A 120,461-nucleotide genomic window follows, 5' to 3' on the forward strand; every position below is an offset into this window, starting at 1 on the left:
CTTTTCTTCCTTCTTCCCTCCCAGCCCCCGAGCACACTCCCTTATATCCTCCCTCAACTCTGCCTCCTCAGTCGAGTCCAGACTGTGTAATCTCAGTTCATAGGTCCACGTCGCATGGCCTGATCTTGCATCATGGTGTGCCTGCACATGGACATGGCTAGTTTCAGGTGTGTGAGGAAGTCAGGTCCTAGTCATGAGACTTAGCTGCAGTCCCGGGCACCATCTTGGAACTGTCGCCACACTCGCTCCCCACAGGAACAGACTGTGGCCAGTACCCTCAAGTCTGGTCTACACCCAGGACTGAACTGAACCAGCCAAACAGCTCCCTGTACCCAAATGCCATGCGGGAGAGAGCTAGACCCACAGAAGTGTGGATATTCTTGAGAAGTCAGAGGAGAATATCCTCTGCCCGAGGTCCAGACTTAAGAGAGAATCTCATAGTGCCCACTGTGCCTGCTGTTTGCAAGGACCCTAGCAAAGGACACTAGCAAACAGTGGCAGGACACTTTGATTCCTGCCCATGCCTAGAGATGGAATACAGTCTCTAAAAGCACCACCACAGCTGAGAGCAGAGATAAGACCCACTTTTCTGCTACCAAGTTACCTGCCTGGTGACTTCAGGATACACAGAGGCAGAAGTCCTCTGGGTCAGGGAGCTTCTTGTTTCTGGCTCTGCCCGGAAGTGAAATGATACCATCCCACAGTTCCCTGCACCCAAATCCCATGGGGAAGAGAACTGACCACCCAGGAGTGCAGACATCCTGAGACCACAGGACAGACTGCCACCTCTGCACATCTCAGCCCTCGTCCCTGGTCCAAGGGGAAACTACACAGTGCCTCTGAACACAGGGATATAGGAACAGACAGCTGCCAGTACCCATGGTTCTGGTCTGTGCCAGGATCAAACTGAACCAGCCAAACAGCTCCCTGCACCCAAATCCAGAGGGAGAGAGAGCTGGACCCTCAGAAGTGTGGAAACCTGAGAGGTTAGAGGAGAATAACCTCTGCACACAGTCCAGAGCCAACAGCGAATCGCATAGTGCCAACTGTGCCTGCTGGGTGCAAGGACCTACATGAGGAATCAGAGACAGGGCCCTTTGATTCCTGCCCATGCCTAGAGCTGGAAGACATTCTCCAGGAGCACCTACACACCTGAAATCAGAACACTTGTTCTCAGGAAAAGCTGAAAGAAAACAGGAAAACAATTCTACAGGAGTGCTGACCCAGAGGCCTACAGAAGGATCAAGTCACTCTCAGAAACAGCAAGACAATCAAACACCAAAGACAACCCAATGGCTAGAGGCAAGTGCAGTAATTTAAGCAACAGAAACCAAGACTACTTGGTATCATCAGAGCCCAGTTCTCCCATGAAAGAAAATACTGAATACCCAAACACACCAGAAAAGCAAGATGTAGATTTAAAATCCCATCATTTGAAAATGATGGAGGGCTTTAAGAAAAGACATAAAGAACTCCCTTAAAGAAATTCAGGAAAACACAAGTAAACAAGTTGAAGCCCTTAGAGAGAAAACACAAAAATCCCTGAAAGAATTACAGAAAACACAACCAAACAGGTGAACAAATTGAAAAACTAAAGAAAACACAAAGGGAGAAAAACCTGGATATAGAAAGCCTAAGGAAGAGGCAAGGAGCCATAGATACAAGCATCACCAACAGAATACAAGAGATAGAAAAGAGAATATCAGGCACAGAAGATACCATAGAAAACATCAACACAACTGTCAAAGATAATGTAAAACGCAAAAAGCTCCGATCCCATAACATACAGGAAATCCAGGACACAACGAGAAGATCAAACCTAAGGATAATAGGTATATAAGAAAGTGAAGACTCCCAACTTAAAAGGGGCAGTAAATATATTCAACAAAAGTATAGAAGAAAACTTCCCTAACCTAAAGAAAGAGATGCCCATAAACATACAAGAAGCCTACAGAACTCCAAATAGATTGTACAGAAGAGAAATTTCTCCTGTCAAATAATAGTTAAAACACCAAATGCACAAAACAAAGAAAGAATATTAAAAGCAGTAAGAGAAAACTGTCAAGTGACATATAAAGGCAGACCTATAAGAATTACACCAGACTTCTCACTAGAGACTCTGAAAGCCAAAAAATCCTGGGCAGATGTCATACAGACCGTAAGAGAACACAAATGCCAGTCCAAGTTACTGTATCCAGCAAAACTCTCAATTAACGTAGACGGAGAAGCCAAGATATTCCATGACAAAACCAAATTTATACAATATCTTTCTACAAATCCAGCCCTACAAAGGATAATAAATTTTAAAAAAAACTCCAACACAAGGAGAGAAACTACACCATATAGAAAGCAAGAATGTAATTTCCTTGCAATGAAACCAAAAGAGAGACAAACATAATTCCACCTCTAACAACAAAAATAACAGGAAGTGACAATCATTATTCCTTAACATCTCTACATCAATGGACTCAATTCCACAATAAAAAGGCATAGACTAACAGACTGGATAGCTAAAGAGGACCTAGCATTTTGCTGCATGCAGAAAACACACCTCAGAGAAAAAAGACAAACACTACCTCAGAGTAAATGGCTGGAAAACAACTTTCCAAGCAAATGGCCCAAAGAAACAAGCTGGAGTTGCCATTCTAATATCATATAAAATTGACGTTCAACCAAGAGTCATTTAAAAAAATAAGGAAGAACACTTCATATTCATCAAAGGAAAAATCCACCAAGATGAACTCTCAATCCTAAATATCTATGCTCCAAATGCAAGGGCACCTACATTCATAAAAGAAACCTTACTAAAGCTCAAAGCACACATTGCACCTCACATGATAATACTAGGATATTTCAACACCCCACTCTCATCAATGGACAGATCATGGAAACAGAAATTAAACAGACACATAGAAAAACTAACAAAAGTTATGAATGAAATGGACTTCACAATATGTATAGAACTTTCCATCCTAAATCAAAATGATATACCTTCTTCTCAGCACCTCATGGAACCTTCTCCAAAATTGATGATATAATCAGTCACAAAACAGGCCTCAACAGATACAGGAAGATAGAAATAATCCCATGCATCCTATCAGATCACCACACACTAAGACTGGTCTTCAATAACAACAATAATGACAGAAAGCCCACATATATATGGAAGTTGAACAATGCTCTACTCAATGACAACTTGGTCAAGGAAGAAAGAAAGAAAGAAATTAAAGACTTCATAGAATTTAATGAAAATGAAGATACAACATTCCCAAAGCTTATGGGACACAATGAAAGTGGTACTAAGAGGAAAACTCATAGCTCTGAGTGCCTGCAGAAAGAAACAGGAGAGAGCATATATCAGCAGCTTGACAGTATACCTAAAGGCTCTAGAACAAAAAGAAATAAACAAACCCAAGAGGAGTAGAAGGCAGGAAATAATCAAACTTGGGGCTGAAATCAACTAAGTAGAAACAAAAAGGGATTATTTTAGTTATCTTTTATCTTTTGAGGCATTCTTAGTAACAGAGTCAATTCTGTAGAAGGTTCTGTGCAATACTAAAGAGAAGTTATATTCTTTTGTTTTGAAAAAAACTTCTGTGAACATCTTTTGAGTCCTTTTGCTTCCTACCACTAGTTCATTTTCTCATCTCTGCAATTAGCTTCTGACTTTATGACTTGTCTATTAGAAAGACTGGGGTGTTGTAGTCTCCCAAGTTTAATATATGGGTTTTTATGTTTGATTTAGTATTATTAATATTTCTTTTATTCACATATTTCAAATGTGGGTGTCCTTGCATTTGAGACAGAAACACTCAGAATTGAGATCACAGCTTGATGGATCTTTTGACAACTGTGAAATGTCCTTCCCAAAATCTTTGAATTAAATGTTTGCTCATCTATTTTACAAGATATTAGAATGGCATTCTAGCTTACTACTCAAGACTGCTTACAAGGAAAAACATTCCTCATCTCTTTGTTGTGTTTCTGAGGTGTATTTCTTTGTAGCAGAATGATAAATTTTGTTTTCACATATATTCTTTTAGTGTCTTTTCACATTGTTGGAGAATCATGTCCATTAATATATAGAAATAGTAATATTAATCAATTTTAATTTCAGTTTTCATGAAATTGCTTGTGGTAGCATATAGGTTCCTCTCTCACTGTCTCTCTGACTTCCTCTCTCTCTCTCTCTCTCTCTGTCTCTCTCTCTCTCTCTCTGTCTCTGTGTGTGTACATGTGTGTGTGTGTGTTTCTGAATGTTGCTCCCTTTTCTTTCATTATATAAATAAAAACAGAGCTATGAAAAACAATATATAAAATTCAAATATAAAATGATCTTTATAGAATCAGAAGTAGTGTGAAGGAAGGGCAAAACTGTGGATATCATAATATTTATGTTCCTTTATACCTGTTAATGTATGCCTCTAGGACACTACAGTACACAAACACTGCAATAAAGTAGAAATGTATAATTAGATTTTGCAGTCATAACCAACTTAGCTTCAATGTTGTTCTCATTAAAAGCCAAGGAAAATTAGACAGCTACTTACCAAATGTTCTTTGGTTACTGGACATAAAGGATTTGTATCTAAAATATATAAACAATAAAAAACTGAACAACACAAAATAAATTAGCTTGATTACTAAAATTTCTTAGAAGCTGGAATTCAAATGACTAGACAACAAAACATGAGAAGGTAAAAAATCATTAGCCACAAAGGAAATGAAAATAAAAAATACTTTGAGGATCAAGTGGCAAGTAGGAAGGCAAAAAAGGGATAAAGGAGAATGTGTTTGGGGAAATGCCTAAAATTAAAGTTAACTTATAGAATATTATTACACTACAATCTTACAAATTATCTATGAAAAATGGAGTCACTAAATAATAGGGGAGACATGGCCTTAAATGGCCAGTACTTGCAACCAAATAGCATTTTGAGTTCTGGTATTGTTTGATATTTAATAAAATTTTTAGCCAAAGGTAATCCATGGGATTATACAAACTTCATAGGCAATGACAAAATCATAGGTTGCCTTCCATGAAGTGATTGCTAAAGACATCAATATTACTCTTTGAACCAAAAGTAGTTGAGCTGACACATTCATAGAGTCTTCATCCTGTACTCTAAACAATGGACACAGTAAGTGTTTTGCACATCAGTGGAAATGTAAACAGCAACAAAAACCTTTGATCCATGATTTTGTCCTGTCTATAATACAGTTAGGGCAATTGTGGCACAATATTTGTGTGAATAATAAGTAATCAATATCAGAATTATATGAATAACCAGCCAACAAAATTGAACCAAAGAGACACTGCTTGAATGATCAAGTATGAGCTACTAGATAGACAAGGTAATGTACAAAACTGAATCCTACTATTCACAAAAAAAGCAATAAAAGGACATGTACTGCCATTTTGTTAAACTCATAGTTCTATGCCCTGCAAGGCCTTCATCAGAATCTTCTATCTTCTGTAGTTAGAAAAACCATTCAGAGGTCAAGAGCCAAATATTATGCATAGAATAACAAACAAAATATAAAAATGTATGGATTTCAGAAGATACTTTCTAGGCTTAGGCTATCTCGTGTTATAAAATAGTCTTGGGACTCAGTTCATCATATTTAGTGTTAAGGAGTTTAACTTCTTAGCTATAATACTTGCCACAAAAGCCCTTTGAAGAATTTCATTTTTTTATAAATGACTACAGGTTAAATCTACCAGCCTTCCATTTGTATGTAACCACACCAAACAAATAATTTTTGCATAATATTGGTTCTGTAGTTGACAACATAATTTGAATAATTGTGGCTAACTGCTTTCAATAAGATAACATTTTATCCCATTACATTGCAGCATAATAAACAGGGTGTGTATAAAATTATTCTATGCATCATGTATCAAATATTATTCAAAAATTCTTAGATATAAAATCATGTGAATTTTCACTTGGCGGTGTCTAGATCATGAATGAAGTCTTCAAGTAATTCTTTGTCCTCTTCATTAATCTAAAACTTAATCCTTGATTTCCAGCATTCACCTAGCATAGTCCAGTTGACTTTTTGCTATTTTCTCTTCTCCACTTGCTCCTGAACTTGAGACACAGCCAGAATACAGCAAATACAGAGGCGATTGCCAGCAGCAAACCACTGAACTGAGAACGGGACCCCCGTTGAAGGAATCAGAGAAAGAACTGGAAGAGCTTGAAGGAGCTCGAGACCCCTTATGAACAACAATGCCAAGCAACCAGAGCTTCCAGGGACTAAGCCACTACCTAAAGACTATACATGGACTGACTCTGGAATCTGGACTCTGACCTCATAGGTAGCAATGAATATTCTAGTAAGATCACCAGTGGAAGGGGAAGCCCTTGGTCCTGCTAAGACTGAACCCCCAGTGAACATGATTGTTGGGGGGAGGGCGGCAATGGGGGGAGGATGGGGAGGGGAACACCCATAAAGAAGGGGAGAGGGAGGGATTAGGGGGATGATTGCCCGGAAACCAGGAAAGGGAATAACACTCGAAATGTAAATAAGAAATACTCAAGTTAATTTAAAAAAAAACAGTAGAATTCATCCTCCCAATCCACCCTTAAGTTCCAGAGTCCAAAGGTAGTAATTTCCAACACTTTCAGATATTTAGTATTAACTTTCATATTTCAAATGATAGTCACCTGCTTTTAGCCCTCTTAATACCTGTGGGTTTCTCCTGTGGGAGATGAGGGTCCAGATTCCTATGCGTCTACACACACTGTCCAGCCAAAATCTTCTCAAGTCAATATATCACACTTTTTGTTTATGACAAGATTAAATATTTACATTACAACAGTATAATTGTTGTTCATAACTGAACCTATGTCTTGTATGTCTTTTTGTATTTATTTCTCATGCTAATAACTGTTCCACATTTTTATTTGGTTGGTAATTTTTTTATGTATCTTCATTTTCCTCCATACCTTAATAGACCTAGAAGACCATTCTCATGCCAGATAAACCTTAAGTGGTATTTCCAATGCATCCTTTTTTGTTTTCTTTTCTTCTGATTTTCTTGGGCTAGGCTAACATAGGTGGTGCCTGACTGTCAACCTGAAATTTGCCTCTATGTCCCGTGACAGTAGACTTTACCTGTCTAGTTGACTGAATTAAAACAATGCTGAGATGCTAAAAAAAAATTCATTTTCTTTTTTTGGATATTTTATATATTTACATTTCAAATATTATTCTTTTTCCTAGTTTCTCCTCTGGAACCCCCTAACCCATTCCCTGTCCCCCTGCTTCTATGAGGGTGTTGTTCCCACCAACCCACTCCCACCTCACCACCCTGGCATTCTCCCACATTAGCCTTCATAGGACCAAGAGCCTCTCCTCCTATTGATGTCAAACAATGCCATCCTCTGCTATGTATGTGAATGGAGTCATGGGTCCCTCTATGTGTACTCTTTCGTTAATAGTTTAGTCCCTGGGAGCTCTCTCCAGAGTTGCAGTGTGGGAAGGATTTGGGAGGAGGAAAGGAGGGCAGGATCAGGTGTCGGAGGAGACAGGAATGACACATACAGAGGGTGTGAAATTTGAACATTGGTGTGTAGCAATGGGGGATGGGAAACTAGGAGTAGCCATGATCAAATCAAAGATGCCAGGAAAGCAAGAACACTCAACAGAGAGAAGATTAGCTGAAATGTCTAGCAATGGGGAGGGAGAACCTGCAGAGACAAGACCCAGAGGTTATGCAAGGCCCACAGTTGAGTAATGGAGCAACCCGCTCATCTCCAAACTTATACTCCAGAATGACTCCTGTCTAAAAGAAATCCAGGAACAAAATGTAGAGCAGAGAGTGAAGGAAAGACCATCCAGATACTGCCCCAACTTGGGATCTATCCTATACAGAGACACCAAACCCAGTCACTATTGTGAATGCCAAGAACTGCTTTCTGACAAGAGCCTGTTATAGCTGTCTCTGGAGAGGCTGTATCACAGCCTGACAAATACAGAGTCTGACGCTCATAGCCAACCATTGGACTGAACCTGAGGACCCCAATGGAGGTGTTTCAGAAAGACCCGAAGGAGCTGAAGAGGTTTGCAACACCATAGGAAGAACAATATCAACTAACCAGAAATTTTCATTTTCTAGGAAAGAGCTTAATGAAATCAACTGGCTCCCATTCCATCCCACCAGAATTTTCTGATTCCAGGACCACAATATGCATTGCACCTAGAGGGCAGTCTCTGAGAAAAAAAAATGATACACATCCATATCAGAACTTTTACTTATCCCTTCCATAGCAGCAATATAATAGCATGTTAAAGTAACTACAAGCTTATTTTATATACACCAACTGACTAATCATATTTCACCTAGTATATTACATAATGCCAAACATATGAATATATGGGAACATATTGACAAAAAGTTAAACTGCAGAGCAAAATTTAGGAATATAGACAAAGAACAGTTGTTACACTGTATGTATACAGTACAGATCTTGCAATTGGGTTTCTCTAGTTGAATTTTTTTATTTTATTGGATATTTTTTATTTACATTTCAAATGTTAATCCTGATCCCTGTTTCCCAGACATAACCTCCATATCCCATCCACCTCCCTTTCTTTTATAAGGATGTTCCCCTCCTCCCTCCAATCTAACCCCACTCCCGTCCCCCTGATATTCCCCTACACTAGAGTCCAACCTCGGCAGAAACAAGGGCTTCTCCTTCCATTGGTGCCCAATAAGGCCATCTTCTGCTATATATGCAGCTGGAACCATGGGTCATGGATAGGCTTTGGGTAGTGGTTTAATCCCTAGGAGATCTGGTTGGTGGCAATGCTGTTAAGGGATGGCAACCCCCTTCAGCTATTTCAATCCTTTCTCTAATTCCTCCAATGGGGTCCCGTTCTCAATTCAATGGTTTGCTACTAACATTCACCTCTATATTTGAAATGCACTGGCTGTGTCTCTTAGGAGATATACATACATACATACATACATACATACATACATACATACATACATACATACATACTCCTGCCAGCATGCACTTCTTAGCTTCATCAATCGTATTGTATCTAGTTTTGGTAGCTGTACATATGTGGGCCACATGTGCAGCAGGCTCTGAATGGCCAGTCCTTCATTCTCTGCTCCAAACTTTGCCTCGATATCCCCGCAAAGGAATATTGTTGTTCCACCTTTTAAAGGAGTGAAGCATCCACACTTTGATTGCCTTCTTCTTGAGTTTCAAGTGGCTTATATCTTGGGTAATTCGAGCTTTTGGGCTAACATACATTTATAAGTGAGTACATAGCATGTGTGTATTTCCGTGATTGGGATAACTAACTGAGGATGATATTTTCTAGTTCAATCCATTTGCCTATGAATTTCATGAAGTCATTGTTTTTGATAACTGAGTAGTATTCCTTCATGTAGATGTACCATATTTTCTGTATCCATTCCTCTGTTGAAGGGCATCTGGGTTCTTTAAGAAGGCTGCTAAGAACATAGTGGAGCACATGTCTTTGTTGAATGTTGGAGAATCTTTTAAGGAGAAGTATAGCTGGGTGCTCAGGTAGTGCAATGTCCAATTTTCTGAGGAACCTCCAGACTGATATCCAGAGTGGTTGTGCCAGTTTGGAATGCCAACAATATTGGAGGACTGTTCCTCTTTCTCCATATCCTTACCAGCATCTGTTGTCACCTGACTTTTTGGTCTTAGCTATTCTCACTGGTGTGAGGTGAAATCTCAAGGTTGTTTCGATTTGCATTTCCCTGATGACTAAGGATATTGAACATTTCTTTAGGTTCTTCTTAGCCATTTGATATTCCTCAGCTGAGAATGTTTTGTTTAGCTCCATACCCCATTTTAAGAGGGTTATTTGTCTCTCTGATGTCTAACTTCTTGAGTTTTTGTATATTTTGGATATTAGCCCTCTATCAGATGTAGGATTGGTAAAGATCGTTTCCCAATCTCTTAGTTGCCATTTTGTCCTAATGACAGTGTCCTTGTGCTTACAGAAGCTTTGCTCTTTCATGATGTACCATTTGTCGATTTTTGATCTTATAGCATAAGCCATTGGTTCAGGAAATTTTCCCCAGTACCCATGTAATCAAGACTCTTTCCCATTTTTTCTTCTATTAATTTGAGTGTATCTGGTTTGAGGTGGAGGTCCTTGATCCACTTGGACTTCAGCTTTGTACAGGGCAATGAGAATGGATCAATTTACATTCTTGTACATGCTGACCTGCAGTTGAACCAGCACCATTTGTTGAAAATGCTATCTTTTTTCCATTGGATGCTTTCAGCTCGTCTGTCAAAGATCAAGTGACCATAGTATGGGGGTTCATTTCTGGGTTTTGATTCTATTCCACTAATCTACCTGCCTCTCTCTGTACCAATACTATACAGTTTTTATCACTATTGCTCAGTAATATGGCTTGAGGTCATGGATGGTGATTCCCCCAGAGGTTATTTTATTGTTGGGGACAGTATTTTATCCTGAGTTTTTTTATTATTCCAAATGAATTTGCAAATTGCTCTTTCTAACTCTATGAAGAATTGAGTTGGAATCTGGAAAGGGATTGCATTGAATACATATATTGCTTTTGGGAAAATGGCCATTTTTACTATATCCATGAGCATGGGAGGTCATAGGACTTCATCTTCCAATATCTTCTTCAATTTCTTTCTTCAGAGACTTGAAGTTTTTGCCATACAGTTCTTTCACTTGCTTGGTTAAAGTCACACCGATGTATTTTATATTATTTGGGACTATTGAGATGGGTGTCATTTCCTTAATTTCTTTCAGTCTGTTTATCCTTTGTGTAGAAGAAGGCAACTGATTTGTTTAAATTAATTTTCTGTCCAACCACTTTTCTGAAGTTGTTGATGAGGCTTAGTACTTCTTTCATGGAACTTTTGGGGTCACTTAAGTATACTATCATATCATCTACAAATAGTGACATTTTGACTTCTTTTTTCCAATTTGTATCCTTTTGACCTCTTTTCATTGTCTAATTGCTCTACCTAGGACTTCAAGAACTATATTGAATAGGTAGGAAGAAAGTGGGCAGCCTTGGCTAGTCCCTGATTTTAGTGGGATTGCTTCAAGTTTCTCTCCATTTAGTTTAATGTTAGCGACTGGTTTGCTGTATATGGCTTTTACTATGCTTAGATATGGGCCTTGAATTCCTGATCTTTCCAGGACTTTCATGAAGGGGTGTTGAATTTTGTCAAACAGTTTCTCAGCATCTAATTAAATGATCATGTGGATTTTCTCTTTGAGTTTGTTTATATAGTGGATTACCTTGATGGATTTCCATATATTGAACCATCCCTGCATCCCTAAGATGAAGCCTACTTGATCATGATGGATGATCGTTATGATGTGTTCTCTGATTCGATAAGCAAGAATTTTATTGAGTATTTTTGCATTGATATTCATAAGGGAAATTGTCCAAAGTTCTCTTTTGTTGTTAGGTCTTCGTGTGGTTGAGGTATTAGAGTAATTGTGGCTTCATATAAGGAATTTGGTAGTGCTCTGTCTATTTCTATTTTGTGGAATAGTTTGGACAGTATTGGTATGAGGTCTTCTATGAAGATCTGATAGAATTCTGCACTAAACCCATCTGGTCCTGGGCTCTTTTCGGTTAGGAGACTTTTAATAACTGCTTCTATTTCTTTAGGAGTTATGGGGTTCATTAGATGGTTTATCTGTTCCGGATTTAACTTTGGTACTTGGTATCTGTCTAGAAAATTGTCCATTTCCTCCAGATTTTCCAGAGCTTTTTTTTTTTTTATTAACTTGAGTATTTCTTATATACATTTCGAGTGTTATTCCCTTTCCCGGTTTCCGGGCAAACATCCCCCTCCCCCCTCCCCTTCCTTATGGGTGTTCCCCTCCCAACCCTCCCGCCATTGCCGCCCTCCCCCCATAGACTGGTTCACTGGGGGTTCAGTCTTAGCAGGACCCAGGGCTTCCCCTTCCACTGGTGCTCTTACTAGGATATTCATTGCTACCTATGGGGTCAGAGTCCAGGGTCAGTCCATGTACAGTCTTTAGGTAGTGGCTTAGTCCCTGGAAGCTCTGGTTGCTTGGCATTGTTGTACTTTTGGGGTCTCGAGCCCCTTCAAGCTCTTCCAGTTCTTTCTCTGATTCCTTCAATAGGGGACCTATTCTCAGTTCAGTGGTTTGCTGCTGGCATTCGCCTCTGTATTTGCTGTATTCTGGCTGTGTCTCTCAGGAGCGATCTACATCCGGCTCCTGTCGGTCTGCACTTCTTTGCTTCATCCATCTTGTCTAATTGGGTGGCTGTATATGTATGGGCCAAATGTGGGACAGGCTCTGAATGGGTGTTCCTTCAGTCTCTGTTTTAATCTTTGCCTCTCCCTTCCCTGCCAAGGGTATTCTTTTTCCTCATTTAAAGAAGGAGTGAAGCATTCACATTTTGATCATCTGTCTTGAGTTTCGTTTGTTCTAGGGATCTAGGGTAATTCAAGCATTTGGGCTAATAGCCACTTATCAATGAGTGCATACCATGTATGTCTTTCTGTGATTGGGTTAGCTCACTCAGGATGATATTTTCCAGTTCCAACCATTTGCCTACGAATTTCATAAACTCGTTGTTTTTGATAGCTGAGTAATATTCCATTGTGTAGATGTACCACATTTTCTGTATCCATTCCTCTGTTGAAGGGCATCTGGGTTCTTTCCATTTTCTGGCTATTATAAATAAGGCTGCGATGAACATAGTGGAGCACGTGTCTCTTTTATATGTTGAGGCATCTTTTGGGTATATGCCCAAGAGAGGTATAGCTGGATCCTCAGGCAGTTCAATGTCCAATTTTCTGAGGAACCTCCAGACTGATTTCCAGAATGGTTTTACCAGTCTGCAATCCCACCAACAATGGAGGAGTGTTCCTCTTTCTCCACATCCTCGCCAGCATCTGCTGTCACCTGAGTTTTTGATCTTAGCCAATCGCACTGGTGTGAGGTGAAATCTCAGGGTTGTTTTGATTTGCATTTCCCTTATGACTAAAGATGTTGAACATTTCTTTAGGTGTTTCTCAGCCATTCGGCATTCCTCAGCTGTGAATTCTTTGTTTAGCTCTGAACCCCATTTTTTAATAGGGTTATTTGTTTCCCTGCGGTCTAACTTCTTGAGTTCTTTGTATATTTTGGATATAAGGCCTCTATCTGTTGTAGGATTGGTAAAGATCTTTTCCCAATCTGTTGGTTGCCGTTTTGTCCTAACCACAGTGTCCTTTGCCTTACAGAAGCTTTGCAGTTTTATGAGATCCCATTTGTCGATTCTTGATCTTAGAGCATAAGCCATTGGTGTTTTGTTCAGGAAATTTTTTCCAGTGCCCATGTGTTCCAGATGCTTCCCTAGTTTTTCTTCTATTAGTTTGAGTGTGTCTGGTTTGATGTGGAGGTCCTTGATCCACTTGGACTTAAGCTTTGTACAGGGTGATAAGCATGGATCGATCTGCATTCTTCTACATGTTGCCCTCCAGTTGAACCAGCACCATTTGCTGAAAATGCTATCTTTTTTCCATTGGATGGTTTTGGCTCCTTTGTCAAAAATCAAGTGACCATAGGTGTGTGGGTTCATTTCTGGGTCTTCAATTCTATTCCATTGGTCTATCTGTCTGTCTCTGTACCAATACCATGCAGTTTTTATCACTATTGCTCTGTAATACTGCTTGAGTTCAGGGATAGTGATTCCCCCTGAAGTCCTTTTATTGTTGAGGATAGCTTTAGCTATCCTGGGTGTTTTGTTATTCCAGATGAATTTGCAAATTGTTCTGTCTAACTCTTTGAAGAATTGGATTGGTATTTTGATGGGGATTGCATTGAATCTGTAGATTGCTTTTGGTAAAATGGCCATTTTTACTATATTAATCCTGCCAATCCATGAGCATGGGAGATCTTTCCATCTTCTGAGGTCTTCTTCAATTTCTTTCCTCAGTGTCTTGAAGTTCTTATTGTACAGATCTTTTACTTGCTTGGTTAAAGTCACACCGAGGTACTTTATATTATTTGGGTCTATTATGAAGGGTGTCGTTTCCCTAATTTCTTTCTCGGCTTGTTTCTCTTTTGTATAGAGGAAGGCAACTGATTTATTTGAGTTAATTTTATACCCAGCCACTTTGCTGAAGTTGTTTATCAGCTTTAGTAGTTCTCTGGTGGAACTTTTGGGATCACTTAAATATACTATCATGTCATCTGCAAATAGTGATATTTTGACCTCTTCTTTTCCGATCTGTATCCTTTGATCTCCTTTTGTTGTCTGATTGCTCTGGCTAGAACTTCAAGAACTATATTGAATAAGTAGGGAGAGAGTGGGCAGCCTTGTCTAGTCCCTGATTTTAGTGGGATTGCTTCAAGTTTCTCTCCATTTAGTTTAATGTTAGCAACTGGTTTGCTGTATATGGCTTTTACTATGTTTAGGTATGGGCCTTGAATTCCTATTCTTTCCAGGACTTTTATCATGAAGGGGGGTTGAATTTTGTCAAATGCTTTCTCAGCATCTAATGAAATGATCATGTGGTTCTGTTCTTTCAGTTTGTTTATATAATGGATCACGTTGATGGTTTTCCGTATATTAAACCATCCCTGCATGCCTGGGATGAAGCCTACTTGATCATGGTGGATGATTGTTTTGATGTGCTCTTGAATTCGGTTTGCCAGAATTTTATTGAGTATTTTTGCATTGATATTCATAAGGGAAATTGGTCTGAAGTTCTCTTTCTTTCTTGTGTCTTTGTGTGGTTTAGGTATAAGAGTAATTGTAGCTTCGTAGAAGGAATTCGGTAGGGCTCCATCTGTTTCAATTTTGTGGAAGAGTTTGGATAATATTGGTATGAGGTCTTCTATGAAGGTTTGATAGAATTCTGCACTAAACCCATCTGGACCTGGGCTCTTTTTGGTTGGGAGACCTTTAATGACTGCTTCTATTTCCTTAGGAGTTATGGGGTTGTTTAACTGGTTTATCTGTTCCTGATTTAACTTTGATACCTGGTATCTGTCTAGGAAATTGTCCATTTCCTGAAGATTTTCAAATTTTGTTGAATATAGGTTTTTATAGTAAGATCTGATGATTTTTTGAATTTCCTCTGAATCTGTAGTTATGTCTCCCTTTTCATTTCTGATTTTGTTAATTTGGACGCACTCTCTGTGTCCTCTCGTTAGTCTGGCTAAGGGTTTATCTATCTTGTTGATTTTCTCAAAGAACCAACTTTTGGTCCTGTTGATTCTTTCTATGGTCCTTTTTGTTTCTACTTGGTTGATTTCCGCTCTGAGTTTGATTATTTCCTGTCTTCTACTCCTCCTGGGTGTATTTGCTTCTTTTTGTTCTAGAGCTTTTAGGTGTGCTGTCAAGCTGCTGACATATGCTCTTTCCTGTTTCTTTCTGCAGGCACTCAGCGCTATGAGTTTTCCTCTTAGCACAGCTTTCATTGTGTCCCATAAGTTTGAGTATGTTGTATCTTCATTTTCATTAAATTCTAAAAAGTTTTTAATTTCTTTCTTTATTTCTTCCTTGACCAGGTTATCATTGAGTAGAGCATTGTTCAATTTCCACGTATATGTGGGCATTCTTCCCTTATTGTTATTGAAGACCAGTTTTAGGCCGTGGTGGTCCGATAGCACGCATGGGATTATTTCTATCTTTTTGTACCTGTTGAGGCCCGTTTTTTGACCAATTATATGGTCAATTTTGGAGAAAGTACCATTAGGAGCTGAGAAGAAGGTATATCCTTTTGCTTTAGGATAGAATGTTCTATAAATATCCGTTAAGTCCATTTGGCTCATGACTTCTCTTAGTCTGTCGACATCACTGTTTAATTTCTGTTTCCATGATCTGTCCATTGATGAGAGTGGGGTGTTCAAATCTCCCACTATTATTGTGTGAGGTGCAATGTGTGTTTTGAGCTTTAGTAAGGTTTCTTTTACGTATGTAGGTGCCCTTGTATTTGGGGGATAGATATTTAGGATTGAGAGTTCATCTTGGTGGATTTTTCCTTTGATGAATATGAAGTGTCCTTCCTTATCTTTTTTGATGACTTTTAGTTGGAAATTGATTTTATTTGATATTAGAATGGCTACTCCAGCTTGCTTCTTCTGACCATTTGCTTGGAAAGTTGTTTTCCAGCCTTTCACTCTGAGGTAGTGTCTGTCTTTGTCTCTGAGGTGTGTTTCCTGTAGGCAGCAGAATGCAGGGTCCTCGTTGCGTATCCAGTTTGTTAATCTATGTCTTTTTATTGGGGAGTTGAGGCCATTGATATTGAGAGATATTAAGGAATAGTGATTATTGTTTCCCTTTATATTCATATTTGGATGTGAGGTTATGTTTGTGTGCTTTCATTCTCTTTGTTTTGTTGCCAAGACGATTAGTTTCTTGCTTCTTCTAGGGTATAGCTTGCCTCCTTATGTTGGGCTTTACCATTTATTATCCTTTGTAGTGCTGGATTTGTAGAAAGATATTGTGTAAATTTGGTTTTGTCATGGAATATCTTGGTTTCTCCATCAATGTTAATTGAGAGTTTTGCTGGATACAGTAACCTGGGCTGGCATTTGTGTTCTCTTAGGGTCTGTATGACATCAGTCCAGGATCTTCTGGCCTTCATAGTTTCTGGCGAGAAGTCTGGTGTGATTCTGATAGGTCTGCCTTTATATGTTACTTGACCTTTTTCCCTTACTGCTTTTAATATTCTTTCTTTATTTTGTGCGTTTGGTGTTTTGACAATTATGTGACGGGAGGTGTTTCTTTTCTGGTCCAATCTATTTGGAGTTCTGTAGGCTTCTTGTATGCCTATGGGTATCTCTTTTTTTAGGTTAGGGAAGTTTTCTTCTATGATTTTGTTGAAGATATTTACTGGTCCTTTGAGCTGGGAGTCTTCACTCTCTTCTATACCTATTATCCTTAGGTTTGATCTTCTCATTGAGTCCTGGATTTCCTGTATGTTTTGGACCAGTAGCTTTTTCCGCTTTACATTATCTTTGACAGTTGAGTCAATGATTTCTATGGAATCTTCTGCTCCTGAGATTCTCTCTTCCATCTCTTGTATTCTGTTGGTGAAGCTTGTATCTACGGCTCCTTGTCTCTTCTTTTGGTTTTCTATATCCAGGGTTGTTTCCATGTGTTCTTTCTTGATTGCTTCTATTTCCATTTTTAATTCCTTCAACTGTTTGATTGTGTTTTCCTGGAATTCTTTCAGGGATTTTTGCCATTCCTCTCTGTAGGCTTCTACTTGTTTATTAATGATTTCCTGTGTTTCCCTAAGTGTGTTCATGTCTTTCTTGAAGTCCTCCAGCATCATGATCAAATATGATTTTGAAACTAGATCTTGCTTTTCTGGTGTGTTTGGATATTCCATGTTTGTTTTGGTGGGAGAATTGGGCTCCGATGATGGCATGCAGTCTTGGTTTCTGTTGCTTGGGTTCCTGCGCTTGCCTCTCGCCATCAGATTATCTCTAGTGTTACTTTGTTCTGCTTTTCTGACAGTGGCTAGACTGACCTATAAGCCTGTGTGTCAGGAGTGCTGTAGACCTGTTTTCCTCTCTTTCAGTCAGTTATGGGGACAGTGTGTTCTGCTTTCGGGCGTGTAGTTTTTCCTCTCTACCGGTCTTCAGCTGTTCCTGTGGGCCTGTGTCTTGAGTTCACCAGGCAGCTTTCTTGCAGCAGAAAATTTGGTCTTACCTGTGGTCCCGAGGCTCAGGTTCGATCGTGGCGTGCTGCCCAGGGGCTCTCTGTAGCGGCAGCAACCAGGAAGACCTGTGCCGCCCCTTCCGGGAGCTTCAGTGCACCAGGGTTCCAGATGGTCTTTGGCTTTTTCCTCTGGCGTCCGAGATGTGTGTGCAGGGAGCAGTCTCTTCTGGTTTCCCAGGCTTGTCTGCCTCTCTGAAGGTTTAGCTCTCCCTCCCACGGGATTTGGGTGCAGAGAACTGTTTATCCGGTCTGTTTCTTTCAGGTTCCGGCGGTGTCTCAGGCGCAGAGGTCCTGCCGCTCCTGGGCCCTCCCCCACGGGAGCCCAGAGGCCTTATACAGTTTCCTCTTGGGCCAGGGATGTGGGCAGGGGTGAGCAGTGTTGGTGGTCTCTTCCGCTCTGCAGCCTCAGGAGTGCCCACCTGACCAGGCGGTTGGGTCTCTCTCTCGCCGGGTCTGGGAGCAGAGAGCTGCTGCGAGCTTTTTGAATATATACTTTTGTAGTAGAATCTGATGATTTTTTTTTAATTCCCTCGGATTCTGTTGTTATGGCTCTCTTTTTATTTTTGATTTAGCTAATTTGGATACACTCTCTGTGCTCTCTGATTAGTCTGGCTAAGGGTTTATTTATCTTGTTTATTTTCTCAAAGAACCAGCTCCTGGTTTTGTTGATTTTTTTTGTATAGTCCTTTTTGTTTCTACTTGGTTGATTTCAGCCCTGAGTTTGATTATTTCCTGCCTTCTACTCCTCTTGGGTATATTTGCTTTGTTCTGTTCAAGAGATTTTAGGTGTACTGTCAAGCTGCTGATGTATGCTCTCTCCTGTTTCTTTTTACAGGCACTTAGAGCTATGAGCTTTCCTCTTAGTTTTGCTTTCATTGTGTTTCATAAGTTTGGGTATGTTATGCCTTCATTTTCAGTAAATTCTAAGTAGTCGTCAATTACTTTCTTTATTTCTTCCTTCACCAAGTTATCATGTTGCTCAACTTCCCTGTATATGTGTGCTTTCTGTCAATTTGTTGTTATTAAAGACCAAACTTATTCCATGTTGATCTAATAAGATGCATGGGATTATTTCTATTTTCCTGTATCTGTAGAGACCTGTTTTGTGACTGATTATATGGTCAGTTTTGGAGAAGGTACCATGAGGTGCTCAGAAGACGGTATATCCTTTTGCTTTAAGATAAAATGTTCTATAAATATCTTTTAAGTCCATTTGGTTCATAACTTCTTACTTTCTCTATGTCTCTGCTTAATTTCTGTTTCCATGATCTCTCCATTGATGAGAGTGTGGTGTTGAAATCTCCTACTATTATTGTGTCAGGTCCAATGTGTGATTTGAGCTTTAGAAAGGTTTCTTTTATGTATGTAGGTGCCCTCACATTTGGAGTATATATATTTAGGATTGAGAATTCATCGTGGTGAATTTTTCCTTTGATGAATATGAAGTGTAGTTCCTTATATTTTTTATGACTTTTAGATGAAAGTCTATTTTATTCGATATTAAAATGGCTATTCCAGCTTGTTTCTTTGGGCCATGTGCTTGGAAAATTGTTTTCCAGCCTTATACTCTGAGGTAGTGTCTGTCTTTGTCCTGAGGTATGGTTCCTATGGGCAGCAAAATGCTGGGTCCTCATTACATATCCAGTCAGTTAGTCTATGTCTTTTTATTGGGGAATTGAGTCCATTAATGTTAAGAGATATTAAGGAATAGTGATTGCTGCTTCCTGTTATTTTCTTTGTTCAAGGTGGAATTATGTTTGTGTGTCTCTCTTTTTGGGTTTTGTTGCAAGGAGATTAATTTCTTGTTTGTCTAGGCTTTAGTTTCCCTCCTTGTGTTGGAGTTTTCCATCTGTTACCCTTTATAGGGATGGATTTGTAGAATGATATTGTGTAAATTACCTTTTGTCATGGAATATCTTGGTTTCTCCATCTATGTTGAGTTTTGCTGGATATAGTAGCCTGGGCTGGCATTGGTGTTCTCTTAGGGTCTGTATGACATCTGCACAGGGTCTTCTGGCTTTCATAGTCTCTATAATTCTTATAGGTCTGCCTTTGTATGTTACTTGGCCTTTTTCCCTTACTGCTTTTAAAATTCTTTCTTTGTTTTGTGCTTTGTTTTGACTATTATATGACAGAAGGAATCTCTTTTCTGGTCTACTCTATTTGGAGTTCTGTATGGTTCATGTACATTTGTGGGCATCTCTTACTTCAGGTTGGGGAAGTTTTCATCTATAATTTTGTTGAAGATATTACTGGCCCTTTAAGTTGGAGTCTTCATTCTTTCTATACCTATTATCTTTAGGTTTGATCTTCTCATTGTGCACTGAATTTCCTGAATATTTTGGGCTAGGATCCTTTTGTGTTTTCCATTATCTTTCATAGTTGTCTTGATGTTTTCTGTGGTATCTTCTGCCCCTGAGATTCCCTCTTCTATTTCTTGTATTCTGTTGGTGATGCTTGCATCTATGACTCCTGATCTATTCCCTAGGTTTTCTATCTTCAGGGTATGTCTCCTTTTGTGCTTTTTTATTATTCCTATTTCCATTTTTAAATCCTAGACAGTTTTGTTCAATTCCTTCACCTGTTTGTGCTTTCCTATATTTCTTTAAGGGATTTTTGTGTTTCCTCTTTAAGGACTTTTACTTGTCTACTTGTGTTGTCCTGTATTTCTTTAAGGGAGTTATTTTTGTCCGTATAAAGTCCTCCATCATCATTATAAAATGTGATTTTAAACCTAAATCTTGCTTTTCCAGTGTGTTTGGATATCCATTATTTGCTTTGGTGGGAGAACTGGACTCTGATGATTCCAAATAGTCTTTTTCTGTTGCTTAGTTTCCTGTGCTTGCCTCATGCCGTCAGGTTGTCTCTGCTGTTAGCTTCTCTTGCTGTCTGTGACAGTGGCTTGACCCTCCTGTAGGCCTGTGTGTCAGCACTCCTGTAGACCTGTTTTCTTTCAGCCTGTTCTGAGGACAGAGAGCTATGCTCTCAGGCTTTTAGGCACTCCTGGCAACTGGCTTTCAGCTCTTGGCACAGGCAGAAACCTGAAGTGTCCTTCCCCAACAGCTCCTAGGTCCCTGCGCCCAGGGGGCACAGATGGCACTAGGTGATTTTCTCTTGGGTCAGGAATGTTGGCAAAAAGTAGTTGTCTCCTCTGAGTTCTCAGGAGTCTCCACACTTCTGAGGGTCCAGCTCTCTCCCCCATGGGATTTGGGTACAGGGGGCTGTTTGACTGATTTAGTTCAGGCAGAAACCAGCAGGTTCCTACCACTGACTGTTCCTATATTCCTGTGTCCAGAGGCACTATGCAGTTTCTTCTTGGGTCAGGGAAGTGAGCAGAAGTAGGCAGAAGTTGTGATTTGTCTTGTGGTCTCAGGATTGTCCTCACTTCTGGAAGTTCAGCTCTCTCCCCCCTGTGATTTGGGTACAGGGAGCTATGGGATGGGTTCAGTTCAGTTCCAAGCAAAGCCAGAAACTGGAAGTGTCCTGTCCCAGAGGATTTCTGCCTTTGTATGTACTGAGTCCACCAGCCAGGTCACTTGAAGCATAAAAGTTGGTCTTATCTCTGCTCTAAGGTGTGTAGGCATTCCTGGCAACAAGCTTTCAGCTCTTGGCACAGGTAGAAACCCAAAAGATCCTGCCCCTGTTTACTCCAAGGTCCCTGTGCCTAGGGGGCACAGATGACACAAGGTGATTTCCTCTTGGGTCAGGAATATGGGCAGAAAGTAGTTGTCTCCTCTGAGTTTTCAAGAGTGTCCACACTTCTGAGGTTCCAGTTCTCTCCCCCACAGTATTTGGGTGTATGGAACTGTGTGACCAGTTCAGTTCAGATCCAGGCGCATGCAGAAAACAGCAGGTTACTGCCGCTTACTGCCTCTATATTCCTGTCTCCAAAGGTACTATGCAGTTTCCTCTTGGGTCAGGAATGTGGGCAAAAGTGGGCAGAAGTGTTTTTGTCCTGTGGTCTCAGGATTGTCCACACATATCCCCACAATATTTTCAACCCACAATTTGTCTTGTCTCTAAAAAAAATGCAGTGACATAGATGACCAAAGACTGAAGGAATTACCAATCAATAACTGGCCCAACTTGAGATCCATCCCATGGGTAAGCACCAATTCCTGACACTACTAGTGATTATCTGCTTGATTGAAAACAGGAACCTAACGTAACTATCCTCTGAGAGGCTTCACACAGCAGCTGACTGACCCAGATGCAGAAACCCACATCCAAACATTTCTGGAGCTTGGGGACTCTTATGGAAGATTTGGGGGAAAGACTGGCAGGACTGAGGGCCCCAGAGTGAATAGAAACTCCACAGGAAGATCAACAGAGTGAATTAACCTGAACCCTTGAGATCTCTTAGAGACTGAGCCACAAACAAAAAACAGCCACCATTAGAACAAAGCCCCTAGCACATATGTAGCAGATGTGAAGCTTAGTATTCATGTGGGTCCCCCAACAACTGGAATGGGGCTGACCCTAATGCTGTTGCCTCTCTGTGGAATCCATTCCCCTAATGGGACTGTATTTTCAGGACTCAGTGAAAGTGGATAAACTTAGTTCTGCAGAGAATTGATATGCCATGGTGGTGGTAGTGGTAGGGGTTGGTCAGGATGGGGGGAATACTCATGATGAGCCCTGCCTTCTCACAGGAAAAAAAGGAGAGGGGGGCAGCAGCCATGATGTAAAATGAATGTTAATTAATGGAAAATAAAAGGATAAATAAAATATTTTAAAGGATTCCCAACCTTGCTGATCCCCACCTGCAGCTCATTACTCCCAAACCCCGTGGGAGAGAGAGCTCACAGCCCGGACAGGTAGGCACTCCTGAGACTGCAGAGCAGAAGAGATCACCAACACTACCCACCCCTGCCCACATCCCTGGCCCAAGAGGAAACTGTATACGGACTTTGGGATCTGGTAGATAAGGGCACTGGAGCTGCAGGTCCAATGTGCCCAAGACACCACCGGAACCTGAAGGGACCTACCAGATCAACAGTTTCCTGTGCCCAAATCCCCTGGGAAGGAGAGCTAAACCTTCAGAGAGGCAGAAAAGCCTGGAAAGCTAGAAGAGACTACACTCTGCCCACATTTCTGACTCCAGAGGAAAACACCAAACGCCATCTGGGACCCTGGTGCACAGGGGATACCGGTAAGGGCGGTGCAGGTCCTCCTGGTGGCTGCACTCATGGAGAGCTCATAAGCAACACCCCACGAGCAAACTTGAGCCTCAGGACCACAGGTAAGACCAATTTCCTGCTCCAAATGACCTGCCTGGTGAACTCAGGACACAGGCCCACAGGAACAGATGAAGACCTGTATATAGGAAAAACTACACACCCGAAAGCAGAACACTCTGTTACCATAACTGGCTGAAAGAAAACAGGAAAACAGGTCTACAGCACTCCTGACACAGAGGCTTATAGGACACTCTACCTACTGTCAGAAATACCAGAACAAAGTAACACCAGAGATAATCTGATGGCAAGAGGCAAGCCCAGGAACTCAAGCAACAGAAACCAAGACTACATGGCATCATTGGAGCCCAATTCTCCCACCAAAGCAAACACTGAATATCCAAACACACCAGAAAAGCAAGATCTAGATTTAAAATCATATTTGATCATGATACTGGAGGACTTCAAGAAACACATGAAGAACTCCCCCAGAGAAACACAGGAAAACATAAATAAACAGGGAGAAGCCTACAGAGAGGATTCACAAAAATCACTGAATAAATTCCAGGAAAACACAATCAAACAGTTAAAGGAATTAAAAATGGAAATAGAGGCAATCAGGAAAGACACAGGGAAACAACCCTGGATATAAAAAAAAACAAAGGAAGAGACTAGGAGCCGTAGTTACAAGCATAACCAACAGAATACAAGAGATAGAAGAGAGAATCTCAGAAACAGAAGATTCCATAGAAATCATCGACACAACTGTCAAAGATAATGTAAAAGGGAAAAGGCTAATAGTCCAAAACATACAGGAAATTCAGGACTCAATGAGAAGAACAAAGCTAAGGATAATAGGTATAGAAGAAAGTGAAGACTCCCAGCTCAAAGGACCAGTAAATATCTCCAACAAAATCATAGCAGAAAATTTCCCTAACCTAAAGAAAGAGATGCCCATAAGCACACAAAAAGCCTGCAGAACTCCAAACAGATTGGACCAGAAAAGAAACTTCTCCTGTCACATAATAGTCAAAACACGAAACGAAAAAAATAAAGAAAGAATATTAAAAGCAGTAAGGGAAAAAAGTCAAGTAACATATAAAGGCAGAACTATCAGAATCACACCAGACTTCTCCCCAGAGACTATGAAAGCCAGAAGATGCTGGACAGATGTCATACAGACCCTAAGAGAACACAAATGCCAGCCCAGGTTACTGTATCTGCAAAACTCTCAATTAGATGGAGAAACCAAGATATTCCATGACAAAACCAAATTTACACAATATCTTTCTACAAATCCAGCACTACAAAGGATAATGAATGGTAAAGCCCAACATAAGGAGGCAAGCTATACCCTAGAAGAAGCAAGACACTAATCGTCTTGGCAACAAAACAAAGAGAAGAAAAGCACACAAACATAACCTCACATCCAAATATGAATATAACAGGAAGCATTAATCACTATTGCTTAATATCTCTCAACATCAATGGCCTCAACTCCCCAATAAAAAGGCATAGATTAACAAACTGGATACGCAACGAGGACCCTGCATTCTGCTGCCTACAAGAAACACACCTCAGAGACAAAGACAGACACTACCTCAGAGTGAAAGGCTGGAAAACAACTTTCCAAGCAAATGGGCAGAAGAAGCAAGCTGGAGTAGCCATTCTAATATCAAATAAAATCAATTTTCAACTAAAAGTCATCAAAAAAGATAAGGAAGGACACTTCATATTCATCAAAGGAAAAATCCACCAAGATGAACTCTCAATCCTAAATATCTATGCCCCAAATACAAGGGCACCTACATACGTAAAAGAAACCTTACTGAAGCTCAAAACACACATTGCACCTCACACAATAATAGTAGGAGACTTCAACATCCCACTCTCATCAATGGACAGATCATGGAAACAGAAATTAAACAGAGACGTAGACAGACTAAGAGAACTCATGAGCCAAATGGACTTAACAGATATTTATATAACATGCTATCCTAAAGCAAAAGGTTATACCTTCTTCTCAGCTCCTAATGGTACTTTCTCCAAAATTGACCATATAATTGGTCAAAAAACGGGCCTCAACAGGTACAGAAAGATAGAAATAATCCCATGAGTGCTATCGGACCACCACGGCCTAAAACTGGTCTTCAATATCAATAAGGGAAGAATGCCCACATATACGTGGAAATTGAACAATGCTCTACTCAATGATAACCTGGTCAAGGAAGAAATAAAGAAAGAAATTAAAAACTTTTTAGAATTTAATGAAAATGAAGGTACAACATATCCAAACTTATGGGACACAATGAAAGCTGTGCTAAGAGGAAAACTCATAGCGCTGAGTGCCTGCAGAAAGAAACAGAAAAGAGCATATGTCAGCAGCTTGACAGCACACCTAAAAGCTCTAGAACAAAAAGAAGCAAATACACCCACGAGGAGTAAAAGGCAGGAAATAATCAAACTCAGAGCTGAAATCAACCAAGTAGAAACAAAAAGGACCATAGAAAGAATCAACAGAACCAAAAGTTGGTTCTTTGAGAAAATCAACAAGATAGATTAAACCCTTAGCCAGACTAACGAGAGGACACAGAGAGTGTATCCAAATTAACAAAATCAGAAATGAAAAGGGAGACATTACTACAGAATCAGAGCAAATTCAAGAAATCATCAGATCTTACTACAAAAGCCTATATTCAAAAAAACTTGAAAATCTACAGGAAATGGACATTATCCCAGACACATAACAGGTACCGAAGTTAAATCAGAAACAGATAAACCAGTTAAACAACCCCATAACTCCTAAGGAAATAGAAGCAGTCATTAAAGATCTCCCAACCAAAAAGAGCCCAGGTCCAGACGGGTTTAGTGCAGAATTCTATCAAACCTTCATAGAAGACCTCATACCAATATTACCCAAACTATTCCACAAAATTGAAACACTTGGATCACTACCGAATTCCTTCTATGAAGCCACAATTCCTCTTATACCTAAACCACACAAAGACCCAACAAAGAAAGAGAACTTCAGACCAATTTCCCTTATGAATATCGACGCAAAAATACTCAATAAAATTCTGGCAAACCGAATCCAAGAGCACATCAAAACAATCATCCACCATGACCAAGTAGGCTTCATCCCAGGCATGCAGGGATGGTTTAATATACGGAAAACCATCAACGTGATCCATCATATAAACAAACTGAAAGAACAGAACCACATGATCATTTCATTAGATGCTGAGAAAGCATTTGACAAAATTCAACACCCCTTCATGATAAAAGTCCTGGAAAGAATAGGAATTCAAGGCCCATACCTAAACATAGTAAAAGCCATATAAAGCAAACCAGTTGCTAACATTAAACTAAATGGAGAGAAACTTGAAGCAATCCCACTAAAATCAGGGACTAGACAAGGCTGCCCACTCTCTCCCTACTTATTCAATATAGTTCTTGAAGTTCTAGCCAGAGCAATCAGACAACAAAAGGAGATCAAGGGGATACAGATCGGAAAAGAAGAGGTCAAAATATCACTATTTGCAGATGACATGATAGTATATTTAAGTGATCCCAAAAGTTCCACCAGAGAACTACTAAAGCTGATAAACAACTTCAGCAAAGTGGCTGGGTATAAAATTAACTCAAATAAATCAGTTGCCTTCCTCTATACAAAAGAGAAACAAGCCGAGAAAGAAATTAGGGAAACGACACCCTTCATAATAGACCCAAATAATATAAAGTACCTCGGTGTGACTTTAACCAAGCAAGTAAAAGATCTGTACAATAAGAACTTCAAGACACTGAAGAAAGAAATTGAAGAAGACCTCAGAAGATGGAAAGATCTCCCATGTTCATGGATTGGCAGGATTAATATAGTAAAAATGGCCATTTTACCAAAAGCAATCTACAGATTCAATGCAATCCCCATCAAAATACCAATCCAATTCTTCAAAGAGTTAGACAGAACAATTTGCAAATTCATCTGGAATAACAAAAAACCCAGGATAGCTAAAACTATCCTCAACAATAAAAGGACTTCAGGGGGAATCACTATCCCTGAACTCAAGCAGTATTACAGAGCAATAGTGATAAAAACTGCATGGTATTGTACAGAAACAGACAGATAGACCAATGGAATAGAATTGAAGACCCAGAAATGAACCCACACACCTATGGTCACTTGATTTTTGACAAAGGAGCCAAAACCATCCAATGGAAAAAAGATAGCATTTTCAGCAAATGGTGCTGGTTCAACTGGAGGGCAACATGTAGAAGAATGCAGATCGATCCATGCTTATCACCCTGTACAAAGCTTAAGTCCAAGTGGATCAAGGACCTCCACATCAAACCAGACACACTCAAACTAATAGGAGAAAAACTAGGGAAGCATCTGGAACACATGGGCACTGGAAAAAATTTCCTGAACAAAACACCAATGGCTTATGCTCTAAGATCAAGAATCGACAAATGAGATCTCATAAAACTGCAAAGCTTCTGTAAGGCAAAAGACACGGTGGTTAGGACAAAACGGCAACCAACAGATTGGGAAAAGATCTTTACCAATCCTACAAGAGAGAGGCCTTATATCCAAAATATACAAAGAACTCAAGAAGTTAGACCGCAGGGAGACAAATAACCCTATTAAAAAAATGGGGTTCAGAGCTAAACAAAGAATTCACAGCTGAGGAATGCCGAATGGCTGAGAAACACCTAAAGAAAGGTTCAACATCTTTAGTCATAAGGGAAATGCAAATCAAAACAACCCTGAGATTTCACCTCACACCAGTGAGAATGGCTAAGATCAAAAACTCAGTGACAGCAAATCCTGGCGAGGATGCTGAGATCGAGGAACACTCCTCCATTGTTGGTGGGATTGCAGACTTCTGGAAATCAGTCTGGAGATTCCGCAGAAAATTGGATATTGAACTACCTCAGGACCCAGCTATACCTCTCTTGGGCATATACGCAAAAGATGCCCCAACATGTAACAAAGACACATGCTCCACTATGTTCATAGCAGCCTTATTTATAATAGCCAGAAGCTGGAAAGAACCCAGATGCCCTTCAACAGAGAAATGGATATAGAAAATGTGGTACATCTACACAATGGAATATTACTCAGCTATCAAAAGCAAAGACTTTATGAAATTCATAGGCAAATGGATGGAACTGGAAAATATCATCCTGAGTGAGGTAACCCAATCACAGAAAAATACACATGGTATGCACTCATTGATAAGTGGCTATTAGCCCAAGTGATTGAATTACCCTAGATGCATAGAACACATGAATCTCAAGACGGATGATCAAAATGCGAATGCTTCACTCCTTCTTTAAAAGGGGAACAAGAATACCCTTGGCAAAGAATAGGGAGGCAAAGATTAAAACAGAGGTAGAAGGAACACCCATTCAGACCCTGCCCCACATGTGACCCATACATATACAGCCACCCAATTAGACAAGATGGATGAAGCAAAGAAGTGCAGGCCAACAGGAACCTGACGTAGATCTCTCCTGAGAGCCACAGCCAGAATACAGCAAATACATAGGCGAATGCCAGCAGCAAACCACTGAACTGAGAATAGGACCCCCGTTGAAAGAATCAGAAAGGACTGGAAGAGCTTGAAGGGGCTCGAGACACCATATTAACAACAGTGCCAACCAACCAGAGGTTCTAGGGACTAAGCCACTACCCAAAGTCTATACATGGACTGACCCTGGACTCTGACCTCATAGGTAGCAATGAATATCCTAGTAAGAGCACCAGTGGAAGGGGAAGCCCTTGGTCCTGCTAAGACTGAACCCCCAGTGAACGTGGTTTTTGGGAGGAGGGCGGTAATGGGGGGAGGATGGGGATGGGAACACCCGTAAAGAAGCGAAGGGAGAGAGGTTAGGGGGATGTTGGCCCAGAAACCGGGAAAGGGAATAACATTCGAAATGTAAATAAGAAATACTCAAGTTAATAAAAAAAAATATTTTTAAAGGAATGACTCTTAACAGCTTTTCTTGTTTATTCCTGAAAAGAAGGACTTGGTGAATTTAATCAATTCCAGAGGCTTCCTGGAGATTGAGTTGTTTATCTTCTGGGTTAAGAAGAGTCCATGCAGGCTGGAATATTTCAATCGCAGAGGAAATGGATAGCAAAGATTGAGCTAGAAACTATAGGAGCTTTAAACTATCAACGCTTGCCCCAGTAACACAATTTCTTCAACAAGGCCAAACCTCCTAAGTACCCCCAAATATCACAACCAAATGAGAACCAAGTATTGAAATGTCTGGGGCTATCAGAGTCATCTCATTCAAGCCACAATACTATCCCAATTGGGCAGCAGCTCTCTGCTCCCAAACCCAGTGGGAGAGAGACCTCACCACCTGGTCAGGTGGGCACTCCTGAGGCTGCAGAGTGGAGGAGACCACCAACACTGCCCACCCCTGCCCACATCCCTGGCCCAAAAGGAAACTGTATAAGGCTTCTGGGTTCCCGTAGGGGAGGGCCCAGGAGCGGCAGGACCTCTGCGCCCTGAGACACCGCCGGAACCTGAAGGAAACAGACCGGATAAACAGTTCTCTGCACCCAAATCCCGTGGGAGGGAGAGCTGAACCTTCAGAGAGGCGGGCGCGCCTGGGAGGCCAGAAGAGACTGCACTCTGCGCACGTCCAGACGCCAGAGGAAAACACCAAACGCCATCTGGAACCCTGGTGCACGGAGGCTCCCGGAAAGAGCGGCGCAGATCTTCCCGGTTGCTGCCGCCACGGAGAGGACTTAGGCAGTACCCCACGAGCAAACTTGAGCCTTGGAACCACAGGTAGGACCAACTTTTCCCCTGCAAGAAACCTGCCTGGTGAACTCAGGACACACAGAGGCAAAATTCCTCTAGGACCGGGCACTTCCTGTGTTTACCGGAAGTCCCACACCCTCGGATCCCGGCCTGCAGCAGCTCTCTGCTCCCAAACACCGTGGGAGAGAGACCTCACCACCTGGTCAGGTGGGCACTCCTGAGGCTGCAGAGTGGAGGAGACCACCAACACTGCCCACCCGTACCCACATCCCTGGCCCAAGAGGCAACTGTATAAGGCCTCTGGGTTCCCATAGGGGAGGGCCCAGGAGCGGCAGGACCCCTGCGCCTGAGACACCGCCGGAACCTGAAGGAAACAGACCGGATAAACAGTTCTCTGCACCCAAATCTCGTGGGAGGGAGAGCTAAACCTTCAGAGGCAGACACGCCTGGGAAACCAGAAGAGACTGCACTCTGCGCATGTCCAGACGCCAGAGGAAAACACCAAACGCCATCTGGAAGCCTAGTGCACGGAGGCTCCCGGAAAGAGCGGCGCAGATCTTCCTGGTTGCTGCCGCCACGGAGAGGACATAGGCAGTACCCCACGAGCAAACTTGAGCCTTGGAACCACAGGTAGGACCAACTTTTCCCCTGCAAGAAACCTGCCTGGTGAACTCAAGACACAGGCCCACAGGAACAGCTGAAGACCTGTAGAGAGGAAAAACTACAGGCCCGATAGCAGAACACTGTCCCCATAACTGGCTGAAAGAAAACAGGAAAACAGGTCTACAGCACTCCTGACACACAGGCTTATAGGACAGTCTAGCCACTGTCAGAAATAGCAGAACAAAGTAACACTAGAGATAATCTGATGGCGAGAGGCAAGCGCAGGAACCCAAGCAACAGAAACCAAGACTACATGGCATCATCGGAGCCCAATTCTCCCACCAAAATAAACATGGAATATCCAAACACACCAGAAAAGCAAGATCTAGTTTCAAAATCGTATTTGATCATGATGCTGGAGGACTTCAAGAAAGACATGGAGAACTCCCTTAGAGAACAAGTAGAAGCCTACAGAGAGGAATCGCAAAAATGCCTGAAAGAATTCCAGGAAAACATAAATAAACAAGTAGAAACCCATAGAGAGGAGACACAAAAATCCCTGAAAGAATTCCAGGAAAACACAATCAAACAGTTGAAGGAATTAAAAATGGAAATAGAAGCAATCAAGAAAGAACACATGGAAACAACCCTGGACATAGAAAATCAAAAGAAAAGACAAGGAGCTGTAGATACAAGCTTCACCAACAGAATACAAGAGATGGAAGAGAGAATCTCGGGAGCAGAAGATTCCATAGAAATCATCGACTCAACTGTCAAAGATAATGTAAATCAGAAAAAGCTACTGGTCCAAAACATACAGGAAATCCAGGACTCAATGAGAAGATCAAACCTAAGGATAATAGGTATAGAAGAGAGTGAAGACTCCCAGCTCAAAGGACCAGTAAATATCTTCAACAAAATCATAGAAGAAAACTTCCCTAACCTAAAAAAAGAGATACCCATAGGCATACAAGAAGCCTACAGAACTCCAAATAGATTGGACCAGAAAAGAAACACCTCCCGTCACATAATAGTCAAAACACCAAACGCACAAAATAAAGAAAGAATATTAAAAGCAGTAAGGGAAAAAGGTCAAGTAACATATAAAGGCAGACCTATCAGCATCACACCAGACTTTTCGCCAGAAACTATGAAGGCCAGAAGATCCTGGACAGATGTCACACAGACCCTAAGAGAATACAAATGCCAGCCCAGATTACTGTATCCTGCAAAACTCTCAATTAACATAGATGGAGAAACCAAGATATTCCATGACAAAGCCAAATTTACACAATATCTTTCTACAAATCCAGCACTACAAAGGATAATAAAGGGTAAAGCCCAACATAAGGAGGCAAGCTATACCCTAGAAGAAGCAAGAAACTAATCGTCTTGGCAACAAAACAAAGAGAAGAAAAGCACACAAACATAACCTCACATCCAAATATGAATATAACAGGAAGCAATAATCACTATTCCTTAATATCTCTCAACATCAATGGCCTCAACTCCCCAATAAAAAGACATAGATTAACAAACTGCATACGCAATGAGGACCCTGCATTCTGCTGCCTACAGGAAACACACCTCAGAGACAAAGACAGACACTACCTCAGAGTGAAAGGCTGGAAAACAACTTTCCAAGCAAGTGGTCAGAAGAAGCAAGCTGGAGTAGCCATTCTAATATCAAATAAAATCAATTTTCAATTAAAAGTCATCAAAAAAGATAAGGAAGGACACTTCATATTCATCAAAGGAAAAATCCACCAAGATGAACTCTCAATCCTCATCTTCGGTTGGTTTATATACAAGTGTGCAATTTCTAGGCTTGAAAGTAAAATGATGCTATCTGGTGCTGGATAGAGGAGCCTTATTTTTTATTATGGCAGCTTGCTATTTTTGTAACATGGTGATTTGGTTGAACACAATAAAGTACAGTAGTAACTGAAAAAAAAATAAAGAACATCCTATTTCAGAGATGGAGTCTAGAGAGGTAGCGCCTAGGTTTAGGGGACTGGCTGCTCTTCCAATTCCCAGCACCCACAAGGCCGCTCGTGCCGTCTGTAACTCCATTTCTAGGTGATGCAACAGATGATGCAGTTCAAGAAAAAATGCATGTAAAATCTGAAAAAGAAATCATTTTTATAAAGGTCATATCGATTATTTTGTGATAAACGTAAGAAAACATTTTTTAAAAATAAAAAAAAAAAAGACAAAAGCTAACAGACTGAACATGCCAACAAGATCCAGCATTTTGCTCTGTACCAGAAACTCACTTCAATAACAAAGACAGACACTATCTCAGCGGAAGGGATGGAAAAAGAAATACCAAGCAAACGGTCCTAAGAAACAAGCTGGAGTTGCCATCCTAATATCCAGTAAAATAGACTTTCAATCAAAACTTATCAAGTTTGATGAGGAAGGACACTTCATATTCATCAAAGGGAAAATCCACCAAGAAAAGTCTCAATTCTGAACATTTATCCGCCAAATGCAAGGACACCTACACTCATAAGAGAAACTTTACTAAAGCTCAAAACACACATTGAACCATGCACAATAGTAGTGGGAGACTTCAGCACCCCACTCTCACCAATGGACAAGTCATTGAAACAGAAACTAAACAAAGACACAGTGAAACTAATAGAAGTTAAGAATAAAATGGATATCTACAGAACATTTCACCCTAAAACAAAAGAATACACCTTCTTCTCAGCACTTCATGGTACCTTCTCCAAAACTCACCATATAGTTGGTCCCAAAACAACTCTCAACTAATACAAGAAGATTGAAATAATGCCATGCACCCTGTCAGACCACCATGGCCTAAGACTTGTCTTCAATAACAGCAAAAACAACATGAAGCCCACATGCATGTGGAAATGGAACAAGTCTCTACTCAATGATAATTTGGTCAGAGAAGAAGCAAAGAAAGAAATTAAAGACTTCCTGGAATTTAATGAAACTGTTGACATATCATACCCAAATTTATGGGACACAATGAAACCAGTGCTAAGAGGAAAATTCATAGCACTAAGTGCCCTTGTAAAGAAACTGGAGAGATCTTATCTTAGCAACTCAACAACACTGAGAGCTCTAAAACAAAAAGAAGCAAACTCACCCAAGAGTAGTAGAAGGCAGGAAACAGTTAAACTCAGGATTGAAATCAACCAAATAAAGAGAATGATACAAAGAAAAAAAAAGAGTTATATTTTTTAGTTTGTCACTTTTTTTTTCCTTTTTAGCAGCTCAACAATGAGCAGAATCATTAAAAATTTAACAAGAGGCAGACAAGCCTGGGAAACCAGAAGAGACTGCTCCCTGCACACACATCTCGGACGCCAGAGGAAAAAGCCAAAGACCATCTGGATCCCTGGTGCACTGAAGCTCCCGGAAGGGGCGGCACAGGTCTTCCTGGTTGCTGCAGAGAGCCCCTGGGCAGCACCCCACGAGCGAACTTGAGCCCCGGGACCAGAGGTAAGACCAAATTTTCCGCTGCAAGAAAGCTGCCTGGTGAGCTTGGGACAAACGGAAGCAGAATTTCTCTAGGACCGGGCACGTGCTGTGTTTACCGGAAGTCCCACACCCGCGGATCCCAGCCCGCAGCAGCTCTCTGCTCCCAGACCCGGTGAGAGAGAGACCCAACCGCCTGGTCAGGTGGGCACTCCTGAGGCTGCAGAGCGGAAGAGACCACCAACACTGCTCACCCCTGCCCACATCCCTGGCCCAAGAGGAAACTGTATAAGGCCTCTGGGCTCCCGTGGGGGAGGGCCCAGGAGCGGCAGGACCCCTGCCAGAGACACCGCTGGACCCGGAAGGAAACAGACCGGATAAACAGTTCTCTGCACCCAAATCCCGTGGGAGGGAGAGCTAAACCTTCAGAGAGGCAGACAAGCCTGGGAAACCAGAAGAGACTGCTCCCTGCACACACATCTCGGACGCCAGAGGAAAAAGCCAAAGACCATCTGGAACCCTGGTGCACTGAAGCTCCCGGAAGGGGCGGCACAGGTCTTCCTGGTTGCTGCCTCTGCAGAGAGCCCCTGGGCAGCACCCAACGAGCGAACCTGAGCCTCGGGACCACAGGTAAGACCAAATTTTCTGCTGCAAGAAAGCTGCCTGGTGAACTCAAGACACAGGCCCACAGGAACAGCTGAAGACCTGTAGAGAGGAAAAACTACACGCCTGAAAGCAGAACACTCTGTCCCCATAACTGACTGAAAGAGAGGAAAACAGGTCTACCGCACTCCTGACACACAGGCTTATAGGACAGTCTAGCCACTGTCAGAAATAGCAGAACAAAGTAACACTAGAGATAATCTGATGGCGAGAGGCAAGCGCAGGAACCCAAGCAACAGAAACCAAGACGACATGGCATCATCGGAGCCCAATTCTCCCACCAAAACAAACATGGAATATCCAAACACACCAGAAAAGCAAGATCTAGTTTCAAAATCATATTTGATCATGATGCTGGAGGACTTCAAGAAAGACATGAACACACTTAGGGAAACACAGGAAAACATTAATAAACAAGTAGAAGCCTACAGAGAGGAATCGCAAAAATCCCTGAAAGAATTCCAGGAAAACACAATCAAACAGTTGAAGGAATTAAAAATGGAAATAGAAGCAATCAAGAAAGAACACATGGGAACAACCCTGGATATAGAAAACCAAAAGAAGAGACAAGGAGCTGTAGATACGAGCTTCACCAACAGAATACAAGAGATGGAAGAGAGAATCTCAGGAGCAGAAGATTCCATAGAAATCATTGACTCAACTGTCAAAGATAATGTAAAGCGGAAAAAGCTACTGGTCCAAAACATACAGGAAATCCAGGACTCAATGAGAAGATCAAACCTAAGGAAAATAGGTATAGAAGAGAGTGGAGACTCCCAGCTCAAAGGACCAGTAAATATCTTCAACAAAATCATAGAAGAAAACTTCCCTAACCTAAAAAAAGAGATACCCATAGGCATACAAGAAGCCTACAGAACTCCAAATAGATTGGACCAGAAAAGAAACACCTCCCGTCACATAATAGTCAAAACACCAAACGCACAAAATAAAGAAAGAATATTAAAAGCAGTAAGGGAAAAAGGTCAAGTAACATATAAAGGGAGACCTATCAGAATCACACCAGACTTCTCGCCAGAAACTATGAAGGCCAGAAGATCCTGGACTGATGTTATACAGACCCTAAGAGAACACAAATGCCAGCCCAGGTTACTGTATCCAGCAAAACTCTCAATTAAATTGATGGAGAAACCAAGATATTCCATGACAAAACCAAATTTACACAATATCTTTCTACAAATCCAGCACTACAAAGGATAATAAATGGTAAAGCCCAACATAAGGAGGCAAGCTATACCCTAGAAGAAGCAAGAAACTAATCGTCTTGGCAACAAAACAAAGAGAATGAAAGCACACAAACATAACCTCACATCCAAATATGAATATAACAGGAAGCAATAATCACTATTCCTTAATATCTCTCAATATCAATGGCCTCAACTCCCCAATAAAAAGACATAGATTAACAAACTGGATACGCAACGAGGACCCTGCATTCTGCTGCCTACAGGAAACACACCTCAGAGACAAAGACAGACACTACCTCAGAGTGAAAGGCTGGAAAACAACTTTCCAAGCAAATGGGCAGAAGAAGCAAGCTGGAGTAGCCATTCTAATATCAAATAAAATCAATTTTCACTTAAAAGTCATCAAAAAAGATAAGGAAGGACACTTCATATTCATCAAAGGAAAAATCAACCAAGATGAACTCTCAATCCTAAATATCTATGCCCCAAATACAAGGGCACCGACATACGTAAAAGAAACCTTACTAAAGCTCAAAACACACATTGCACCTCACACAATAATAGTGGGAGATTTGAACACCCCACTCTCATCAATGGACAGATCATGGAAACAGAAATTAAACAGTGATGTCGACAGACTAAGAGAAGTCATGAGCCAAATGGACTTAACGGATATTTATAGAACATTCTATCCTAAAGCAAAAGGATATACCTTCTTCTCAGCTCCTCATGGTACTTTCTCCAAAATTGACCATATAATTGGTCAAAAAACGGGCCTCAACAGGTACAAAAAGATAGAAATAATCCCATGCGTGCTATCGGACCACCACGGCCTAAAACTGGTCTTCAATAACAATAAGGGAAGAATGCCCACATATACGTGGAAATTGAACAATGCTCTACTCAATGATAACCTGGTCAAGGAAGAAATAAAGAAAGAAATTAAAAACTTTTTAGAATTTAATGAAAATGAAGATACAACATACTCAAACTTATGGGACACAATGAAAGCTGTGCTAAGAGGAAAACTCATAGCGCTGAGTGCCTGCAGAAAGAAACAGGAAAGAGCATATGTCAGCAGCTTGACAGCACACCTAAAAGCTCTAGAACAAAAAGAAGCAAATACACCCAGGAGGAGTAGAAGGCAGGAAATAATCAAACTCAGAGCTGAAATCAACCAAGTAGAAACAAAAAGGACCATAGAAAGAATCAACAGAACCAAAAGTTGGTTCTTTGAGAAAATCAACAAGATAGATAAACCCTTAGCCAGACTAACAAGAGGACACAGAGAGTGCGTCCAAATTAACAAAATCAGAAATGAAAAGGGAGACATAACTACAGATTCGGAGGAAATTCAAAAAGTCATCAGATCTTACTATAAAAACCTATATTCAACAAAATTTGAAAATCTTCAGGAAATGGACAATTTCCTAGACAGATACCAGGTATCGAAGTTAAATCAGGAACAGATAAACCAGTTAAACAACCCCATAACTCCTAAGGAAATAGAAGCAGTCATTAAAGGTCTCCCAACCAAAAAGAGCCCAGGTCCAGACGGGTTTAGTGCAGAATTCTATCAAACCTTCATAGAAGACCTCATACCAATATTATCCAAACTATTCCACAAAATTGAAACAGATGGAGCCCTACCGAATTCCTTCTACGAAGCCACAATTACTCTTATACCTAAACCACACAAAGGCACAACAAAGAAAGAGAACTTCAGACCAATTTCCCTTATGAATATCGACGCAAAAATACTCAATAAAATTCTGGCAAACCGAATTCAAGAGCACATCAAAACAATCATCCACCATGATCAAGTAAGCTTCATCCCAGGCATGCAGGGATGGTTTAATATACGGAAAACCATCAACGTGATCCATTATATAAACAAACTGAAAGAACAGAACCACATGATCATTTCATTAGATGCTGAGAAAGCATTTGACAAAATTCAACACCCCTTCATGATAAAAGTCCTGGAAAGAATAGGAATTCAAGGCCCATACCTAAACATAGTAAAAGCCATATAAAGCAAACCAGTTGCTAACATTAAACTAAATGGAGAGAAACTTGAAGCAATCCCACTAAAATCAGGGACTAGACAAGGCTGCCCACTCTCTCCCTACTTATTCAATATAGTTCTTGAAGTTCTAGCCAGAGCAATCAGACAACAAAAGGAGATCAAGGGGATACAGATCGGAAAAGAAGAGGTCAAAATATCACTATTTGCAGATGACATGATAGTATATTTAAGTGATCCCAAAAGTTCCACCAGAGAACTACTAAAGCTGATAAACAACTTCAGCAAAGTGGCTGGGTATAAAATTAACTCAAATAAATCAGTTGCCTTCCTCTATACAAAAGAGAAACAAGCCGAGAAAGAAATTAGGGAAACGACACACTTCATAATAGACCCAAATAATATAAAGTACCTCGGTGTGACTTTAACCAAGCAAGTAAAAGATCTGTACAATAAGAACTTCAAGACACTGAGGAAAGAAATTGAAGAAGACCTCAGAAGATGGAAAGATCTCCCATGCTCATGGATTGGCAGGATTAATATAGTAAAAATGGCCATTTTACCAAAAGCAATCTACAGATTCAATGCAATCCCCATCAAAATACCAATCCAATTCTTCAAAGAGTTAGACAGAACAATTTGCAAATTCATCTGGAATACCAAAAAACCCACGATAGCTAAAACTATTCTCAACAATAAAAGGACTTCAGGGGGAATCACTATCCCTGAACTCAAGCAGTATTACAGAGCAATAGTGATAAAAACTGCATGGTATTGGTACAGAGACAGACAGATAGACCAATGGAATAGAATTGAAGACCCAGAAATGAACCCACACACCTATGGTCACTTGATTTTTGACAAAGGAGCCAAAACCATCCAATGGAAAAAAGATAGCATTTTCAGCAAATGGTGCTGGTTCAACTGGAGGGCAACATGTAGAAGAATGCAGATCGATCCATGCTTATCACCCTGTACAAAGCTTAAGTCCAAGTGGATCAAGGACCTCCACATCAAACCAGACACACTCAAACTAATAGAAGAAAAACTAGGGAAGCATCTGGAACACATGGGCACTGGAAAAAATTTCCTGAACAAAACACCAATGGCTTATGCTCTAAGATCAAGAATCGACAAATGGGATCTCATAAAACTGCAAAGCTTCTGTAAGGCAAAGGACACTGTGGTTAGGACAAAACGGCAACCAACAGATTGGGAAAAGATCTTTACCAATCCTACAACAGATAGAGGCCTTATATCCAAAATATACAAAGAACTCAAGAAGTTAGACCGCAGGGAAACAAATAACCCTATTAAAAAATGGGGTTCAGAGCTAAACAAAGAATTCACAGCTGAGGAATGCCGAATGGCTGAGAAACACCTAAAGAAATGTTCAACATCTTTAGTCATAAGGGAAATGCAAATCAAAACAACCCTGAGATTTCACCTCACACCAGTGCGATTGGCTAAGATCAAAAACTCAGGTGACAGCAGATGCTGGCGAGGATGTGGAGAAAGAGGAACACTCCTCCATTGTTGGTGGGATTGCAGACTGGTAAAACCATTCTGGAAATCAGTCTGGAGGTTCCTCAGAAAATTGGACATTGAACTGCCTGAGGATCCAGCTATACCTCTCTTGGGCATATACCCAAAAGATGCCTCAACATACAAAAGAGACACGTGCTCCACTATGTTCATCGCAGCCTTATTTATAATAGCCAGAAGCTGGAAAGAACCCAGATGCCCTTCAACAGAGGAATGGATACAGAAAATGTGGTACATCTACACAATGGAATATTACTCAGCTATCAAAAACAACGAGTTTATGAAATTCGTAGGCAAATGGTTGGAACTGGAAAATATCATCCTGAGTGAGCTAACCCAATCACAGAAAGACATACATGGTATGCACTCATTGATAAGTGGCTATTAGCCCAAATGCTTGAATTACCCTAGATCCGTAGAACAAACGAAACTCAAGACGGATGATCAAAATGTGAATGCTTCACTCCTTCTTTAAATGAGGAAAAAGAATACCCTTGGCAGGGAAGGGAGAGGCAAAGATTAAAACAGAGACTGAAGGAACACCCATTCAGAGCCTGTCCCACATTTGGCCCATACATATACAGCCACCCAATTAGACAAGATGGATGAAGCAAAGAAGTGCAGACCGACAGGAGCCGGATGTAGATCGCTCCTGAGAGACACAGCCAGAATACAGCAAACACAGAGGCGAATGCCAGCAGCAAACCACTGAACTGAGAATAGGACCCCCGTTGAAGGAATCAGAGAAAGAACTGGAAGAGCTTGAAGGGGCTCGAGACCCCATATGTACAACAATGTCAAGCAACCAGAGCTTCCAGGGACTAAGCCACTACCTAAAGACTATACATGGACTGACCCTGGACTCTGACCTCATAGGTAGCAATGAATATCCTAGTAAGAGCACCAGTGGAAGGGGAAGCCCTGGGTCCTGCTAAGACTGAACCCCCAGTGAACTAGTCTATGGGGGGAGGGCGGCAATGGTGGGAGGGTTGGGAGGGGAACACCCATAAGGAAGGGGAGGGGGGAGGGGGATGTTTGCCCGGAAACCAGGAAAGGGAATAACACTCGAAATGTATATAAGAAATACTCAAGTTAATAAAAAAAAAAAAAAATAAAAAAAAAAAAATAAAAGAGACACGTGCTCCACTATGTTCATCGCAGCCTTATTTATAATAGCCAGAAAATGGAAAGAACCCAGATGCCCTTCAACAGAGGAATGGATACAGAAAATGTGGTACATCTACACAATGGAATATTACTCAGCTATCAAAAACAACGAGTTTATGAAATTCGTAGGCAAATGGTTGGAACTGGAAAATATCATCCTGAGTGAGCTAACCCAATCACAGAAAGACATACATGGTATGCACTCATTGATAAGTGGCTATTAGCCCAAATGCTTGAATTACCCTAGATCCCTAGAACAAACGAAACTCAAGACGGATGATCAAAATGTGAATGCTTCACTCCTTCTTTAAATGACGGAAAAGAATACCCTTGGCAGGGAAGGGAGAGGCAAAGATTAAAACAGAGACTGAAGGAACACCCATTCAGAGCCTGCCCCACATGTGGCCCATACATATACAGCCACCCAATTAGACAAGATGGATGAAGCAAAGAAGTGCAGACCGTCAGGAGCCGGATGTAGATCGCTCCTGAGAGACACAGCCAGAATACAGCAAATACAGAGGCGAATGCCAGCAGCAAACCACTGAACTGAGAATAGGTCCCCTATTGAAGGAATCAGAGAAAGAACTGGAAGAGCTTGAAGGGGCTCGAGACCCCAAAAGTACAACAATGCCAAGCAACCAGAGCTTCCAGGGACTAAGCCACTACCTAAAGACTATACATGGACTGACCCTGGACTCTGACCCCATAGGTAGCAATGAATATCCTAGTAAGAGCACCAGTGGAAGGGGAAGCCCTGGGTCCTGCTAAGACTGAACCCCCAGTGAACTAGTCTATGGGGGGAGGGCGGCAATGGGGGAGGGTTGGGAGGGGAACACCCATAAGGAAGGGGAGGGGGGAGGGGGATGTTTGCCCGGAAACCGGGAAAGGGAATAACACTCGAAATGTATATAAGAAATACTCAAGTTAATAAAAAAAAAATTTAACAAGAGTCAGGTGTGGTGGTGCACCCCTTTAATACCAAAGATGGCAGAGGTAGGCAGATCTCTGAGTTCAGGCCAGCCTGGTCTGCAAAATGAGTTCCATGGTCACCCCCAATAAACAAACATGCAAACAAATAAACTCAACTGTTTTTATGAACACCATCACATCTTCAGCCATGATGGGTTTTGTTCTGAAACAGTAATGTACCATGCTTTTGCACAGAGTTGCTATTTCATAGTTATTTCTAGGCAGTGGAAGTTTGAGGACCATGCTAGTTTGTGATAAAAGTTTTCACTATTCTTTAGCAAAACAGAAATAGTTATGGATAAGTTAGATATGCCAAACAAATTTAATACTTAATATTTAATAATTTATTTACTTACTTGATCTGAGTCAGTTTTCTAATGTTGTCTAAGCTGTCCTCAACCTTCCATGGAAGGCTTCAGTATTGGGATTATGGGCATGGTCACCAGTCATACTTCTTTATCTTTCTAAGCCAGTCAAGTTTAGTATTCGGAGCTGTGTATCAGTTGTAAGCTAATACACTTTTATTAACACTTTCTATTCTGAGGTTGTTTCTCCTACTTTTATAATGTAAAATGTTATCTTTTTGAAAAACAAAACATTTCATTAAAAAGAATAAACAATGAAAAAAAATACTATCCCAATTGCATAAGTGTGGAGTTCTCTTCACAGATATCGCAGACATTTATCCTGTACCATTTGGGTAAAGGCATTGTCTTCAGGGTTCTCAATAATGTTCATACACTTGTGCCATAAATTTTCTTCCATGATTTTCTCTACTCATTTGATTCATCTCCAAGACCTCTACCACAATAAATGATACATTCCTCTTTGGTTCACCTCCTCACTGCACCTTGCGGTCTTCTCTGGCTATTTTGAGCCTCAAAGAGCAGAATCCCAAGAACCACCAGAACCAAGACAGCCACAGCCATCCTGATGAGATTCTCCACTGTGTGATCTTGTGGGTATGAATCTGGAAATTTGCACAAGCAGGAAAATGAAATTAGTACAGTCCAAAATTGAAAAAAAAAAGTAGAGGAGATAGAGGCCTATATCAATGAGACAATAATATTATTTAGTAAATATACGTTCATGAAAATCCTTATGTTCCAATTATTAAATTAGTGGAATAATCATTAACATTTCCCTATGCATATTCAACTTTTATCAATAATTTCAAAGTATTATATTCATTACTTACATACATTATATTTACTAATAATATATAGGCTGATAAGACAGTTCAGTTACTAAAGTTATTCCTGCATGAGCATGAGAAAGAGAATACTTAGAGTTAAAGATATAAGTAGACATTGAAGCTGGGAAAGGAAAGAGGTAGCTTAACCAAAACCTAAGATATATGAAGGCCTTCTAAGGAAATCTATTAGTTTGTATGTAATATACTTAAAAGGGAGTTTAAACAAAAGCACCTTTCATGGGTGAACAATGCTGCCTCAAGAAAGCATGGGTAATTAACTGAAAATACCATCACAAGACACACAATATCTCCCTATGTGCTTTTGGTCAGGGACACCCAATAAGGATGTAAACCATATAAGAGCTAATGTCTTGGTTTTTCCATTATGCCTAGATTGTAAGTATCTCCTTCTAAAGATGCCACTCATTTGGGTAGCAGGACATAGAGAAAGCAACCTCAAACTGACTCGGAGGCTCTCTCCCTGCTAGCAAGCTTAGAAAGAGCCATAAAGTGTTATGCATGCTCCAAGATGAGAAATCACATCAATAATGTGTTCTCGCTCTGAACCCGGCATGCTGTAATAGTGACCTCTTTAGTAAGATTGCCTACCGGTGCAGTGTCAACATGGCATTTATGGGTGTAATCAGCTTTTTAATCAGACATAAAGCCTAATGTACAGAAAGGATTTCATGGATGGTACTGTAAATATGGGCACAAGCCCATGACTGTGGAGATCATAGGCCCTGGGTGTGGGAAAGGCACTGTCACTTTTTTTCTAAATGGTCAAACTGTCAAACTTGATTCTATGTGTATATATTTATACCCACAGATTTGTTTTTCTCTCATCATAGATCAGAGACATATCTTTCCTCAGTGAGTGGTGATTAATGGAGAGAATCCTAACTGCTCAATGTGCCAAATCCTCATCTATGAGTGGAGCATCAATATCAACCTCCTTACAGTCAAGTCTTGGGAAACATCATAAAAGAAGGAGTGAAAAGAGTATAATAGCCAGAAGACAGGGAGAAGAGCTGTGCAATACGGACTCTCATGTCACATCAACTGCTCCACACATAAACTCATAGAAACTGTAGTTACCTGGATAAGACCTGCAAAAGATTAATCCAGCCAAAAAGTTTTAAAAGCATATATTAGGAAGAAACTCTCAAAGATTCATCCCAGCTAAGGAGCTATTGCCATTGATGGCTGCTGGCGGTGGGTGAGTCAATTTCCTTTGCAAATGTGACTACTGATAGGTTGACGAAGCCCTAGTAGGTGGTCCCATATACATACACATAGGAATATTGATAATAATTTTTAAAAGAAGATATGAAATTGGGAGGAAAGGAGAGTGGGGAAAAGAAAAAGAGTTGGAAGGAGGTAGTAGTGAAAGAAGAATATGATCAACATACATTGCATTTTATTAATGCATGAAAGTTTCAAGGAATAAGCAAGACCAACACAAGATCAGGACAGCCAAAATTCTAACACAAATAGGTAGTTCATTTCTATATCCCTTTCCTTACTAGATGATAAGGGAGGGAGAATCACCATCTTTTGAAGATGTGGACAGTAATAGTTTTTCCATGCTCAAGTTGACCCATACATATGCACATATAAAGAGGAGGAACTGATTATTGAATTTTTAAAAAGATTAGGTTGGGAGTGGCCTGTTTGAGGAGAGTTGGAAGGGCAAAGAATGGAAGGAGATATGATCATATTCCATACTATAAACATATGAAAATACTAATAAAGAAAAACATTTAGATACTATTTTAAACAGCTCCCCCAAACAAAGATCATATCTAAAGACAAAAGTAAAGTGTGTGTGTGTGTGTGTGTGTGTGTGTGTGTGTGTGTGTGTGTGTGTGTGTGTGTGTGTTAATCCCTGGTACTCACTGGCTAACCTGCCTTGTCTACTTGGCAAGGTTAGACAGGTGAGATCCTGTCTCTAAAACCAAGTGTATGGTTCCTGTGTGTGTGTGTGTGTGTGTGTGTGTGTGTGTGTGTGTGTGTGTGTGTCTGTCTGTCTGTCTGTCTGTCTGTCTGTCTGTCTGTCTGTTTTATATAACTCTACACCAGGCATGCCTCCCATGCTTATCATTCTCACTCATTTTCTCTTCTAAAACTCCTATCTTTCTGTCTCATATCTTTCCAGAGACCTCACCTTTCAATCTACTCATAGACTCTCCAGCTTGGTCTTTTAAGGATTTGGGTCCTACAGGGCCAGGGATCCTCTGTGTTTAGGATAACCACAGGTCATAGGTAAATAGCCATATGGAGGCTATGGTATATCCACAGCTTATGTACTGACCAATGTGGGAGTTTTATGCAGGTACTAATATGACATCAGCCTGAAAGGGCTTAGCCTATAGCTGCTGACTATGGCACGATCAGATGTAATGTTTTCCTTCATTGTATAGAAGAAATCTATCATAGGAAATATAACCCTGACATTGAAGGGTCAAAAACTGTACACTGCTGGGACAAAATGGAGAGCTTCCTAGATGGTCTCAGATGGAAAAATGGGCCAGATATTGAGAATACGGTCATGCCAAACACCTTCTTCTTCATCCTTCCTTGCAGATCTTGCCTTAAGTATCCCTCAACCTTATTGTATTCTCTTGGCAACAGGGTTCATGACAACAAGATTTTAGGGATCAAATAAATGTCAAAAATATGATTGTCTCACCTGAAAAAAGGAGCTGTAGGGTATCACTGGGAACTGACCATACCTGAGAGGTTCTTTTATAGTAGCCATAGCACCTGAAGGACCATCTGTGTTTGTAAGTCACTGGGCCCACAGGAAACAGAGCCATAAAATGTCCATTGGGTTGTTTCTGTGGGTCCTGAGTCCAGGACACATTTTCTTCTCCTTCCTTAGTCAAGGTATACCTTCCATATCCCTGGTGTGAACTACACTTGAGAGTCACATTTCCTCCTGAGGTGACCAGGGAGCTTGGTATGGCTGAGATGCTGGGTTTGCTGTAGAATCCTAAAGGAGGAGGCAAACATGTCAAGTGGAAAACATTCTACATTGTCTAAAGACCAGTCTGTGAGAGAAAAATCCCTTGAGATCAGAATACCTTACTCAGGGCACAGCCTTAGAGTCTGCTTACCTGTCACTACCATCTCTAAGATGTTACTGTATTCTGACAAGCCAGCAGGACTGTAATAGTAGCAGTAATATAATCCTGCATGGTACTCTGTCATGAATGAAATGGAGAAGTTCGCCTTGTTCCCAGGTTCAAGTAAGGTTTGTGACTTCCAGGCTTTTGAATTTTCCTTTTTATACAGACTGTACTCTTGGGCATCCTGGGTACCAGTGCACCAGAGAGTAACAGACTGTCCCTTGGTGACCACAGAGCCTGGCTCAGCCCAAAGGGTGGGTATGGGAAGTGTTCCTACAAAGAAATAAAAAAAACTCTGCTTCAGAGTATCCCTCTCTTATACCCCACTCCAAAGCCCCAGGACCCTTAAAGTATTCCCAGCATCAACCCCCATATGTTGTTTTCCAACTCCAGTGCTCAGGAATGGTCTTCTGATCTCAGTGTGAAAACAGGATCTGGTAAGACAAGGGAACTGACTCACCTGCCACAACTGTGGTCCTGGGATCTAGAATCAGTCCTGAAAGAGATCTCTCATGAGATTTTTCTTCATGAAACTTCAGTAGGTCATCTCTTCTACAAGGCCACCCAATAGCATAAGATCCATTGGTGATCTAGAGTTTAATTAAGGCCAAGGGTCTCTCCTAGATTTCAGTGTTCCCTCCACCCTCCAAATCTCACCAAGGTAGAACAGCACTGTGAATGCAGTGATCATTATGTCTTCTCCAGGGGTCCCAGCTGCGCAGATAAATGACACTACAGTGACCATCAGGATAAATCAACACAGAGACTGACTACTTCAGACACTATGCTTTATGTTATAGGCTGTCGCATCAAAAAGAGGAAGTTTTATACAACTGACTCACTGGTGGAATCCCTGACTAACCCCAAGAACAGTCCTAGGTTGCGTACACAGTATTGTAAATAAAAATAAAAGGAAGTGTTCTCCTCAAGAGTGCTATTTGCACAAAACAGGGCATATTGTCTACTGCTAACACTAATGAGATTAACAGGGCCTTACTCAGCTCTCATTCTTTTCATTTGTCAAAGATCAGTAAATAGCTTCAAATAAACCTCATCTTTTCCTGAGAGACTACTCCTTCCAGGTGAGTGTGATTAAGGACTAAGAGCTCCTATATGAGTTTTCCCCTTCATCCTGTTCATATCTACAATATCATGTGGGCCTTTAGCACTTCATTATATCTCCAATTATGAAAGTGCATTGCAGAATATGCAAACTGATGTTGCAGGGTAGATTCAAAGCATCAGAGAGAGAGAGAGAGAGAGAGAGAGAGAGAGAGAGAGAGAGAGAGAGAGAGAGAGATTATTATAAAATACATGCCTGACAAAGTGCCATCTCTCCCAAAATCTTTTAAGTTCAAGACTTGTTCTTTTCTTTAACTATCCTTGCAAACAACCACTGTCCCTTAGTCCTCATTATGTGAGTGTCAGTTCCAGTCCTGTACCACGTGTCCTTGCTAACACTTATAAGTACCTTCTTTGGGCTCAGAGATTTCACAGGAAGAAGATGGGCATTTAGATGTGGGGGAAACCCTCTATATCATTGTATACTACAAATAAGTAGAAAGAAAAAAGTTAACAGCCAGTAAAAATTTAAATGAACTGACTCCTTAGGCTGAAAAGGAAAAGACTCAGACATTAACAGATGTCAAGGATAATTTCAACACGGTTACTCGGTAAAGAGAAGTGGAACTTACACAAGGTTCTGAGGCCCCATCTCCCTCTTGCAAAATGTGTGTGCTCTGAACTATCACAGTTAAGGCAATAGAAAAATCTTAAAGTTGTTATGAGTTCTCTGTGAATTTCATACAATATGTTTTGATCCTGGACTGTTCCCAGCTCTGCCTACAGGCATGCCTTTTCCTACCGATCAACTTTGCGTCCTTTGTGTTTTGTTTTTCTTAATCCATCATGTCAGTATCCAAATCCCATGGGGGAGAGACATAAACCCTCTGAGACAATCCTGAGAGCTCAGGGATGACCACCACTTCTGCTCACATTCCTAGCCCAAGAGGAAACTGCCTAGAGCCTTCTGGACACAGGACCCTAATAGCAGTCAGGGACAGGATCCTTCTTGTCTCTGCCTGCACCCAGAGCTGAAAGCCAGATGCCAGGACTACTGACACACCTGAAAGCATAGGTAAGACCAGCACTTCTGCTCCAAAGTACCTGCATGGAGCCCTCAGGGCACACAAACCCAAAAGCAGTCTTGGAAAAGACCCATCCAGTTTCTGCCTGCACCCAGAGCAGACATGATCCCACAACAGTCCATACCCAAATCCCATAGAGGAGAGAGCTGGACTCTAAGAAGTGCAGAAAATACTGAGAGCTCAGGAAAGACCACCACTTCTGCTCACTTTCCTGTCTCAAGATGAACCTGACTAGATCCCTTTGGACACAGGAATCTAGGAGCACTCAGGGAGAAGATCGTATTGGTCTCTGCCTGTGCCCAGAAGTGAAAGACAGAAGGCAGAAGTGCTGACAGACCTGAGAGCAGAGTTAAGACCACCACTTCTGCTCTGAGGGCTCCACCTGGACAGACATACACAAGAAGCCTACAGAACTCCAGACAACTTTGACCAGAAAAGAAACTTCTCCTATAACATAATAGTCAAAACACCAAATGCACAAAACAAAGAATATTAAAAGCATTAAGGAAAAATGTCAAGTAACATATAAAGGCAGATGTCTCAGAATTACACCAGACCTCTCAAAAGAAACTATGAAGGCCAGGAGATCCTGGTCAGATGGCATGCAGACACTAAAAGAAAAAAATGACAGTTCAGGCTACTATATCAAGCAAAACTCTCAATTAACATAGATGGAGAAACCAAGATACTCCATGACAAAACCAAATTTACACATTATCTTTCCACAAATCTAGTGCTACAAAGGCTAATAGATGGAAAACTCCAACACAAGGAGGGAAACTACATCCTAGAAAAAGCAAAAAAGTAATTCTCTTACAACAAACACAAAAGAAGAGAGAGACACAAACATAAATCCACCTCTAACAATGAAAATAAGGGGAAACAACAGTCACTATTCCTTAATATCTCTTAATATCAATGGACTGAATTCCCCAATAATAAGACATAGACTAACAGACTGGATACATAAAGAATACCAAGCATTTTGTTGCATACAGGACACAAACCTGAGTAACAAAGACAGACACTTTACCTCAGAGTATAAGGCTGGAAAACAATTTTCCAAGCAAGTGGTCCTAAGAAACAAACTGGAGTAACCATTCTAATACGGAATAAAATCAACTTTCAACCAAAACTTATCAAAAAAGATAAGGAAGGACACTTCATATACATCAAAAGAAAAATCCACAAAAATGAAACCTCAATCTTGAATATCTATGCTCCAGATGCAAGTGCATCTACATACATAAAAGAAACCTTACTAAAGCTGAAAGCACACATTGCACCTCACACAATAATAGTAGGAGATTTCAACACCACACTCTCATCAATGGACAGATCATGGAAACATAAACTAAACAGAGACCTAGAGAAACTGAAAGAAGTTATAAACCAAATGGATTTAACAGATATTTATAGAATATTTCATCCAAAAGCAAAAGAATATACCTTTTTCTCAGAAACTCATGGTACCATCTCCAAAATTGACCATATAATCAGGCACAACACAGGCCTCAACAAATACAAGAAGACTGAAATAATCCCATGCATACTATCAGATCACCATGGACTAAGGCTGGTCTTCAATAAAAACAACAACAAACAAACAAACAAAAAAACAGAAAGTCCACATATACATGGAAGTTGAACAATGCTCTATTCATGAAAACTTGTTCAAAGAAGAAATAAAGAAAAAAATTAAATATTTTTAGAATTTAATGAAAATGAAGGCACAACATACCCAAACTTATGGGACACAAAGAAAGCAGTGCTATGAGGAAATTCATACCTCTGAGTGTCTCCAAAAAGAAACTGGAGAGAGCATACACTAGCAGCTTGACAAAACATGTAAAAGCTCTAGAACCATAAGAAGCAAAGACACCCAAGAGCAATAGAAAACAGGAAATAATGAAACTAAGGGCTGAAATCAACCAAGTAGGAACAAAAAGAATGACACAAAGAATCAAAAAAATAAAGAGCTGGTTTGTTGAGAAAATAAAAAAGATAGATAAATCTTTAGCCAGACTAACCAGAGAGAGTATCAGAATTAACAAAATCAGAAATAAAAAGGGAGACATACCAAAAGAACCTGAGGAAATTAAAAAATCATCAAATCCGACTACAAAAGTCTACATTCCACAAAACTGGAAAATATGAATGAAATGGACAATTTTCTGGATAGATAACAGGTACCAAAGTTAAATCAGGATCATATAAAGCATCTAAAGAGTCACATAACACCTAAAAAATAGAAGCAGTTATCAAAAGTCTCCCAACAAAAAAAAAAAGACCAGGACCAGATGGGTTTAGTGGAGAACTTTATAAGACCTTCATAGGCAACCGGATAGCAATACCATCCAAACTGTTCCACAAAATAGAAGCCGAAGGAACACTACCCAATTCCTTTTGTAAAGCCACAATTATGCTTATAGATATACCACACAAAGCCCCGAAAAAGAAAGAGAATTTCTGACTGATTTCCCTCATGAATATTGATGCAAATACACTCAATAAAATTCTTACAAACTGAGAAACTGCCCAGATCTGAAGGGACCCGGTCCAAAGCTCCATGCACCCAAATCCCGTGGGAGGGAGAGCTAAACATTCAGAGGGGCAGACACACCTGAGAAGCCAGAAGAGACTACACTCTGCCCACATTTCTGACTCTAGAGGAAAACACCTAACACCATCTGGGACCCCTGTGCACAGGGACTCCAGAAAAGGTGGGGCAGGCCCTTCTCATTGCCAACCTCACAGAGAGCTGAAACGCTGCCCCCAGGAGCAACTTCAGGCCCGAGACCAGGGGTAAGACCAACTTTTCTGCTCCAAGTGACCTGCCTGGTGGACTCAGGACACACAGAGGCAAAATTTCTCTGGGACTGGACACTTCCAGTTTTTAGCTGCAGCCCGAAATTCGCTGATCCCAGGCCACAGCTCCCTGTTCCCAAACACCGTGGGAGAGGGAGCTCAACACCCAGACAGGTGGCACTCCTGAGACACAGGGTGGGAGACACCACTAATACTGCCCACCTTTGCCCACATACCTGGCCCAAGAGGAAACTGTATAGGGCCTCTGGGAACAGGAAGATAGGGGCACTCAAGTGGCAGGTCCCCTCCGGTGCAGACACCTCCTGAATATGAAGGGACCCAGTCAACACCTCCCTGCACCCAAATCCCATGGGAAGGAGATCTAAACCTTCAGGGGGGCAGACACACCTGGAAGGCGAGAAGAGACTACACTCTCCCCACATTTCTGACTCCAGAGGAAAACACATAGGGCCATCTGGATCCCCTGTGCACAGAGACCAGAGAAAACACGGGGCAGGCCCTTCTGGTTGCTGCCCTCACAGAGAGCTGAAACATAGCCAAGGAGGACCAAATTCAAGCCTGAGACCAGAGATAAGACCAATTTTTGTGCTCCAAGTGACCTGTCTGGTGGACTCAGGACACAAACCCACAGAAACAGCTGAAGACAAGTAGACAGGAAAGACTACACTTGAAAGCAGAACACTCTGTTCCCATAACTGGTTGGAAAAAAAAAACAGGAAAACAGGTCTACAGCACTCCAGACACAAAGGCCATTAGGATGGTCTAGCCACTGTCAGAAATAGCAGAACAAGGTAACACCAGAGAAAACCTGATGGCAAGAGGCAAACGCAGGAAAGCAAGCAACAGAAATCAAGACTACATGGCATCATCGGAGCCCAATTCTCCCACCAAAGCAAACACTGAATATCCAAACACACCAGAAAAGCAAGATCTAGATTTTTAAATCACATTTGATCATGATGATAGAGGACTTCAAGAAACACATAAAGAACTCCCTTAGAGAAATGCAGGAAAACCTAAATAAACAAATAGAAGCCTATAGAGAAGAATCACAAAAATCCCTGAAAGAATTCCAGGAATACACAATCCAAAGGTGAAGGAATTAAAAATGGAAATAGAAACAGTAAAGAAAGCACAAAGAGAGACTACCCTGGATATAGAAAACCAAAGAAAGAGATGAGGAGCCGTAGATACAAGCATCACCAACAGAATACAAGAGATAGAAGAGAGAATCACAGGAGCAGAAGACTCCATAAAAATTATTGAGACACCTCACTGATCCCCGACCACAGCTCACTGCTCCCAAACCCTGTGGGAGAGAGAGCTCACCGCGCGGACAGGTGGGCACTCCTGAGACTGCAGAGTGGAAGAGACCACCAATACTGCCCACCCCTGACAACATTCCTGGCCCAAGAGAAAACTGTATACGGCCTCTGGGAACTGGAAGATAGGGACACTGGAGCTGCAGGTCCCCTGCACCCCAGACACCGCGGGAAACAGAAGGGACCGGATCAACAGTTCTCTGCACCCAAATTCCATGGGAGGGAGAGCTAAAACTTCAGAGAGGAAGACACGCCTGGAAAGCCAGAAGAGAATACACTCTGCCCACATTTCAGACTCCAGAGGAAAACACCAAAGACCATCTGGGACCCTGGTGAACAGGGTCTCCCTGAAAAGGCGGCGCAGGTCCTCCTGGATGCTGCTCTCACGGACAGTTCATAAGCAACACCCCACAAGCAAACTTGAGCCTCGGGACCATAGGTAAGACCAAGACCAACTTTTCTGCTCCAAGTGACCTGTCTGGTGAACTCAGGACACAGGCCCACAGGAACAGCTGAAGACCTATAGACAGGAAAGCCTACACACCTGAAAGCAGAATACTCTGTCCCCATAACTGGCTGAAAGAAAACAAGAAAACAGGTCTACAGCACTCCTGTCACACAGGCCTATAGGACAATCTAGCCACTGTCAGAAATAGCAGAATAAAATAACACCAGAGATAATCTGATGGCGAGAGGCAAGTGCAGGAACCCAAGCAACAGAAACCAAGACTACATGGCATCATCGGAGCCCAATTCTCCCACCAAAGCAAACACTGAATATCCAAACACACCAGAAAAGCAAGATCTAGATTTAAAATCATATTTTGTCATGGTGATGGAGGACTTCAAGAAAGACATGAAGAATTCCCTAAGAGAAACTCAGGAAAACATGAATAAACAAGTAGAAGCCTACAGAGAGGAATCAAAAATCCCTGAAAGAATTCCAGGAAAACACAATCAAACAGTTGAAGGAATTAAAAATGGAAATAAAAGCAATGAAGAAAGAACACAGGGAAACAACCCTGGATATAGAAAACCAACGGAAGAGACAAGGAGCTGTAGACACAAGCATCACCAACAGAATACAAGAGATAGAAGAGAGGATCTCAGGAGCAAAAGATTCCATAGAAATCATCGACACAACTGTCAAAGATAATGTAAAGCGGAAAAGGCTACTGGTCCAAAACGTACAGGAAATCCAGGACTCAATGAGAAGATCAAACCTAAGGATAATATGTATAGAAGAAAGTGAAGACTCCCAGCTCAAAGGACCAGTAAATATCTTCAACAAAATCATAGAAGAAAACTTCCCTAACCTAAAGAAAGAGATGCCCATAGGCATACAAGAAGCCTACAGAACTCCAAAGAGATTGAACCAGAAAAGAAACTCCTCCCTTCACATAATAGTCTAAACACCAAATGCACAAAATAAAGAAAGAATATTAAAAGCAGTAAGGGAAAAAGGTCAAGTAACATATAAAGGCAGACCTATCAGAATCACACCAGACTTTTCGCCAAAGACTATGAAAGCAAGAAGATCCTGGACAGATGTCATACAGACCCTAAGAGAACACAAATGCCAGCCCAGGTTATAATATCCTGCAAATCTCAAATAACATAGATGGATAAAACAAGATATTCCATGACAAAACCAAATTTACACAATATCTTTCTACAAATCCAGCACTACAGAGGATAATAAATGGTAAAGCCCAACATAAGGAGGCAAACTACACCCTAGAAAAAGCAAGAAACTAATCATCTTGGCAACAAAACAAAGAGAAGAAAAGCACACAAACATAACCTCACATCCAAATATGAATATTACAAGAAGCAATAATCACTATTCGTTAATATCTCTCATCATCAATGGTCTCAATTCCCCTATAAAAAGACATAGATTAACAAACTGGATATGCAATGAGGACCCTGCATTCTGCTGCCTACAGGAAACAAACCTCAGAGACAAAGACAGACACTACCTCAGAGACAAAGGCTGGAAAACAATTTTCCAAGCAAATGGGCAGAAGAAGCAAGCTGGAGTAGTCATGCTAATATCGAATAAAATCAATTTTCAACTAAAAGTCTTCAAAAAAGATAAGGAAGGACACTTAATATTCATCTAAGGAAAAATCCGCCAAGATGAACTATCAATCCTAAATATCTATGCTCCAAATACAAGGGCATCTACATACATAAAAGAAACCTTACTAAAGCTCAAAACTCACATTGCACCTCACACAATAATAGTAGGAGATTTCAACACCCCACTCTCATCAATGGACAGTTCATAGAAACAGAAATTAAACAGAGACACAGACAGAAAAACAGAAGTCATGAACCAAATGGAATTAACAGACATTTATAGAACATTCTGCCCTAAAGCAAAAGGATATACATTCTTCTCAGCACCTCATGGTACTTTCTCCAAAATTGACCATATAATTGGTCAGAAAACAGGCCTCAACAGATACAGAAAGATAGAAATAATCCCATGCGTCCTATCAGACCACGACGGGATAAAGCTGGTCTTCAATATCAATAATGGATGAACGCACACATATACATAGAAGTTGGACAATGCTCTACTCAGTGATACTCTGGTCAAGAAAGAAATAAACAATTTCTTATAATTTAATGAAAATGAAGGTACAACATACCCAAACATAAGGGACACAATGAAAGTTGTGCTAAGAGGAAAACTCATAGTTCTGAGTGCCTGAAGAAAGAAACAGGAGAGAGTATATGTCACCAGCTTGACAGCACACCTAAAAGCTCTAGAACAAAAAGAAGCAAATACACCCAGGAGGAATAGAAGGCAGGAAATATTCAAACTCAGAGCTGAAATCAGCCAAGTAGAAACAAAAAGGTCCATAGAAAAAATCAACAGAATGAAAAGTTGGTTATTAGAGAAAATCAACAAGATAGATAAAACCTTAGCCAGGCTAACGAGAGGACACAGAGAGTGTGTCCAAATTAACAAAAACAGAAGTGAAAAAGGAGACATAACTACAGAATCAGAGGAAATTCAAAAAATCATCAGATTCTACTACAAAAGCCTATATTCAACAAAACTTGAAAATCTGCAGGAAATGGACAATATCCTAGACAGACACCAGGTAACGAAGTTAAATCAGGAACAGATAAACAGTTTAAATAATCCCATAACTCCTAACAAAATAGAAATAGTCATTAAAGGTCTCCAAACCAAAAAGAGCCCAGGTCCAGATGGGTTTAGCGCAGAATTCTATCAGACCTTCATAGAAGACCTCATACCAATACTATCCAAACTACTCCACAAAATTGAAACATAGAAGGAATTGCAACCGAATTCCTTCTATGAAGCCACAATTACGCTTATACCTAAACCACACAAAGACCCAACAAAGGAAGAGAACTTCAAACCAATTTCCCTTAAGAATGTCGACGCAAATATACTCAATGAAATTCTTGCAAACCAGATCCATGAGCATATCAAAACGATCATCCATCATGATCAAGTAGGCTTCATCCCACAGATGCAGAGATGGTTAAATATGTGGGAAACCATCAACATAATCCACTATATAAACAAACTGAGCCTGCCCCACATGTGGCATATATATATATATATATATATATATATATATATATATATAATATCTCCACCAAAACTAGATAAGAATGATGATTCTTAAAAATGCATGCTGAAAGGGACCGGATATAGATCTTTCCTGCGAGACACATCCAGAGCATGTCCAATACAGAGGTCAATGCTAGCAACAAACCATCAAACTCAGAACAGGACTCCCTTGGGGGAAATTAGAGAAATGATTGAAAGAGTTGAAGGAGCTTGCAACCCCATAATAACAACAATGCCAACCCACCAGAGCTTTCCCGACTAAACCACTACTGAAAGACTACACGTGGACTGACCCAAGGCTCCAAATGCATATGTAGCAGAGAATAGCCTTGTGGGGCACCAGTGGAAGGGGAAACCCTTGTTCTTGGGAAGGTTGGACCACCAGTGCAGGGGAATATGGGGGTGGGCAGTAAGGGGGATGTATGGGGGAGATACCCGTATGTGGGAGGGTGAGGGTAGGGCATGGGCCGGAAACTGGGAAGGGGAATAACATTTTAAATGTAAGTGAAGGAAAATATCTAGTAAAGAGTTAAAAAAAGACAGGATAGAAAAAAAGAAAGAAGGGTCAGTGAAATTATTCATTCAAACTACTTTGCTATTTAATTCAAATTATTACTTTTGTCTAAACCCATTTAAATTATGTTGACTACTATCATCAGACATGGCGTCAAAAATGCAAATTCAGGGTTTCTAATTCTAAATCACTATATTCAAAATTAATGGAAAGCACTGTAAATATCCTTTATGGTCACATTTTTTTTAAACTTCTTTTCTTTGGAATGGCACTATTATGACTAACTGTAAGGGAATCTCTGTTAGATCTAAGGTCTTATTTTTCTTTTTCAAACTTTAAGTGAATGATTCTTGCTATGATACCTCACTTACTAAATGGATGCCTTCCCAGAGAGGGTTTCTAAACCAGACATTGAAACAAATAATTGTGTGTAATTGCCGTGGATATTTGTTTCTATAAATTTTCATACATTTAAAAAAAATCCCTTGAAGCTTATCAAAGAAGCGCGAATTAAAGATAGATTTTAAGTACAACAGAAACAAAAAACAAAAATAAAGTAGCCTACAAGCTCATGGAAATAAAACAACCCTCTACTGAAAGTGCGCTGGGACAGGGAAGAATAAAAGGAAGAAATTAAAGACTTTCTAGAATGCAATGAAGACGAAAGCACAACATATTCAATATTTTGGGACACAATGAAACCAGTCCTAATAGTAAAACTCACACATATGATTTAGTGCCTTCATATTGGAGACATCTCACACTAGCATATCAAAAGACGACCTGTGAGCTCTAGAAAAAACAAAGAAATGCACACATGACTAGTAGAGAGCAGGAAATAATCAAACTCAGAGCTGAAGTCAATAACATAGAACACCAAAAGAGAAACAAATATAAGGAATTAAAAAAACCACGAACTGATTCTTTATGAAATCAAGAAGATCAACAAACACTCAGCCAAGCTAACTAAAAGACAAAGAGACATTTTCCCAATACACAAATCAAAAATAAACAGGGAGACACCATAACAGAAAAAATGAGGAAACCAAAAGAATCATCAGGTCTTATCTCAAAAGCCAATAATCAAGGAAATGGAAATAGCTACATGACAAGGATAATTTTCTTTTTTTTTTTTCACTTTTTTTTGTCTGTGTATCTTTTTTTTATTATTATTAACTTGAGTATTTCTTATTTACATTTCGAATGTTATTCCCTTTCCTGGTTTCCGGGCAAACATCCCCCTAATGCCTCCCCCTCCCCTACTTTATGAGTGTTCCCCTCCCCATCCTCCCCCACATTACCCCCTCCCCACAACAATCACGTTCACTGGGGTTTAACTCTTAGGAGGACCAAGGGCTTCCCCTTCCACTGGTGATCTTACTAGGATATTCATTGCTACCTATGGGGTGAGAGTCCAGGGTCAGTCCATGTATAGTCTTTAGGTAGTGGATTAGTCCCTGGAAACTCTGGTTGGTTGGCATTGTTGTTCATAAGGGGTCTCGAGCCCCTTCAAGCTCTTCAAGTCCTTTCTCTGATTCCTTCAACGGGGATCTCGTTCTCAGTTCAGTGGTTTGCTGCTGGCATTTGCCTCTGTATTTGCTGTATTCTGGCTGTGTCTCTCAGGAGAGACCTACATCCGACTCCTGTCGGCCTGCACTTCTTTCCTTCAATCATCTTGTCTAATTGGGTGGCTGTATATGTATGGGCCACATATGGGGCAGGCTCTGAATGGGTATTCCTTCTGTGTCTGTTTTAATCTTTGCCTCTCTATTCCCTGCCAAGGGTATTCTTGTTCCCCTTTTAAAGAAGGAGTGAAGCATTCACATTTTGATCATCCATCTTGAGTTTCATGTGTTCTATGCATCTAGGGTAATTCAAGCATTGGGGCTAATAGCCACTTATTAATGAGTGCATACCATGTGTGTTTTTCTGTGATTGGGTTACCTCACTCAGGATGATATTTTCCAGTTCCAACCATTTGCTACTAATTTCATAAAGGCATTGTTCTTGATAGCTGAGTAATATTCCATTGTGTAGATGTACCACATTTTCCGTATCCATTCCTCTGTTGAAGGGCATCTGGGTTCTTTCCAGCTTCTGGCTATTATAAATAAGGCGGCTATGAACAAAGCAGAGCATGTGTCTTTGTTATATGTTGGGGCATCTTTTGAGTATATGCCCAAGAGAGATATAGCTGGGTCCTCGGGTAGTTCAATGTCCAGTTTTCTGACGAACCTCCAGACGGATGTCTAGAACGGTTGTACCAGTCTGCAATCCCACCAACAATGGAGGAGTGTTCCTCTTTCTCCACATCCTCGCCAGCATTTGTTGTCACCTGAGTTTTTGATCTTAGCTATTCTCACTGGTGTGAGGTGAAATCTCAGGGTGGTTTTGATTTGCATTTCCCTTATGACTAAAGATGTTGAACATTTCTTTAGGTGTTTCTCAGCCATTTGGCATTCCTCAGCTGTGAATTCTTTGTTTAGTTCTGAACCCCACTTTTTTTTTTTTATTAACTTGAGTATTTCTTATATACATTTCAAGTGTTATTCCCTTTCCCGGTTTCCGGGCAAACATCCCCCTCCCCCCTCCCCTTCCTTATGGGTGTTCCCCTCCCAACCCTCCCCCCATTGCCTCCCTCCCCCCATAGTCTAGTTCACTGGGGTGAACCCCACTTTTTTTTTTTTAACTTATGACACATCACTAATTTTATTTCCCAGCTGTTAGTAAACAAGTTCCTTGTTTTACATTGTCTATGGATCATTTTTTTTTCTTTTTTTTTCTTTTTTTTTTTTTTATTAACTTGAGTATTTCTTTTTTTTTTTTTTTTTTTATTAACTTGAGTATTTCTTATATACATTTCGAGTGTTATTCCCTTTCCCGGTTTCCGGGCAAACATCCCCCTCCCCCCTCCCCTTCCTTATGGGTGTTCCCCTCCCAACCCTCCCACCATTGCCGCCCTCCCCCCATAGACTAGTTCACTGGGGGTTCAGTCTTAGCAGGACCCAGGGCTTCCCCTTCCACTGGTGCTCTTACTAGGATATTCATTGCTACCTATGAGGTCAGAGTCCAGGGTCAGTCCATGTGTAGTCTTTAGGTAGTGGCTTAGTCCCTGGAAGCTCTGGTTGCTTGGCATTGTTGTTCATAAGGGGTCTCAAGCCCCTTCAAGCTCTTCCAGTTCTTTCTCTGATTCCTTCAACGGGGGTCCTATTCTCAGTTCAGTGGTTTGCTGCTGGCATTCGCCTCTGTGTTTGCTGTATTCTGGCTGTGTCTCTCAGGAGCGATCTACATCCGGCTACTGTCGGTCTGCACTTCTTTGCTTCATCCATCTTGTCTAATTGGGTGGCTGTATATGTATGGGCCAAATGTGGGACAGGCTCTGAATGGGTGTTCCTTCAGTCTCTGTTTTAATCTTTGCCTCTCCCTTCCCTGCCAAGGGTATTCTTTTTCCTCATTTAAAGAAGGAGTGAAGCATTCACATTTTGATCATCCGTCTTGAGTTTCGTTTGTTCTAGGGATCTAGGGTAATTCAAGCATTTGGGCTAATAGCCACTTATCAATGAGTGCATACCATGTATGTCTTTCTGTGATTGGGTTAGCTCACTCAGGATGATATTTTCCAGTTCCAACCATTTGCCTACGAATTTCATAAACTCGTTGTTTTTGATAGCTGAGTAATATTCCATTGTGTAGATGTACCACATTTTCTGTATCCATTCCTCTGTTGAAGGGCATCTGGGTTCTTTCCAGCTTCTGGCTATTATAAATAAGGCTGCGATGAACATAGTGGAGCACGTGTCTCTTTTGTATGTTGAGGCATCTTTTGGGTATATGCCCAAGAGAGGTATAGCTGGATCCTCAGGCAGTTCAATGTCCAATTTTCTGAGGAACCTCCAGACTGATTTCCAGAATGGTTTTACCAGTCTGCAATCCCACCAACAATGGAGGAGTGTTCCTCTTTCTCCACATCCTCGCCAGCATCTGCTGTCACCTGAGTTTTTGATCTTAGCCAATCGCACTGGTGTGAGGTGAAATCTCAGGGTTGTTTTGATTTGCATTTCCCTTATGACTAAAGATGTTGAACATTTCTTTAGGTGTTTCTCAGCCATTCGGCATTCCTCAGCTGTGAATTCTTTGTTTAGCTCTGAACCCCATTTTTTAATAGGGTTATTTGTCTCCCTGCGGTCTAACTTCTTGAGTTCTTTGTATATTTTGGATATAAGCCCTCTATCTGTTGTAGGAATCGTAAAGATCTCTTCCCAATCTGTTGGTTGCCGTTTTGTCCTAACCACAGTGTCCTTTGCCTTACAGAAGCTTTGCAGTTTTATGAGATCCCATTTGTCGATTCTTGATCTTAGAGCATAAGCCATTGGTGTTTTGTTCAGGAAATTTTTTCCAGTGCCCATGTGTTCCAGATGCTTCCCTAGTTTTTCTTCTATTAGTTTGAGTGTGTCTGCTTTGATGTGGAGGTCCTTGATCCACTTGGACTTAAGCTTTGTACAGGGTGATAAGCATGGATCGACCTGCATTCTTCTACATGTTGCCCTCCAGTTGAACCAGCACCATTTGCTGAAAATGCTATCTTTTTTCCATTGGATGGTTTTGGCTCCTTTGTCAAAAATCAAGTGACCATAGGTGTGTGGGTTCATTTCTGGGTCTTCAATTCTATTCCATTGGTCTATCTGTCTGTCTCTGTACCAATACCATGCAGTTTTTACCACTATTGCTCTGTAATACTGCTTGAGGTCAGGGATAGTGATTCCCCCTGAAGTCCTTTTATTGTTGAGGATAGCTTTAGCTATCCTGGGTTTTTTGTTATTCCAGATGAATTTGCAAATTGTTCTGTCTAACTCTTTGAAGAATTGGATTGGTATTTTGATGGGGATTGCATTGAATCTGTAGATTGCTTTTGGTAAAATGGCCATTTTTACTATATTAATCCTGCCAATCCATGAGCATGGGAGATCTTTCCATCTTCTGAGGTCTTCTTCAATTTCTTTCCTCAGTGTCTTGAAGTTCTTATTGTACAGATCTTTTACTTGCTTGGTTAAAGTCACACCGAGGTACTTTATATTATTTGGGTCTATTATGAAGGGTGTCGTTTCCCTAATTTCTTTCTCGGCTTGTTTCTCTTTTGTATAGAGGAAGGCAACTGATTTATTTGAGTTAATTTTATACCCAGCCACTTTGCTGAAGTTGTTTATCAGCTTTAGTAGTTCTCTGGTGGAACTTTTGGGATCACGTAAATATACTATCATGTCATCTGCAAATAGTGATATTTTGACCTCTTCTTTTCCGATCTGTATCCCTTTGATCTCCTTTTGTTGTCTGATTGCTCTGGCTAGAACTTCAAGAACTATATTGAATAAGTAGGGAGAGAGTGGGCAGCCTTGTCTAGTCCCTGATTTTAGTGGGATTGCTTCAAGTTTCTCTCCATTTAGTTTAATGTTAGCAACTGGTTTGCTGTATATGGCTTTTACTATGTTTAGGTATGGGCCTTGAATTCCTATTCTTTCCAGGACTTTTATCATGAAGGGGTGTTGAATTTTGTCAAATGCTTTCTCAGCATCTAATGAAATGATCATGTGGTTCTGTTCTTTCAGTTTGTTTATATAATGGATCACGTTGATGGTTTTCCGTATATTAAACCATCCCTGCATGCCTGGGATGAAGCCTACTTGATCATGGTGGATGATTGTTTTGATGTGCTCTTGAATTCAGTTTGCCAGAATTTTATTGAGTATTTTTGCGTCGATATTCATAAGGGAAATTGGTCTGAAGTTCTCTTTCTTTGTTGTGTCTTTGTGTGGTTTAGGTATAAGAGTAATTGTAGCTTCGTAGAAGGAATTCGGTAGGGCTCCATCTGTTTCAATTTTGTGGAAGAGTTTGGATAATATTGGTATGAGGTCTTCTATGAAGGTTTGATAGAATTCTGCACTAAACCCATCTGGACCTGGGCTCTTTTTGGTTGGGAGACCTTTAATGACTGCTTCTATTTCCTTAGGAGTTATGGGGTTGTTTAACTGGTTTATCTGTTCCTGATTTAACTTCGGTACCTGGTATCTGTCTAGGAAATTGTCCATTTCCTGAAGGTTTTCAAATTTTGTTGAATATAGGTTTTTATAGTAAGATCTGATGATTTTTTGAATTTCCTCTGAATCTGTAGTTATGTCTCCCTTTTCATTTCTGATTTTGTTAATTTGGACGCACTCTCTGTGTCCTCTCGTTAGTCTGGCTAAGGGTTTATCTATCTTGTTGATTTTCTCAAAGAACCAACTTTTGGTCCTGTTGATTCTTTCTATGGTCCTTTTTGTTTCTACTTGGTTGATTTCAGCTCTGAGTTTGATTATTTCCTGCCTTCTACTCCTCCTGGGTGTATTTGCTTCTTTTTGTTCTAGAGCTTTTAGGTGTGCTCTCAAGCTGCTGACATATGCTCTTTCCTGTTTCTTTCTGCAGGCACTCAGCGCTATGAGTTTTCCTCTTAGCACAGCTTTCATTGTGTCCCATAAGTTTGAGTATGTTGTATCTTCATTTTCATTAAATTCTAAAAAGTTTTTAATTTCTTTCTTTATTTCTTCCTTGACCAGGTTATCATTGAGTAGAGCATTGTTCAATTTCCACGTATATGTGGGCATTCTTCCCTTATTGTTATTGAAGACCAGTTTTAGGCCGTGGTGGTCCGATAGCACGCATGGGATTATTTCTATCTTTTTGTACCTGTTGAGGCCCGTTTTTTGACCAATTATATGGTCAATTTTGGAGAAAGTACCATGAGGAGCTGAGAAGAAGGTATATCCTTTTGCTTTAGGATAGAATGTTCTATAAATATCCGTTAAGTCCATTTGGCTCATGACTTCTCTTAGTCTGTCGACATCACTGTTTAATTTCTGTTTCCATGATCTGTCCATTGATGAGAGTGGGGTGTTAAAATCTCCCACTATTATTGTGTGAGGTGCAATGTGTGTTTTGAGCTTTAGTAAGGTTTCTTTTACGTATGTAGGTGCCCTTGTATTTGGGGCATAGATATTTAGGATTGAGAGTTCATCTTGGTGGATTTTTCCTTTGATGAATATGAAGTGTCCTTCCTTATCTTTTTTGATGACTTTTAGTTGGAAATTGATTTTATTTGATATTAGAATGGCTACTCCAGCTTGCTTCTTCTGCCCATTTGCTTGGAAAGTTGTTTTCCAGCCTTTCACTCTGAGGTAGTGTCTGTCTTTGTCTCTGAGGTGTGTTTCCTGTAGGCAGCAGAATGCAGGGTCCTCGTTGCGTATCCAGTTTGTTAATCTATGTCTTTTTATTGGGGAGTTGAGGCCATTGATATTGAGAGATATTAAGGAATAGTGATTATTGTTTCCCTTTATATTCATATTTGGATGTGAGGTTATGTTTGTGTGCTTTCATTCTCTTTGTTTTGTTGCCAAGACGATTAGTTTCTTGCTTCTTCTAGGGTATAGCTTGCCTCCTTATGTTGGGCTTTACCATTTATTATCCTTTGTAGTGCTGGATTTGTAGAAAGATATTGTGTAAATTTGGTTTTGTCATGGAATATCTTGGTTTCTCCATCAATGTTAATTGAGAGTTTTGCAGGATACAGTAACCTGGGCTGGCATTTGTGTTCTCTTAGGGTCTGTATGACATCAGTCCAGGATCTTCTGGCCTTCATAGTTTCTGGCGAGAAGTCTGGTGTGATTCTGATAGGTCTCCCTTTATATGTTACTTGACCTTTTTCCCTTACTGCTTTTAATATTCTTTCTTTATTTTGTGCGTTTGGTGTTTTGACAATTATGTGACGGGAGGTGTTTCTTTTCTGGTCCAATCTATTTGGAGTTCTGTAGGCTTCTTGTATGCCTATGGGTATCTCTTTTTTTAGGTTAGGGAAGTTTTCTTCTATGATTTTGTTGAAGATATTTACTGGTCCTTTGAGCTGGGAGTCTTCACTCTCTTCTATACCTATTATCCTTAGGTTTGATCTTCTCATTGAGTCCTGGATTTCCTGTATGTTTTGGACCAGTAGCTTTTTCCGCTTTACATTATCTTTGACAGTTGAGTCAATGATTTCTATGGAATCTTCTGCTCCTGAGATTCTCTCTTCCATCTCTTGTATTCTGTTGGTGAAGCTTGTATCTACAGCTCCTTGTCTCTTCTTTTGGTTTTCTATATCCAGGGTTGTTTCCATGTGTTCTTTCTTGATTGCTTCTATTTCCATTTTTAATTCCTTCAACTGTTTGATTGTGTTTTCCTGGAATTCTTTCAGGGATTTTTGTGTCTCCTCTCTATGGGTTTCTACTTGTTTATTTATGTTTTCCTGGAATTCTTTCAGGCATTTTTGCGATTCCTCTCTGTAGGCTTCTACTTGTTCTCTAAGGGAGTTCTTCACGTCTTTCTTGAAGTCCTCCAGCATCATGATCAAATATGATTTTGAAACTAGATCTTGCTTTTCTGGTGTGTTTGGATATTCCATGTTTGTTTTGGTGGGAGAATTGGGCTCCGATGATGGCATGCAGTCTTGGTTTCTGTTGCTTGGGTTCCTGCGCTTGCCTCTCGCCATCAGATTATCTCTAGTGTTACTTTGTTCTGCTATTTCTGACAGTGGCTAGACTGACCTATAAGCCTGTGTGTCAGGAGTGCTGTAGACCTGTTTTCCTCTCTTTCAGACAGTTATGGGGACAGTGTGTTCTGCTTTCCGGCGTGTAGTTTTTCCTCTCTACAGGTCTTCAGCTGTTCCTGTGGGCCTGTGTCTTGAGTTCACCAGGCAGCTTTCTTGCAGCAGAAAATTTGGTCTTACCTGTGGTCCTGAGGCTCAGGTTCGCTCGTGGGGTGCTGCCCAGGGGCTCTCTGCAGCGGCAGCAACCAGGAAGACCTGTGCCGCTCCTTCCGGGAGCTTCAGTGCACCAGGGTTCCAGATGGTCTTTGGCTTTTTCCTCTGGTGTCCGAGATGTGTGTGCAGGGAGCAGTCTCTTCTGGTTTCCCAGGCTTGTCTGCCTCTCTGAAGGTTTAGCTCTCCCTCCCACGGGATTTGGGTGCAGAGAACTGTTTATCCGGTCTGTTTCTTTCAGGATCCGGCGGTGTCTCAGGCGCAGAAGTCCTGCCGCTCCTGGGCCCTCCCCCACGGGAGCCCAGAGGCCTTATACAGTTTCCTCTTGGGCCAGGGATGTGGGCAGGGGTGAGTAGTGTTGGTGGTCTCTTCCGCTCTGCAGCCTCAGGAGTCAACTTGAGTATTTCTTATATACATTTCGAGTGTTATTCCCTTTCCCGGTTTCCGGGCAAACATCCCCCTCCCCCCTCCCCTTCCTTATGGGTGTTCCCCTCCCAACCCTCCCACCATTGCTGCCCTCCCCCCATAGACTAGTTCACTGGGGGTTCAGTCTTAGCAGGACCCAGGGCTTCCCCTTCCACTGGTGCTCTTACTAGGATATTCATTGCTACCTATGGGGTCAGAGTCCAGGGTCAGTCCATGTATAGTCTTTAGGTAGTGGCTTAGTCCCTGGAAGCTCTGGTTGCTTGGCATTGTTGCACTTTTGGGGTCTCGAGCCCCTTCAAGCTCTTCCAGTTCTTTCTCTGATTCCTTCAATAGGGGACCTATTCTCAGTTCAGTGGTTTGCTGCTGGCATTCGCCTCTGTATTTGCTGTATTCTGGCTGTGTCTCTCAGGAGCGACCTACATCCGGCTCCTGTCGGTCTGCACTTCTTTGCTTCATCCATCTTGTCTAATTGGGTGGCTGTATATGTATGGGCCAAATGTGGGACAGGCTCTGAATGGGTGTTCCTTCAGTCTCTGTTTTAATCTTTGCCTCTCCCTTCCTTGCCAAGGGTATTCTTTTTCCTCATTTAAAGAAGGAGTGAAGCATTCACATTTTGATCATCCGTCTTGAGTTTCGTTTGTTCTAGGGATCTAGGGTAATTCAAGCATTTGGGCTAATAGCCACTTATCAATGAGTGCATACCATGTATGTCTTTCTGTGATTGGGTTGGCTCACTCAGGATGATATTTTCCAGTTCCAACCATTTGCCTACGAACCCCACTTTTTAATAGGGTTATTTGTCTCCCTGCGGTCTAACATCTTGAGTTCTTTGTATATCTTAGATATAAGGTCTCTATCTGTTGTAGGATTGGTAAAGATCTTTTCCCAATCTGTTGGTTGCCGTTTTGTCCTAACCACAGTGTCCTTTGCCTTACAGAAGCTTTGCAGTTTTATGAGATCCCATGATTCTTGATCTTAGAGCATAAGCAATTGGTGCTTTATTCAGGAAATTTTCTCCAGTGCCCATGTGTTGGAGATGCTTCCCCAATTTTTCTCCTATTAGTTTGAGTGTATCTGGTTTGATGTGGAGGTCCTTGATCCACTTGGACTTAAGCTTTGTACAGGGTGATAAGCATGGATCCATCTGCATTCTTCTACCTGTTGACCTCCAGTTGAACCAGCACCATTTGCTGAAAATGCTATCTTTTTTCCATTGGATGTTTTTGGCTCCTTTGAAAAAAATTAAGTCACCATAGGTGTGTGGGTTCATTTCTCGGTCTTCAATTCTGTTCCATTGGTCTATCTGTCTGTCTCTGTACCAATACCATGCAGTTTTTATCACTATTGCTCTGTAATACTGCTTGAGTTCAGGGATAGTGATTCCCCCTGAAGTCCTTTTATTGTTGAGGATAGCTTTAGCTATCCTGGGTTTTTTGTTATTCCAGATGAATTTGCAAATTGTTCTGTCTAACTCTTTGAAGAATTGGATTGGTATTATGATGGGGATTGCATTGAATCTGTAGATCGCTTTTAGTAAAATGGCCATTTTTACTATTTAAATCCTGCCAATCCATGCGCATGGGAGATATTTCCATCTTCTGAGGTCTTCAATTTCTTCCTTCAGAGGCTTGAAGTTCTTATTGTATAGACCTTTTACTTGCTTGGTTAAAGTCACACCGAGGTACTTTATATTGTTTGGGTCTATTATGAAGGGTGTCGTTTCCCTAATTTCTTTCTCGGCTTGTTTCTCTTTTGTGTAGAGGAAGGCTAATGATTTATTTGAAGTAATTTAATACCCACCCACATTCCTGTAGTTGTTTATCAGCTTTAGTAGTTCTCTGGTGGAACTTTTGGGATCACTTAAATATACTATCATATCATCTGCAAATAGTGATATTTTGACTTCTTCTTTACCAAGCTGTATCCCCTTGATTTCCTTTTGTTGTCTGATTGCTCTGGCTAGAACTTCAAGAACTATATTGAATAAGTAGGGAGAGAGTGGGCAGCCTTGTCTAGTCCCTGATTTTAGTGGGATTGCTTCAAGTTTCTCTCCATTTAGTTCAATGTTAGCGACTGGTTTGCTTTATATGGCTTTTTACTATGTTAAGGTATGGGCCTTGAATTCCTATTCCTTCCAGGACTTTTATCATGAATGGGTGATGAATTTTGTCAAATGCTTTCTCAGCATCTAATGAAATGATCATGTGGTTTTGTTCTTTCACTTTGTTTATATAATGGATCACGTTGATGGTTTTCTGTATATTAAACCATCCCTGCATGCCTGGGATGAAGTCTACTTGATCATGGTGCATGATTGTTTTGATGTGCTCTTGGATTCAGTTTGCCAGAATTTTATTGAGTATTTTTGCATCGATATTCATAAGGGAAATTGGTCTGAAGTTCTCTTTCTTTGTTGGGTCTTTGTGTGGTTTAGGTATAAGAGGAATTGTGTCTTCATAGAAGGAATTCGGTAGTGCTCCATCTGTTTCAATTTTGTGGAATAGTTTGGATAGTATAGGTATGAGGTCTTCTATGAAGGTCGGATAGAATTCTGCTCTAAACCTGTCTGGACCTGGGCTCTTTTTGATTGGGAGATCTTTAATGACTGCTTCTATTTCCTTAGGAGTTATGGGGGTGTTTAACTGGTTTATCTGTTCCTGATTTAACTTCGGTACCTGTTTTCTGTCTAGGAATTGTCCATTTCCTGCAGATTTTCAAGTTTTGTTGAATATAGGCTTTTATAGTAAGATCCTATGATTTTTTGAATTTCCTCTGAATCTGTAGTTGTGTCTCCCTTTTCATTTCTGATTTTGTTAATTTGGACACACTGTGTCCTCTCGTTAGTCTGGCTAAGGGTTTATCTATCTTGTTGATTTTCTCAAAGAACCAACTTTTGGTTCTGTTGATTCTTTCTATGGTCCTTTCTGTTTCTACTTGGCTGATTTCAGCTCTGAGTTTGATTATTTCCTGTCTCCTCCTAGGTGTATTTGCTTCTTTTTGTTCTAGAGCTTTTAGGTGTGCTGTCAAGCGGGTGACATATGCTCTCTCTTGTTTCTTTCTGCAGGCACTCAGAGCTATGAGTTTTCCTCTTAGCACCACTTTCATCGTGTCCCATAAGTTTGGGTATGTTGTACCTTCATTTTCATTAAATTCTAAGAAGTCTTTGATTTCTTTCTTTATTTCTTCCTTGACCAGATTATCATTCAATAGAGCATTGTTCAACTTCCACGTATAAGTGGGCATTCTTCCCTTATTGTTATTGAAGACCAGCTTTAGGCTGTGGTGGTCTGGTACCACGCAAGGGATTATTTCTATCTTTCTGTACCTGTTGAGGCCCGTTTTTTGACCAATTATATGGTCAATTTTGGAGAAAGTAACATGAGGAGCTGGGAAGAATGTATATCCTTTTGCTTTAGGATAGAATGTTCTATAAATATCTGTTAAGCCAATTGGTTCATGACTTCTCTTAGTCTGTCTAAGTCTCTGTTTAATTTCTGTTTCCATGATCTGTCCACTGATGAGAGTCTGGTGTTGAAATCTCCTACTATTATTGTGTGAGATGCAATGTGTGTTTTGAGCTTTAGTAAGGTTTCTTTTACGTATGTAGGTGCCCTTGTATTTGGGGGATAGATATTTAGGATTGAGAGTTCATCTTGGTGGATTTTTCCTTTGATGAATATGAAGTGTCCTTCCTTATCTTTTTTGATGAATTTTAGTTGAAAATTGATTTTATTTGATATTAGAATGGTTACTCTAGCATGTTTCTTCCGACCATTTGCTTGGAAAGTTGATTTCCAGCCTTTCACTCTGAGGTAGTGTCTGTCTTTGTCTCTGAGGTGTGTTTCCTGTAGGCAGCAGAATGCAGGGTCCTCGTTGCGTATCCAGTTTGTTAATCTATGTCTTTTTATTGGGGAGTTGAGACAATTGATGTTGAGAGATATTAAGGAATAGTGATTTTTGCTTCCTGTTATATTCATATTTGGATATGAGGTTATGTTTGTGTGCTTTTCTTCTCTTTGTTTTGTTGCCAAGACGATTAGTTTCTTGCCTTTTCTAGGGTGTAGCTTGCTTCCTTATGTTGGGCTTTACCATTTATTATCCTTTGTAGTGCTGGATTTGTAGAAAGATATTGTGTAAATTTGGTTTTGTCATGGAATATCTTGGTTTCTCCATCTATGTTTATTGAGAGATTTGCAGGATACAGTACCCTGGGCTGGCATTTGTGTTCTCTTAGGGTCTGTATGACATCTGTCCAGGATCTTCTGGCTTTCATAGTCTCTGGCGAAAAGTCTGGTGTGATTCTGATAGGTCTGCCTTTATATGTTACTTGACCTTTTTTCTTACTGCTTTTAATATTCTTTCTTTATTTTGTGCATTTGGTGTTTTGACTATTATGTGACAGAAGGAGTTTCTTTTCTGGTCCAATCTAGAGTTCTGTAGGCTTCTTTTATGCCTATGGGTATCTCTTTTTTTAGGTTAGGGAAGTTTTCTTCTATGATTTTGTTGAAGATATTTACTGGTCCTTTGAGCTGGGAGTCTTCACTCTCTTCTATACCTATTATCCTTATGTTTGATCTTCTCATTGAGTCCTGGATTTCCTGTATGTTTTGGACCAGTAGCTTTTTCTGCTTTACATTATCTTTGACAGTTGAGTCAATGATTTCTATGGAATCTTCTGCTCCTGAGATTCTCTCTTCTATCTCTTGTATTCTGTTGGTGAAGCTTGTATCTACGGCTCCTTGTCTCTTCCTTTGGTTTTCTATATCCAGGGTTGTTTCCATGTGTTCTTTCTTGATTGCTTCTATTTCCATTTTTAATTCCTTCAATTGTTTGATTGTGTTTTCCTGGAATTCTTTCAGGGATTTTTGTGATTCCTCTCTGTAGGCTTCCACTTGTTTATTTATGTTTTCCTGTGTTTCTCTTAGGGAGTTCTTCATGTCTTTCTTGAAGTCCTCCATCATCATGATGAAATGTGATTTTAAATCTAGAGCTTGCTTTTCTGGTGTGTTTGGATATTCAGTGTTTGCTTTGGTGGGAGAATTGGGCTCCGATGATGCCATGTAGTCTTGGTTTCTGTTCCTTGGGTTCCTGCACTTGCCTCTCACCATCAGATTATCTCTAGTGTTACTTTGTTCTGCTATTTCTGACAGTGGCTAGACTGTCCTATAAGCCTGTGTGACAGGAGTGCTGTAGACCTGTTTTCCTGTTTTCTTTCAGCCAGTTATGGGGACAGAGTGTTCTGCTTTCGGCCATGTAGTTTTTCCTATCTACAGGTCTTCAGCTGTTCCTGTGGGCCTGTGTCTTGAGTTCACCAGGCAGGTCGCTTGGAGCAGGAAGGTTTGTCTTACCTGTGGTCCCGAGGCTCAAGTTTGCTCGTGGGGTGTTGCTTATGAGCTCTCCGCAGCCGCAGCAACCAGGAAGATCTGCGCTGCCCTTTCCAGGAGCTTCCGTGCACCAGGGTTCCAGATGGCATTTGGTGTTTTCCTCTGGTGTCAGAGATGTGGGCAGAGTGTAGTCTCTTCTGGTTTCCCAGGCGTGTCTGCCTCTCTGAAGGTTTAGCTCTCCCTCCCTTGGGATTTGGGTGCAGAGAACTGTTTATCTGGTCGGTCCCTTCAGGTTCTGGCAGTGTCTCAGACGCAGGGGATTTGCTGCTCCTGTGCCCTTATCCAAGGGAACCCATAGGCCGTATACAGTTTCCTCTTGGGCCAGGGATGTGGGCAGGGGTGGGCAGTGTTGGTGGTCTCTTCCACTCTGCAGTCTCAGGAGTGCCCACCTGTCTTGGCGGTGAGCTCTCTCTCCCACGGGGTTTGGGAATAGTGACCTGGAGGCAGGGAGCGCGAGATTCAAATATGATTTTTTTTGATTACTATGAACAATCAAATGTAAGTTGAGGTTATGTAACCTATCTAATTAGTTGTATACTCCCTAAGGAAATAGAAGTCATGAAAATCTCCTACCCAAAAAATAAAATCTCAATACCAGATGGATTTAGCTCAATAATCTTCTAGACTTTTAAAAAAGAGCTAATACCAATATTCATCAAACCATTTCTCAAAATAGAAACAGAAGGCTTATTGACAAACTTATTTTAAGAAGATACAGTTACCATGGTACTTAAATCACAGAAAGTTTTTACAAGGAAATAGAATTTCCCTTTGTGCTTTCTTTATTGCTTCTATTGCCACTTTTAATTCCTTCTCCTGTTTGATTGTGTTTTTCTGGAATTCTTTCAGGGATTTTTGTGATTCCGCTCTATAGGCTTCTACTTGTTTATTTATGTTTTCGTCTGTTTCTCTAAGGGAGTTCTTCATGTCTTTCTTGAAGTCCTCCATCAGCATGACCAAATGTGATTTTAAATCTAGATCTTGCTTTTCTGGTGTTTTTGGATATTCGGTGTTTGCTTTGTTGTGAGAATTGGGCTCTGATGATGCCATGTAGTCTTGGTTTCTGTTGCTTGGGTTCCTGAGCTTGCCTCTTGCCATCAGGTTATCTCTGGTGTTACCTTGTTCTGCTATTTCTGACAGTGGCTAGACTGTCCTATAGGCCTGTGTGTCAGGAGTGCTATAGACCTGTTTTCCTGTTCTCTTTCAGCCAGTTATGGGAACAGAGTGTTCTGTGTTCAGGCGTGTAGTCTTTCCTGTCTACTGGTCTTCAGCTGTTCTTGTGGGCCTGTGTCCTGAGTCCACCAGGCAGGTCACTTGGAGCAGAAAAGTTGGTCTTACCTGTGGTCTCGCAGCTCAAGTTGTTCGTGGGGGGCTGCTTTAGAGCTCTCTGTGAAGGCGGCAACCAGGAGGGCCTGTGCTGTCTTTTCCCAGAGCCCCTATGCACCAGGGTCCCAGATGGCGTTAGGTGTTTTCCTCTGGAGTCAGAAATGTGGGCAGAGTGTAGTCTCTTCTGGCTTCCCAGGTGTGTCTGCCCATCTGAAGGTTTAGCTCTCCCTCCCAAGGGATTTGCGTGCAGAGAACTTTTGACTGATTCCCTAGAGGTCCGGGCAGTGTCTGGACTGCGGGGGATCTGCCATTCTAGTGCCCCTATCTTCCTGTTCCCAGAGGCCATATACAGTTTCTTCTTGGGCCAGGGATGTGGGCAGGGGTGGGCAGTATTGGTGGTCTCTCCCACTCTGCAGTCTCAGGAGTGCCAACCTGTCCGCGTGCTGAGCTCTCTCTCCCAAGCAGTTTGAGAGTAGTGAGCTGTGGGCCGGGTTCAGGAATATTGGGGATCCAGCTAAAAACCGGAAGTGTCTGGTCCCAGAGGAATTTTGCCCCTGTGTGCCCTGAGTCCACCAGGCAGGTCGCTTGAGGAGAAAAGTTGGTCTTACCTGTGGTCCTGCAGCTCAAGTTGCTCGTTGGGGGCTGCTTTTGAGCTGTCTGTGAGGGCGGCAACCAGAAGGGCCTGAGCTGCCTTTTCCGGAGCCCCAGTGCACTGGAGTCCCAGATGGTGTTAGGTGTTTTCCTCTGGAGTCATAAATGTGGGCAGAGTGTAGTCCCTTCTGGTTTCCCAGGCTTGTCTGCCCCTCTGCAGGTTTAACTCTCCCTCACACGGGATTTGGGTGCAGAGAACTGTTGAGCAGTTCCCTTCATGTCTGGGCTGTGTCTGGAATGCGGGAGATCTACAGTACAGTGCCCCTATCTTCTGGTTCCCAGAGGCCGGATCATAATTTTTTTTAAAAAGTCCAATAAAAAAAGGCCTGAGGTTAATCATTAGGATTGACATTGTACAAAGAAAACAGAATGCTGAAGGTCTATTCTAACCCCCAGACATGTGCTTTGACAAATATGCAGATACAATTATATCATATGTGTATATACAATATTAATATATACAAATATGCATTTATATATACATATATGTAATTGTTATGCCCAATTGCAATGCATCACTTGAGAGTATTAAAAAGACTTTAAATCTCATTCCAAACAGGAATCCAACCTATCTCAGAAACATCAAAAATGTTGAAAAGAACAAAATGTTTGACTTATAAATGTGAAAATGAACAAAGCAAACCACACTAAAGTTTGTATTTTTGTATAAGTTGTTTATATATGTCTGTTACAAGATGGCTCTGACAGTGATGTGCACAGGTGAGGCAGACACTGGTGGGCTGAGGAAATGTCACCTGTGTAAGTCCTGATTTCAGAGGGTCTATTGCCTGGCCCTGTCACAGCATTAAGGAAGTAAAGAGCAGGGTGCCAGAGGAGGTCAGTTCTTCTTCCTGTGGGGCTGTGGTAATATGACCATGTCATGGGGACTGCCCTGCCTCCAGGGCCACACCCTCTTCCCAAACCCTTCAGAAAGGCTCTGTATCTCTGTTCTCAAGCAGAGTTGCAGCCTCTGAGAGGAGATGCGATGACCTTCACCTGCAAAGCCCTGCTCTGTCTTGGTGAGATGTGAAGAGAGGAAGGGGATACTGAGGTCTGGAAATTATCAGGGCCTAGAGCTGAGGAATCAGGAAACCTCAGAATTTGCAGAGGGAAGGAGTTGATCAAATTTCAGGGACAAATTTCTCACAGGAAACTCTTTTCCAGGAATGACTCTGGGCCTCTGGATCACAGTGCTGACAGGTGAGTGTCACCATCTCTCCTGACCTGCTCTTCTCTTCCTATCCAGGAGCCATGCCTGGGCCATGGGTGTGAAGTAACACTACATGTGTGTTAGTCCTGAGGGTAACCTGAGGGCCATGGGGTTAAGGACTGCAAACAGAGGATTGCTGCTCTTTTTCTTTCAGAGTTCCTCCCTAGGCCAATCCTTAGAGTACAGCCAGACACTGTGGTCTCTACACAGAGTAAGGTGATCTTCTTCTGTGAGAGGAGTCAAGGAGCCGAACTTTATTGTCTCTATAAAAAGGGAAATCCACGAAATCCACGGTGCAAAGAAATTCGACCTAAACCTGGCAAGAAGGTTGAATTCTCCATCTCAAAAATTGACCCGTACCATGCAGGACATTACCACTGTTATTATCAGATCCATGGTCAATGGTCAGAGGACAGTGATGCGCTGGAACTGGTAGTGACAGGTAAGAAGAAAAAGTAATGCCCCACCCTCAGGCTTCAATGTCAAGAGGTCAGTCTGATGCCAGAGCTGCACCACCACTTCACAGCCCTGTAGGATGACAAGGCCTGACACATTTCACTGCTTCTGCCTTCTCTCCTAGGAGCACACAGTAAACCCAGGCTGTCAACCCAACCCAGCCCTGTGGTGAGCTCAGTACAGAAGGTGACCCTCCAGTGTGTGTCAGGGCAGAATTATGACAGGTTCATTCTGACTAAGGAAGGACCACAGGAGCTCCTCTGGAGGCAGGACTCACAGTATAACTATGATACTGGGATTTCTCAGGCCTTCTTTTCTGTACCACCAGTGACCTCCAGCCAGAGGTGGGCATTCAGATGCTACAGCTATGACAGTAGCAATCCACAGGTGTGGTCAGAACCTAGTGAAACCCTGGAGCTCCTGGTCTCGGGTGAGAAACCACAGCCTTCCCACTTAATGGTGAGGTGAAACAGTGCTCATGGAGGACTTGATGTTTCTAGGTATGCCAGGTATGATGAAGTGTGATGGGTGCCTCTTCAGACCCAAGGTGAAGCATCCTTTCCCCTCAGGTACCAGCCATATGACAGATGTGGCATAGAATAGTTTATTTAGGGACATGGGAAGAGGAGTTGAGGATAGATAGAGAGAAAAAGAGAGGAGAGAGAGGGGGAGAGAAAGAGAGACAGAAAGAGAGAGACAGAGAGAGGGGGGACAACGAAGAACACTTTTAAATTGAGGAGGGAGGGGGAATGGGAAAAGGGACAGAAGAGAGAAAAGGACAGAGAGAATAAGAGTGTAAGGAGGGGGCCAAACAATTCTTCTATGTTAAGCCGGCCTACCTGACTACTGCCAGGTAGATGTTGGGTAGAGCCTAGAAGGAATGCTAACACTTGATGTATGTTGCATGTGAGGAGCCAGGCCTCTTTAGACCAATGAGAGAGCACAGGAGACAGTGTGACTTGAGGTAGATTTCAATGCAGAAAGTAGTACTAAAACTCAGGGTATCCAGAAGGAAGATGAGTCTTCACAAGACTTTGTCCTACTCTGGATCACCTTAAATGCCATACATCTCCAAGTGTGACTTTCTCTGTGCCACTTTCAAACACACCCACCTGCTTCTCTCCTACTTCCTTGTAGGGAACCTACCCAAACCCATCATCAAGGTTGAACCAGGCTCTGTGGTCACTCTAACTAGTTCCATGACCATCTGGTGTCAGGGTACCCTGGATACAGAAGTGTATTTTCTGTATAATGAAGGGAGCCATTCAACCTGAAGCACAGAGACTCTACAAAAGCCTGGGAACAAGGGCAAGTTCTTTTACCCTTCTGTGACAGGAGAACATGCAGGGAAATATTGTTGTTATTGGTACAGCTCAGCTGGTTGGTCAGAGCCCAGTGACACCCTGGAGCTGGTGGTGACAGGTAAGGAGACAGACAGATTCCCAACTCTAGGCTCTGATCTCAAGAATATTACCTTCCCACAGAGTGGACTCAGAGAATACTGTGACTGTGTGAGAACATGTAGCAAACTGCTTCCTCCTCTCCTAGGAATCTATGACTACAATGAACTCAGGCTGTCAGTACTGCCCAGCCCTGTGGTGACAGTGGGAAGGAACATGACACTGCACTGTGTCTCACATAGTCACTATGATAAATTCATTCTCACCAAGGAAGATCACAAGTTCACCAGCTCACTGGACACACAGTGTATACCTCCTAGTGGACAGTGCCAAGCTCTGTTTGTTATGGGACCCATGACATCAAACCACACCGGGACATTCCGATGTTATGGTTACTACAAGCATACTCCACAGTTGTGGTCAATACCCAGTGAGCCCCTGGAAATTCATATCTCAGGTAAGTTTGCCTCACTGTCCTCCAATCCTTTCCTGAGACCCTAAGCCCTTGTCATGGCTACCTGGAGACGAGGTAGCCCTGCTTAAGTAGAATCTGTGACGTGTGCTGGGCAGGATAGGAGAGCAAAGGTGTTTGATAAGATCCAAACATCAGTCCACAGCTGTCACCTTCCCTCTAGGGCTGTCCAAGAAGCCCTCTCTGCTAACTCACCAAGGACACATCCTGGACCCTGGAGTTAACCTCACACTGCAGTGTTGCTCTGACATCAACTATGACAGATTTGCTCTGTACAAAGTTGGGGGTGCTGACATTATGCAGCACACTAGCCAGTGTACTGACACTGGCTTCTCCATGACCAACTTCACACTGGGCTATGTAAACCACTCTACTGGAGGCCAATACAGATGCTATGGTGCACACGACCTCTCCTCTGAGTGGTCAGCATCCAGTGATCCCCTGGACATCCTGATCACAGGTGAGGATCTATAGAGATTCAATCAGGTACCTAGCTTCTGCTCAGGCTCTCATGGGGGAACCTACTAGCTAAGGGCTGGATGAGGGGCAGGGACGTTGGGGAGGAACAGAGGCAGAGGCAGATCAGCAGGTAAAAGAGACTGAGTTTGATGTTCTTTAGGGTGAAATCGTGTGTGGTTTGAACTCAGAATAAGGAAGCCAGCCTCTGATCATCCCTCTTCTGTTTAGGACAACGTCATCATGCACCTTCCCTCTCAGTGATGCCCAACTCCACAGTACACTCAGGAGAGAATGTGACCCTGCTGTGTTGGTCAATGTACTTTGTGGACACTTTCATTCTGTCCAAGGAGGGATCAGGCCAGCCACCCCTTCGACTAAAATCAAAGTTTCAAGATCAGCAGTACCAGTCAGAATTCTCCATGAGTGCTGTGACCTCCACCCACTCGGGCACCTACAGGTGCTATGGTTCTCTCGACTCAGCTCTCTACCTGTTGTCATTTGCCAGTGCCCCTGTGGAGCTCATAGTCTCAGGTAAGGTTGTTCTGACATCTCAGAGTGACTTAAATACAAAACATAGATCTTTTGACTTCAGGGGTATTAAGAGGACAACATGAATGGTTAGTCCAAAGGCACATTCAACAGCATAGAACTGGATGTCAGCAATAATCCTTCATGTAATAGTCCCTCTGTCTTAGGCCACTTACAGGACATAAGTAGCACACACAGCAGGAAGAATATCCTCTTCTTGTTCTGTCTCCAAGATGCGTTGAAGCCTCCAGCTGGCCAACTAAAAGGTTCATCACAACAGCCTGTAAGTATTAGGCACCACATTATAGGGAATATGCGGCAAACACAGGCAGCCTACGAAATAGCTCTTGTTAATCACAGTTCTCACTTCTGTCACTTGAATTCATGAGTATGAAAGACCAACAAATATTCCAAAGGACAATCCATATGCTAAGGCTTAACTGTTGAACTACAAATGATAGCATCCAAAGAGACACAGTTAGCCTCTCCCTGGATGATGGGGCAAGTGTGTAAACTTATGAGGAAATAACCTAGAAATTCGCCTCTCCATGATTGCCTGAAGAAACATTACACCTGCACAGAGTCAGGCCCAAGAAGGCTAATAAAGATTTTTTGGCACATCGACCCAGAGAGGCTATACCTAATTCCAGGCTTGATACAGTTGCTTCAGTAGATTTTACTTGGACAAGCCCTATCTCTCTCTCTGTCTCTCTCTGTCTCTCTCTGTCTCTCTCTGTCTCTCTCTGTCTCTCTCTGTCTCTCTCTCTGTCTCTCTCTCTGTCTCTCTCTCTGTCTCTCTTTCTCTGTCTCTCTCTCTCTATCTCTATCTCTCTCTGTCTCTCTCTCTGTCTCTGTCTCTCTCTCTCTCTCTCTCTCTCTCTCTCTCTCTCTCTCTCTCTCTCTCTCTCTCTCTCTCTGGGCTGCTGTTCCTTTAGTATAAATGAGAGAAGCCTGGTTCACATGTCTTAGTTTTTTCTGTGCTAGTGGTGGCTGTGACCTCTCCAGAGGAGGTCTCCAAAACCTGATTCTGCAGTGAGTCTCACCAAAACCCTTCTGTTCAATGGCAAGGGTGTGCCATGTTGTGATGGAAGGGGATTCACACCACTTCAGTCTTGCTCAGGAGGCATAATTCTAGGACTCTGTATAAGGTCTGTGACCTGAAAACTCAGGAACATCTTCTGGTGCTATAGATACCTCCACTCATCCCTATTTCTCCTGGATATAGGACTGACTCTGGAGTTTGTGGTCCCAGGTGAGGTGATCCAGATCTTTCTGAGCTGAAGGAGTATCTCAGCATTCTCCATTTACTATAATTATTAGCGAGCATAGAGTTGGAAAGTCTGTAGAGTGAGAGTCAGATGGGTATTTGCCTTCATGATGATGGGGGATAACCTGAATCATTCTAGGGATGCTCACTACACTCCCTGCTAATGAAATCCGGAGGTGTCATGTAGTTTGAAGCAGCATTTTGGGGAGGCCACAGACAGTTATAAGATCCTAAGCAGGAACTGGTCCACAGTGACAACATTCTGCACACCCACAAATAAGCAGTATATACAGGATCCTTGTCAGGCCCTTGCTCGCACTGCAACCATAGCCCATGGTGTCTACAGGACAAGACACAGCCAGAACTGGTCCACAGTGACAACATTCTGCACACCCACAAATACACAGTACACATAGGATCCTTGTCAGGCCCTTGCTCGCACTGCAACCATAGCCCATGCTGCCTACAGGACAGGATAGAACCTTGGTGTAACAGTCACAATTGTTCTATATTATCCTTCTGTTTAAAGCAGACTTGAATCTGCACATAAACTCTTTCAGACAAAATTTTCCATGAGAACTAGAACATAACATTTTTCAAAGTAAGGAAAATAAAATTCAACACTTGCAATCAAACCTATGGCATTGGGAAGCCTGAAACCTTTCCTTCTGAGTGAAATAAAGGAAATTAGTCAGCCTTTATTTGAAAGGTGACAGCTAAGAATGTCCTCTGCTAGGCCTTGGTACACCTGTCTAAAGTAGATACGTTTTTTTGAATGGGATCTCCAGGGATTCTCTACCACTCACCCTTGACTCTTCTGGAGCATGGGGGATCATCACCACTCTCTACTAACAGTGTGACTCATCCTGTTGTCATAATAAATATTTATTGTAAAGCCACGAAAACTAAGATGTACATGTATCAGGCTTAGGATCTATGCATAACAAAAAATAGCTGTGGTATATGGGGAACTCTTAGGTAAAATCCCAATTGTCTACCTTTCACTCTCTGGTTTACACATGCACGTGCACAAACACACACACATGCACACACATACACATACTACCTCCAGAGGAATGGTTTGAAATGGAAGGGTCTCCATGTCACAAGGGAACCAACACTCACCAAAAAGATATAATCCTAATAGGAATCTGCACAACCTCCAATGGGCTCACCAGAAACAGCACACTAAAACCTGCCTTTCATTGCTCACCACAGTAACCTGGGGGAACTGCCTGAATGAATTGTCAATTTATTCTACTCTGAAATTATGGGTATCACTGGTATATCATTGGGTTTTTTATTAGCACAATCATCTTGAAGAATTTAGTAAGAATAAGAGAGGGGACACAGCTATGCCACAGGGAAGATTCAACCCAGAACTCCTTGGTCTTGTATGGCAAGAATGGAGGGCATCTACAATAAATGGCGACATGGAACTCAGAAGAAACACAAAGGTCTCTTAAGTACACACACATTCTATTCTTCTATTCTGGGGACCAGCTCATACAGTCTGTCCAGCCTAGAACATTCCCAAACCTCAGACAGTTAAATAAAGAGAATTCCACCTCATAGCATGGGAAAGAATAGAACCTTATCCTCTTTGGAAAAACAGGGCCCCTGGATGGATGCTTCATTAGAAAATTTTGATCATCCCTATCTTCTGTGTCTAATACCACAGCTCCAGAGAACCGGGATCACACAATGGAGAATCTCATCAGGATGGGAATGGCTGTCCTGGTCCTCATAGTCCTTTCGATTCTAGCCGCTGAGGCCTGGCATAGCCATAGACAGACCCACCATGCAGATGGGAAATAATCTAAAGAGAAATCAGGACATCTTTCAAAGTTCTACACTCTGGGAAATAAATCTGATGATCCAAAATTTTGTCAGAAAAAATGTGTTAATAGAATGTCCAGGGAGCAAAAGTATTTGGGGTTCAGGAGAAAGAAGACTTCTGATGAGGTGCTTCCTTGGTAAACAAATTATTGTTCCTCACATGCTGGGGGCCTTTGCTTCCTGAACCCCCTCCTTTTTTCTTTGTCGTTATTAGTTGAATCAGAACTGTGGCTGGCTCCTGAGTAGCAGCCTCTTTTTTTTCATTTTATCTGCAAAGTTATTTCCCCTGTGAAAGTCTCTTCATTTTGGTGTCCTTGGAAATGGATGACACTCTCGTTTAGTGGTTTAAGGAGAGCCTCTAAGAGTGTCTTGATCTCGGATGTGTTCTTAATTGTTTGCCGTTGGACGTCAGGAGCCCCATCTACTGAATTATTGCCGCTTGTATATGAGTGATGCCAGTGCATACCTGCTTTGAGTGTAGTTGTTGATTAACTTTCCAGCTCCCAGTTCTAAGGACTTGGTGAAAGAGATTTGTTCTGCTTTCTGGTCTGAAGTTCCAGACGGCAATGGTTCTGCCAAGAGCACTTGTCACCTGTCTACCACAGCCATTCCAGCCTTGCACTGCCCATCTAGGGGATAGCTGCTGCTGTCAGTGAACCAAGTAACCTGAGTCTCAGACAGTGTCTGGTCAAGAGATCTTTCCTCCACCCCTGTTTCTCTGCCAGGTCCTGCGAACAGTCATGGGCATGTACCTGAGCATCAGGGTCAGGTAATTGAGTAGCTGGGTTCAGGGTCACTGGAGGTGCAAACTTGACTCAGTCGAGTTCAGCAACAAAATCTGCTAGTGAGTCACATGGGTGATAGTGAGCCACCAGACAGCGGGCTGGTGCACCACACTCTCATGGGCATGGGGAGGCTCTCACAGTCAAATCCTGCCCAAAGTCAGCTTATCTGCATCCTTGATCAGGCATGCCACCGCTGCTATTATCCTCAGACAGGCAGGTCATCCAGCTCCTACTGGGTCCATTTTCTTTGATAGGTAAGTAGTGGGGCGTTTCGATGGGCCCTATGATTGAGTCAGCCATCCCTCAATTCTCATCCATAAACAGATGAAAGAGCTTCCTGATATCAGGCAGCCTGAGCTCAGGTGCATTCAGAAGATCCCTCTCTCTCCTTTGTCCCAGAAAAAGGGCTGTCCAGCCTTAGTCAAAGAGTATAGAGGGGACGCTAGCTTGGCACCCAGGAATCCAAAGCCTACCAAAATCAGCCATCTCCAAAAATTCTCACACGTGTTTGGGGTGTTAGGGGCAGTGACACGAAGGATGGCATTTTTTCCAGCCTCTGATAACCTGTTCCTCCCATCCTCTAACAGGTACCGCAGGTAGCTCTAAACTTACATTGACAGATTTGGACTTTCTTGGCTGAAGCTCAATAACCCAATCCACTCAGTTCTGTCAGCAGCTGCTTAGTGTCTCTGAGACAGTATGCCTCGGTCTCTGCTGGAAGATCATCTATATATTGCCCAAGGGTCACATGTGGGTTAGTCTCATGATAGATGGTGATGTCACGATATAGGGCCTCCATCAAAGGGTTGGAGAATTGGTGAAGTCCGGTGGTAGACTGGTCCAGATGAGCGGGCATGTGTTCCCCTCTCAGGATCTTGCCATTCAAAATCAAAGGACTCTTGTCTTTGGGGAGTCAAGGTTAGGCACAAGAAAGCATCTTAGATTCTTTCATTGTGTCTGTCATTCATTTTACTTCAAAGTGAGTGACTCTGTGGATGGTTCTGAGAACAGTTCTTGTTAAAGAGGTGGGTAATATTAACTCACCTTCAGTCAATCCTTACCAGCCCATTTAATTTAATTTCTTTTGTGAAGTAATCTAAAGAGAAAACAGGTCATCGTTCAATGTTCTATACTCTGGGAAATAAATCTGATGATCCAAAACTTTCTTTCAGAAAAATATGTTGTGATAGAATGTCAAGGGAGTAAAAGTAAAAGTGGTTGGGGTTGTGAGGAAAGAAGTTTTATGATGAGGGCAGGTATCAGTTGTTCTAGGTGGTTCAGGTAGCACTGGGGCCAATCTACAGATGGGCTGTTTCCTTTAAGGTTGCCTCTTTAGAAGCCCTTTCAGCCTGGCTGTTATCTCTAACTATGAGGGCCTGTGTTAACATTATTAGCTTGGACCATTGCATTGAAGTGGAGGAAGTGACTGAGTCCAGGTACATTTACATTGCCTGCACTGCCCCTGATCTCCTATGACCCTCATGGATGAAGCTGCTTCTATCCATAAACCAAGTCTGGTCTGTCTCTGAAAGAGGAGCATCATATTGATGGAGTGGACAATCTAAGTCAGGGTCAGGCAGGAGAATCACAAAGTTCAGGGAAACAGGTGGCTGGAAAACCAATTCAGCCGGGATTGATTAGTAAAGTCTGATAATGAAGCATGTAGGCATTACTGAGCCATCGATCAGAATTGTAGGGAAGGAGAGACAATCATGAGTCACAAACTTAATTTATTAAATCTTGCAATTTCTTTTCTCCTGGATCCCGAGGATTTGTTGGCTAGAAGAGCTCTAATTAATTTTTTCCTGTCTTGACCTGCATGTTTCTCTATTCTCCCTGCACCTTCAACTTTACACTAACATTTGGCACTAATTGATGAAAGTCAGGGCTACCACGCTAGAATTCTGTTTTCCTTTACCAAATATCATATTGAAACCTTGGCCAAAATATTGCTGAGCCCTGCTTACAGAGCCTAAGGCACATCTGGAAATGTTCCCCACCCTTAAGCATATTGAAGCCCTAATCTGGGTTGGTTCCCTGCAGGGCCAGGAGCCAGTTTCTTGGCCTCTGTCTGTGATGAAGAGAATCTGTAAGAGCTTTTGGGAGCTTAGGTGTTAACTTTCCTAAGCTCTACCCCACAGTTACTTGGTAACAGCTGGGAATGCCTTACACTATAAGGGGGGTTGTTTGCCCCCTCCTTACTTTCTCTCTATCTCTTTTTTCTTTTATTTTAATGACTTGGAGATGATATTTTTTTCAGACAAGGAACAAGCATTTCTCTTGGCAAGAAGGATAGCTATTTACTGAACAAAATGAGTGACCAGGAGTCAAATGAAGGTCTGTTAAGGGATATATATATGCCCACTTGGGACTCTCTTGTCAGGGACCCTGGATACTATTATGCAATGTGTCTGCATTTGGCAGAAGGGAAGGGGAAGGGGGATAAGTAGGTATGAACTGTAAAAACCAGAGCCAGTCCTGAGAAAAAAGGAAGTCACTAGGTGATTGCTGGGAAGTGAGCTCAGGACCTCTGGAAGAACAGTCAGCAGCTCTTACCCACTGAGCCATCTCTCCAGCCATAAAACTGATACTGTCAACAAGGTAGGAGATGGCTGCTGGGCTGTAGTTGCCTTTTGTTGGTCCTGTTGATGAAGAGGTATTAGCCAGGAAAAACAGGTATTAGTCGGGAAAAATGACTGAAACATTTTATCCTCTGCTGCTGACAGCCTGTGGAGATAAAAGGTCTCCCTCCAGAGGACATTTAACATCAAAATCAGGTCACTCCAAGTTGTATGAAGTGGTCCTTAGTCCTAACTTCTTTAAAATGAGTCAGAATAAGATTAAGGTGAAAAAAGTCTGTCCTTTGTCAAAAATTTCATCAGTCTAAGTCCAAGAACACAAAGGAAGGCACAGACAATCTGTCCCTGTCACAAACTAAGCAAAACAGATCAACCCATAGGCAGAATACACATAAACCAATTGCCCCCTTCTGCAGGCAGTGTACACAGAGCAGTCTGTCCGACAGACAGAATAACTCAGACAACCTGCTCCTGTCATGAGCAAAATTCACACAGATTCTGGCAACCTTTACAGCTTCAAGCTGGAAAACAGACCAGTCCATCGCTGCCACAGCCAGAATGACTCAGACTATCTGTTTCTGCCACATGAGAGATGCACAGAGATTCAGACTACTTAGGCTATTTGCTCCTGTCACGAGGGAAATGCTCACAGAGTCTAGTGATTTTGCCAGCCCAAGCTGGACCAAAGTCCTAGCAACCCTGTTGGCTCATGCCAGAATCAGGACTGGTGAGGCTGGGCATCCTCCAAGCCCCACCTTAGTTACCATGGTGACTTCATCAGCTCATGCTGGAACCAGAGCCTGAAAGGATGAAAAGTCTTCCTAGTCGTTATCTGATTACACATTAGGTCTCCAAGTCTTCCTGATGCTTGCAAGAATGAACCAAATGGAAAACAGAAAACAAAGAAACTGAAGAGAGGAAACATAGACAAAGAAAATTGAGGAACCTTGCTCGAGCCATCACTCCTCAAATTCAACACTGTCCCATGGGTCTCCCACAAGAGGCGAGTTGCCTGGCCAATTCACCAAATGTGAGGTCAGATCTGAACCTCTTCCAGGCACTCTTGAATCAGACTAATGGAGGAGGTGATCCATGTAAAAGGAAGAGGAGATTAATTCCAAAATGTGGAGGTCAAAACACTTAAAGAGAGATGACCCTGAGAAGTCACTAACAGAGAGTTAGACAACTTGCAAACAATTGGAACAGAATTTGTACAATGTTAACTATGCACATTTGGGGAGCAAAACTACTTTCAAATCTACTCAGTGCATCTTTCGAGATTTTCCTAAGAAGAGATCTATTGAAGTCACAGGTAGCTTTGTGTGATAGTTTGGTAGTTGTTCCACCAAAAAAACAAGCTTTTTTATTCCTGGAAGGGAGGTGTCTTTCTGCTCAGAGGATTATTTTGGGAATTTACCAATTGGCCCCAAAATAACCCCAAAACTGGCTCTAACAGAACAACAGTTTACTCAATGATAACTTGATGAAAAAAGAAATGAAGAAGTTAAAGACATTTTAGAATTTAATGACAAAGAAGGCACAACATACCCAAACTTATGAGACACAATGAAAGCAATGCTAAGAGGAAAACTCATAGCTCTCAATGCCTCCAAAAGAAACTTAAGAGAACATACATCAGCAGCTTGACAGCACACCTAAAGCTCTAGAACAAAAAGAAGCAAATTCACATCAAGAGGAATAGACAGCAGGAAAAAATAAACCTCAGGGCTGAAATCAAACAAATAGAAACAAAAAGAACTATACAAAGAAACAAGAAAACCAGGAACCAGTTCATTGAGAAAATCAACAATATAGATACACCCTTAGCCAGACTAACCAGGGGGAAAAGAGAGTGTATCCGAATTACCAAAATCAAAAATCAAATGGAAGACATTAAAAGAGAATCTGAGTAAATTACAAAAAATCATCAGATCTTACTACAGAAGACTATAATGCCCACAACTACTCTTGCAAGACCCAGAGAAAGCTTGATTCCCAGGAGCTCTGACACACTCAGGTTCCCAGGATCCCAGAACCACAAGATCACAAAAGACACCTGGACTCTGAAAAGTTCTGACACAACCAGAATCATAAGAAAACAGCTTCCAGTCAAAGACTCCTAGGGTAGGTAGCACTGGAGATAACCAGATGGCAAGAGGCAAGTACAAGAATATAAGCAACAGAAACCAAGCCTACAAGGCATCATGAGAACCCAGTTCTCCCCCTACAGCGAGTCCTGAATATCCCATCACATCTAAAAAACAAGATTCAGATTTAACCATATCTCATGATGATGATAGAGGACTATAGGAAGGATATGAATAACTCCCTTTAAAAAATAGAGGAGAGCTCTCTGCCCCCAAACCCCGTGGGAGAGAGACCTCACCGCCTGGTCAGGTGGGCATTCCTGAGGCTGCAGAGCGGAGGAGACCACCAACACTGCCCACCCCTGCCCACATCCCTGGCCCAAGAGAAAACTGTATAAGGACTCTGGGTTCCCGTAGGGGAGGGGCCAGGAGCAGCAGGACCCCTGCGCCTGAGACACCGCCGGAACCTGAAGGAAACAGACAGGATAAACAGTTCTCTGCACCCAAATCCCGTGGGAGGGAGAGCTAAACCTACAGAGAGGCAGATACGCCTGGGAAACCAGAATAAACTGCACTCTGCACACATCCAGACGCCAGAGGAAAACACCAAACGCCATCTGGAACCCTGGTGCACGGAGGCTCCTGGAAAGAGCGGTGCAGATCTTCCCGGGTGCTGCCGCCGCGGAGAGGACTTAGGCAGTACCCCACGAACAAACTTGAGCCTCGGAACCACAGGTAAGACCAACTTTTCCGCTGCAAGAAACCTGCCTGGTGAACTCAGGACACACAGAGGCAAAATTCCTCTAGGACCGAGCACTTCCTGTGTTTACCGGAAGTCCCACACCCGCGGATCCCGGCCCGCAGCAGCTCTCTGCTCCCAAACCCCGTGGGAGAGAGACCTCACCGCCTGGTCAGGTGGGCACTCCCGAGGCTGCAGAGCAGAGGAGATCACCAACACTGCCCACCCCTGCCCACATCCCTGGCCCAAGAGGAAACTGTATAAGGCCTCTGGGTTCCCGTAGGGGAGGGCCCAGGAGCGGCAGGACCCCTGCGCCTGAGACACAGCCGGAACCTGAAGGAAACAGACCGGAAAAACAGTTCTCTGCACCCAAATCCTGTGGGAGGGAGAGCTAAACCTTCAGAGAGGCAGACATGCCTAGGAAACCAGAAGAGACTGCACTCTGCACACACATCTCGGACGCCAGAGGAAAACACCAAATGCCATCTGGAACCCTAGTGCACGGAAGCTCCCGGAAAGGGCCGCACATGTCTTCCTGGTTGCTGCCGCCGCAGAGAGCTCGTGGGCAGCACCCCGCGAGCAAACTTGAGCCTCGGGACCACAGGTAAGACCAACTTTTCTGCTGCAAGTGACCTGCCTGGTGAACTCAAGACACAGGCCCACAGGAACAGCTGAAGACCTGTAGAGAGGAAAAACTACACGCCCGAAAGCAGAACACTCTGTCCCCATAACTGGCTGAAAGAAAACAGGAAAACAGGTCTACAGCACTCCTGACACACAGGCTTATAGGACAGTCTAGCCACTGTCAGAAATAGGAGAACAAAGTAACACTAGAGATAACCTGATGGCGAGAGGCAAGCGCAGGAACCCAAGCAACAGAAACCAAGACTACATGGCATCATTGGAGCCCAATTCTCCCACCAAAATAAACATGGAATATCCAAACACACCAGAAAAGCAAGATCTAGTTTCAAAAGCATATTTGATCATGATGCTGGAGGACTTCAAGAAAGACTTGAAGAACTCCCTTAGAGAACAAGTAGAAGCCTACAGAGAGGAATCGCAAAAATGTCTGAAAGAATTCCAGGAAAACATAAATAAACAAGTAGAAACACATAGAGAGGAGACAAAAAAATCCCTGAAAGAATTCCAGGAAAACACAATCAAACAGTTGAAGGAATTAAAAATGGAAATAGAAGCAATCAAGAAAGAACACATGGAAACAACCCTGGATATAGAATCAAAAGAAGAGACAAGGAGCTGTAGATACAAGCTTCACCAACAGAATACAAGAGATGGAAGAGAGAATCTCGGGAGCAGAAGATTCCATAGAAATCATTGACTCACTGTCAAAGATAATGTAAAGCAGAAAAAGCTACTGGTCCAAAACATACAGGAAATCCAGGACTCAATGAGAAGATCAAACCTAAGGATAATAGGTATAGAAGAGAGTGAAGACTCCCAGCTCAAAGGACCAGTAAATATCTTCAACAAAATCATAGAAGAAAACTTCCCTAACCTAAAAAAAAGATACCCATAGGCATACAAGAAGCCTACAGAACTCAAAACAGATTGGACCAGAAAAGAAACACCTCCCGTCACATAATAGTCAAAACACCAAACGCACAAAATAAAGAAAGAATATTAAAAGCAGTGAGGGAAAAAGGTCAAGTAACATATAAAGGCAGACCTATCAGAATCACACCAGACTTTTCGCCAGAAACTATGAAGGCCAGAAGATCCTGGACAGATGTCATACAGACCCTAAGAGAACACAAATGCCAGCCCAGGTTACTGTATCCTGCAAAACTCTCAATTAACATAGATGGAGAAACCAAGATATTCCATGACAAAACCAAATTTACACAAGATCTTTCTACAAATCCAGCACTACAAAGGATAGTAAATGGTAAAGCCCAACATAAGGAGGCAAGCTATACCGTAGAAGAAGCAAGAAACTAATCGTATGGCAACAAAACAAGAGAAGAAAAGCACTCAAACATAACCTCACATCCAAATATGAATATAACAGGGAGCAATAATCACTATTCCTTAATATCTCTCAACATCAATGGCCTCAACTCCCCAATAAAAAGACATAGATTAACAAACTGGATATGGAACGAGGACCCTGCATTCTGCTGCCTACAGGAAACACATCTGAGACAAAGACAGACACTACCTCAGAGTGAAAGGCTGGAAAACGACATTCCAAGCAAATGGTCAGAAGAAGCAAGCTGGAGTAGCCATTCTAATATCAAATAAAATCAATTTTCAATTAAAAGTCATCAAAAAAGATAAGGAAGGACACTTCATATTCATCAAAGGAAAAATCCACCAAGATGAACTCTCAATCCTAAATATTTATGCCCCAAATACAAGGGCACCTACATACGTAAAAGAAACCTTACTAAAGCTCAAAACACACATTGCACTTCACACAATAATAGTGGGAGATTTCAACACCCCACTCTCATCAATGGACAGATCATGGAAACAGGAATTAAACAGAGACGTAGACAGACTAAGAGAAGTCATGAGCCAAATGGACTTAACGGATATTTATAGAACATTCTATCCTAAAGCAAAAGGATATACCTTCTTCTCAGCTCCTCATGGTACTTTCTCCAAAATTGACCATATAGTTGGTCAAAAAACGGGCCTCAACAGGTACAGAAAGATAGAAATAATCCCATGTGTGCTATCAGACCACCACGGCCTAAAACTGGTCTTCAATAACAATACGGGAAGAATGCCCACAAATACGTGGAAATTGAACAATGCTCTACTCAATGATAACCTAGGCAAGGAAGAAATAAAGAAAGAAATTAAAAACTTTTTAGAATTTAATGAAAATGAAGGTACAACATACCCAAACTTATGGGACACAATGAAAGCTGTGCTTAGAGGAAAACTCATAGCACTGTGTGCCTGCAGAAAGAAACAGGAAAGAGCATATGTCAGCAGCTTGACAGCACACCTAAAAGCTCTAGAACAAAAAGAAGCAAATACACCCAGGAGGAGTAGAAGGCAGGAAATATTCAAACGAAGAGCTGAAATCAACCAAGTAGAAACAAAAAGGACCATAGAAAGAATCAACAGAACCAAAAGTTGGTTCTTTGAGAAAATCAACAAGATAGATAAACCCTTAGCCAGACTAACGAGAGGACACAGAGAGTGTGTCCAAATTAACAAAATCAGAAATGAAAAGGGAGACATAACTACAGATTCAGAGGAAATTCAAAAAATCATCAAATCTTACTATAAAAGCCTATATTCAACAAAACTTGAAAATCTACAGGAAATGGACAATTTCCTAGACAAATACCAGGTACCGAAGTTAAATCAGGAACAGATAAACCAGTTAAACAACCCCATAACTCCTAAGGAAATAGAAGCAGTCATTAAAGGTCTCCCAACCAAAAAGAGCCCAGGTCCAGACGGGTTTAGTGCAGAATTCTATCAAACCTTCATAGAAGACCTCATACCAATATTATCCAAACTATTCCACAAAATTGAAACAGATGGATCACTCCCGAATTCCTTCTATGAAGCCACAATTACTCTTATACCTAAACCACACAAAGACCCAACAAAGAAAGAGAACTTCAGACCAATTTCCCTTATGAATATCGATGCAAAAATACTCAAGAAAATTCTGGCAAACCGAATCCAAGAGCACATCAAAACAATCATCCACCATGATCAAGTAGGCTTCATCCCAGGCATGCAGGGATGGTTTAATATACGGAAAACCATCGACGTGATCCATAATATAAACAAATTGAAAGAACAAGACCACATGATCATTTCATTAGATGCTGAGAAAGCATTTGACAAAATTCAACACCCCTTCATGATAAAAGTCCTGGAAAGAATAGGAATTCAAGGCCCATACCTAAACATAGTAAAAGCCATATACAGCAAACCAGTTGCTAACATTAAACTAAATGGAGAGAAACTTGAAGCAATCCCACTAAAATCAGGGACTAGACAAGGCTGCCAACTCTCTCCCTACTTATTCAATATAGTTCTTGAAGTTCTAGCCAGAGCAATCAGACAACAAAAGGAGGTCAAGGGGATACAGATCAGAAAAGAAGAAGTCAAAATATCACTATTTGCAGATGATATGATAGTTTACTTAAGTGATCCCAAAAGTTCCACCAGAGAACTACTAAAGCTGATAAACAACTTCAGCAAAGTGGCTGGGTATAAAATTAACTCAAATAAATCAGTAGCCTTCCTCTACACAAAAGAGAAACAAGCCGAGAAAGAAATTAGGGAAACGACACCCTTCATAATAGACCCAAATATTATAAAGTACCTCGGTGTGACTTTAACCAAGCAAGTAAAAGATCTGTACAATAAGAACTTCAAGACACTGAAGAAAGAAATTGAAGAAGACCTCAGAAGATGGAAAGATCTCCCATGCTCATGGATTGGCAGGATTAATATAGTAAAACTGGCCATTTTACCAAAAGCAATCTACAGATTCAATGCAATCCCCATCAAAATACCAATCCAATTCTTCAAAGAGTTAGACAGAACAATTTGCAAATTCATCTGGAATAACAAAAAACCCAGGATAGCTAAAACTATCCTCAACAATAAAAGGACTTCAGGGGGAATCACTATCCCTGAACTCAAGCAGTATTACAGAGCAATAGTGATAAAAACTGCATGGTTTTGGTACAGAGACAGACAGATAGGCCAATGGAATAGAATTGAAGACCCAGAAATGAACCCACACACCTATGGTCACTTGATTTTTGACAAAGGAGCCAAAACCATCAAATGGAAAAAAGATAGCATTTTCAGCAAATGGTGCTGGTTCAACTGGAGGTCAAAATGTAGAAGAATGCAGATCAATCCATGCTTATCACCCTGTACAAAGCTTAAGTCCAAGTGGATCATGGATCTCCACATGAAACCTGATACACTCAAACTAATAGAAGAAAAACTAGGGAAGCATCTGGAACACATGGGCACTGGAAAAAATTTCCTGAACAAAACACCAATGGCTTATGCTCTAAGATCAAGAATCGACAAATGGGATCTCATAAAACTGCAAAGCTTCTGTAAGGCAAAGGACACTGTGGTTAGGACAAAACGGCAACCAACAGATTGGGAAAAGACCTTTACCAATCCTCCAACAGATAGAGGCCTTATATCCAAAATATACAAAGAACTCAAGAAGTTAGACTGCAGGAAGACAAATAACCCTATTAAAAAATGGGGTTCAGAGCTAAACAAAGAATTCACAGCTGAGGAATGCCGAATGGCTGAGAAACACCTGAAGAAATGTTCAACATCTTTAGTCATAAGGGAAATGCAAATCAAAACAACCCTGAGATTTCACCTCACACCAGTGAGAATGGCTAAGATCAAAAACTCAGGTGACAGCAGATGCTGGCGAGGATGCAGGGAAAGAGGAACACTCCTCCATTGTTGGTGGGATTGCAGACTGGTACAACCATTCTGGAAATCAGTCTGGAGGTTCCTCAGAAAATTGAACATTGAACTTCCTGAGGATCCAGCTATACCTCTCTTGGGCATATACCCAAAAGATGCCCCAACATATAAAAAAGACACGTGCTCCACTATGTTCATCGCAGCCTTATTTATAATAGCCAGAAGCTGGAAAGAACCCAGATGCCCTTCAACAGAGGAATGGATACAGAAAATGTGGTACATCTACACAATGGAATATTACTCAGCTATCAAAAACAACGGCTTTATGAAATTCGTAGGCAAATGGTTGGAACTGGAAAATATCATCCTGAGTGAGCTAACCCAATCACAGAAAGACATACATGGTATGCACTCACTCATAAGTGGCTATTAGCCCAAATGCTTGAATTACCCTAGATGCCTAGAACAAATGAAACTCAAGACGGATGATCAAAATGTGAATGCTTCACTCCTTCTCTAAAAGGGGAATACCCTTGGCGGGGAAGAGAGAGGCAAAGATTAAAACAGAGACTGAAGGAACACCCATTCAGAGCCTGCCCCACATGTGACCCATACATATACAGCCACCCAATTAGACAAGATGGATGAAGCAAAGAAGTGCAGACCGACAGGAGCCGGATGTAGATCGCTCCTGAGAGACACAGCCAGAATACAGCAAATACAGAGGCGATTGCCAGCAGCAAACCACTGAACTGAGAACAGGACCCCCGTTGAAGGAATCAGAGAAAGAACTGGAAGAGCTTGAAGGGACTCGAGACCCATATGAAGAACAATGCCAAGCAACCAGAGCTTCCAGGGACTAAGCAACTACCTAAAGACTATACATGGACTGACACTGGACTCTGACCTCATAGTAAGATCACCAGTGGAAGGGGAAACTCTTGGTCCTCCTAAGACTGAACCCCCAGTGAAGGTAATTGTTGGGGGGAGGGTGGCAATGGGCGGAGGATGGGGAGGCGAACACCCATAAAGAAGGGGAGGAGGAGGGATTAGGGGGATGTTTGCCGGAAACCGGGAAAGGGAATAACATTCGAAATGTAAATAAGAAATACTCAAGTTAATAAAAAAAAGAGAGAGAGAGACAGATTAACACAATGGATACGAAATGAGGACCCAACATTTTGCTGCCTACAGGAAACACACCTCAGAGACAAAGACAGACACAAGCTCAGAGTGAAAGGCTGGAAAACAACTTTCCAAGCAAATGGTCTGAAGAAGCAAGCTGGAGTAGCCATTCGAATATCGAAGAACATCGATTTTCAATCAAAAGTCATCAAAATAGATAAGGAAGGACACTTCATAATCATTGGGTTGGTTCCCATGGATTAGGTGCCTGTGGTGTGCTCCTCTTCTCAGAGAAGAAGGGGATAAGGAATGGGAAGGTGGGAGTAGGGGACTGAGGAGAAGGAAAAGGGGAGTTGCATATAAAGTGCATATGCTAATTATGAATTTTTTTTAAATACCACTGTTTCTGTCATTTCAGACAGGAAAAAAAGTGTTCCTAGGACAGAAGATCCTTATCTATTCAGTCATGGAGCAAGATTTCTTTGGGTGAAAGGAGAGGCACAATACCCTGAACTAAATATTAGCAGGTAACAGCCTAGCATGCAAGAGGAAAGATGCACATGATCCAAATGGGTTTATTCCATAAGGTAAAGTCTCTCACTCTCTTGGCTCTCCCGGTCCTTGTATTTCTCTCTGTCTCTGTCTCTGTCTCTGTCTCTGTCTCTGTCTCTCTCTCTCTCTCTCTCTCTGTGTGTGTGTGTGTGTGTGTGTGTGTCTGTGTGTGTCTGTGTCTGTGTCTGTCTGTGTCTGTGTGTTGTATTTCCTTAACAGACATAAAAGAAACTGTGTTCCCTCCTATAGGTGAAGAATCAACATGTGATCAAATATCTACCATGAAGAGTTGCAATCGCTTAGAGAGAAAAGAATCCACTCAGGCATCAAACCAAAGAAAACCTAGATAGAGTGTGGATGCAAAACAAGTCACACAAAAACACAACCCAAGCTCAAGATACATCAACTTAGAGCTGGCCCAAGGCTAAGGGAGATTAAAATGAGAATCTCCCCTACCCCCAGCATGGTCCTGTTCCTCAGAAATACCAAGTGTCATCCTAATCTGGGAAAACCCTGATAGACACATAAGATTGTAGGTCAAACACAGCAGAGGCCATCTCACTGAATGTTCAGTGACTATAGTGTATGTGGAATTACATCAATGAGAATCCATGAGGCAATGTTGGAGAAAAAGCATGACAAGCATCCAGAAAGCATCTGGTGCTACGCCTGTATGGTGGCATCGTCCAGCAACCCCTTGGCTAGCTTCTCAAGTTTACAACTGCAACACAAGGATACGGCAGTGCTCAGAAGTGCTGCCCAGGCCTGTACCAATGTGTGTTGAACTGCAACAAGAAGAATCATGGCCATATTCATACCGCAAAAACCTCAATCCCAAGAAATTCCAAAAACCTGGAAACATTTTGGGCCCAGGACAGCCAGGATCAATTTTTTTTTTTGACTGAAGGAGAAGAACTTAGGATAATGGTGACTATCAGTGTTGGCCCAGAGAGCTGACTCAGTGTATAGGTGCCAGCTGCCACCTTTAAGACCTGAGTCTGCAGCAAACCACTGAACTGAGAACAGGGTCCCCATTGGAGGAGTTAGAAAAAGAATTGAAAGAGCAGAAGGGGCTTGCAACCCCATAAGAACAAAAATACCAACCAACCAGAGCTCCCAGGAACTAAACCACTACCCAAAGACTGCACATGGACATACCCATGGCTCCAACTGCTTATGTAGTAGAGGATGGCCTTGGTGGACACCAATGGGAGGAGACGCCCTTGGTCCTTCCCAAGTATACAGAAATGTCAGGGTGGAAAGGGGAGGGGGAACACACTCATAGAATCTGGGATAGAAAGGTGGATGGAAAAGTAGCTTATGGGTGGGAAATCGAGAAAGGGAATAACATTTGAAATGTAAATAAAAAATATCCAATTAAAAAAAAAAGACCAGAGGTTGATCAATGGGATAGACATTGTACAAGGAAAACAGATTACTGAAGTTCTATTCTGACGCCCAGACATGTGCTTTGAGAAAAATGCAGATACAGTTATGTCGTATGTGTATATACAGTGTTCATATATATATGCACAATATGCATTTATATATACATATAGGTCATTGCAATGTCCAACTGCAATGCCTCACTGGAGAGTATGAAAAAGACTTTAAATCTCATTCCAACAGATATACACAGCAGGACAATTCTCAGAAACATCACAAATATTGAAAAGAGGAAAATGTTTCACTCATAAATGTGAAAATGAAGAAAACAAACCACACTGAAATTTGTATTTTTGTATAAGTTGTTTGTACATGTCTGCTACAATATGGCTCTGACAGTGACAGGAAAGAGGCTTGTGGATGGGAAATCTGGAAAGGGAAAACATTTGAACTGTGAATTAACAATATCCAATAAAAAAAGAACACCTGAGGTTGATCAATAGGATTGACATTGTACAAGGAAAAGGGATTACTGAACTTCTATTCTGACCTCCAGAAATGTGCTTTGACAAATATGCATATACAATTATGCCATAAATATATGTAGATGTATATATAATATTCATATACATACACAATATGCATACATATGTCATTGCAATGTCCAACTGCAATGCCTCACTTGAGAGTTTGAAAATGACTTTAAATCTTATTCCAAACAGATATACACAGCAGGACCCTTCTCAGAAACATCAAAAATGTTGAAAAGAACAAAATGTTTCACTCATAAATGTGAAAATGAACCAAACAAACCACAATGAAGTATGTATTGTTGTTTATATATGTCTGCTACAATATGACTCTGACAGAAATGTGCAGAGGTGAGGCAGACACTGGTGGGCTAAGGAAATGTCATCGGTGTAAACCTGCTGGCAGAGGTCTACTGCATGGCTTAGTCACAGCATTGAGGAAGTCAGAGCAGGGTGCCTGAGGAGAGCAGTTTCACTTCCTCTGAGGCTGTGGTAATATGACCATGTCATGGGGACTGCCCTGCCTCCAGGGCCATACCCTCTTCCCAAACCCTTCAGAAAGGCTCTGTATCTCTGTTCTCAAGCAGAGTTGCAGCCTCTCAGAAGAGATGCCATGACCTTCACCTGCAAAGCCCTGCTCTGTCTTGGTGAGATGTGAAGAGAGGAAGGGGATACTGAGGTCTGGAAATTATCAGGGCCTAGAGCTGAGGAATCAGGAAACCTCAGAATTTGCAGAGGGAAGGAGTTGTTCAAATTTCAGGGACAAACTTCTCACAGGGAACTCTCTTCCAGGAATGACTCTGGGCCTCTGGATCACAGTGCTGACAGGTGAGTGTCACCATCTCTCCTGACCTGCTCTTCTCTTCCTATCCAGGAGCCATGCCTGGGCCATGGGTGTGAAGTAACACTACATGTGTGTTAGTCCTGAGGGTAACCTGAGGGCCATGGGGTTAAGGACTGCAAACAGAGGATTGCTGTTCTTTTTCTTTCAGAGTTCCTCCCTAGGCCAATCCTCAGAGTACAGCCAGACACTGTGGTCTCTACACAGAGTAAGGTGATCTTCTTCTGTGAGAGGAGTCAAGGAGCCGAACTTTATTGTCTCTATAAAAAGGGAAATCCACGAAATCCACGGTGCAAAGAAATTCGACCTAAACCTGGCAAGAAGGTTGAATTCTTCATCTCAAAAATTGAACCGTACCATGCAGGACATTACCACTGTTATTATCAGATCCATGGTCAATGGTCAGAGGACAGTGATGCGCTGGAGCTGGTAGTGACAGGTAAGAAGAAAATGTAATGCCCCACCCTCAGGCTTCAATGTCAGGAGGTCAGTCTGATGCCAGAGCTGCACCACCATTTCAGCCCTGGAGGATGACAAGGCCTGACACATTTCACTGCTTCTGCCTTCTCTCCTAGGAGCACACAGTAAACCCAGCCTGTCAGCCCAGCCAAGCCCTGTGGTGAGCTCAGTACAGAAGGTGACCCTCCAGTGTGTGTGAGGGCAGAATTATGACAGGTTCATTATGACTAAGGAAGGATCACAGAAGCTCCTCTGGAGGCAGGACTCACAGTATAACTATTATACTGGGATTTCTCAGGCCTTCTTTTCTGTACCACCAGTGACCTCCAGCCAGAGGTGGGCATTCAGATGCTACAGCTATGTCAGTAGCAATCCACAGGTGTGGTCAGAACCTAGTGACACCCTTGAGCTCCTGGTCTTGGGTGAGAAACCACAGCCTTTCCACTTAATGGTGAGGTGAAACAGTGCTCAGGGAGGACTTGATGTTTCTAGGGCCAGGTATGATGAAGTGTGATGGGTGCCCCTTCAGACCCAAGATGAAGAATCCTTTCCCCTCAGGTGCCAGCCATATGACAGATAAGGCATAGAATAGAGTTTATTTAGGGACATGGAAAGAGGAGTTGAGGATAGATAGAGAGAAAAAGAGAGGGGAGAGAGAGAGAGAGAGAGAGAGAGAGAGAGAGAGAGAAAACACTTGTAAATTGAGGAGGGAGGGGGAAAGGGAAAAGGGGACAGAAGGATCAGAGAGAGAAAAGGACAGAGAGAATAAGAGAGTAAGGAGGGGCCAAACAATTCTTTTATGTTAAGCCGGCCTACCTGACTACTGCCAGGTAGATGTTGGGTAGAGCCTAGAAAGAATGCTAACACTTGATGTATGTTGCCTGTGAGGAGCCAGGGCTCTTTAGACCAATGAGAGAGCACAGGAGACAGTGTGACTTGAGATTTCAATACAGAAAGTAGTACTAAAACTCAGGGTGTCCAGAAGGAAGATGAGTCTTCACAAGACTTTGTCCTACTCTGGATCACCTTAAATGCCATACATCTCCAAGTGTGACTCTCTCTGTGCCATTTTCAAACACACCCACCTGCTTCTCTCCTACTTCCTTGTAGGGAACCTACCCAAACCCATCATCAAGGTTGAACCAGGCTCTGTGGTCACTCTAACTAGTTCCATGACCATCTAGTGTCAGGGTACCCTGGATGCAGAAGTGTATTTTCTGTACAATGAGGGGAGCCATTCAACCTGGAGCACAGAGGCTCTACAAAAGCCTAGGAACAAGGGCAAGTTCTTCTACCCTTCTGTGACAGGAGAACATGCAGGGAAATATCGTTGTTATTGGTACAGCTCAGCTGGTTGGTCACAGCCTAGTGACATCCTGGAGCTGGTGGTGACAGGTAAGGAGACAGACAGATTCCCAACTCTAGACTCTGATCTCAAGAATATTCCCTTCTCACAAAGTGGACTCAGAGAACACTGTGACTGTGTGAGAACATGTAGCAAACTGCCTCCTCCTCTCCTAGGAGTCTATGACTACAATGAACTCAGGCTGTCAGTACTGCCCAGCCCTGTGGTGACAGTGGGAAGGAACATGACACTGCACTGTATCTCACATAGTCACTATGATAAATTCATTCTCACCAAGGAAGATCACAAGTTCACCAGCTCACTGGACACACAGTGTATACCTCCTAGTGGACAGTGCCAAGCTCTGTTTGTTATGGGACCCATGACATCAAACCACACCGGGACATTCCGATGTTATGGTTACTACAAGCATACTCCACAGTTGTGGTCAATACCCAGTGAGCCCCTGGAAATTCATATCTCAGGTAAGTTTGCCTCATCGTCCTCCAATCCTTTCCTGAGACCCTAAGCCCTTGTCATGGCTACCTGGAGACGAGGTAGCCCTGCTTAAGTAGAATCTGTGACATGTGCTGGGCAGGATAGGAGAGCAAAGGTGTTTGATAAGAACCAACATCAGTCCTCAGCTGTCACCTTCCCTCTAGGGCTGTCCAAGAAGCCCTCTCTGCTAACTCACCAAGGACACATCCTGGACCCTGGAGTTAACCTCACACTGCAGTGTTGCTCTGACATCAACTATGACAGATTTGCTCTGTACAAAGTTGGGGGTGTTGACATTATGCAGCACACTAGCCAGCAGACTGACACTGGCTTCTCCATGACCAACTTCACACTGGGCTATGTACACCACTCTACTGGAGGCCAATACAGATGCTATGGAGCACACAACCTCTCCTCTGAGTGGTCAGCATCCAGTGATCCCCTGGACATCTTGATCACAGGTGAGGAGCTATAGAGATTCAATCAGGTACCTAGCTTCTGCTCAGGCTTTCATGGGGGAACCTAGTAGCTGAGGGCTGGATGAGGGGCAGGGACCTTGGGGAGGAACAGAGGCAGAGACAGATCAGCAGGAGGTGAGCTCAGTCAGAAAAAAGAGACTGAGTCCCATGTTCTCAGGGTGAAATCATGTGTGGTTTGAACTCAGAACAAGGAAGTCAGCCTTTCATCATCCCTCTTCTCTTTAGGACAGATTTATGACACACCTTCCCTCTCAGTGATGCCTAACTCCTCAGTACACTCAGGAGAGAATGTGACCCTGATGTGTTGGTCAATGTACCCTGTGGACACTTTCATTCTGTCCAAGGAGGGATCAGGCCAGCCACCCCTTCGACTAAAATCAAAGTTTCAAGATCAGCAGTACCAGTCAGAATTCTCCATGAGTGCTGTGACCTCCACCCTCTCGGGCACCTACAGGTGCTATGGCTCTCACAACTCATCTCTGTACCTGTTGTCATTTGTCAGTGCCCCTGTGGAGATCATAGTCTCAGGTAAGGTTGTTCTGACATCTCAGCATGAATCACAATCCACACTGTAGCAGAGCTCTGGATTCCAGTGGGATGAAATTGACACGAGGAAGGCTTTGTCAGAAGACATTTTCCCTGGCAGATGAGTCTATTCCAGCAGTGGTCTCCATTGTGATGTCCATTGTGTCCTTTATTCCAATCTAGGTTTGCAGTAGCATCATAGGGAAGAAAAAAAGTACAATGCACGACAGTGATTAGAGTAAGCATCCCCAGGTTTGCATCTAATCCTTATCCTCTTCTTGTTCTGTTTCTTAGGACCCATTCAAATGTCTACCTTGCCACCCATAACATCCATGCCACCAGATCGTAAGTATCAGGCACCTCTGTGCAGGGAGTATGCTCCAACCCCAGGCTGCACATCAAAGGCCTCATTTCTCTCTTACTTCAGCTTGTAAATATAGGAAGAAAATAAGGTTCCCAAAAGAGACCACAGAAGCTGGGGCTTAGAGGTTGTGATACAGAAGGGGACATTCTGGGAGAAATATAGGCCCAGTGTGGAGAATGGTGCAGGTGTGAAAAGTTGAAAGTAGGAAATACAAACATGCAACTCCCCATCCTTCCCCTAAGTCTCTGAGAATAAACCTATCTGTCACACACACGGAGTCAGGCCTAAGAATGATGTTGAACACTGTTAAAATTTGGACTCAGATAAGCAATAGCTACTTAGAGCTTGATGCAGTTGCTTCTAGAGATCTTGACTTGGCCAAGTCCTTTTTTTTCTAGGCTGCTGTTCCTGAGTTTATATGGGAGAAACTGGGTTCATATGTATTAAGTTTTATTTTTTTATTTGTGTGTGTGTGTGTGTGTGTGTGTGTGTGTGTGTGTGTGTGTGTACGTGCACTTTGATTGGTTTTGGTTTTGTTTCGGTCCTGGCCTTGGCTGGGAATTCTCCTGACTGAGAAGGCCTCCAGAACGTAATTCTGCATTGGGACAGACCCACAATGTGGTCCCACAATGTGCACAAGTGTGGGACATGGGGCCATGTCAGGACATTCACGTTCCTTCCTCCCAACACATGGGAATCAGCTCTGGTACTGAGAGCAGGGATGCAAGTCAGAGTTCCTGGGTTCAACTCCCAGCTCTGCCACTTCCAGTAAGGTGACCTGAGGCAGGTGAACTGGCTAGAGAGGAAAAGACACAATTCCATGGTACATGATTGTGAGGATGGGAGATGATGTGTGCAGAGACTCACCATGAGCCTCTCTCACACAGTAGGGGCCCACATAAACAGCAGTAGTCCCCACTCATGATGTCACTTGTTCCTCAGAGCTGGAAAGTTATGTGAATGCTCTGATAGGAGTGTCTGTGGCCTTCCTGGTGTTCCTCTTCATCCTCATCTTCATCATTCTCCAAAGAAGACATCAGAGAAAATTCAGAAAGGATGGTGAAGAGGGTATGTGCATCTGGGGTCTCAGGAGGTAGATTTCCTTCTGAACATCCAAGCGGGGGCTCATGACCCCAACCATAAGTAAACCTTATACTGGGGCAGGGTAGCTTAGAAACACATTCAGAACTCAGATAAAAGGGCAATTTTCTCAGAGCCTATGCAATGTCAGACATTCTGTGACTGTGAACATTACCATGTTCTGGGACAGTTACTCACCCTTTGGTTGAAGAGTTCCCTTCCTTCCTTGCCAGCACATGCCTAGTTAAGATTCCTCTCCCTTGCAGCCCAGAAAGAGAAAGAACTACAATATCCTACAGGAGCTGTGGAGCCCATAAGCAGGGATAGAGACCAGCAGAAGAGGTAAATGACAGAAAGTGAGGCTTCTACCTCCCTGACACACCTCATTGCAATCTGACATCTCCTTGTCCCTCCAGGTCCAATGCAGCTGCTGCCACCCAGGAGGAAAGCGTTTGTGAGAGAAAGAGGGTCGTGGGAGGGGAGATGGCTGAACTTTCAGAATTGCAGGGGTGGTGATGTCCTAAGGGTGTCACTGTGTGGATTTGAATTTCACATAATGGATTGAGAGATGTCACAACTTTCCCTGGTTCTCTGTATCCACCTGGGGCAAGACAGGAAACTAGGGGTCTGAGACATCCCTAGACTGTGGTCAGGAGAAACTCTATTTGTTCTGCTATGACAGATGCTTCAGTAGAGGACATGGAAACTGAGGATGGTGTGGAGCTGGACACTTGGGTAAGGTCCCTGTCCTCATCTTCAGTGCTAAAACTTAGGTCTTAGTTTAGTGCAACAGCCTTCTTTCTTCACCCTCCCTCAGCCTTCAGCAATTTCCGCAGGTGACCACTCCCTCCTTTCTGTCAGCAACAGCCTCCTGTGTGCTATGGCCTCACTCCTTCCTGGTGTCTTGGCGTCTGTCTTGTTTTCTTCTGAGGAGAAATTCTGAGTGCAGAAGCCCACAGAGACATCTAAGAGACCAGCAACCACCATCAGGGGACACAGCAGAACAAAGGGAACTTGACCTATATAAGATTTTGTTTTTTAGTTTATGTGTATTGGTGTTTGCCTCCAAGTATGTCTCTTCATCACATGCAAATTGATGCTCCTAGAAGCCAGATAAGCATGTGAGATATACTAGAATTAGGTTATAGATGATTGTAGGCTGCCATGTGTGTTCAAGGAGCCATACCCAGGTCCTCTGCAAGAACAGTCACTGATCTTAACTGTGAAGACATCTCTCCAACCCCCAGAAACCATTAAGGAAGGTGAACTAACTGTGTGGCTGAATCCAAGATACCTAAGCGTAGAATGTTAGGTTAAGCCAGAACTATAGGAAGGAAGCCCAAGATGATCCCATCAGAGAGGCAGTAAGCTAAAGAGGTCATTCTAGCCATGCTATGAAAACTGACCACAGGAGATTCCCAGGGAAACACAGAGATGCTATCTGTACCTCACAACTTCTCTGCTACAGAAACCACCTGAGGGAGATCCACAGGGAGAGACATACGCCCAAGTAAAACCCTCCAGGCTCAGGAGGGTAGAAGCTATCATTCCTTCTGCCATGTCAAGGGAGCAGCTGAACACAAAATATGAACAAGCAGAAGAGGGCCAAGAGGTGGACGGTCAGGTGGGTCCTATCCTCCACAGACCTGCGGGTTCCCCAAGCCAAGCAGATACCTTCCTCTCACCCTCTCCCACTCCAGGCTACTGAATCCGAAGAGCCCCAGGATGTGACCTATGCCCAGCTGTGCAGCAGGACACTCAGACAGGGGACAGCTGCACCTCCTCTCTCCCAGGCAGGAGAAGCCCCAGAGGAGCCCAGTGTATATGCTGCTCTAGCGACTGCTTGCCCAGGAGCTGTTCCCAAGGACAAGGAGCAGTGATCCTCTGCCTGCCAGGATGCCTAACAGAGACTGCCAAGAGACTCTGGGAACTTTTGGAAACCTGATTGCACTTTAGGTAACAACACACTTTGGAAACTAAGCCAGATGTTTCCCAATAATCAAGTGAAGTGAGAAATGAAATAGAAGGGACGGTTTTACATTGAGACCTAATTTTAATGACATTTTTCATCAAATGAGAAAATTTACAGCCTCAGTTTCACAGCCTTATAATTCTAACCCATGGGAGGCTGAGGCAGGAGAATTGCCTTTGCTTTGTGGCCATAGTGGGATATCTAGTGAATTTCATGATACCCTGGGGTACATAGTGAGACATGTTTCAAACAATGTTAGCCACCAAAGGCCAGGGTGGAAGTATGTACTTGAAAGCCTAGCACTTTGGAGGAGTGGAAAGGATGGTCAAGTGGTCAAGGTCATCTTCAGATACATAGGAGCCTACGAGTAAGAGGCAATCCAGGAACACACTAGACACTGTAAAAATAGATAAATAAGCCAGGCTTGGTAGTGCATGCCTTCAGTCTCAGCACTAAGAAAGTAGAGACAGGCAGATTTGAGCAAATCTTTGTGAGTTCAAGACCAGATAATCTACATAGTAAGCTCCAATACAGCCAGGGACATACACATAAATCTTGTCTCAAAATACATAAACAAAATAGGGCCAGTAGGATGACTCAGAAGTAAAGGCACTTGCAACCATGACTAATATCTTAAGTTCAATCAGCAGGAAAACTAGAATGAGAAAAGGAACTCCAAGAAATGTTATCTCATTTCTACCTAAGTCCTTGATGTCCTTCCCACAACCAATAAGTACTTAAAACAATTAAAAAATAAACAAAAACAAATAACCACAACTGAAAATTTGATATGGTGGTGTAAACTTTAAAAAAAAAAACAGGGCTGGCTTCAAACTTTCTGTCTCTCTGCCTCAGCTCCTGGTGTGTACAACACTATATCCCCTTTATTTTCTTAATGGTTTCCTTGTTTTATTTATGTGTGTGTGTGTGTGTGTGTGTGTGTGTGTGTGTGTGTGTGTGTGTGTGTATGAGAGAGAGAGAGAGAGAGAGAGAGAGAGAGAGAGAGAATGTGTCATGTGCATACATGTGTCCATGTAGGACAGAGAGGACATTGGAACTGGATTATAGCTGTTTGTGAGCTGCAGTCTGGGGTTGCTGAGAACTGAACTCCAGTCCTCAGCAAGAGTGTTGCATGTTCTTAACCACAGAACCATCTCCACAGCCTTTCTACATTTCTTTAAAAAGTAGTAACAGGATCATATTTCCATTCTGGTATGCAACTTCACCTCCACCCAGGCAGATACATGTGTCTGCTTCCCAACCCAACACCCCTGTCTCCCCTGGAGATCTATCTTTCTTGGGGAACACAGGTGAGACCCCCCAACCCAATACACATGTCATCTTGAACCCCAACAGAGCTCAGCAGATAAGAGATCTGTTCTGCCCCTTTGGAGCCCCATCACCTTTCAGGGTTGCACCTCTATAGGCACTCTTGGCAGATCAGTGTGCCCCACTCCCCCACTCCTTAGCCCTGCCTGTCTCCCAGAAAACCTGCTATAAGTACAGACACAGGAGGCCTGCTCTAACCAGGAGGCCTGCTCTAAGCAGAGATAGCACTGTGTGCCTCCCAGTAGGCCTACTGTAACCTGGGTCATACAGCTCCACCTTTCACTGAAGAGAGCTGCTCCAATTTGAGACACTCCAGCTACTTAAGAGCAGAGTCAACCAGATTTCAAAAGGCAAGAGCAAGATGATAATTTTTTAAAAAGCCAATGCAAATTTGGCAAAATCACACAGAACCCATCACACAGCAAGCCCTGGATATCCTAACACACCTGAAGAACAGGATTCTGACCCGAAATCACATCTCACAAAGATGATAGATGACATTAAGAAGGATACAAATAATTCCCTTAAAGAAATACATGGAAGGGCAGGCAAAGAGGTAGAAGCCCTTAAAGAGAAACAAATAAATCACTAAAAGAAATACAGGAAAATACAATCAAGCAGGTGAAGGAATTGAACAAAACAGTGCAAGACCTAAAAATAGAAATAAAAGCAATAAAGAAATCAAGAATGAAGGCAACCCTTGAGATGGAAAACCTAGGAAAGAGGTCAGGAACTACAGATGCAAACCTAACCAATAGAATATGAGAAATGGAAGAAAGAATATCACGCATAGACAATGCCATAGATACTGATAACATCAGTCAAAGAAAACACCAAATGTAAAACATTGGGTGTAAACACCAAATGTTTCTCACCCAAAACATCCAGGAAATTTCAAACAAAATAAAAAGACAAAACCTATGAAAAACAGGTATAAAAGAAGGTTAAGATTCCAAGTTCGGGGGTTGGGGATTTAGCTCAGTGGTAGAGCGCTTGCCTAGCAAATGCAAGGCCCTGGGTTCAGTCCCCAGCTCTGAAAAAAAGAAAAAGAAAAAAAAAAGATTCCAAGCTCGGGGGCTGGAGAGATGGCTCAGTGGTTAAGAGCACCAACTGCTCTTCCAGAGTCCTGAGTTCAATTCCCAGCAACCACATGGTGGCTCACAACCATCTCTAATGGAATCTGGTGTGTCAGAACATAAATTAAATAAATAAATCTTGAAAAAAAAGATTCTACATTCAAAGGGCCTTCAACAAAATCTTAGAAGAAAACTTCACTAACATACAGAAAGAGATGCCCATAAATGTACAAAAAGCATGCAATACACTAAATAGATTGAACCAGAAAAGAAAATCCCCCTGTCACCTAACACTAAATGCACAGAACACAGAAAGAATGTTAAAAGCTGTTAAGGAGGAAAAAGGACCAAGTAACGTACAAAAGCAAACTTTTCATAATTTTACCAGAATTCTCAACAAAGACTCTAAAAGCCAGAAAATCCTGGACAGATATCATCCAGACACTAAGAGAAGGCAAATGCCAGCCCAGAATACTATACCCAAGAAAACTCTCAAACATCATCAATACAAAAACTAAAAACCAAGATATTCCATGACAAAACCAAATTTAAATATTATCTGTCTACTAATCCAGAGCTACAGAGGATACTAGAAGGAAAACTACAAAACAAGGAGGGTAACTACCTCCTCGAAAACACAAGAAATTAAGCAGCTCACAACAAACCCAAAAGAAGAGAATCACAGTCACATAATACTACCTCCAACAACAAAAATACAAGAACTAACAATCACTGGTCATTAATATATCTTAACTCAATAGACTCAGTTCCTCAATAATAAAAAGACACAGGTTAACAGATTATATATGTAAAAGGGATCCATCATTCTGCTACATACAAGAAACAAACCTCAGCAAAAATGATGAGTACTATCTAAGAGAAAAAAGCTGGAAATAAATTTTCTAAGCAAAAGGTCCCAAGAAACAAGCTGGAGTAGCCACTCTAATATCAAATAAAATAAAGTTTCCTGATATATGATGATTTGATGTGTTTCTGGATTCAGTTTTATTTATTTATTCTTTATTGAGTATTGTTACATCAGTGTTCATAAGAGAAATCGCTATGCAGTCCTCTTCTTTTGTTAAGGCTTTATGTGGCTCAGGTCTCAAGGTGGATGTGACTTCATAGAATGAGTTTGGCATTATTCCTTCTGTTTTTAGTTTGTGGAATACTTTGACTAGTATTGGTATTTGCTCTTTCTTGAAAGTCTGATAGAATACTGCACTAAAACCATCTGTCTCTGGGGTTTGGTTTGGTTTGGTTTGGTTTGGTTAGGTTGGGCTGGGTTTGGTTTGTTTTGGTTTATTTTGGTTTGTTTTGGTTGGGTTGGGTTTGGGTTGGGTTGGATTGGGTTGGGTTTGGGTTGGGTTGGGTTGGGTTGGGTTTGGGTTGGGTTTGGGTTGTGTTGTGTTGGTTTGGTTTGGTTGGTAGACCTTTAATGACTGCTTCTATTTATGTAGGGATTATAGTGCTGTTTAAATTGTTTACCTCATCTTGATTTAACTTTGGTAAGTGGTATCTGTCTAGAAAACCATCCATTTTGTTAGGATTTTCCATGTTTGTGAAGTACAGGATTTTGAAGTAAGATGTAGCAGAAACTTCTGGGCCACCTCTACATAACTGCCAAGAATCATCTCTTATAAGAGGACCTAATTGAGGACTTCCTGAGATACCAAGGATTTCTGGTGCAGAAAATGCCAGCCAATCAGGAACTGCTGTTTAGAAGAGATGATTTTTGCAAGCCAATGGGACGCAGGTAGACAGTATTAAAAGAGTTTACAACAGTATTCAGATGAGCTTGCTGTTACATTTCTCACATTCTCCTGGAGTCTATATCATGGACTGTGCTCTACCTTCCTCCAACCCCCAAGAACAGGTAGGGTTAGGAGTTTGTAATACCAGGGCACAAACAACAGTAAGACCTAATGATTCTTTGTATTTTCTCAGCATCTATTGTTATGTTGACTTTTCCTGTCTGACTTTGTTTATTTGGATACTCTCTGTGTCTTTTGGTTAATTGAGCTAACAGTTTGCCTATCTTGTTGATTTTCTTGAAGAACCAGCTCTTGGTTTTAGTAATTCTTTGAATTGATTTCTTTGTTTCTAACTGATTTATTTCAGGTGATTTTAAATATTTCCTTTTTCTGCTACTCTTTGGTGGGCTTGCTTCTTTTTTTATTCCTGAGCTTCCAGTGTACTTTTAAACTACTGGTATGAGAACATTCTAATTTTTTTATGGAAGCACTTATGCTATGAACTGTCCTCTTAGCACTGCTTTCATTGTGTCACATAAATGTGGGCATGTGTTACCTTCATTTTCAATGAATTCTAGACAGACTTGAATTTCTTTCATTATCTCTTCCATGATCATTGTACAGAAAGTTGTTCAGATTCCATATGGAACACTATTTTCATGTTGAAAAATAAAAAGTCCAGAATAAGCAAAACAATTCTGAACAATAGAAAAAAAAAACTTACGGAGGAATCACCATCCTTGAACTCAAGCTGTACTATAGAGCAATAGTGATTTTAAAAACCACATGGTATTAGTACAGAGACAAACAGGTTGATCAATGAAATAGAATCAAAGACCAAAAAAAAATCCATATACCTAAAGACACTTAATCTTTGACCAAAATAAGACCAAAACCACAGTGGAAAATAGAAAAAAATCAACAAGGACATTGTCAATTGGACAAACTGGCAAACTGAACAATGGGGAAAGATCTTCACTAACACTACATCCCATAGAGGGACAATATCCAAAATATATAAAGAATTCAAGAAATTAGACTCCAAAAAAAAATAACCCAATTTAAAAATGGGGTACAAAGCTAAACAAAAAAATTCTCAACAGAAGAATCTCCAATAGCTGAGAAGCACTAAATAAAAATGTTCAACATCCTTAGGTGGAGAAAAAGAAACACCCATACATTCCTGATGGGATTAGAAGTTTGTAAAAACCAGTCTAAAAATCAATCTGAACGATCCTCAAAAACATGGAAAGAGATCTACCTGAGGAACAAACTATACTACTCTTGGCCATATACCCAAATGTTGCCCCAGCTACCACAGAAGAAAGTGCTGCACTATGTTTATAACAACCTTACCTGTGAAAGTCAGAACCTGGAAACAACTCAGATATCTCCAGAACTGAAGAATGAATACAGAAAATGTGGTTTGTTTACACGATGGGATCTTCTTCAGCTATTAAGAACAAGAACATCATGGAATTTGCAGGCAAATGGATGAAACTAGAAAATATCACTCTGGGACTGACCCTGGGCTCCAACCTCAAAGGTAGCAATGAATACCCTAGTAAGAACACTAGTGGAAGAGGAAACCCTTGGTCCTGCTAAGACTGAACCCCAGTGAACATGATTGTTAGGGGAGGGTGGTAGTGGGGGGAGGATGGGAAGGGAAACACCCATAGAGAAGGGGAGGGGGAAGGGTTAGTGGGATGTTGGCCCTGAAACTGGGAAAGGGAGTGCCATTTGAAATGTTAGTAAAGAAATATAAATAATGAAAAAAATATAGCAATCACAAAAATAAAAGAAAAAAGAAAAGAAATGGTTAAGTAAAGTGAAACCATCCCACAGTGCCCTGCACCCAAATCCCGTGGGGAAGAGAGTGGTCCACCCAGGAGTGCAGACATCCTGAGACTGCAGGACAGACTGCCACCTCTGCATACCTCGGTCCAAGGGGAAACTGCACAGTACCACTGGACACAGGGATATAAGAACAGAGAGCTGCTGGTACCCGCAGTTTTAGTCTGTGCCCAGGACCGAACTGAACTGGCCAAACAGCTCCATGCACACAAATCCCTTGAGGGAGAGAGTTGGACCCTCAAAAGTGTGGATACTCCTGAGAAGTCAGAGGAGAATACTCTCTGCCCATAGTCCAGACCCAAAGGAGAATCGCATAGAACCAACTGTGCCCACTGGGTGCAAGGACCTACACGAGCAATCAGGGGCAGGATCCTTTGATTCCTGCCAGCACCTAGAGCTAGAAGACAGTCTCCAGGAGCGCCAACACACCTGAAATCTGAGCACCTATTCTCCGGAAAGGCTGAAAGAAAACAGGAAAATAGTTCTACAGGAGTACTGACACCGAGGCCTGCAACAGGGTCAAGTCACTCTCAGAAACAGCAAGACAAGCAAACACCAGAGACAACCCAATGGCTTGAGCAAGCACAGGAAACTAAGCAACAGAAAACAAGACTACTTGGCATCATCAGAACCCATTTCTCTCACCAAAGAAAATACTGAATATCCAAATACACCAGAAAAGCAAGATTTAGACTTAAAATCACATTTTTTGATAATGATGGAGGACTTTAAGAAAGACATAAAGAACTCCCTCAGAGAAATGAAGGGAAACACAAGTAAACAAATAGAAGCCCTTAGAGAGGAAACACAAAAAGTCCTGAAAGAATTACAGGAAAACACACCCAAACAGGTGAATGAATTGAAAATGGAAATAGAAACAATAAAGAAAGCACAAAGGGAGAAAAACCTGGATATAGAAAACCAAAGGGAGAGGCAAAGAGCCATAGACACAAGCATCACCAACAGAATAAAAGAGATAGAAGAGAGAATATCAGGGGGATAAGATACCATAGAAAACACCGACAAAGATAATGTAAAACACAAAAAGCACCAAGCCCAAAACATACAGGAAATACAGGACACAATGAGAAGATCAAAACTAAGGAAGAGAGCTCACTGCTCCCAAACCAACGCTGGGACAGGTGGGCACTCCTGAGACTGCAGAGCAGAAGAGACCACCAACACTGCCCACCCCTGCCCACATCCCTGGCCCTAGAGGAAACTGTATACGGCCTCTGGGTTCCCTTGGATAAGGACACAGGAGCAGGAAATTCACTGCGTCTGAGACACCGCCCAAACCTGAAGGGACCGACCAGATAAACAGTTCCCTGCACCCAAATCCCAAGGGAGGGAGAGCTAAACCTTCGGAGAAGCAGACACGCCTGGGAAACCAGAAGAGTCTACACTCGCCCCTCATCTCTGACTCCAGAGGAAAAGACCAAATGCCATCTGGAACCCTGGTGCACGGAAGCAACAGGAAAGGGTGGCACAGATCTTCCTGGTTGCTGCCACCGAGGAGAGCTCATAAGCAACACCCCACGAGCAAACGTGAACCTCGGGACCGCAGGTAAGACCAACTTTTCTGCTGCAAGTGACATGCCTGGTAAAGTCAAGACACAGGCCCACAAGAACAGCTGAAGACCTGTAGATAGGAAAAACTACACACCCGAGAGCAGAACACTATATCCCCATAACTGGCTGAAAGAAAACAGGAAAACAGGTCTACAACACACCTGACACACATGCTTATAGGACAGTCTAGCCACTGTCAGAAATAGCAGAACAAAGTAACACTAGAGATAATCTGATGGCGAGAGGCAAGCACAGGAACCCAAGCAACAGAAACCAAGACTACATGTCATCATCGGAGCCCAATTCTCCCACCAAAGCAAACACGGAATACCCAAACACACCAGAAAAGCAAGATCTAGTTTCAAAATCATATTTGATCATGATGCTGGAGGACTTCAAGAAAGACATGAAGAACGCCCTTAGAGAAACACAGGAAAACATAAATAAACACGTAGAAGCCTACAGAGAGGAATCACAAAAATCCCTGAAAGAATTCCAGGAAAACATAAATAAACAAGTAGAAGCCTATAGAGAGGAATCACAAAAATCCCTGAAAGAATTCCAGGAAAACACAATCAAACAATGGAAGGAATTAAAAATGGAAATAGAAGCAATCAAGAAAGAACACATGGAAACAACCCTGGATATAGAAAACCAAAGGAAGAGACAAGGAGCCATACATACAAGCATCACCAAAAGAATACAAGAGATAGAAGAGAGAATCTCAGGAGCAGAAGATTCCATAGAAATCATCGACTCAACAGTCAAAGATAATGTAAAGCAGAAAAAGGTACTGGTCCAAAACATACAGGAAATCCAGGACTCAATGAGAAGATCAAACCTAAAGATAATAGATATAGAAGAGAGTGAAGACTCCAAGCTCAAAGGACCAGTAAATATCTTCAACAAAATCATAGAAGAAAAGTTCCCCAACCTAAAAAAAGAGATACCCATAGGCATACAAGAAGCCTACAGAACTCCAAACAGATTGGACCAGAAAAGAAACACCTCCCAACAAATAATAGTCAAAACACCAAATGCACAAAATAAAGAAAGAATATTAAAAGCAGTAAGGGAAAAATGTCAAGTAACATATAAAGGCAGACCTATCAAAATCACACCAGACTTTTCGCAAGAGACTATGAAAGCCAGAAGATCCTGGACAGATGTCATACAGACCCTAAGAGAACACAAATGCCAGCCCAGGTTACTGTAACCTGCAAAACTCTCAATTAACAGAGATGGAGAAACCAAGATATTCCATGACAAAACCAAATTTACACAATATCTTTCTACAAATCCAGTGCTAAATAGTAAAAAGAAAAAAAAAAGGGTAAAGCCCAACATGAGGAGGCAAGCTAAACCCTAGAAAAAGCAAGAAACTATTCGTCTTGGCAACAAAACAAAGAGAAGAAAAGCACACAAACATAACCTCACATCCAAATATGAATATAACAGGAAGCAATAATCACTATTCCTTAATATCTCTCAACATCAATGGCCTCAATGCCCCAATAAAAAGACATAGATTAACGAACTGGATATGCAATGAGGACCCTGCATTCTGCTGCCTACAGGAAACACACCTCAGAGACAAAGACAGACACTACCTCAGAGTGAAAGGCTGGAAAACAACATTCCAAGCAAATGTTCAGAAGAAGCAAGCTGGAGTAGCCATTCTAATATATAATAAAATCAAATTTCAACTACTAGTCATCAAAAAAGAAAAGGAAGGACACTTCATATTCATCAAAGGAAAAATCCACCAAGATGAACTCTCAATCCTAAATATATATGTGCCAAATAAAAGGGCACCTACATACGTAAAAGAAACCTTACTAAAGCTCAAAACACACATTGTACCTCACACAATAATAGTAGGAGATGTCAACACCCCACTCTCATCAATGGACAGATCATGGAAACAGAAATTAAACAGAAACGTAGACAGACTAACAGAAGTCATGAACCAAATGGACTTAACAGATATTTATAGAACATTCTATCCTAAAGCAAAAGGATATACATTCTTCTCAGCATCTCATGGTACTTTCTCCAAAATTGACCATATAATACGTCCAAAAAACGGGCCTCAACAGGTACAGAAAGATAGAAATAATGCCATGCGTGCTATCATACCACCACGGCCTAAAGCTGGCCTTCAATAACAATAAGGGAAGAACGCCCACATATACGTGGAAGTTGAACAATGCCGTACACAACGATAACCTGGTAAAGGAAGAAATAAAGAAAGAAATTAAAGACTTCTTAGAATTTAATGAAAATGAAGGTACAACATACACAAACTTATGGGACACAATGAAAGCTGTGCTAAGAGGAAATCTCATAGCTCTGAGTGCCTGCAGAAAGAAACAGGAGAGAGTGTATGTCAGCAGCTTGACAGCACACCTAAAAGCTCTAGAACAAAAAGAAGCAAATACACCCAGGAGGAGTAGAAGGCAGGAAATAATCAAACTCAGAGCTGAAATCAACCAAGTAGAAACAAAAAGGACAATAGAAAGAATCAACAAAACCAAAAGTTGGTTCTTTGAGAAAATCAACAAGATAGATAAACCCTTAGCCAGACTAACGAAAGGACACAGAGAGTGTGTCCAAATTAACAAAATCAGAAATGAAAAGGGAGACATAACTACAGATTCAGAGGAAATTCAAAAACTCATCAGATCTTACTATAAAAGCCTATATTCAACAAAACTTGAAAATCTGGAGGAAATGGACAATTTCCTAGACAGATACCAAGTACCAAAGTTAAATCAGGAACAGATAAACCATTGAAACAACCCCATAACTCCTAAGGAAATAGAAGCAGTCATTAAAGGTCTCCCAACCAAAAAGATCCCAGGTCTAGACGGGTTTAGTGCAGAATTCTATCAGACCTTCATAGAAGACCTCATACCAATACTATCCAAACTATTCCACAAAATTGAAACAGATGGAGCACTACCGAATTCCTTCTATGAAGCCACAATTACTCTTATACCTAAACCACACAAAGACCCAACAAAGAAAGAGAACTTCAGACCAATTTCCCTTATGAATATCAACGCAAAAATACTCAATAAAATTCTGGCAAACCGAATCCAAGAGCACATGAAAACAATCATCCACCATAATCAAATAGGCTTCATCCCAGGCATGCAGGGATGGTTTAATATACGGAAAACCATCAACGTGATCCATTATATAAACAAACTGAAAGAACAAAACCACATGATCATTTCATTAGATGCTGAGAAAGCATTTGACAAAATTCAACACCCCTTCATGATAAAAGTCCTGGAAAGAATAGGAATTCAAGGCCCACACCTAAACATAGTAAAAGCCATATAAAGCAAACCAGTTGCTAACATTAAACTAAATGGAGAGAAACTTGAAGCAATCCCACTAAAATCAGGTACTACACAAGGCTGCCCACTCTCTCCCTACTTATTCAATATAGTTCTTGAAGTTCTAGCCAGAGCAATCAGACAACAAAAGAAGATCAAGTGTATACAGATTGGAAAAGAAGAAGTCAAAATATCACTATTTGCAGATGATATGATAGTATATTTAAGTGATCCCAAAAGTTCTACCAGAGAACTACTAAAGCTGATAAACAACTTCAGCAAAGGGGCTCAGTATGAAATTAACTCAAATAAATCAGTAGCCTTCCTCTACACAAAAGAGAAACAAGCCGAGAAAGAAATTAGGGAAACGACACCCTTCATAATAGACCCAAATAATATAAAGTACCTCGGAGTGACTTTAACACAGCAAGTAAAAGATCTGTACAATAAGAACTTCAAGACACTGAAGAAGGAAATTGAAGAAGACCTCAGAAGATGGAAAGATCACCCATGCTCATGGATTGGCAGGATTAATATAGTAAAAATGGCCATTTTACCAAAACCAATCTACAGATTCAATGCAATCCCCATCAAAATACCAATCCAATTCTTCAAAGAGTTAGACAGAACAATTTGCAAATTCATCTGGAATAACAAAAAACCCAGGATAGCTAAAGCTATCCTCAACAATAAAAGGACTTCAGGGGGAATCACTATCCCTGAACTCAAGCAGTATTACAGAGCAATAGTGATAAAAACTGCATGGTATTGGTACAGAGACAGACAGATAGACCAATGGAATAGAATTGAAGACCCAGAAATGAACCCACACACATATGGTCACTCGATTTTTGACAAAGGAGCCAAAACCATCCAATGGAAAAAAGATAGCATTTTCAGCAAATGGTGCTGGTTCAACTGGAGGTCAACATGTAGAAGAATGCAGATCGATCCCTGCTTATCACCCTGTACAAAGCTTAAGTCCAAGTCGATCAAGGACCTCCACATCAAAGCAGACACACTCAAACTAATAGAAGAAAAACTAGGGAAGCATCTGGAACACATGGGCACTGGAAAAAATTTCCTGAACAAAACACCAATGGCTTACGCTCTAAGATCAAGAATTGACAAATGGGATCTCATAAAACTGCAAAGCTTCTGTAAGGCAAAGGACACTGTGGTTAGGACAAAACGGCAACCAACAGGTTGGGAAAAGATCTTTACCAATCCTACAACAGATAGAGGCCTTATATCCAAAATATACAAAGAATTCAAGAAATTAGACCACAGGGAAACAAATAACCCTATTAAAAAATGGGTCTCAGAGCTAAACAAAGAATTCACAGCTGAGGAATGCCGAATGGCGGAGAAACACCTAAAGAAATGTTCAACATCTTTAGTCATAGGGGAAATGCAAATCAAAACAACCCTGAGATTTCACCTCACACCAGTGAGAATGGCTAAGATCAAAAACTCAGGGGACAACAGATGCTGGCGAGGATGTGGAGAAAGAGGAACACTCCTCCATTGTTGGTGGGATTGCAAACTGGTACAACCATTCTGGAAATCAGTCTGGAGGATCCTCAGAAAATTCGACATTGAACTGCCTGAGGATCCAGCTATACCTCTCTTGGGCATATACCCACAAGATGCCCCAACATATAAAAAAGACACGTGCTCCACTATGTTCATTGCAGCCTTATTTATAATAGCCAGAAGCTGGAAAGAACCCAGATGCCCTTCAACAGAGGAATGGATACAGAAAATGTGGTACATCTACACAATGGAATATTACTCAGCTATCAAAAACAACGACTTTATGAAATTCGTAGGCAAATGGCTGGAACTGGAAAATATCATCCTGAGTGAGCTAACCCAAACACAGAAAGACATACATGGTATGCACTCACTGATAAGTGGCTATTAGCCCAAATGCTTGAATTACCCTAAATGCCTAGAACAAATGAAACTCAAGACAGATGATCAAAATGTGAATGGTTCACTCCTTCTTTAAAAGGGGAACAAGAATACCCTTGGCAGGGAAGAGAGAGGCAAAGATTAAAACAGAGACTGAAGGAACACCCATTCAGAGTCTGCCCCACATGTGGCCCATGCATATACAGCCATCCAATTAGACAAGATGGATGAAGCAAAGAAGTGCAGACCGACAGGAGCCGGATGTAGATCGCTCCTGAGAGACACAGCCAGAATACAGCAAATACAGAGGCGAATACCAGCAGCAAACCACTGATCTTAGAATAGGACCCCCGTTGAAGGAATCAGAGAAAGAACTGGAAGAGCTTGAATGGGCTCGAGACCCCATATGTACAACAATGCCAAGCAACCAGAGCTTCCAGGGACTAAGCCACTACCTAAAGACTATACATGGACTGACCCTGGACTCTGACCTCATAGGTAGCAATGAATATCCTAGTAAGAGCACCAGTGGAAGGGGAAGCCCTGGGTCCTGCTAAGACTGAACTCCCAGTGAACTAGACTGTTGGGGGGAGGGGGACAATGGGGGGAAGGTGGGGAGGGGAACACCGATAAGAAAGGGGAGGGGGGAGGGGGATGTTTGCCCGGAAACTGGGAAAGGGAATAACACTCGAAATGTATATAAGAAATACTCAAGTTAATAATAAAAAAAAGAGAGAGAGATTACTTCTATAGAACTGATGAAATTTGAGAAAAAATAAATTCTGATTTTCAAAAAAAAAAAAAAGAACTTCAAGACTCTGAAGAAAGAAATTGAAGAAGACCTCAGAAGATGGAAAGATCTCCCATGCTCATGGATTGGCAGGATTAATATAGTAAAAATGGCCACATTAACAAAAGCAATCTACAGATTCAATGCAATCCCCATCAAAATACCAATCCAATTCTTCAAAGAGTTAGACAGAACAATTTGCAAATTCACCTGGAATACCAAAAAACCCACGATAGCTAAAACTATTCTCAACAATAAAAGGACTTCAGGGGGAAACACTATCCCTGAACTCAAGCAATATTACAGAGCAATAGTGATAAAAACTGCATGGTATTGGTACAGAGACAGACAGATAGAACAATGGAACAGAATTGAAGACCCAGAAATAAACCCAGACACCTATGGGCACCTGATTTGTGAGAAAGGAGCCAAAACCATTCAATGGCAAGAAGATAGCATTTTCAGCAAATGGTGCTGGTTCAACTGGAGGTCACCATGTAGAAGAATGCAAATCGATCCATGCTTATCACCCTGTACAAAGCTTAAGTCCAAGTGGACATCCATATCAAACCAGATACACTCAAACTAATAGAAGAAAAACTAGGGCAGCATCTCGAACACATGGGAACTGGAAAAATTTCCTGAACAAAACACCAATGGCTTATGCTCTAAGATCAAGAATCGAAAAATGGGGGGCTGGAGAGATGGCTCAACGGTTAACAGCACCCGACTGCTCTTCCAGAGGTCCTGAGTTCAATTCCCAGACAACCACATGGTGGCTCACAACCATCTGTAAAGAGATATGATGCCCTCTTCTGGTGTATCTGAAGACAGCTACAGTGTACTTACATATAATAAATAAATAAATATTTAAAAAAAATAATCGAAAAATGGGATCTCATAAAACTGCAAAGCTTCTGTAAGGCAAAGGACACTGTGGTTAGGACAAAACGGCAACCAAAAGATTGGGAAAAGATCTTTACCAATCATACAACAGATAGAGGGCTTATATCCAAAATATACAAAGAACTCAAGAAGTTAGACCACAGGGAGACAAATAACCCTATTAAAAAATGGGGCTCAGAGCTAAACAAAGAATTCACAGCTGAGGAATGCCGAATGGCTGAGAAACACCTAAAGAAATGTTCAACATCTTTAGTCATAAGGGAAATGCAAATCAAAACAAGCCTGAGATTTCACCTCACACCAGTGAGAATGGCTAAGATCAAAAACTCAGGTGACAACAAATGCTGGCGAGGATGTGGAGAAAGAGGAACACTCCTCCATTGTTGGTGGGATTGCAGACTGGTACAACCATTCTGGAAATCAGTCTGGAGGTTCCTCACAAAATTGGACATTGACCTACCTGTGGATCCAGCTATACCTCTCTTGGGCATATACCCAAAAGATGCTCCGACATATAACAAAAACACATATTCCACTATGTTCATAGCAGCCTTATTTATAATAGCCAGAAGCTGGAAAGAACCCAGATGCCCTTCAACAGAGGAATGGATACAGAAAATGTGGTACATCTACACAATGGAATATTATTCAGCTATCAAAAACAATGACTTTATGAAATTCACAGGGAAATGGAGGGAACCAGAAAATATCATCCTGAGTGAGGTAACCCAATCACAGAAAAACACACATGGTATGCACTCATTGATAAATGGCTATTAGCCCAAATGTTTGAATTGCCCTGGATTCACAGAACACATGAAATTCAAGAGGGATGACCAAAATGTGAATGCTTCACTCCTTCTTTAAAAGGGGAACAAGAATATTGTTGGCAGGGAATAGGGAGGCAAAGATTAAAACAGACACAGAAGGAACACCCATTCAGAGCCTGCCCCACATGTCGCCCATACGTAAACAGCCACCCAATTAGACAAAATGGATGAAGCAAAGCAGTGCAGGCCGACAGGAACCGGATGTAAATCTCTGCTGAGAGACACAGCCAGAATACAGCAAATACATAGGCTAATACCAGCAGGAAACCACTGAACTGAGAATAGTACCCCCGTTGAAGGAATCAGAGAAAGGCCTGGAAGAGCTTGAAGGGGATCGAGACCCCATATTGAAAAGACAATTATACGAATTCTAAGTTTAAAAATATAAAATTAAAAGAGTTAGCCCCAAAAGCCACAAACTCAGGGCTAAGCCCTGCCGCCAGGAATAGCAGGCCATAAAGATAAAGAAAAGGAATGCAGGAACCAGCTCAGGCTATCGAGGACTGACCCATAAACCATCCAAAGACATCCCCCCAGCTTAAACCGGGCAGCCCAAGCCTAACCAGAGGTGTTTCAAATACAAATGCTCCATCAATTTTGACAAACTTTTAAAAATAATGAGGACCTAAAGACCCTACCCTTCTCCTGATTTAGTAGCTCTGTTCCAGGAACCAGGGGGCCATAAAACCTTCTGGCGTCCCCTTATCTCCTGGAGCCATAAAACAATCCTGTAACTTGTGGTGCATTCCCCTTTGACATCCCCCATCCCCTGGTGCTCACAGCCTCTGCCTTTAAATACTCTTTTTCCCAGCCTCTCGGGGTCGACACCTCTGTCTCCTGCGTGGGATATGTGTCGGCCCAGAGATCTCTGTAATAGGTCTCCGTAATAAACCTCGCCTTTGCTTATTACATCCAAAATGGTCTCTCTGTGTCTGGGGTCCGCGATTTCCCAAGACTTGAGTAAGGGTCTCTCTGCGTGGGATCTTTCAATATGAACAACAATGCCAACCAACCAGAGCTTCCAGGGACTAAGTCACTACCCACAGACTATACATGGACTGACCCTGGGCTCCAACTTCATAGGTAGCAATGAATAGCCTAGTAAGAGCACCAGTGGAAGGGGAAGCCCTTGGTCCTGCTAAGACTGAACCCCCAGTGAATGTGATTGTTGTTGGGGAGGGCGGTAATGGGGGGAGGATGGGTAGCGGAACACCCATATAGAAGGGGAGGTGGAGGGGTTAGTGGGATGTTGGCCCGGAAACCGGGAAAGAGAATAACAATCGAAATGTAAATAAGAAATACTCAAGTTAATAAAGAAAAAAAAAGATATAAAGACAACAGTCCAGATTGTCTTATATAGATAGATGGTTTTCAAAAAATGTCAGAAATCCAAAAAATTTGAGATTTAAAGGTATTTATCTTTTGTTGAGACATACCTGCTCCTAACAGTTCTCCTTTGCTGGATTTAATGAAGAATGTGAACATCCCTACCTCCAGGTGAGGCAATACTTTGTGGCTAGGCAGCCACTAGACAAAACTGCCTGTTTCATCTGCAAACTAATACTGTCCAGAAAAGGACAAATTATGCAGAATAGTTGACTGATAAACTCTGCCAAGACAGGGTGATCAGCCCTTCCAAATCTGCATCTCAAGAATCTGTCAGTTGATTTTGGGCCAGAAGGCTGAAGACTTGCGCTCACATGTTGCTATCAGGGGACTATGCTAGTGGAGATTTGTCTCTACAACCTCTCAGTTCTAGAAGTCGTGTTAGGCTTCCTTTGTGTATAGATATTTGGTCCTTCTCAGATATCTGATGGGGTTGAAGACTGATTATAGTCTCATAGCCTATCAGGCTATATAACTCTGAATATACATATTTTATTGGATAGTTATCAGATAGTATACAAGCTAGCCAAGATATAATATAGATTTTAAGCCTTTCATTAAGCTGGAATGGATAACTAAATGTTCTGTTTAACTGATATAGTGATGGACTGGGTGTTGAGAATATCATATGCTCTATAAATTATAGAATGGCAATAAT

The 120,461-nt window shown here is 41.8% G+C and overlaps 3 protein-coding genes and 1 long non-coding RNA gene across 24 annotated transcripts; 3 read left to right on the top strand and 1 right to left on the bottom strand.

Moving 5' to 3' along the window:
* Positions 1–4,321: 4,321 nt before the first annotated feature.
* Lilrc2 (leukocyte immunoglobulin-like receptor, subfamily C, member 2) lies at positions 4,322–46,386 on the bottom strand. Of its 10 annotated transcripts, XR_015642129.1 has the most exons (7): positions 46,272–46,386; positions 46,075–46,110; positions 45,603–45,887; positions 45,176–45,478; positions 41,645–42,258; positions 4,551–4,588; positions 4,324–4,448 (listed from the first exon to the last, which is right to left on the bottom strand). XR_015642129.1 is itself a non-coding variant. In XM_087592279.1 (5 exons), exons 1-5 carry the CDS (start codon positions 46,357–46,359, stop codon positions 42,130–42,132), a joined length of 798 nt encoding a protein of 265 aa, XP_087448405.1. In that variant the 5' UTR covers positions 46,360–46,386; the 3' UTR covers positions 41,396–42,129. The 10 variants fall into 10 exon arrangements, 4 of the variants coding, with proteins under 4 accessions (XP_087448405.1, XP_087448432.1, XP_087448415.1 ...); XR_015642135.1 differs by lacking the exon at positions 45,603–45,887 and having other exon boundaries at positions 4,322–4,448; XR_015642123.1 differs by lacking the exons at positions 4,324–4,448; positions 4,551–4,588 and adding an exon at positions 18,264–21,717.
* A 27,124-nt stretch (positions 46,387–73,510) lies between these two features.
* Pira12 (paired-Ig-like receptor A12) lies at positions 73,511–85,378 on the top strand. 12 transcript variants are annotated; one of them, XR_015649649.1, is made up of 9 exons: positions 73,511–73,672; positions 73,818–73,853; positions 74,018–74,305; positions 74,444–74,749; positions 75,457–75,741; positions 75,868–76,176; positions 76,355–76,651; positions 76,879–77,181; positions 82,464–83,009. XR_015649649.1 is itself a non-coding variant. In XM_087606348.1 (9 exons), exons 1-9 carry the CDS (start codon positions 73,639–73,641, stop codon positions 79,909–79,911), a joined length of 1,782 nt encoding a protein of 593 aa, XP_087462474.1. In that variant the 5' UTR covers positions 73,588–73,638; the 3' UTR covers positions 79,912–80,329. The 12 variants fall into 12 exon arrangements, 9 of the variants coding, with proteins under 9 accessions (XP_087462499.1, XP_087462481.1, XP_087462492.1 ...); XR_015649647.1 differs by lacking the exon at positions 82,464–83,009 and adding an exon at positions 80,127–80,329; XR_015649648.1 differs by lacking the exon at positions 82,464–83,009 and adding an exon at positions 80,211–80,329.
* An 8,051-nt stretch (positions 85,379–93,429) lies between these two features.
* Positions 93,430–94,183, top strand: LOC148007203 (uncharacterized). Its single transcript, XR_015649672.1, has 2 exons — positions 93,430–93,598; positions 93,813–94,183. It is a non-coding gene; the product is annotated as an uncharacterized LOC148007203 (long non-coding RNA).
* A 1,788-nt stretch (positions 94,184–95,971) lies between these two features.
* Lilrb2 (leukocyte immunoglobulin like receptor B2) lies at positions 95,972–103,819 on the top strand. The gene is made up of 12 exons (NM_031713.1): positions 95,972–96,126; positions 96,272–96,307; positions 96,472–96,759; positions 98,301–98,609; positions 98,787–99,083; positions 99,921–99,971; positions 100,933–101,058; positions 101,337–101,412; positions 101,487–101,524; positions 101,753–101,805; positions 102,539–102,694; positions 102,771–103,819. Exons 1-12 carry the CDS (start codon positions 95,988–95,990, stop codon positions 102,948–102,950), a joined length of 1,749 nt encoding a protein of 582 aa, NP_113901.2. The 5' UTR covers positions 95,972–95,987; the 3' UTR covers positions 102,951–103,819.
* Positions 103,820–120,461: the final 16,642 nt, after the last annotated feature.

This window comes from Rattus norvegicus, chromosome 1 (genome assembly GCF_021556685.1).
Source record: "Rattus norvegicus strain SHRSP/BbbUtx chromosome 1, alternate assembly SHRSP_T2T, whole genome shotgun sequence".
Taxonomy (NCBI): Eukaryota; Metazoa; Chordata; class Mammalia; order Rodentia; family Muridae; genus Rattus; species Rattus norvegicus.

Excerpts from the sequence above, each read along its gene's own strand:
- Lilrc2 (NM_001100123.1), bottom strand. The coding sequence starts at position 46,359 with ATGGTCACTGTAGTGTCATTTATCTGCGCAGCTGGGACCCCTGGAGAA. Across the intron at positions 45,479-45,602 it reads CTTAGAGATGGTAGTGACAG|GATTCTACAGCAAACCCAGC; the intron begins GTAAGCAGACTC and ends CTCCTCCTTTAG. Across the intron at positions 42,259-45,175 it reads CCTACAGCTCCTTTTTTCAG|ATTCATACCCACAAGATCAC; the intron begins GTGAGACAATCA and ends GCAAATTTCCAG.
- Pira12 (XM_087606348.1), top strand. The coding sequence starts at position 73,639 with ATGACCTTCACCTGCAAAGCCCTGCTCTGTCTTG. Across the intron at positions 76,177-76,354 it reads CCTGGAAATTCATATCTCAG|GGCTGTCCAAGAAGCCCTCT; the intron begins GTAAGTTTGCCT and ends CCTTCCCTCTAG. Across the intron at positions 76,652-76,878 it reads CCTGGACATCCTGATCACAG|GACAACGTCATCATGCACCT; the intron begins GTGAGGATCTAT and ends TCTTCTGTTTAG.
- Lilrb2 (NM_031713.1), top strand. The coding sequence starts at position 95,988 with ATGGGGACTGCCCTGCCTCCAGGGCCATACCCTCTTCCCAAACCCTTC. Across the intron at positions 96,127-96,271 it reads CAAAGCCCTGCTCTGTCTTG|GAATGACTCTGGGCCTCTGG; the intron begins GTGAGATGTGAA and ends ACTCTCTTCCAG. Across the intron at positions 96,308-96,471 it reads CTGGATCACAGTGCTGACAG|AGTTCCTCCCTAGGCCAATC; the intron begins GTGAGTGTCACC and ends TTTTTCTTTCAG.